This window comes from Diabrotica virgifera, chromosome 1, assembly GCF_917563875.1.
Source record: "Diabrotica virgifera virgifera chromosome 1, PGI_DIABVI_V3a".
Classification (NCBI taxonomy): Eukaryota; Metazoa; Arthropoda; class Insecta; order Coleoptera; family Chrysomelidae; genus Diabrotica; species Diabrotica virgifera.
In genome coordinates this window covers 3581976-3716131 of record NC_065443.1, presented here as the reverse complement: position 1 = coordinate 3716131, position 134156 = coordinate 3581976, and the positions used below count along the sequence as shown (strand labels likewise).

The following is a 134156-nucleotide window of genomic DNA, read 5'->3' as shown; positions in this document are numbered from 1 at the left end:
ACATTGGCTGGTTATTACTTTACCTTGGTTAGGTGTATTAAAAATATTTTTATTCTTCTTTATGTGCCTTGTCCGTTGTGGACGTTGGCTATCATCATGGCAATTTTAATTTCATTTGAGGCGTTTCTGAATAACTCGATCGATTTTTGTCCAAATCATTGGCGTAAGTTTTTAAGTCATGAGTGTCTTTTCTTCCGGGTCCGCGTTTGCTCTCTATTTTACCTTGCGTTATCAGTTGAAGTATACGATATTTATCATGCCTCATGATATGACCGAAATATTTAAGATTTCGTTTCTTAATTGTAAAAGAGATTTCTTTTTGTTTTCCCATTCGACGCAATACCTGTACGTTGGTGTGGGTCGCCCAGGATATTTTGAGGATACGTGGGTCCACCCACATCTCGAATGCCTCTAGCTTTTTCATTAATGTTTTCAATATTGTCCAGGCCTCTGCGCCATATAGCAAGACCGGAAATAATAACATTTTAGCAGCCGCATTTTTAGTGGGAGAGATATTATGTCGCAGTGGGTGAAAATATTTCTCACGCATGTTGTTAAATGTTGTTATGTCTTTTCAACTCTAGATTTTATTTCGGTTGGTATTTCGAGTTTACAACTGTTCCAAGGTAAAAAATATTTTTGAACTTGGGTATTATACATTTTCATTTCAACCAATCTTTTCACTAAATTATTAATGATTTTAATATAATATAAAGTCATACCTACATCCACATGTAGTTATTTCAAGGTTTACTTTTACTGTATGTATTATTAGAATCCCGTTTTAGGAATATCCCAGTTTAAGGAATACAAATTTGAGGTCCCGAAACTTTTTCATTTACTCTTTGAGGGGGTAGGTGCAAAATCTTGGTCCAATGCTATTTAAATTCATTCATTTTTTTCGAATCCTGAGAAAACTAATAAGTATTTTTGAAAAATGTAAATGCAGAAAGAACAATTACATTATTACCAAGGGCCGAAAGTCTCTGGAAAACTTCTATAATGTTTATTTTATTAAGTTAGTTCTTTAAGTTAGTTATATTAAGTTCTAGCTGCAACAAACCATTTCTTTTTCTGTTTTAAATTGGCTGGAACGGTAATAAAAATCTTGTCAGAACTGTTTTTTGATGTATTTACACACCCAGGAACAAAACACCACTGATTTGGCTTTATTTTTAATAATTAAATACGTAAAAAACTGCGCACATTCAAATACACTGAGTAAATAAGTATACAAAACTAGTCGTCGATCAAAGACGTTACGACTGCTGACGTCACAGACCGTAGTCTCGCTGCAGGGTACCGTTTTTCTAGCCTCCAAGAAAATCAACATTATGAACTCATTTATCTTAAAAAATATACATTTTTAAACAGTTTTATGATTGTTACGTTTTTATATACCTTGTAATCTATTGAATTTGACTATATTTAAAAATTAGTGAACATCCCTATTTTAATATTACCTCTTCATGGAACATATGTAGTTTAATGCCATTACAAGCTTATTTGTGAATCACTGAGTGATGTCGGGTACCTACTGCTATTTTTGTGTAAACTCAGAATTCCAGACTTACTCATTAAAACTGTGTGTGGCAATTCCTAATGCTCTTTGTATACCACATATTAAGATCCTGAGTTTCCTGAGGGATATAATCTGGAGAAATAAATATATGAGCACTGAAAGCAAAGTCCTCATTTATAACACATGCGTTAGACCCGTACTGACATACGCAGCTGAGACAAGGGCCGAGACAACAAAGACCAAAAAAATAATGAGAACAACAGAGATGAAAACTCTAAGATCCATACGAGGTATCACACTCAGAGATAATATACGAAACTAAGACACATTGAGAGAGCTAGGCGTTCAAAGCGTAGTGAGATAGATAAGAGCTCGACCATGAAGGTATGGCGAAATGGGTGAAACTGCCGAAGCCGAACACAAAGCGACCAATAGGAAGACCCAACAAACGATGGTACGAGAGCTGTAGCTCCTGAACGCAGCAGAGATTGTAACAGAAGAAACAGGACATAGTCCTACTAAAAGAAGAAGAAGAAGAAGATATTAAAATCTATTCCAGTAACTGTTGTTGCACTTCCATACTTCTGTAAAAACATGCCTGCTAGCCAACGTGATCCTGTTTCCTCTTTCGCTATCTATACTTCTCCAGATCTAGAAGGCCCATGGCTTTGTTTACTATTCTTTTCCATTCTTGCCTGTTTGCTGCTTTATTTTTTCAATTGGAGATTTTAAGATGTCTTTTTCAACATCATTCTTCTGCCTGATTTTCGGCCTCCCTTTCTTCTTCTTTTCTCCTATTCCTCCCCTTTGGGATTAATTCTTTTGGTACTCTGGTGTTAAGCGTCCTTTGGATATGTCCCAACTATCTCAGTCTTTGTCATTTTATGATCCCTACTATATTCGGTTCTCCATATGTCTTCTTTAGTTCGATATTTGGTCTTTTTATCCACATTCCATACAAATACTAGCGTATGTAGATGACATGTCGAAACACATTTATAGCCAGAGACCGGATGGAATGACGAGACGAATAAGGCCCAGAGCACGATTTAAAGAGCGAAATTGGAAAACCAAGGCGAACGATGGGAAGGAATGGAAGCTGATTCTGGAGCAGGCCAAGATACACTATGAGCTGTAGAGTCAATAATGACGATGATCCACATTCCATTCCATAGCTTTTCTCCAAATATTTTACTGATGACCTTTCTTTCCCACAGTTGTAACACAACTAGTTCGGATTTGCTCATCGTCCATATTTCACTGACATATTATAATGCTATAGGTCTTATCAATGTTTTATATATTCTTATCTTAGCCCATCTGCGTATCTTTTCACTATTTTTATTTACTCTGATTGTGAGTACGAAGGGAACCATTATCGTTGGAACTTTACCGCGCTGAGCAGATGGGACGTGAATTGTAAATTGTAGAATTCCCTCATCTTCCTTAGTCTCAGCATCCGTATAGCTTGCATATTGTAGAAGCCTCGGAGGTGTAACCAGAGAAGGTTCACATTGTTTTCATTCTGGTGGGGTGTGGAATAGCATTATGTTGTTTTATATGCCATTAGAGTGAAAACTTAGTCTTACTTATATTAGTCTTTTTCACTTTTTGTTTAGAGCAAACATACAACGATTACCAGCCATAATCCTTACTTGGATTTCTTCCTTTATACAGGGTGTTTGGTAAAGAATGGGCCATAGCTTAACCCTTAGATTCATGAGCTTAAAATAGGTCTATTTAAGCTAACTTACCTTCGTACAAAAGTTGATAAAACCGAAATACAGGGTGTCAAAGTTAAACTTTTATTTTATTTATTTTTGAATATTTCCTGACAGGCACGGGACAACAACACGAAATTTGGTAAGTGGTGCCGGTACTGTACACCCTACTAAACTATGTTAAACAAACGTTTCTGGCTACTACCAGAGGCGTACGACGGGGGAACGTGAACGGTTGACCCTTCCATTATTCTACATCACTGGCGAAATTTCTATTTTAGTGCAATTTTTTTATTCTCCAATGCTTTCTATGTAAAAAACATACTCTTCATTCGTAACGATAAAGCCATTAGCTTTCGAGATATTTGAAGCTAACAACGAAGGAGCATAATACATTAATCAAAATAAGTGTGCCTTTTCATTTTTAACTTCAAATATCTCGAAAACCAATGCCTCTGGTAGTAGCCTCTGGTAGTAGACAGAAACGATTATTTAACATAATTTAGCAGAATGTACAGTGCCTAACACTTTCTGCCAAGTATCACACGGATATGTCAAATTATTTTAAAGTATTCTTTTTTTTTTAAATAATTTATTCTTTATTTAAAACTTTAAGAACTATGTGTGCCCAGTACTATAAAACTATTTGACATATGAAGAGTATGTTTTTTACATATAAAGTATTGGAGTATAAAAAAAAGAAATATTCTTTCAAACGTTACATCAAGAGATATCGAAAATTGGTGACACTAGAGAAATAATTATATTAGGAGACATCAATAGTCGAACGGAAAAAATGGAAAACAACAGCATAATAGGACCTTTTGGTGAAGAAATAGTCAACGACAATGGCGAAAGACTTATAGACTTATGCGACCAACTTCAGTTAAGAATTAACAACGGCTATTTTAACCACAAAAAGGTACTTAACCTTCCGTTACTCGCACACGGTGTGGGAGACCGGGCCTGTAAATAAATTCCTGTAACTCTGCTTGTAGTGGGGATTTTGAATGGCTACTTCGTATACTTCTTCAGTGGTCAATCAACTGTGGGTAAAGTCAGTTCGCAGTGTAAAAAATAGTACTGTCCTTTTGTTATTACGCAACACGGTCCCGTACACCGTGTGCGAGTATTTGTGCACCAATTTTTGTGTTTGGATCACACATCGATATTTTTAATTAGTAAGGTAATTTAAGATCTTTTCCTTATTTTCAATGTTTATAGATTAGTTTATTTATATTTATATATATAAATATAAATATATAACTTACCCAGAACCATCAGAATGAGGTTTAGGGAGATATGTGGTTTACCAACAGAACAAGTACCAGTCGTAACACCAGGAACTTCAGATCGCTGTGCTGTTTGTGATTGGAAGAAAAATAGAAAAACAAAGTTTTACTGCCAAATATGCTCAAAATATCTGTGTTTGGAACACCATTGTTCCAATGAATGTGACACCATTGTGTATTTCATGTTTTAAAAACCTTAATTAATTTTTATAACTTTTTTTGTTACTACAATTACTCTTTATTTTTAATTTTTTTGTGTATTGAATTAAGATCTAAAGTTCTTAGTAAACAAATTTAACCATATTCAATTTTTTTTCACTTCCAAAGTTTTTGTATATACATATAAATGGACAACAATGAAAATTATTAAATTTTTGATTAAAGTAATATAATGTGAACACAAACGCATATCTACAAAATTATATGATCATATATTCATTAAATAATTTAATCGTACACAATTTTGCAAAAAAAATAATTTTAAAACACTGCTGACCCATATTTTTGGACCCGGTCTCCTGCACCGTGCGCGAGTATCCGATCACAAAAAGTTGGCGCGAGTAACGAAAGGATAAGTATACATCCCTAATAACACAAAACATTCCATGAATGTTCCTAGAATGTACACACAGGACATTGAAAACATTCCTGGAATGTCCCCAAATGCACACGAATGTCCCTGGAAAGTACCAGGAAAGTGCTGTGTCAGCATTTTAAATATTCTTAGAATGTTCTGTTGGAACATTCCATGAATGTCTACGAATGTTCTTTGGACATTCACAGTCTATTTTTTAGACTGAATGTCTTGTTGGAACATTCCATGAATGTTCTTTGGACATTCACAGTATATTTTTAGACTGAATGTCTTGTTAGAACATTCCATGAATGTCTACGAACGTTCTTTGAACATTCACAGTATATTTTTTAGACATTCACTGAAATATATCATCAGTAATGTGACAATACCTCCTATATGTTTTTTCATGAGGTTTGCAGGAGACGAAAAACATTTTTTAAGGTCACTTTCTGGTTTCGTACGTATTCTGACTTTTTTTGTAGTAAATAGATAGTTGAATTTACTGCAAAACAAGTCAAAAAATATATGAAAACAGGAGGTGGCCGAAACAAGTTTTTAGTCTATCTTACAAATCTCTTGAAAAAAACAGATAGGAGGTACTGTCACATCACTGACGATATATGGCCATACCAAATAATACATCCTTGATAAATATAAACATTTTTATTGCAAAAAATCTTTACATACATTTTTTAATGTAATTTGCTGACATTCCTAAATATTATAAAAAAATGTGTCACATTTGCTTTGTAAACCTTTCTTTTGCTTTTCGTAGCCACATATTCCGTTTACTTTCTGGTTTTTTGTAGACCACTTCTCTCAGCTGATTCTAAAAGAAAATAAAATAAAAGGTAATTTTTCTATCCTTTACAATTAACAATCAGAAGAAATATTATTTACAGGTAATAATATGCATAAATAATAATAATAAAAAAATAAATATTAAATAATATTTAAATAAATAATAAATAATATTTAATAAATAAAATAATAATAATGAACATTTTGTATTTTGACAACGACATCCGATGTGGAAGTAGAAACCTTAATAAAATTATTTTTTCAAGTAAATTGTGGCTTATTTCCCCATTAGAATAATTAATTACAAAAAAGCCACAAAGAAATAGATTTTTCACAAACAAATAAGTATTTAGTATTCATTATATTTATTGTTTTTATTATTTACTTTAATGTCCTACTGGTACATTATTTGACAAATAATGACATTTCGAAGTCTGTTAAGTACGATATAACGCCCTTGGGCATTAAATTTAAATAACGACTTAGATACTGTCAAGTTGACAAATATCAACCTAAGTAAAACTATGGTTACCACAATTACGTTACTACTGTTACTGGTAAATGTACTTATTTAAAAACTAATCAATTCAAAATTCATTCAAATTTTTCGCATATAAAGAATAATTTAGTCGGGCATTAAACGTTGAAGGCACCACAGGTATTATAATAATAACGCTTTCGGTCAACGTATATCCCTATAATACCCTTGGTACCTTAATAACTGTAACATAAGATTATACCTTAATTCTTGTTTTCGATTTCTGATGTTTTTATTTATTTACATTGAATATTAATCTGTTTTGTTGTATAATCTACTTCGCAATAATTATGTGATATATTTGACTTAAAATGAATTCAAAAATTTTTTGTAGTTGGGCAACAATGTCAACTTGGATCTCCGATGTAGATAATGAATTACAACAGTATCTATATTGTACGGACTGTATTATTAATTAGGTTATGCATATACCTGTGTGACATAAGCTATTGGAACAGCACAGTCTCTCAAACGAACAGATGAAAGTGAAGTTCTGTCAATATCTTTTTCTAAAAAGTGTTTTGAACATACTCCTCTATTAACAAATCTGATCTATACTTCATGTCTTCTTCGCAGGATCTTCTGGAAAGCTAAAAATACAAAATATATGCATTACTAAGCATTATTAACAAATTTTAGTTTTAAATAAAAAATATGATTAATGAACTCACAAAATTATTATAAAACAGCTTAGAAATTGTTTATTAGTATAGTCGGTTCCCCAAACTCAGACACAACTGGCTAGTGATTTTAGTAGGTATTTTTTTTTTGTTTTTGGCCAATTTTGCCAAAATTACAGTAATTAGTACTGAGACTGAGTTTAGCAAATCGACTATAATATTCTGTGTATTCATTAGTTGGTACTGCATATTATAGTGTGTGGTCTACCATCCTATTTATAAACGCATACACTAGCAAAAACGCAAAAAGAATTATTTTAGTTTTACAAATCCTTTTGTTATTACCTATCTCTATTTACTATTTTAGTTAGGAATAAGCGAAGTTTGTGGCTTATTCACAATTATTATTAAAATAATAAATGGATATGACCAATTATTAACTTATAAAATAAAATAATAATTCTTCTGATTTATGCCTTTTATTCACTTTGTTATATCTACGTTACTTAACCCTTAAGTACTAACATCTTAAATCAATGGCGCAAACACTAACTAACCGCCTGACAGACGGGTTTCACATTTTACTGGTTATTTTTCTTTTGTTAAACATTATAATGCAAAAAAATATTTCGATGACTTACTGAAAGTATTACTTATCTAAAAAACACAGTAATTGATCTAGTTTTTCTGTATTTAGTAAAATACAAAACATTATAACAAGAATGGAAGGATTGTTTGTGTGACTTTATATTCCTGAAAAAAAGTTTGATAAAAATGAAACAAATTAAAGAATCTTGATAAAAATTTATAATCGAGTTAAACAAAGAGTAATAAACATGAAAATAAAAAAAATTTTAAAAAATATTAAAACAAAAAAAAACTGACATGCACTAAAATTTGTACAGTGTAGCAATGGTAGTCAGTGGCAACATTTTCATCACAAATTGATCCCACTTCGCTTACGTCGTCTTCTACCTCATCAAGTCATTTCAAAAGAGTTTCCTCATAGCCTTTATCCCCTTATATGAACTTTTTGATGAACTGGGGCACATTATGTTAAATGACGAACTGGGCACAAACACTAACACCCCGTCTATTAGACGGAAATCACACTTTGAGTCTAAATATCTTTCGAATAACAACCTGCAGCAAATTGCTGAATTCAATACTAGTAAATAACAACCCAACTTGAAAAGTCATAAACGGATGACCTTCAAATTTTTCTAGGAAGGGAAATATCCCACTTTCAACAAACGATGCCGTCTGAGAGACGGTGTGTTAGTACTTAAGGGTTAAAAGATTTTTTATGAATAGTATTATTAGGGTATTAATAGTATTAATTTATTTTCTGAAATACAGGGCATGCTTTCGTTTACATATTTGCATACTAACCTTTTAATAGGGCTTTTCATTCACAGTCATTTGTTTTGAGCTTCTGTCATAATTGAAACGTTATTCCTGCAGATTTTTTTATCTACATTTGTTTCTGCTACTCCAACTGCGTTAAAAACAGGACACCATTTTATGCACTATGTTAATAATACTATTAAAGCTATTATAAAAGTATCCGAATTAAAAAAATATTCTTAAAAAGCACAAATAATACAAACAACTAAAAACAATCCACGGCAAGCCAAGGTCGCCAAGATGAAGATGCCAAGATGGCCGAAGCGAGGTCGTTGGTTGGTCGTTTTTAGTCACGTGATGCCGTCTCAAGCGCCATGCACAAAAATATATGCACGGCGAATTTGAAAATGAACGCAAAAGAAATAAATATAAATGCCTCTCTTCGGTTTTGCATAAGTTATAAGTATTTTTTTTATTAACAAAATCGCATTCCAAATTGAATATTCGCGAACAATAATTTTTATTACATTTGTATGTTTATAATCTTGGGAAACTCTTTAAATTTGACATATTATTGCACTGTAGGCCTAAAATGTCACTTAGTTTGTCTGGTATGTTATAAGTAATGTTGTATCTCTTACACGTATGTATTATTTCGCAACTTAAAATATAGGAACATTGGTAGTATGTTCACAGAATGTCTTATGGTAACATTCCAGGAATAATTTAAACAGATGTTCACCGAATGTTCCCTAAATGTCCAGGACATTCAAATATTGATAGAACTTTGGTAGTACATTCCTGGAATGTTGTGTGTTGTTAGGGATGGACACAGCCGACAAGAAATTTAAGATCAATAATTGACTACGCAATACTAAAACAACAAACCTTATTGAAAGTTGAATATATACGAGTATGCAGAGGAATATGTAACATATCAGATCATCATTTCCTAAGAGCTAAAATATTCTTCCCGATAAGACACACAATAACGAAGACGAAAACAATCCAGGATGCAGACAAAAATACTTCAAATATAACAGACGAGAAATATAACTTAGAGAGCCTATTACATGAAAGTGTTAAATATCTCTATCAAACGAGACTCGACAATTACATAATAATCCGGAATAATCTAACGACAGAAGAGGTTTATAATAATATAGTATACAGCATAAAAGCAGCTGCAAAGGAAGCCCTTGGTATCAGAGAAATTAGAAAAAGTAACAAATACTGGTGGAATTCAGAGACAGAGAGACTAGTCAAGGAATAAAAGATACTATACCAAAAATGGCTTGACACAAAAAATGAAGAAGACTACAACAGATATAGAGAAAAGAAAAGAGAATCAAGACATAAAATCATTCAAAGTAAGAGAGAGACCTGGGATCGAAAGTGCCAAGACATCGAAGCAGGATTCTGAACAAGATTTCTGAACAAGATCAAGAATAACGAAACCCGCAACGACAAACTACAATTAATACCAACAGATAAATGGGTTCAACATTATAAGGACTTATTAACTGAACAAAGGCCCGAATACTCACAACCAACAGAGACGGAAATACAAATTGTAGGGGAAGAAATAAACATAAACAGTGTAGTAGTTAAAAATGCAATTAAACAACTAAAAAATGGAAGATCTCCTGGTCCAGGTGGAATCAATGCCGAACTACTGAAAAATGGAACTAAAAAACTTTTCGAATCTCTGTCATATGTATTTACAAAGTACATCAATGGCGAAAATGTACCCAGTGAGTGGAAAATAACATATATATCATCGATTCATAAAAAGGGCAATAAACTAAAATGTAGCAATTATCGCGGAATATCAGTAACAAATACAATAAGCAGAGTATATACAAAAATTTTAAGAGAACTGATTGAACAAGAATACTCAGGATACGAAGAAGAAGAACAATGCGGGTTTAGAGCTAAAAGGTCCTGTACGGATAATGTATTTTCGTTAAAACAAATCATCGAAAAAAAATTAGAACGGAATAGGCCAATACACCTAGTTTTTATAGATTTACAAAAAGCATATGACAATATACCGATACCGAAACTATGGGAAGTACTGCAAAACTCCAACATTAACTTTACTCTCATAAAAGCTGTCCAAAATTTATACAGAGACATGAAATCTGCAGTAAAATTAGGAAACAAAATAACAGATTTGTTTACAGTCAACAAAGGTATACGACAAGGATGTTGCATATCACCGAGTCTGTTTAAGATTTATATCGCCAAGGCCCTTGCAATATGGAAAAGAAAATGCAGTGGAATGGGCATCCAAATCGACGACAACACCTGCCTGTACACCCTTCAGTTTGCAGACGATCAGATAATATGTGCAAACGACAAAGAAGATTTGGAATATATGACTCGCAAATTGAAGGAAGAATACGAAAAATGGGGATTGCAGATGAATGTAGAAAAAACACAATATTTATGCCTAGGTGAGGATTCAACTGATATGATATTGGACAATAATCAGAAAATAACTAGCTGTGATAAATATAAGTATTTGGGCATTACTTTCAACAAGGAAGGTACTGACGATGCAGAAATTAAGAGCAGAGTAAATAAAGCGAGAACGATAATTAAATCATTGAACGGAGTTTTGTGGAGTACCGAGATAGGGAAACAAAGAAAAATGCGAATATACAACACCATGATTAAGAGCACATTGGTATACGGATCCGAAACATGGAGAATAAAGGAACACCTAAAACGAAAAATAGAAGCTACTGAGATGGGCGCCCTAAGAAGAGCCAGTAGAACATCGAGATTGGACCGGGTTAGAAATGAGGAAGTAAAGCGAAGAGTGAATTTACAGGAAACGGTTGTAGAATGCATTGAGAAGAAACAATTAACGTGGTACGGACATGTTCAGAGAATGGGGGAGGAAAGACTGCCAAAGAAAATTATGAAATGGATACCCACAGAAAACAGAAAAAGAGGAAGACCAAGAACGACATGGATACAAGGAGTAAGACGATCAATGAGTGTACGAGGATTAGAAGATGAAAACTGCAATGATAGAAGATATTGGCAACAAGGCATCGGACAACGTCGGAGGACGTTTTGAACCCGAATTTATATATATATATATATATATATATATATATATATATATATATATATATATATATATATATAAGTATTGGAGAATAAAAAAATTGCACTAAGATAGAAATTCCGCCAGTGGCGTAGAATTGGGAAGGGTCAACCAATCGCGTTTCCCCGTCCTACGCCTCTGGTAGTAGCCAGAAACGTTTGTTTAACATAATTTGGTAGGGTATACAGTACCAGCACCACTTACCAAATTTTGTGTTGTTGTGCCATTCCCGTCAGGAAATATTTAAAAATAAATAAAATAAAAATTTAACTTTGACACCCTGTATTTAGGTTATTATCAACTTTTGTACTAAGGTAAGTTAGAAAGCCTATAAGTATAAAAAGTAAGGTAAATAAATCATTTATAAAAAATAAATTTTATTGTAAACAAAAACATCTTCAATTGCTTATTACTATTTTAAACTACGAACAGAAAATTTTCTGGTATTTTCACTAACAGGTGATTTAGTACTAGTAGTACCTAAAGAACAGGTCGAAGAACTTCTACTATTATCGATCTCTAACATTTGCAAAATTTCTAGAGACTTTTCTATTGACTTCATGTCACGATTCAGCTTTAATAGAAGATCTTCTTCGTTTTCTTCTTCTTCGTTAACAACGATTACTTCTGGAATACTTTTGGTCTTGTTGCAAAATCTTAAAACAGATTTGGAATTTGGGATAGTTTTCATGGTGTTGAGGATGTTGTCTTCTACGTTGATCATCACGAAGACTGTTTTGTTAGAATTGAAGATTCGTAGGATATTGATGAGTGTCTGAAATTAGTCAAAATTATGTAAAAATTTAGGTTTCTACCTACCTATAAGTACAGGTTACTGTTTTTATGTATATAACTCACTAACCTTTGCTGCTGAATAATCTAGTCTAAGAAAATTTGAGCAATCCAAAACAATAGGTAAAGATGGGTATTCGTTTCTGTTCTTCTTTATACATTCAGCTAAATAATCAGCACCAGGGTAGTAAAGACCTAATTCAGGCTTTAAATAAAGATACTTCATTTGAGTTTCTATTATCTAAAAAAATATTACGAAGATACTTCAGTTATTAATCAATATCTGATTTTCTTCAAGATTTTCTAGGTATATTGACATCGTTTTTACCTCTTTGACGTCAGTATTTATCTTGGGTCTCGACCACATTTTAAGTAGAATCAATAAATTTAAAATGCTTCCTAAAACGAGAGCAGCTTCAACACCAAAGAAAGTGCCTATGATAAATGTTCCCACGGTCAGGAAAAGGTCTACCTCTAAAAAATATTTACATATAAATACATTTAAATATATTAACTAGATTTAAACACAAATACTATAATAATATAATCACCAACTGAAATTGTAATTTATTTTATAATTGCAATTATTGTATTTTGCCATCCCGCTAATCCGGAAACAGGAGTACCACATGGAACTGAGTTTCTAGTTGTAATCCTAGAGATTACAACTAGAAACTTTCAGACAGCACTAGACGCCCTAGAAAAATGGTCCTATACAATTGAAAATTGTAGTAAATCACAAGAAAACCAAGCAGTAATGTTTAAGAAGAGACACGGCGTACCAGTCGAACAACTAGAGATGTTCCACACTCCCGCATCGGATGGTCAAATGAAACAAAGTACCTCGAAGTTATCATGGACAAGGGACTCATGTTCACATCCCATATTACAAGAACAGTACATAATTTAAAATTGATACAAGCCTAATTAGGAGAAGAATCAAATTAGCATTCATAACAAATACAAGGCCCATCAACGGCATCATACTACCCATCCTGACATACGTATCTCTCGCATGGGAATAGATTTGAAAGACGAACAGAAAGAAGATCCAACAACGGAGCATTATGAGAAGCAGCAAACTTCATCAATACATAGCGGAAAGAATATTTTTCAGAAAAACCCAACAGATCAGAGTATTAGACCAGATGGACGACAAAGCAAGCAGAAAATTCGTCGGACTAATACACTGTTAGCACACGATATTTATATTTGATTGTTTCCTTCGTGAACTGTAGTTTTATAGGTCTGCTAATATTATGTTCGTGAAATAACATAAATTGATAAGATAGATAGATAAATGATGATCCTGTAAACACACAACTGATAAAAAAGAGGGTACTCACTGTTTTTGTTGTCTCCGAATCTGGGGCCCCAGTCACCTCTGCACTCTTCTATGCAGCAAATCAGCAATTTTGACAGTTTTTGTATCATGTCGATTATTGATTTATTCGAAATTTCTATTCACGGACGGTACGATGTATGTTCTTAGCCATTGTCGAATTTTCTGGTACTGTATTCTTACGCATGCGCAATAACGGTTCTTCTGTACCTTGCGTAAAAATTTCAGCTGTGTGTTTTTAAAATGCACCGTCCCAAATACATCCTGTGAGAGATCATACGGTATGATGCCTTTCACCGATGGAAACACAGGACCCAAACAGCAGAGTCTACTCAACCGAATGGGTCTGGTAGACTAATGGAAACTCGATGATCGGACACACAAAACAAATAGAGACGACAAGAGATAGAAGACAACTGGCCTAAAGCGCCTCACGCTGTCCTGGACTTCACGCGCAGAAGACGTCAAGTTGAAGTCTGTTTTTTCAAGACTCTAACGTGACAAACACACATGATTATGATAGTAACCCCTCATTATATAACAAATTATGCATAAATACAAAGATGAAAGGATAATGACAGAACACCAAGTAGAATGCTTAGCGGAACTATAGTGGGACGTCGGCCAGTAAGAAGACAAGAGAAAGGTGGATAGAAGAAGTTAGAACCGATGCTAACGAGATATTGAGGATGAACAACTGTAGGAGAGTAGCCAGGAACAGAGATACTTGGATATGGATGCTGAGGGAGGCCAGGACCCCACTAGCGCCATAGAAGAGAGAGAAAGAGAACCTCTCATAGTGCATCAGCGTGGTATGAGGGGATTATGAAGAAGTGCTTGGAGAGCATTGGGGCTCGGATGATTCGTTCTTGATCTACCTGGACCAACCCTCCTCACCTCAATGAATTTTATACCCATGCTAATGTTTATATGGATAAAATAGACTCATCTACTAATATACTTACTGTTACATTTCCATAAAATTGGGAGTATCTTATAGTCCAATAAAGAGCTAACTGCTGTGATTAGAACTGCAGCTAAAACGGCTTTTGGAATATAATAGAAGTAAGGAGCCATGAGACTAAGGGCAAAAACTATCACTGTCCCTAAAAAAGTAATCGTTTATATGTATAAAAATGTTTTTAAATTATATAAGTACATATTTACTTGAGTATAGTGATTTTCAGATCTAAAATCTAGCAGTACCTATTTTCGGTATTGGACGACTAGATCCGACATATCCTCTTCTTTTGGTGCTTATTCGTTTCGAATATTCGAGATCATTGTCATTATTTTATTAACTGATGCTTTAAATAGATTATAGTTGTTGTTGTGGAGAATGATTTCCTCAGGCTCTTTAACCATGATATTCTTCTTCTCCCAATTCTTTGCTTTCCGAATACTTTGCCTTGAAGGATTACCTTCAGTAATCTGTATTTAGTGCCGTTTCTCATTATGTGTCCGAGATATTCTAACTTTTTCCTTTTAATCGTATACATCATTTCTCTTTCTCTCCCATTCTTCGTAGTACGGTCTCGTTGGTTATCTCTGTCCGTCCATGATATTCTTAGGATTCTCCTATATAGCCACATCTCGAAGGCTTCAAGTTTTTTCTCCGTCGCTTCAGTGAGTGTCCAGGATTCAATTCCGTAGTATAATATTGAGAAGATATAACCTCTTAGGAGCCTTACTTTTATCTCTAGATTAAGTTGTGGCTTTTAAAAAGTTTGGCCATGTTGTTGAATGCACTCCGAGCCTTATAGAATCTAAATTTTAGTTCTTGTGAGTGATCCCATTGCTAGTTTACTATTGTCCAATATAGGTATACTGTTTTACTCGGTCCACTGGTGTATTTTTGATAAGCAGTTGGACATCTCTAATTTTATTTTTGCTGATGACCATAAATTTAGTTTTTGATATGTTTACTTGTAGTTCAAATCTTTCATTTACTTCATTGAGTTTGTTTATTAGTTGCTGTAAGCTGTTCCAACTGTCTACAAAAATAACAGTGTGGTCTGCATAGATCCGACATATACAGGGTGTCCCGGAAAATAGTGCGTTCCTTTAAGGTATGGAGAGAATACACAATTTGGAACAAAAAAGTCCTATACCATTTTTTTCTAAAGTTAACCGTTTCCAAAAAACAGTTAACATTGTTTTCCATATACCTGTATTTTAATGTTTGGAAATTTTAATAAACTGGCAACATCGTACGCACTACGGAATAATAACATAATAAGAACTCGTTTGTGATTGTGATTAACAGTATTTAAAATAATCCAACCTAATAGTAGGTAATACTTATGTATTTACTATTTGTTTACTAAAATTATTTTCTTTTGAAATGTATTGAAATACCTATTGCATAATTTTAAACGAATTACACATCTTTTAACATAAAAACACATCTTTTAACTGAACTAGTATTATGTATTTAGTAAGGTTTAAATGGGTTGAATGCTGAGTATTGCTGAGGGCTTTAACTGAATTACATAGTTTTAATAGTTTACAGTTGAACTTAAATACACCAGATAATGTCTCAGTAATTTGTTTACTTGTGAACTGAAATAACTAAGTTGTACTTACTTGAAAATAATTATTATACCGAATAGATGTTTCAAGTAACCTTTCACAAACACCATTCATAGGTAATAACATAATAGGTAATTATTCGAAAACATTTTCGGCATTGACACTAAACAGGATTCTTTAAAACTATCTGTTTACTATCTATCTTCTATCTATTTATTTACATGGGACTGTCTATGCTTAAATTTGCGTACCGCACATAGTTGTCAGATTTAAATTTGCCTACCAAAATACATTTTAATTTTTTGGTCAAACGGTTGCATTTAGAAAAAAATGTTATAAGAGTTTTTTGTTCTACATGGTGCCTACTACCTATACCTTTAAGGAACGCACTATTTTCCGGGACACCCTGTAGAACCAGATTTTATTTTAAATATTTATGTTAATATTTTTCATTTTCACTATACTTTAAAATATTTGTATTCCCTTATATTTCACAATCTAAGATTCATTTATCATCAGTTCCTGGCTACTCAATTCTAAGTTTGATCGCTTCGTTCTGCAGTTTCCTAATATACAGGGTGTCCAGAAACTCAACCGACAAACGAAGACAAAAGATTCCTCAGACAATTTTAAGATAATTTAACCCAATTCACCTAATCCGAAAATGCTTTCTAAGGGAGCTAGAGCTCTTTGAAGATGGCGTCATGTACTTAGTTTTTCTTAAATATCTCCAGAATTCTTCTATTTAGAAAAACAAACATTTGTATACGTATTTACTTTCCCGGTATAACTGTAATTTCTAGTACCGGTCATAGGCGTCCGTTTTGGGTAGGGCAACGAATATTTTATCGCATAACTTTTTTGCCTTTAACTTTTAAGCATTTTTGATACTGGATTATTAAATTGTGAGGTATTTTAGTACTAAAAGGTACTCTTTCATTAAGTCGGCAGGACACACCGTTTTCCAGAAAAATCGATTTGAAAGTTTTTGTTCTTGGAATTTGAAAAAAAAATTTTTTTTAAATTAAAAAAAAACTGTGTATTTTATCAACTTAAAGCAAGAGTAACTTTTAGTACTCGAATACCTTATAATTTAATAATCTAGTGTCAAAAATGCTTAAAAATTAAAGACAAAAAAGTTATGCTATAAAATAACTGTTGACCTACCCAAAACGGACGCCTATGACCGATACTGGAAATTTGCAATTAATGAAATCGATTCATCTCTGGAATATAAAGAAATGTACCAGGTTTCGTCTTTCTAAATAGCTTTTTTTTAAATTCAAGAAACGAAAAAATTTCAAATCGATTTTTCTAGAAAACGGTGTATCCTATCGACTTAAAGCAAGAGTACCTTTTAGTACTAGAATATGTCACAATTTAATAATTCAGAATCAAAAATGCTTAAAAATTAAAGACAAAAAAGTTAGGCAATAAAATAACCGTTGCCCTACCCAAAACGGACGCCTATGATCGGTACCAGAAATTCGCAATGGATGGAATAGAGTTATCTCTGGAAGATAAATATGCGCACCTATTTTTGTTTTTCTAAATAGAAGCGTTCTGGAGGTATTTAAGAAAAACTAATTACAAAACGCCATCTTCAAAGAGCTCTAGCTCCCTTAGGAAGCATTTTCGGACTAAGCGAATTGGGTTAAAATGTCTTAAAATTATATGAAGAATCCTCTTTCTTCGTTTGTCGGTAGAGTTTCTGGACACCCTGTATATTAACAATATATACAGGGTGTTTCATTAATAATTGTCCATATAGTAACTGGAGAAACCTTAGCCCAAAATACGAAGATTTAACCTAAAACACTTGAATATAATGTGGTTCCTTACTAAGTTACAGGGTGTTTTATCTAAAAATTTAAAAACTATTTTTGCTCAGCATTTTAAAATTATTCGACTTATCTTTCTCATACTTGGCAAAAAGTGCGACTGCTAGACACACTACTAAATTATGATAAACAAACGTTTCTAGCTACTACCAGAGGCGTACGACAGGGGATGGTGAATGATTGACCCTTCTCAAATTCTACGCCACTGGAGGAATTAGTATTTTAGTGCCATTTTTAGATTCTCCAATACTTTCTACGTACATAATACACTCTTCATTGGTAACGATAAAGTCATTAGTTTTCGAGATATTTGAAGTTAAATATGAAACGGCACAGTTATTTTGATTAATTTATGATACGATTCATATTGATTAAAATTAAAAATTATTTGTACCCAGTACTTTTAAACTATTTGGCGTATCCTTATCATACTTGGCAGAAAGTGTAGGTACTGTACACCCTACTGAATTAAGATAAATAAACGTTTCTAGCTACTACCAGAGGCGTACGACAGGGGATAGTGGCTGGTTGACCTTTCCCAAATTCTACGCCACTGACAAAATTGCTATTTTAGTGTAATTTTTTGATTTTGCAATACTTTTTATGTAAATGATATACTCTTCATTCGTAACGATAAACTGATTAATTTTCGAGATATTTGAAAATAAAAATGAAGCGACACAGTACATTAATCAAAATAACCGTGTCGTTTCATTTTTAACTTCAAAGATCTCGAAAACTAATGACTTTATCATTACCAATGAAGAGTATGTTATTTACGTAGAAAGTATTGGAGAATCTAAAAATGGCCCTAAAATACTAATTTCTTCAGTGGCGTAGAATTTGAGAAGGGTCAACCATCCACCATCCCCTGTCGTACGCCTCTGGTAATAGCCACAAACGTTTGTTTAACATAATTTAGTAGCTTGTATAGTACCTACACTTCCTGTCAAGTATGAAAAAGATAAGTCGAATAGTTTTAAAATGCTGTGCAAAAATAGTTTTTAAATTTTAAGATAAAACACCCTGTAACTCAGTAAGGAACAACATTTTATTTAAGTGTTTTAGGTTACATCTTCGTATTTTGTGCTAAGGTTTCTCCAGTTACTATATGGACAATTATTAATGAAACACCCTGTATACAACATACGCAAATTACCTGAATAAAGTCCTTGAAAAGGTGTTCGTACATCACTATGGCTTGCTACAGCAGACCTAGTGAAGGCACCAGTACTGGGCATAGCTCTAACAAAAGAACCAAGTATATTACATAAACCTAGGGCCATCATCTCCTGAGACGCATCTACCACTGTATTAATACCTACAAAAGAATATAAGACCTTTATTTGAAGTATAATATACATACTCGTAACTAAAGATAAAAAAAATTTTTGGCACTTGGAATTATTTTAGTGTTTTTTATTAATTCAGTTCAGTCTATTGGATCTGTTTTAACTTAAACATAACGTAGATCAGGATTTGTTTTAACATAAAAATTTGATCAGTTGTTGATCTCCATTCTTCCGCTACTTTTCCACCAATGTTATGTTTGATGGAAACGTAGAGGAAGATTGGAGAAGACGAACTAATGTAGAAGTGTACCAATTGTAAGCTAACCCTCCAATAAAAAAGTAGTGAAAAAACGTAAACTAGAATGGCTCCGACATCTAGAAAGAATTCAAGGTAATTAATAGACAAGTGAAGAATATTGGTTGAAGAGTATCTGGGCGCAAGAACGCCCAAGCTATCCTAGAAAGCGACTTACATACTATTAACACATATTTTAGAAAATGGGGCCTTCAGCCAAATCCCACAAAAACAGAAGTTACTGCCTTCTATCTAAATAACCGGGAAGTGAACTACAGACTAAACATAGAAAGCGAAGGGGTTACCCTAAAACATAAGCCAAATCCAAAATATCTCGGTGTAACACTGGATCGTACTCTAACTTTCAAGGAACACTTACATAAAACTGCAGCTAAAGTAAAAACTCGCAATAATTTCATTCACAAGCTTGCAAACACCTCTTGGGGAGCCAATGCAGACACAATCAGGACAAGCGCTGTTGCATTAGTCTATTCAACAGCCGAATATTGTGCTCGAGTCTGGCTAAACAGTCACCATACTAACTTCCTAGACACACAACTAAATCAGACAATGAGGTATATTACGGGGACCATAAAAAGCACACCAACTCAGTGGCTTCCAGTTCTAAGCAACATTGCACCAACCAAAACACGACGGTTAGCTGCCCTTAAATCACAATACCAGAAATGTCAAAAGAATCCCTCATTGCCAATAAATACCGACATAGATCAGTTAAACCAGGGCCAATTGCGGCTGAGATCTCGAAACCCGCCAACAAGAACAGCAAACAATTTCCAAACAATTTCACAATCGATGAGCATTGGATAAGCGAATGGAACGAAGAAGTGAACAATGCACACCTAATAGGAAATCCCACAGTCAAACTCAACGGTTTCTCTCTTCCGCGTCGAGAATGGTGTAATCTGAACCGAATCAGGGCAGGTCATGGAGTGTGCAATAAATCACTTAACCAATGGGGTATCGCAGACAGCCCGCTATGTGACAAATGCAATGCTGCTGAACAAACAGTCCACCACATTACACAAGAATGTCCAGCCACACAATTCGAAGGAAGCTTAATCGAAATTCACGAACTAACTCCTGAGGCAATGGAATGGCTCCACAGTAGCAATATCCGCCTTTAATGTTTTCATTTATATTCTTACAATCTATTGTATGTTTTAGCAATGTGTAAAGTTCATACGAATATATATATATACCTGGGCGCACAAAAAGAGAGGAAGGCCAAAAATAAATGGAGAGACCTAGTGATGGGAGATATCAAAGAGCTGAGAACTAGATATTGAAAGCTAACAGCTAAGAACAGAAAACGATGGAAATTATCCATCTAGCCATGGGTATAAAAAGCTTATACATACATACCTACCCCTTAAGATAAATCAAAATACATACTGTAAGCCTTTGCAATAGCTACATTAGCCAACACGGCCACAAATGGCACTACTGCAATTCCAGCACCCAAGTCTGCCAACATATCTGTATATCCAATCGTCTGATTGCCACTTTGAGCAGTCAATGAAGGAAACTTGACTTCTGGAATTCCCGTGGGAACCGTTCCAGTAATTTTAAAAGGAGGAACGCCACTTTGACTATAATACATTGACACTATGGTGGCCAGCGTTACTGTGATGGCATTCTTCGATATAGACATTAACCACAGAAATTTCTTCAATGTAGGGTTTTTTGGTTTGATTGCTGTGGTTATATACTGAAAAGATAATAATAACGGATATTTTAGGGCCAACATAAAGCTTCATTTGGCTTACCTTAAATATTAAAAGGAAAATAATGCAACTAAATCCCATTACAGTATCAGCCAGTTTAATTTGGTCAACTTTTTGAACGAATTCTTTAAGTATCTGTCGAACGTTATGGCTTTTTATATTTATTCCGAAGAGATTTTTCAACTGCGCTGTTATAATAATTATAGAAGTAGCAGATGTGAATCCAGAAGTCAGACATGGTGATATAAAGTCCACTACAAAACCTAAAAATTAAATTTTATATAAACCACCTTTTTGAAGCACGTTAAATTTTATTCTCGGTCTCCAGTTCCTGCCGCAAATCAATCACCTTTAATTCACATATTCTTAACGCCATTTTCACACAATTTATTTGAAAATACTCCACTTCTGACACCAATGTAGTGCTTTTAGCAGCCATTTAAATTTATTATTAATGAATATTGACACTTAGTTTATTTAGTTTATTATTTTAGTTTATTTAAATTTAGTTTATTAAATTTAGTTTATTTAAATTATTAACTTTACTATTTACACTAAAAAATATAATTTATATACATATATCTCCCGACCATATAAGCGCACACTGTTAGCATTAGAATGACCGTAAAATCTAAGCAATTCTATTTAAATGCACTCCGGCTCTGTGTCTCCCAATTCTTTAGACCTGGTCTGGAATAAATAGAATAAATAGAATTGCATACACTCAGATAAGGTGACGTCAAAACCAGGTTCGCATCTTTTCTCGAAACAGGTAAAATTTCTAAGCCATTTGAGGTGGCCAGAACCGGTAAGCAGCTGCTTCTTCCGGAGCTCTGGAAGGTTGGGGTCATTGACAGGTAGCTAATTTAACAATTATCGTGCTGAGAAATTTTAATTACCAGTCATGAAATTTTAATTACTTATATTTTGTTGTTCTGAAGCTATTTCCTTGTGGCATTTTTATAATCAACTATTTTTAATCGGAATAAGCCACAATTTTACCAAAAAAATGATTTTATTAACGTTTCGAAGCCCAAAACGGGTTTCGTTGTCAAAATACAAAATACTACTAAAATAAACAAAAATGTTGTTGCTAAGTAAAAAAATTCTTCTAATAATTTATTTAATCTGACTCATTTATATTGGCAATTCAGACGTATATTATACATTTTAAAGTAGAAGACTTTAAAATGATATCGCCAATAATTATGAGTTGCGTTCCTGGGACGACTTTACTAAAAGATAGTTCATTCGATTACATGAAATCAATCCCAACTCAAGAATATCCGTCACAAAAAAATCATAGCATGTGATCTGTCTTTAAAAAGACAACCAAATGCAACGATGACAGTAAAATTCTCGCGTTAGAGGTTCCATAGTAAATATTTTGATTAAATTCCATACTTATATTTTGATTCAGGTAAAGTAAAAACGAAGAGTAATTAAATGTTGATAAACTTTGTCCTACCTAAATTTAAAAGTCCCATGAACAGTTCCACACATCCAGCCAAAAATGTAAGTAAAACAACGTACTCTACCGGTTTCCCGATCGTATACGATACAGTTAACAAAGACATCAAACTTGTTGGTCCTATGGAAACCTGAAAGGGAAATAAACTTGAATGTATAGTCTGATTGATGATGAAGTTGTTTTTCCACAGATTGTGTTGTTTTCAGTATCTATTAAGCGCCAATTTTTTTTATTTTTGTGATTTATGTTCAGGCATGAGCATTATTACTTATAGGCCTGAATCCCGCGCACAAAAAAAAATTGATTGATAGCAAGCTGAAAATTTGTTAATAGCTTAACGGTGTCTAGTCGGACAAACTTTGATGTACGGGAACACTGGAACTGGGGAAGTTTTAATTGTGGAACAGATTAAAAATTTAAAACGTCAGACTACGAAAACGTCCCATGTATTTTGTCGGACAGAACTTCCGATTGATTTGCTACCCTTTCATTAAACTCTCATGCAAAAAAAGAGACTGCAATTTATCCCTGTCATAATTCCTGTCATTTGACATGTTCTACTTGTCAGACGTATTAAAATTCCCAGTTGGTGATAAATACCAATCTGATCTTTGCATGAGAGTTTAAAATGATACAGTAGCGATCAACAAGTAGCCAAAACGCGTTCCAAGATTGCGGCTGTAATTTTGAATATTTTTTCGAGATATTTGGCACACGTATTCGTAATATAATAAAGAATGGCGGTACAGAGCCCAATTTGAAAAATATATTAATATGTGGAAATTACTCGGTAATTAAATACAATATTAAAAAAACGAGCCTGTACCGCCATTAAGATGAACAAAAAAATACACTTTCTTCAAATAAACTTTTTAATCCGATGCCTAGATTTTGTGTCATTTTGGAACTACTAATGAAATAAAAAATTTTAGTAGTTCCAAAATGACACAAAATCTAGGCATCGGATAAAAAAGTTTATTTGAAGAAAGTGTATTTTTTTGTTCTTCTTAATGGCGGTACAGGCTCGTTTTTTTAATATTGTATTTAATTACAGAGTAATTTCCACATATTAATATATTTTTCAAATTGGGCTCTGTACCGCCATTCTTTATTATATTACGAATACGTGTGCCAAATACCGCGAAAAAATATTCAAAATTACAGCCATAATCTTGGAACGCGTTTTCGCTACCTGTTGATCGCTACTGTTTCCTCTTAATGAAAGGGTAACCAATCCATTGGAAGTTCTGTCCGACAAAATGCATGGAACGTTTTCGTAGTCTGACGTTCCAAATTTTTAACCTGTTCCACAATTAAAACATCCCCTGTTCCAGTGTTCCTATACATTAAAGTTTGTTCGACGAGACACCGTTAAGCTATTAACAAATTTTCAGCTTGCTATGAATCAACTTTTTTTTAATACGCGGGATCTAGGCCTATTTTCCTTCCGATTTTTTTTCAAACTACTGATTTCGTTAAATTTGAGTTGATATCCGAGAGTCTTTGGGTGTTCGAGTAGAATAAAAACAGATGAGAACAACGCAGAAGAGAGCAAAACATAATAGAAGGAAACATAAAATACGATAAAAGCAAAGAAACGAATAAATAATGTCAAATACATAAGTATAAGAATAAACCAGAAAAGAACAATATGAACGTAAATTACACAAAAAAGAAAACTTGAAATCAAAAATGAAGATCAAACCCATATTAGAAAACTAACACAAGCAGAGAGAATAGTACAAAAGGAAAATAAAAAAAGAATGTGTGTGTACTTTGTACGCACGTAAGAAGTTATACATACTTCTATTATATGATGTCAACGAAATAAATATACTTTCAACAGTTTATTTTTATTTTATTTAAATATTAAACTAATTTTATTGCTTACCACTTTCCAAAAATAAAAAAAGAATAGGAATGGCCCGGATATGAACCCAAGACCGCTCGATCTGTAGCTGAATGCTCTACCAATATCGTCACGACCTCTCTGTTTACATAGCTTCTCGGACATAATGACAATTCACGGTAACAAACAGACGAAGTGAAGTATAATAAATATAAAAATGTTTTAATAATACTTATCTTACTCCAGAGGAAGACAAATCCAAAGACACAAAAATTATAATAAATATATTTACTAAAAACACTAATATATTGTTTCCACACCTTTTTTGCTCTGATATATACATAACTTGAAAGATTTAGCAACTAACGCCATACTGTCTGTGTGCGCATGCGCGCAGAAGAATAGAAATTCACTCCCAATCGCGCCTAAAGAAGTATAACTTCAAAAAACGGGTCGAGGAAGAGAAAAAAGGAAGAAGTACAGACCGGATGAGAACAGTATAGAATAAAATAGGACAGAATAAATTAAGTGAAAATAAGATACCTTGGAATTACACAGCGACTGGACAAAGAAGTGGTAGATCAAGTACAAAAAGCAAATAGACTGACAGAATGCCTTAATAAAGCTATAAGTCAAGAATTTATAAAGCCAGTGTAAGACCAACAGTGACATATGTATCAAAAACAAAACCCAATACAGCCTCAACACAAAAACCACTGGAAACGGCAAAGATGAAAGCACTGATAAGAATTATAGGAAATACGCTGAGAAAAGGAAAGGGGAGTGAAAGCATTAGAAGAAAATATAACGTACAGTATATTAACAAATGGGCACTAGACAAAAAAAAGTGTGGGCAAAATAGAAAGCGATAAATCACTAATCCGTAGAAGAAGTATCGGACAAGATGGAGTGCGGAGAGCGCAAAAGATGTAGTAGCAACCTTTCATGGAGGTATAAATCGACCAATCACCAAACAGAATTGCTCATAAACAGAAAGAAGAAGAATAAAGTAGAGCGTCGTTGATTATGCGAAGAACACTCACTTCCTTAATAGTTCCAAAAATAATATACACATAGGATCCCACAAAGGCTGTATACAGTCCATATTCAGCTGGTTGTTCTGCCAGACCAGCATAAGCTATGGATTGAGGTATCATAGTCAAGCCAACCGTTAATCCGGCAATTAAATCTGCCAGAATATCATTCTTCGTGTAGTTGGGCAACCATCTGAAGATTGCCACTGATTTGAAAAGTTGAGCCTTGGATTTGGATATTACAGTCCGAAGTTTGGAATGCTTCTTCCTCTCTAAAAATAAATAAATTGTTTATGAACTATACAGCATAATTAACAATTATATTTAAATAATAACAATTTGCAACTAATTAATAAGTATGCGGCAAAATAAACAGTATAGTTAAGAGAAATAAGGAAAAAAGATATTCTGTTGGTGACACAACCCCCTTCAGGCCGAAATCAAATTTTTTGAGTAGTACATATGGACATCTATAATAATAGCCTATATTATGTTTCCTGTAGCCGATTTTGATGATATACATAGTTATAAACAAATGAAAATCAAAAAACGGTAAATTTTCGCTTTTTTCGTCTATTACCTCAAAGTTAAGCATTTTAAACAAATTTGAGAGTAAGAAACTTATAACTCGCATAAAAAACTTCAATATGGCGTTCGCTAAATACGTCTATCTTTATTGGTTGCTTAGAAAATTGCAAAATAAATCATAAATTTTTAGTTTTTGAAGTTATACTCCTTTAGGCGCGATTGAAAGTAAAAGTTCATAATTCTGCGCGCATGCGCACACAGACAGTATGGTATAAACGTTATACGGGATCTGATTGGGTGTTAAAATCATCTGTTAATAATTGTTCAATATGGACATTTTGGATAAACAAATTAATGTTGTGTATATTAGTTTTTATTGTTATGATGGCAGAGAAAAATGCAAGTTTATAATATTGTAGTGACTTTTTAAATAGTCTTTAAAAGCGACAGGTACGTAATAATTGTAAATGTTTCAGTATCCTAATAAAAAATTTCACAGGTAGGACCTACCTATTTGGAAAATTTAAAAAGAACCTACTAAAATAGTATCTATGTAATGCTTTGATTTACATAATTTAATTACCATCAAAATTTCTATCAATATTCACCTAATATATTGTTTTCTTACTCTATGTTGTGTTGTATTCTAATATTTCTTTCAATTCTAAATAATTTCAATTAAAAATCAAAATAATTTGGTTAAATTCAGAACCGTCAAAAGTTTAATCCGTTTAGTTAGTTGATCTTCGCACATGATGACACATGGTCTCCGTGGGTAAAAGTTTAAGGTGAATGAATTTCAATACTAACTGCGCTGATAAGCGGGTTCGAACCCCAATGGAAACTTTTATTTTTTTTATTTTTTTATACATTTTATGATTGTAAGTTTATTATATAATTTTTTTTTCAGAAAATACGTATTTAGTTAAAAATTTGTCCTACATTGTTCAGAAATCATTTGTGGCATTTTTCAATGTGTTTGTTTGTGTGTGTTTTATTCTTTTATTATTTTAATTTTTGGCACTGTTTTAATAAAAATTTTTGAGAAGTAGTAAGTATTAAAATTAGTTTAATATTTAAATAAAATATAATTTTATGATTGTAAGTTTATTATATAATTTTTTTTTCAGAAAATACGTATTTAGTTAAAATTTTTTCCTACATTGTTCAGAAATCATTTGTGGCATTTTTCAATGTGTTTGTTTGTGTGTGTTTTATTCTTTTATTATTTTAATTTTTGGCACTGTTTTAATAAAAATTTTTGAGAAGTAGTAAGTATTAAAATTAGTTTAATATTTAAATAAAATATAAATAAACTGTTTAAAGTATATTAATTTCGTTGAAATCATATAATAGAAGTATAACTTCTTACGTGCGTACAAAGTACACACACATTCTTTTTATAAATATTCATAACTTATGCAAAAATTAACTTAGAACCTTATTATTACACGGAATGCTGAGACTTCTGGTGCTTAAATCATACCGTAAATTTCAAAGCAATTGGTCAAACAGTTTAAAAGTTATTTAATTTGTTTATCCCAAATTAATTTTTTTTGCAACACTATAAGTCAGAAAATGATGAAGTTCCAGTAATACTTTGGATAGTTTATGAAAGAAGAAGATTTACACCATTAATTTAATTACAAAAAATAACAAAAAATAATTCTAAATATTGCAAAATTATTTTGCAAGAACATGTGAATTAAAAAAAGGGGGAGCTAACTTCGTCCCTAATTATCCTAGGACAATTGTTTTTCTTTCTAAATGCGTATAAAAATTTAGTCTGTCTAAATATGAAAAAATAATTTTTCTACGGGTAATGGTTAAACAGTTATTCTAATTGTTTATAAGTAAGCAAAAAATCTACGTTTTGCAAAATAATTTTACAGTTTAAAATTACTTCTTGTCATTTTTTTAATTAAGTTAATAGTATAAATGTTCTTCTTTCATAAACTGTCCAAAGTATTACTGTAACCTCATAATTTTTTGACTTATAGTGTTACAAAAAAAATGAATTTGGGATAAACAAATTAAATAACTTTTAAACTATTTGACCAATTTCTTTAAAATTTAAAATGTAATTTAAGCACAAGAAGTCTCAGCATTCCATGTATTAAAAAGGTTCTAACTTAATTTTTACATAAGTTATGAACATTTTATAAAATCTCAAAATTTATGACTTATTTTGCAATTTTCTAAGCAACAAATAAGGATAGACATATTCAGCGAACGCCATATTGAAGTATTTTTGTATGATTTATGAGTTTCTTATTTTCAAATTTGTTTAGAATGCTTCACTTTTTAGTAAGAGACGAAAAAAGCGAAAATTTGCCGTTTTTGATCTTCATTTTTGTTTATAACTATGTATATCATCAAAATTGTCTGCAGGAAACATATAGGATATTAATAAGATGTCCATACTACTCAAAAAATTTGGTTTCGGCCTGGAGGGGGATGTGTCACGAGAAAAATCTTATTTCTCTGGACTAGTACCGTTGATTGAAATATTGATATGGGGAGATATGGAGATATCTTCTCCAATACCTCAATCAACGCTAGTACTGAAATGCGTATGCAGCGTTGCCAGGCCCAAATAATTTATTTCCCCATATTGTGTTTTAAAAGTTGCCAGATTTTCAACAGAATTCCGCGGACTTATAAGGTTTGTTCCAATTCGATACAAAACCGCTTTTGAACCGTTACGCGCATGCGCAATAACGAAAATGTATGCACAGTTACACATTTCTCGTTACTGCGCAGACTCGTAACCGTTCAAGAACGGTTTTATTTAGGGAACCCCAGGGAATATCATTGTTCGCGGTAGTCACAATTCACCAAACTGTATTGAGTGTGGCCTATATGTGGAATCAGTGACCACGATCTTGTCGTTGTAAAACATTTAATATTCACGTAATTAGGAATGGACTTTCTAAAATAACTATTTTTTACTAAATTTAATAACATATTTTAGCCAGTTTGATTTCCCCAGATATTAGTCATTTTAAAAAAGTTTTTCCCCAGTCCCCAAAGTTTATCAATTTTCCCCAGTTATGGGGAAAATTCCCCAGACCTGGCATCCCTGTGCGTATGCCTCAAATTTGTATGTGTCATGCGCCGGAACGTACTGAGTGGTTTCCGAACGTCGTTATAACGTATGTAAGTGTCGTGGTAATGTTAGGCACTTCAGGATGGTTCTCAATTTTAACGTGGAGTGCTTTTTTCGGTCATACGAAAAAGGTCGCGAAAACCATCCAAGCTTACTTACTTACTTTCCGTGTCCGGAACACCAACAACTTTAAATTCTATACTTCCAATTGTTGGCCACATAGATGGCCCTGTCATTTCCTATAATTAAATCTTCTTCTGTGCAGGTCTCTCTCATCTCTGTGCATGATAGTAGATGCCGACTGGTCTGAACCGCGCCACAGCCGCAAGTATCGTCCTCCTGGTATCCCCATTTTTTCAGGTTACTAGCACAACGTGAAACGCCGGTTCTTAGTCTGTTTAGCGCTTTCCAAGTCGGATACGGTAAATTGTGTCCAGCAGCCATTTCCTCTGAGGGAGAAAAATGTGTTGCGGTAGTTGACGCTTGCCATAGGTGTATTCGGCGCGTCTCTGGCGCTTCGGGGATGGATCTTGATGTTTTCAGAAAGCTTTTCCGAGATCTTAATCTACTCGGCTGAGTTTGGTTGTCATATAAGGGGTGTCTTCGGTCCATCTCCTGCTTTTTTTGTTCTACCTCTGACGTGACTTTCCTCCTGATAGATGGTGGAGCGAATCCCAGCTATGGGGTATACCTCTTCGATACCGTTTCATTTAGAGCCACGTTAACGTTCTTTGCGTGAGCAGAGTTTGCCTATACTGGTGCTCCAAACTCCGCGACCGAAAAACATAATACTAAGGCAAAAGTGCGGAGAGTGTGTGGTTGTGCTTAATACCATCCAAGCTTAATCTCAACAATGGTTTCAGCAGGTCGAGGCAACCTGTCTCACGGCCAGGGAGTATCTTCGAATACTGCTTGATCATTTTGGGAGATCGCCACCTGATGCGTACATATGGGGAAAGCTGAAGGAGGCAGACGGATACACCGACATTCTGGAATGGCGGACTAAAATTAAAGATTATTTTTTTGTGCCAAAGGGCATCTTTAACATCTATTTTATCGGGAATGTCGTCGTGAATAATGTTTACAAGGCTACATCATGTATATTAACCTTTAACTACCCGCGCATCAAGTTATAACATAACTACACGCGTGGCGTACTTTGTACGCCACAAGAAAATACACTTAAAAACAGCGGATTTGTTTAATTTTTTTTTTGAAAAAATACACTTAGTTGTTTGTTATAAACCTTATTCGGCATCAGTGGATACTTGAAGTTCCTTTTCAGTAAGCCAATTGGAATTTATAACTGGAATCATGGAATAACTGGATTCCATGATAAATAAAATTACTAATAAAAAATTTTTTTGAATGTGATTTTTTACAGGAGAAAAAGTATTGTTTACAAAGAAAAATATATTTTTTGCCATAATAACTAAAAAACAATTAAAATATGTACTTATATTACGACTTATAGTAATATATTCCTGGGGTGTATTGTCCACCACCGGAAACAACTAATAATAAAATGTAAATTACGATCTTTCCAGAACGCCGATTATAACGAAACTAAAACCAAATTGTAAAGCACATTCCAGTGATAGGTTAGAGAGATAAACAAGGTCAAAAATTAAATTTTTAAATATATTTCCAGTAGAATTCTTATATTTGGCGTACAAAGTACGCCAGCGCGTGTAGTTAAAGGTTAAATATATAAATAATCAAAAATATTTCGATTTCCATTTCAGTATTGTTTATTTTGGCGCATACTGTATTTTTCATAAAATTAAAAAATTACGCAGTAATTTTCGATACAACGAAATTTAATCTTTCGTATCTTTGTAAAAACTATTTAGTATTCACATAAATATTTGAGGTCAAGTTTTTTACAATATACTTTTTTTTATTTTTGTTTTATTTTTACAATATAATGATTACCAAATGTGCAACGACACACTAGATAAAGAAATCATGTTATGGCCAGTGATAAGACTTTGAAGTGCATTCATTCATCAAATTAATCTCATAATAGGAATAATATTTATCTATGAGCCCTAACAACTAAATTTTCGGTCAAACGAAAACTTTTATCTTCACAACTTTGCTTAGGTATTGAATGAAAGAACGAGATCATCGTCATCAATGGTGCTACAGCCCTATGAAAGGGCCTCGACCTTCCCAAGTCTATTACGCCAGTCAGTTCTATCCATTGTCAACTGTTGCCAGTTTGCTGCGCCTATTTTTCTACCATCCTCATCTACACCATCGTTCCATCTGAGTTTTGGCCTACATATCTTGATCCCACATGTTGTAAGATAAGGATTATTCTAGAAGGGTTGTTCTGCTGCGATCTTGCTAGATGTCTAGCCCATATAGTGTTCCGTTTCCTGATAAAAACTCATTTTTCTCGATTGTGTATTTTGTCACTTGGCACGTTATATATCTCCACTCTTCATATATCTGTGGTATATCTCGTAGTTGTATCTCCTCCTCCAAACCCACAGATGTCACCGAATATTCTTCTTAGGATCCTTCGTTCAAATATAAGCAGAAAGTTTTCATCTGACTTGGAGATGGCCCATGGCTTCGATCTATATGTCAACACATGTATAAAGGTTTTGTATATTATGTTTATTTTTGTTGTTTGGCTTAAGTTTCTGCTTCTCACATGTCTACTCAGTCTTTTTTTTTGAAAAATGGCTTTGGCAGAGCCAATTAGCCAGACTTGTTTGTGATTGATTGCAGATTCATAGTCATAAATTTCTTATAAACATAAGTACATTTTACAATATTATTTTTATAGATACATTAGTACATTGTGTAGCTTTTTTTTATTTTGTTTTAACTATTTTACTGTTTTTTTAATATATATTTTAATTTGTGCGAAACACTTTTTTTTACTTCTTTTTTTTTATTCTTTTTTTATTTTTGTTTCTATTTTTTTTTCTTTTTTTTTATTTATTATTTTTTTGTTATTATTTTATTATGTGTTTTTTTTATATATTATTTTTTTAAATTTTTTCAAACCACATTAACAAATTATGCCTATTATATTACGTTTACAACTTGTATTTACATAATTTAACATGTTTATAAATGAGATGAAGAATTTCCATATCATTTGTAAATATTAAAGTATTAAGGTTTATTGGGAAAAAACATTTTAAATCTTTTAATTCCTTATAAAGGTCGTTTATGTTAGTTATGTTTGAATGACATTCTAATATGACATGTGTTAGATCTCCGATTTTGGTCTACTCAGTCAAAAATAGCATTTGTTTGCTAGGATTATCCTTCGCTTGATTTCTTCCGTCATGACATTCTCCTTGATGATCAGGGAGCCTAAGTTTGTGAATTTGTCCACCACTTCAAAAGTAGAGTTATCAACCGCGAATTGGTGACCGATGTTTCTGGCTCTATGATTGGGCGATGATGTCATCATCTCAGTTTTCTCTCATTTACTTGCAACCTCATATTTTTTGAGGCATTTGAGAAGATGGTATACATTTCTTCTAGTTTGCTTGTTGTGTGGACAACTAGGTCCACATCATCTGCATATGCCAAAATCTAGGATGGTTTATTAAAAATATTTTCTCTGTTGTCTATTCGTGTATCTCTGACCGCCTTTTCCAGAGCTATGTTAAAGAGGAGACACGCCAGCGCATTATTGTCGCAGCCCAACATGCGTTTCAAACGCCTGCGATTGTTCGCCCTGTATTTCGACTTTGCAAACTTTAGGCATTGTAGCCTTAACCAATCTTATCAGTTCATCGGGGATGTGGAATTCATCCATGGCTTCATTCAATTTATTTCTTAGGACACTATCATTGGCCGATTTAAAATCTACGAAAACATGGTATGTGTTGATATTGAATCCATTGGTTTTTCCAGTATTTGTCTTAGCACGACACTATGTACTTCTTCTTCTTCTTGATGTGCCTATCCGTGACGAATGTTGGCGATCATCATGGCAATCTTTACCTTATCCGCCGCAGCGCGGAACAGCTGTACAGATGTTGTGTTGAACCAAGTTCCGAGGTTCTTCAACCAGGATGTTCTTCTTCTTCCTGGACCCCGTTTTCCAAATATTTTTCCTTGCAAGATGGCTTGTAGAAGGACATATCTGGATTCATTTAGCATAATGTGTCCGAAGTACGAAAGCAATAAAGTTGGTCTAAAAATCAATAAAGCTAAGACAAAAATAATGGTGGTCGACAGATTCGACACAATTCAACTGACTAACATGTTACAATAATACCAGATAGTAAACACCTTTATCTATCTCGGGTCTAGTATAACTAACGATGGTAACTGTGAATCAGAAGTTCAGAGACGTATTGGTATGGCAAAAAATGCGATGAGTCGCCTAACTAAAGTTTGGAAAGACAGATCTATCTCTCAAAATATCAAGATGATACTGGTGAATGTCATTATATTCTCAATATTCCTATACGGAGCAGAGACTTAAACTCTTCGCGTATGCGAGCGCCAAAAAATTGATGCCTTTGAGATGTGGTGCTGGAGAAGAATGCTGCGCATACCTTGGACAGATCATAGGACAAACGTTTCCATTCTAAACCAACTTAAGATTAAAAAAAGGCTGTCCACAATATGTCTGCAACGAATACTGCAATTCTTCGGTTACGTGGTTCGCAGAATGTGACGATAGTTGGAGAGACTAATTGTTTCTGGAAACGTCCCGGGGAGAAGATCAAGAGGACGATCGCCAACTAGATGGTCCGACCAAATAAAGAATTCAGCTGGAAACTCATTCTGCGAAGCTGTTAGAGCAGCTGAAGAGACCAATGGAAAAACTTGTTAGGAATACTGAAAGAAATCACGATCCTCAGTAATGGGGAAACGACAAGAGAGAGAGAGAGTCCGAAGTACTGTCACTTTCGAGATTTGATGGTGGTCAGTACCTCTCAGTTCTTCTACATTCTTCTGAGGACCTCCTCATTTGTTACTCGGTCAGTCCACGGGGTTTAAAGTATTCTTCGACATAGCCAATTTCAAATGCTTCCAATTATCTGCACATATCTTCGTTCAAGGTCCACGATTCAACACCCTAAAAGCTATATACTTAGTCATTATGAATTATTGTATCTTTTAAACGCTATGTATCAAATGCTACAGTCGTTGTTTTTGTTAAAGGTTTTAGATCAACTATAATTTTTATATTATTTTTATATTACAATGCCAACACACACACAAATATATATTTTTTATAAGAATACAGAAAATCGCGCATTACAGGGTGTCCAGAAACTCTACCGACAAACGATGACAGGAGATTCTTCAGATAATTTTAAGACAATTTAACCCAATTCATTTGTCCGAAAATACTTCCTAAGGGAGCTAGAGCTCTTTGAAGATGGCGTCTTGTAATTAGTTTTTCTTAAATACCTCCAGAACGCTTCAATTTAGAAAAACGAAAATCGGCACGTATATTTATCTTCCAGAGGTAAATCGATTCCATCCATTGCCAATTTCTAGTACCGATCATAGACGTCCGTTTTGGTTAGGGCAACGGTTATTTTATCACATAACTTTTTTGTCTTTAACTTTTAAGCATTTTTGACACTGGTTTATTAAATTGTGAGGTATTCTAGTACTAGAAGGTACTCTTGATTTAAGTCGGTAGGACACACGGTTTTCTAGAAAAATCGATTTGAAAGTTTTTCGTTTTTTGAATTTGAATAAAAATTGAAAGTTTTTTCAAAAAAAAACGGTGTATTTTACCAACTTAAAGCGAGAGTAACTTTTAGTACTAGAATATGTCATAACTTAATAATCTAGAGTCAAAAATGCTTAAAAATTAAAGACAAAAATGTTATGCGATAAAATAGCCGTTGACCTACCCAGAACGGAAGCATATGACCCATACTAAAAATTCGCAATTAATGAAATTCATTTACCTCTGAAATATAAATAAACGAACCAGTTTTCGGATTTCTAAATACACACACCGGCAAAATTAGCCGAACACCTTAAAAATGGGACATGTTTGATGTCACGAATTTCCTAAACCAGTGGCCCGATTTGAGTGATTCTTTTAGTATGTTATAGCCTTATTATTTAAGAATATCGTTGTAATAATATTGTTGCTAGACAGCTAAATATCATTTTATACCGGGTATAACAATAATACTGTGTTTTTTTCTTAAAGTTTGGAACACCCTGTGGACTATTCTAGGATATATAAAATATTGAAATTAAAACTCAATTATAGCCTTAGGCTTTCTTAACATTTTCTTTTTTGATTAATTTGCTTATGTTGGAAAATAAAAAAGTTATGAGTTTTAACAACTAGCCATGTTTTTCATCGATAAATCCTCATAGTAGGGGAGGAAAGTATGCTAAATTTGCAGTTAGTCGAGCGTTATGGGGACCTATTGGATTGTGAATAGTATGTGCTAAAACCAGAAAAAGGCTAAGTTAAGTTTTCCATATATTGGGGGAATTTTCATTTTTTAATTTATTTTCCATTTGAAAAAACCGATTTTTCCGATTATAGCGCGATCCATCCATAATTCGAAAAAATGTGTCAAATAAAAGTTGCTTATTTTTACGTAAAGAATCCAAATCTGCAATAAAAATTGGCGGCTCCTATTTAAGATTTTAAATTAAATCCCCCCACCCCACCTCCGTGGGGGTGTTTGGTGCCATTCGATAGATTTTTCAACAATATTGAATACGTGTATTTTGAAGTTTTTTGATCTGATGTTCAGCTAGTTCTGCTGAAATCCACGGGAGGTCGTCATTGTGACATCGCATACATCGCTTATTAATTTATTTATTTAATACATCTATTGAATTACTTTAGGCTTGTTTATTAAACTAAGCAGATAATGATGGTAGGGGAGCCCAAGCGGGGATTTTTTCAGTTACTCGAGCGCGTCAGATTATCACATGGGGAGAAACCTTGTACCCTGTAAATGTACCTATACCATATATTGGTTCTTAACACCAGGGCATTCATTAAGGCGACTGAGAAAAAATCTATTCTTAGAAATCTAAAAAATCTATTCGCTTGGGGGGTAAATTAAAAATTTTAAATACGATATTTCGCGAAATGAACATCAGGTTGTAAAACTGCAAAATACACGTATTCAATATTTTTTAAAAATCTATCGAATGGCACCAAACACGTCCCCCCACGGAGGTGGGGTGGGAGGTTACTTTAAAATATTAAATAGGAGCCCCCAATTTTTATTGAAGATTTGGATTCTTGACGTAAAAATAAGCAATTTTTATTCGCAACATTATTTTAAATTATTATAATCGGAAAAAAACGATTGTTTCAAATGGAAAATAAATTAAAAAATGAAATGTCCCCCAATATATGGAAAACTTAACTTAACTTTTTTCTGGTTTTAGCACATACTATTCACAATCCAATAGGTCCCCATAACGCTCCAGTAACTGCAAATTTAGCATACTTTTCCTCCCCTACTATGAGGATTTATCGATGAAAAACATGGCTAGTGGTTAAAGCCCATAACTTTTTTATTTTCCAACATAAGCAAATGAATCAAAAAAGAGAATGTTAAGAAAGCCTAAGGCTATAATTGAGTTTTAATGTCAATATTTTATATATGCTATAATATTCCACAGGGTGTTCCAAACTTTAATAAAAAAACACAGTATTATTGTTACACCCGGTATAAAATGATATTTAGTTGTCTAGTAACAATATTATTATTACAACGATATTCTTAAATAATAAGGCTATAACATATTAAAAGAATCACTCAAATCGGACCACTGGTTTAGGAAATTCGTGACATCAAACATGTCCCATTTTTAAGGTGTTCGGCTAATTTTGCCGGTGTGTGTAGTTTATTGCTTTTGAAATTTTTTTTGGAAATTCAAATAAAGAAAAATTTTCAAATCGATTTTTCTAGAAAACGGTGGATCCTATCGACCTAAAACAAGAGTACCTTTCAGTTGTAGAATACCTCACAATTTAATAGTCCATAGTCAAAAAATGCTTAAAAATTAAACATAAAAAAGTTATGCGATAAAATAACTGTTGCCCTACCCAAAACGGACGCCTATGAGCGATACTAGAAATTCGCAATACATGGGGTCGATTTATCTCTAGAAGATAAATATGTATACCAATTTTCGTTTTTCTCTATAGAAGCGTTCTGGAGTTATTTAAGAAAAACTAATTACAAGACGCCATCTTCCAAGAGCTCTAGCTCCCTTAGGAAGTATTTTAGGACTAGGTGAATTGGGTTAAAATATCTTAAAATTCTCTAAGGAATCCCCTGTCTTCGTTTGTCGGTACAGTTTCTGGACACCCTTTATATAGGGAAAAAGAGATTTGTTCGATAATTTCGAATTTGCTTTACCTACTAATCTACTTATATTTACTTACCCTTTTCCTTTTCCGCCATTAAAAACACAATTTAGTACTATTCAAATAGACAGTAGTTGTTTGACACTATATCTACATCTGATCTACAAGTAACATAAAAAGTCTTGTTCGCAAACTAGACCATTTAAACAACACCATAAATATAAGTACTTTTTTATAGGTTCTTTTTCAATTTGAAGATTTGTTGTGACACAACATATCTCGGCGCTTATTTAATTTGCTAATTGCTAATAATTTCATTAATATGTAAATTATATGAATAAACTAAGAGAATTTTACATCTTTTGTTTATTTATTAACATAAACAAAATTAATTAAGCGATCTGGTCATACAAAAAAACAAACATTGATATCATCTGGTTTGGGGTTTGGCAATTATAGAATCAAAACAAGAAAATTCTTTGATTTTTGTTAAAGTAGATCATCGATTAAATAATACTCCTTAGGCCACACTTAAAAAAAATTTTTACCTCCATCATGAGTCTTTTTTCTTCAGTCATTCATGTCGAGGAGTTAGATAAGGATGCGTGTTGTCACCTCTCTTATTCAATATTTATGAGGAACATATGTCATGAGGATGACTTTAGAAGGATTGGCCGGTGGAATAACCGTAGGGGTAGGAAAATATCCAATTTGATTTGCTGATGACACTACACTTATAGCAGCAAATGAGCAAGAAATGTTTGATCTCCTGCGAAGAGTTGAGTACGAAAGCAATAAAGTTGGTCTGAAAATCAATAAAGCCAAGACAAAAATAATGTTGGTCGACAGATTCCATACCATTTAACTGACTAACATGTTACAGGAATACTTTGTCTATCTCGGGTACAGCTTTGTATATCTCGGGTCTAGTATAACTAACGATGGTAACTGTGAAGCAGAAGTTCGGAGACGTATTGGTATGGCAAAAAATGCGATGATTCGCTTAACTAAAGTTTGGAAAGACACATCTATCTCTCAAAATATCATGATGAGACTGGTGAATGCCCTTGTATTCTCAATATTTCTATACGGAGCCAGTGGCGGCTCGTACCACTTTATGAAGGTAGTGCCAGAATTCGGACAGCCGCCAAAATTTTTAGTGACTGACTCAGGATATTGCCAAAAAAGGTATATGTACCTACTTAAAACAAAAATTAAAAAATAGGCGCAGATACTTTTACCTCATGTATATTATGTACCTATCATCTGAGATGCCAAGAAATTGTCCATAATTTATCAAAACAGTTCCGTAAATTAATTAATAATAAAAAACCCTCAACATACCACCAGTACTTACTGCTGATAGTACTTGAAGTTTGTTATTATGATCTAGTCTCTATTTACAAAATTATGAAAATAATACTACTTCATTATTCACACACATGCACAAATTTGTGTAATAACACTTTTAAAGTTTACGATATATGAAACCCGATTACGATTCTTTTTTTTTTGTTGCAAAGTTTTCAATGGCTTTATTATTAAAATTATCAATACAATTTACAAAATGCTTTTATGCAGAGCATACCTAAAGCACTAAGTCGTTCTTCTTTCGTTGTATTTAATTCAAATTCAAAATATTTAAAAGTTTAATAGTTTCTTCAAATGTACTATTTAAACCTTCCTGGTTTAATAAAACCGATAGCAGAACAGCCCCAGAGGTAATACCTAATTCATCTCGCTAATACAGTACTTGTAATTGAGTTTTAAACCGAGTTTTGCTTAAAAATTCTGATGCTTATAAGCAGAAAACTTCTCCGACATAAATAAATTAGACGCAACTTAATGTCCGGAGAAGGTAGACCTTTGAAAGATCTGGAACTTTGAATATGAACCTGTAAGTCGTTGTCTAATTTGGCGCTAAAATTTACCAGCTTCTTATATATCTCTATTTTCTGAATTTTCTTTTTCGTCGTGACCTCTTAAAGCTAACTCGAAAGCTCCACAAAACCTTATAAAATTTGTAGTTTGTTTCTAACGAAAAACCACCAAAAAAGTTTTTAAGATGCTAATCTGATTCATTGTCAATTATTAATAAATTAAACCTAAGAAATAATCAAAATATTATTTATAATACACCCACGATCATGATGCACTAAAAGTTTAATTATAAATACAAAAACTTTTTAACAGAAAATAGACCTAATAAAAGTGACAAGCCAGCACGTAAAGAAACTCGAAATAAATAGATACCCTCGTGCCTGGCACACGGATTCTCATTTGAAGGTATACTAATAGTCCAATATAGCCCTTTCTCTGTCACTTAGGTAATACATACAGTTGAGTCCGCGAGTCTTTACCCGTGCGTCATCACTTAAAGCATACGAAATAAGTCGGAAATCTATTTCACGCAACAACAACTGACAGAAAGTGGCTACTGTTCCGATTACGGGTTTTATTATAAAATTTTACGTTATCAAATATACAGTTGAGTCCGCGAGTCTTTACCCGTGCGTCATCATTTAAAGCATACGAAATAAGTCGGAAATCTATTTCACGCAACGACAACTGACAGAAAGTGGCTACTGTTCCGATTACGGGTTTTATTATAAAATTTGACGATATAAAATATATAGAATGTCAAATGTAAGTTTTGCTTCAAAATGTTTGTGCAGAATTACAGCTACATTTGAAGTAGCTTAATAAATTATTTTATTATTTGTTATGAGATGTCGCTGTATCGCGTCCTAATGGGGAATTTGAATTATCTTTCAGATTCCCTTTAAATTGATGGTCCAGCTATTTTTCGATTCAGAGGAGTGCACGCTAACGAACGCTGCTGAGGACGCCTGAAATGGTAGAAACAGCCTGTCCAGCGGATGTGCAACCCTCTGAATCGAAAACAAGCAAAACCATCATTTATTATTTTTCTATCTTTACTCGGATTTGAGTACTGAAAGTTTCTCTTCTGTCCTTTTTTTCCTAGACGAATGAAAGCGGAATGTGATGGTTTCCTTTTCGTTTTCTATATTCGTCGTCTGCGGTCTTATTAATTGAAAAAGTCGCAGATTAAGGATGTACCAGAAAGAACTTTCAACACGAAAAGTCTCAGTTTTAAATTACTATTTACCATTTTAATTTTTATTAAATTGGTGGATTCTGCATCTGAGGCTCTTCAATTTGTTATGAGATGTCGCTGTATCGCGTCCTAATGGGGAATTTGAATTATCTTTCAGATTCCCTTTAAATTGGGTCCAGCTATTTTTCGATTCAGAGGAGTGCACGCTAACGAACGCTGCTGAGGACGCCTGAAATGGTGGAAACAGCCTGTCCAGCGGGTGTGCAACCCTCTGAATCGAAAACAAGCAAAACCATCATTTATTATCTTTTATTATTATTGATTAATAAATAAATAAACAATTTATAAAAAAAAATCAATAACATATTTTATTTTTGTTATTTTATTCACTTTGACGGAAATCTAAACACAATCATTTCTTTACTGTGTGAATGACGTTAGCTTTGTATATTTTAAATATTAATTGCCAAAATATAATTATTTACCTTAAGGTGATACAGTAGCGATCAACAGGTAGCCAAAACGCGTTCCAAGATTGCGGCTGTAATTTTGAATATTTTTTCGAGATATTTGGCACACGTATTCGTAATATAATAAAGAATGGCGGTACAGAGCCCAATTTGAAAAATATATTAATATGTGGAAATTACTCTGTAACTAAATACAATATTAAAAAAACGAGCCTGTACCTCTATCAAGAAGAACAAAAAAATACATTTTCTTCAAATAAACTTTTTTATCCGATGCCTGGATTTTGTGTCATTTTGGAACTACTAATGAAATAAAAAATTTTAGTAGTTCCAAAATGACACAATATCTAGGCATCGGATAAAAAGGTTTATTTGAAGAAAGTGTATTTTTTTGTTCTTCTTAATGGCGGTACAGGCTCGTTTTTTTAATATTGTATTTAATTACTGAGTAATTTCCACATATTAATATATTTTTCAAATTGGGCTCTGTACCGCCATTATTTATTATATTACGAATATGTGCGCCAAATATCTAGAAAAAATATTCAAAATTACAGCCGCAATCTTGGAACGCGTTTTCGCTACCTGTTGATCGCTACTGTTTCCTCTTAAAATTTCAAAGCCCAATATAAAATTAGTTGTGAAAACAACTGTTTGTGTAATATAAAGAAACTTCAAAACGCAAAAATTCGACAAAAACCGCAAAAAATTCAACTGACTGACAGCCACAAAATTAAACAAATCAGAAACGTCAAACAAATAGGGCTTTTCATTCACAGTCATTTGTTTCGAGCTCCTGTCATATGTCGTATAATCCGTGTATATTAATATTATACACAGATTATTCAACATATGACAGAAGCTCGAAACAAATGACAATCGATGAAAAGCCCTATTGTGCTTAAAATATGAAAACATACCGAATCGTCTTTTTTTGTACCTATCTCTTTTCAATGCACTGAGTCTAGATGGTTCATAAAAATAACATGTGTTGCTACTTAATAACAAACGGCAGCTGGTTTGTCATGAGTTTCATGCATGGAAGAGAATGATGCTAGATAAAAAGTATGTGTTTTATCTCGCCAGGTATTAATGACGCACGGGTAAAGACTCGCGGACTCAACTGTATAATGATCGTGAAATATTTCTCTTTTCAGACGTGCCAGTACTGACTTCGGCACAATATTCTCCTGTCGAATAATCTCCCCTGTAACTGGCAGGGATTGTATTACGCCCAAGGTTGCCAGATTTTATATAATTTATGAAGATAATAAGAAATACAAACAAAAAAATTAACAAGTATTAAAAGGTTTTGAAGATAGAAAATATGTTTCTGCATAGTTAGCAATGTAGTGCCATGACTGTATGGCACTACCTCACGGGCCGCCACTGTACGGAGCAGAGACTTGTACTCTTCGCTCTTACGCGCGCAAAAAAATTGATGCCTTTGAGATGTGGTGCTGGAGAAGAATGCTGCGGATGCGCATACCTTGGACAGCTCATAGGACAAACGTTTCCATTCTAAACCAACTCGAGATTAAAAAAGGCTGTCCACAATATGTCTGCAACGAATTCTGCAATTCTTCGGTCACGTGGTTCGCAGAGGTGACGATAGTTTGGAGAGGTTAATTGTTTCTGGAAATGTTTCGGGCAGAATATCAAGAGGACGATCACCAACTAGATGATCCGACCAAATTAAGAATTCAGCTGGAAACTCATTCTGCGAAGCTCTTTGAGCAACTGAAGGTAGATACCAATGGAAACAAATTGTTAGTAATATTGAAAGAAATCACGATCCTCTCAGTAAAGGGGAAACGACAAGAGAGACATTCAACTTTTCTATTTCGGAAAATTTTCGAGAGGGGGGCGTTTCGTATATACATATAGAGGTTTCTAAACTGTGGTGTTGTCCGATAACTCGAGTATCCTTAAAAATTTGTCGGACCATATTAGCAATAAATTTTAAGTATTTTTATCAAACAATCGTGCAAAAAAAATATCATTTACGACTACATAGTGCACCCCCTTCCCCATATGGGGGGCGCGCTTCATAAAGTCATTCAATTTATACCCACACACCTGATTTTTACATAAATATTTAATAAAAATATTTACAATTAACTGGTAATGTTGTCCGACAAATTTTTAAGGTTAGGTACTCCAGTTGTCGGGCGCACCAAAGTTTCTATATTTACGAAACGCCCCCCTCCCGAAAATTTTCGAAATAGAAAATTTGTCCCACCCGACATGAATAACTGATTAAATAAAGTCTCATGAGGCAAGTAATAATTTTTTTTAAGTGTAGGCTCAAGACCTATTTTTGAGGGACATGGGTGTTTTTAAAACCGGTATTTTCGGATAATCAAACTGTATTGATGGAACCAATATGCATATTTATATACAAAAAGTTAAACGTCATATTTACATACTTACGTATGAAATTATATCTTTAAGGGGGTTAGGCGCAAAATCTTGGTCCAATGCTATTTAAATGCTTTCATTTTTTCAAAGACCACATTATTACCGAGGGCTGAAAGTCCCTTAGAATAAATAAAAAGTTTCTTTTCAACTAAATATGTGAAATTAAAAATCACACTAAATTTTCTCTTTTATTTTTCACCACCGTAGCTTATTAAAATAAACATTATAGAAAACTATTAAGAGCATAGGCGCAAATATTTTACGGCTATCCTTACTTTTTCTTTCTTTACACGGCAAATTACGTGTAGTAAAATTCTCACTGATATGGAGATGTAAACATTGGTTGACAATGGCATTGTCATCATTAACTTAGAGATGTCTTTTGAATGTTCTTGGATAACCGTTATTTGTATAATCGCTTAAATTATTAATTCAGTTAATTAATATGATTATTTTTTCACTAACTATATATTCAGTGATTACAATAATTTATATAGGTACTATAAAATAAAAACTAATAATCACATAAAGTGAGTTTTTTAATAATATAATGTTACTATGGAACGCTTAGATACATTTTGAACATCTTTAACAACAAAATACTTCGATCACAGAATATATATCCTGGTGTATTCTATGCTTGGATCTTCCGTAAATAATAAACAATAAATAACTTTTTATTAATTTCACGTCTTAAATCAATTATTTATCAAATACACTATCAAGACTTATTATTTAATAAACAACTCAAAATATTCCTGAAACCGTGTCAAATTTCAAATATTTAGTCGCCTTGTTTGTCACTGTCTTGTCACCACATTCTGTTCGACTTAGTGCGTTATTGTATGTCAAAGATAGCGAATGTTCCATTTGGAAAATATCACCACGAACATGGTGTTTATTTTTTTCGAATCCTGAAAAAACTAATAACTATTTTTGAAAAATTTTAACGCAGAATGAAAGACTACATTATTACCGAGGGCCGAAAGTCCCTTAGAATAAATACAAAGTTTCTTTTAAATGAAACATTTGAAATTCAAAATCACACTAAATTTTCCCTGTTTTTCACCCCTGTAACTTATTAAAATAAACATTATAGAAGTTTTCAGGGACTTTCGGCCCTCGGCTATAACGTAACCTTTCATTCTGCGTTTAAATTTTTCAAAAATACATACAAATAAAATAGTTTTCTCAGAATTCGCAAAAAATGAATATATTTAAAAAGCATTGGAGCCGGAATTTTGCGCTCATCCCCTTAAACAGAAAGTGTATTATTTGCAACAAAGTTTATAGGGCTTTTCATTCACAGTCAGCTGTTTCGAGCTTCTGTCATATGTCGTATAATCCGTGTACATTAATATTATACACGGATCATACAATATATGACAGAAGCTCGAAACAAATGACAATCGATGAAAAGCCCTATTCTAGGTACTTACTTACTTAAAATATTGACGAACATTGATGATTTTTAATCCTTAATCATGAATGCTTATAAAAATACTCAATTTTTATCTGTCAAAGCAAGCCTACACGTGTAAATCCGCAATGAGATTATCTCATGAGATTTTTGTCTCCCGAAATAAAAAAAATCAACAAACATTTATTTTAATGGTGGAAATAAACCTGAGATACGTCGTGATATACTAGAGATAATTTCGTGAGAGAATGTGTCATGAGATTTTAATTTCGCGAATAAATCTCAACACTTAAACACGATAAGCACATTGCGAGTTTCGCATGAAATATTTATTTCACATGCGGCACGTGAGTCAATCTATTGTGCCGTGGGATAAATATTTAAAAAATGCATGAACCAAGTGACTATAGTGGTGTTAAAAGAAAATAGTGCAGTGTTAACTGGACAAGACCATGATACCGCAGTTAATACAGTTGTATGAATCCTATTCTAATTTGTGAGACTGCAAAATTGGAATAGAGAATTAAAATCATCATCATTGGCTCTACAACTCATGGTCTTGGCCTGTTCCAGAATCAGCTTCTATTCCCTCCTATCCTTCGCCTTGGTTTTCCAATTTCGCACTTCTAACATTCGCAAGTCATCTTCCACCTGGTCTTTGGACGAGGAAATTGGAATATTTTATTTTATTTAACAAATATTGAAAATCAGTGACGGACATTCGAAGAAAGATTTTATAACATTTCGGATCTTTTTCCAGTTCTTCCAATAATGTTTCCATTATACAGGGTGATCAACTTCTGTGACAAAGTCCAATATATCTGTTATTATACAATATATGAAAAAAAGTTGTTAATAAAAGTTATAGACACCTTTAATATACACATTTTAAAATTAGTGAGAAATATACAGGGTCCTCCATAACATGGTGCCAAACCAAAGTTATGTTTTTTTAAATGGAACACCCTGTATTTTATTCAAAATCTGGTTTCTCTACTTTTTTCTGATTCGAGAGATATAACACTTGTCTAAGGTTATACTGAGTGTTTCAAAGTTACGAGCACTTTTATTAAAAAATCATACTGATTTGATCGCCCTGTATGTTTCTAACAGTGTAATATAAACTTATTTTTTTTAATGCTTTTGACTGTCAATATTAAAGTAGTTTTGCATCAATGTACAATTTTTTCATAACTACACAAATTGTATACAGGGTAAGTCAAAATGTACATACAAGATTTTCTTCATAATTTTAAATGGAACACCCTGTATTTTATATTATTATCGAAAAGTTCTATCACTATACTTACATATCTTTTAAATATTCCCTATACCTAAAGTTATTAGTTTTCGAGATATTTTAGTTTTATTGTTGATAACAACATGTATTACTTAGGGCCGGTATTTCAATAGCTACTTAAGCTTTTGCTTAGCTAAGCCTGTGTCAAAAGTTAAGGAGAAGCTTAAGCCGAGTGCCGTATTTCCATCATTTCCTTAACTAAACTGATGCTCAACTGTAAAGTTAATTGGTTTGGTACCTCTGAATACGTCAAAATGCCAGAACTAACTGTTCTGAGGTAAAAACCACTACTGTTGACGTTTAATTTTATATTGTCATCTGTATCAATATCAATTACTTCACTTAATTTTGTGTACCTACATGGTACATGTGTTGTTAGTTTATTGTCTATATTTTCTCTGGTTATATTTTTATTGTTATTTTGCATAAGCAATAGATCCGTCTTTGTTTACTGAATATATTCCTTAAAATGTCAAATTATAATGTAAGTTTATTTTTGTAAAATAAGTATACCTACCAAGCATTGTAAAATAAATAATTTTCATGTGCCTACACCTTCCAAAAGTAGTAATAATTTTAATAATCGTTATTACGATTAATACATTAATAGATTATTATTTAATAATCTAATAATAACGATATTACTCAAAAGTTGGTTTTCAAAATAACTCTCTAGTTAATAATCTATAGAAATAACCTCAAAAAACAGAAAACAAATTTTAAGCAAAGGCTTAAACCAACTCCCGCGCGAGCTTAAAATTATTTGGTTTAAGCCTAGGCTTAAGCCTCAAATTGAAGTGGAAATACAGGCATCTAAGCTTAAGCAAAGGCTTAAAGTAAGCTTTGGCTTAAGTGAGGTTGGAAATACCGGCCCTTAGTTATTAATAACAATACTTTAATTTATTAAAAATACTAAATTAAATTAAAAAAATGTTCAACGTACTTCTTATGTTATAAAAGGTGTTCAAAATGACCTCCCATAACGTCTACACAAGCCTGTTTCAAAAGACATAATGATGTTTGTAAGCATTTGTTGTGTGACACTTTGAAAGGCGTTTTAAATCCTTATTTTCATATCGTCAATTATTGTCGGAGGTGTCCTATACACTACGTCTTTAATATAACCCCAAAAAAGAAGTCAACTTCGTTTAATTCTGGTGATCTGGATGGTCAGTGAACTGGCCCATCTCTTCCTATCCATCTTTCAGGAAATAGTTCATCGAGTTTACCGTTGACAAGTGCGTTGTGGTGAGCAGGGACTCCGTCGTGAAGGTACCACATATGTTGGCGCATGTTTAATGGTACATTTTCAAGTAAAATAGGTAAATGATTCACTAGAAAATTCACTCACCATTTACCGATTCATCAAAGAAAAAAGGACATATAACGTAATTGCCTCTGATTCCATCCCAAATATTTAAGGACCATCTCGTTTGACTATGTGTCTGAGCGCAGTACGGATTGGTTATGGAATAATAATGAAAATTGTGTCTGTTTACACTACCATTTTTGTGGAATGTTGCCTCGTCTCAAAAAAAAGAACAAACTCAAAAAAACCTCTCTGTATAACTATTTGTTGTTGTGACCATTGACAAAATTGTACTCTTCGTTCGAAATCATCCCCATCAAGTTCCTGATGTAATTGTATATGATATGGGTGCATGTTGTTTTTCTTGAATATGTTTTGGATATATCCATAACTTATATCTTGCTCTCTTGTAATATGTTGAATACTTGTATCAGGATTTTCTGTAACAGGCAGTAAAACATTTAATTCATTTTCATCCGTAATAATGATTTTTGTTTTTTTCATTTGCTTCATAAACAGAACCAGTACGATTAAACCTGTCTAATAAGTTGTCAAATGCTCTCTTATTTGGCTGTTGACGCTATGGACACCGTTCCTTATAAATTCTTGTGGCAACTAATGAGATTTTGAAACACTCTATTAAAATCCATATCATGTCTGTCATTTCTTCACGACTAAAATTCATTGTTAGGTAACAATTATAACAATATCGCAAACAATTGTAATCAATAACAAAAATAAAAACGTACAGATAATTAACATCTTACATCTGACAGTCCTTGTGCCAAATATTTCAAAGCCACCTTAAACAAGAACTTGCAGCAATTTATAGTTCCCATTTCTTCGCGGAAAATTAATATCATTTTGTTAGTAAATATAACATTGTCGTTATTGTATAGAATTTACCATAAAGTTGGAGAAAAAATTAAATGCAGTTTAATTTTAATTATCATTAACAAAATCATTGGAGGTTTCTAATATTAAGGGTAATTAATTTACTGTAATAAACGTATCTATGAGTGATCAACAATAAAACTAAAACATCTCGAAAACTAATAACTTTAGGTATAGGGAATATTTAAAAGATATGCAAGTATAATGAAAGAACTTTTCGATGGTAATATAAAATACAGGGTGTACCATTTAAAAATATGAAGAAAATCTTTTATTTGAATTTTGACTTACCCTGTATACAATTTGTGTAGTGATAAAAAAATTATACGTTGTTGCAAAACTACTTTAATATTGACAGTCAACAGCAGTAAAAAAATAAGTTTATATTATACTGTTAGAATCATACAGGGCGATCAAATCAGTATGATTTTTTGATAAAAGTGCTCATAACTTTGAAACACTCAGTATAACCCTAGACAAGTGTTATATCTTTTTAATCAGAGAAATGTAGAGAAACCAGATTTTAAATAAAATACAGGGTGTTCCATTTAAAAAAACATAACTTTGGTTTGGCACCGCGTTATGGAGGACCCTGTATATTTCTCACTAATTTTAAAATGTGTACATTAAAGGTGTCTATAACTTTTATTAACAACTTTTTTCATATATTTTATAACAACGGATATATTGGACTTTGTCACAGAAGTTGATCACCCTGTATTCTTATTTGATCTTCATTTAATCCAATCCCTCACCCAATGACCATGAGTCCTTCTATTTCTAGTGAGGGACTTAACGGTAAGGCAATAATTACAAGCGGCAGCTTTTCTTCTATCCTTTTTAGTTGTCATCTTGAAAATCACTCTTTAATTCACAATAATTTAACAATGAATAATGAAAGAACTGTTCCAATTGCGCAAATCAAAACTAGTTCGTGTTCTTCTTTTGGTGTCTATTCGTTTCGGATATTGGCGATAATTCTGGCTATAATTATATTATTAACTGATGTTTTAAATTGTAACGTTGTCGTTCTATTTGATGCTTCGGGTAACAAAATACATAAAGTCGAAGACAAAGATTCGCTTTTTAAGAGATTTTTATTTAGAAGCAAAACATACAAAAAAAAAGAATGTGTGTGTACTTTGTACGCACGTAAGAAGATATTCTTCTATTATAAATTTAATAGGTAATTTAAACGAAGTAAATATAATTAAAAGGTTATTTGTACTTATTTTATTTAAAAATCAAACTAACTTTCTTATCTACCACTTTCAAAAAAGAAGAATATCTTCAAAAATTATATAATAATATACTTACAATCATAAAATCTATAAAAAAAATAAAAAAATAATAACTTGCTTGGGGCTTGAAACCACTTCACGTCTACCGCGCCGTACGAAAGTTGACGCCATTTCAAACTGCACCACATTCGCGTATACGTCATGTGGGAATATACACAAACTAAACTTTTACACCATAAACTTATATGAATTTAATAAAATTATTAGTTTGATTTTTGCCGAAATAAAATACAACAAAATATAGAGTAAGAAAACGATATATGAGATGAAGATTTGTAGAAAGTTTGTTCGTAATCAGATTATGTAAATTAAAGCATTGCCTACTAATAGGTAACTACATTATTTTGTTTACATTTTCCAAATAGATAGGTATTGAAACTATTAGGTATTTCCAACTGAAACATTTAGAATTACGTACCTACGTCTTTTCAAAACTATTTAAAAAGTCACTATAATTATAAATTTAATTTTATTTCTGTCCACACATCAATAAAAACTAATATATACAAATAGTTGAAAGACTGATAAGTTTGTACACACTTGAATGAATAAGGGAAAATGAAAATGTAGTATGTCAAAGTGTGTAAATAATTTATTTCCTTAGCTGAGCGCTTTCGACATAAACGTCATCATCGGAGCTAATGGTCAAATACTAAAAAATTACCGCTACATAGAGGTGTAAACAAGTGCATCTTAGGAATGTAAATTTGATTTTTAAATTGTGAATGCTAACTTAGTCCTCCGTACAACAGCAAACAGCAAAAAAACAGAAAGAAACGGCCACATACACGTTGCACAAAAACATATAAACTTTTTTCATGGTACGGGTGTCGATATCACCCGTCCATCCTTGGCCTAGTAACAACAGCTGACTGACCTGTTGTTACTAGGCCAAGGATGGACGGGTGATATCGACACCCGTACCATGAAAAAAGTTTATATGTTTTTGTGCAACGTGTATGTGGCCGTTTCTTTCTGTTTTTTGCTGTTTGCTGTTGTACGGAGGACTAAGTTAGCATTCACAATTTAAAAATCAAATTTACATTCCTAAGATGCACTTGTTTACACCTCTATGTAGCGGTACTTTTTTAGTATTTGACCATTAGCTCCGATGATGACGTTTATGTCGAAAGCGCTCAGCTAAGGAAATAAATTATTTACACACTTTGACATACTACATTTTCATTTTCCCTTAATATATACAATATTTTGTTTACCGATACCTCCATATTGAACAATAATTATTGACAGATCATTTCAAAATTTCAACACCCAATCAGAGCCCGTTTAACGACTAATACCATACTGTCGGTGTGCGCATGCGCGCGGATCAATCAAATTTTACCCTCAATCGATTCGCCGCTAAAGAAGAATATCTTTAAAAAGATAATTAGCCTTAATTACCCGTCAATTTCGTTAATAAAATATATTTATAATCTACATATCGAACTTTCGGTTCGGGTCGATGTGACGATATTTTGTACATGAATGAATAATATTGACGATTGCGTGGATTAGGAATTACCTTTATTAATATGAAATGGGCGTATATGGAAAGGACATCTCGCTCAACTTGCCAGGGGGAAAGACATGCAAGGAATTGCGATCACCGCTCGCATAAGGATAAGTAAAAGTCGGATAAGTAAAAGTCGTAGGATAATTTGACGTCGGATTCGTTCAACGCACCAAAACGACGGGGGAAAATGGTCGGGATAACTCATCTCTGATACCTTGTTGTTTGTTTATTATTCTTCGATCAACGCTCCAAGAATAATCAACTAGGCTTTTATTTTCGTTCCGTCTTTTATATCGTCCGATACGATATAAAAACACGTTTTGCTTAAATCATTGGTGTACTCTAGACGATAAAATTATATTATCCTCACAAAATAGATAAGTTGTTGTGGGAGAACCATTTCCTCAGGCTCTTTAACCATATTCTTCTTCTCCCAATTTCTTGCTTTCCGAATACTTTGCCTTGAAGGATTACCTTCAGTAATCTGTATTTAATGCCGTTTCTCATGTGTCTGAGATAGTAACTTTCTCCTTTTAATCGTATACATTACCTCTCTTTCATTCCCCATTTTTCGTAGTACGGTCTCGTTGGTTATCTTGTCCGTCCATGATATCCTTAAGATTTGCCTGTATACCCACATCTCGAAGGCTTCAAGTTTTTTTCCATCGCTTTAGTGAGTGTCCAGAATTCAACTCCTTAGTATAATATTGAGGAGATATAACCTCGTAGGAGCCTTACTTTTATCTCCAGATTAAGGTTGTGGCTTTTAAAGATTTTGGCCATGTTGTTGAATGCACTCCTAGCCTTCTCTACTCTACATTTTACTTCTTGTGAGTGATCCCATTGTTCGTTTACTATTGTTCCAGGATATGTGTACTGTTTGACTCGATCCATTGGATTGGTGTGTTCCTGATAAGCATGTGAACGTCTCTAATTTTATTTTTGCTGATGACCATAAATTTAGTTTTTGATATGTTTACTTGTAGTCCAAATCTTACACTTGATTTTACTTTGTTTATTAGTTGCTGTAAGCTGCTCAAACTGTCTGCGCAAAAATAACTGTGTCGTCTGCATAGAGGATGTTGTTTAGGCGTTCTCTTAAAAAATAAAATAAAACCATATTTCTGTTCCTTATACAGGGTTGTTCATCTTATTCGCCTCGGTCTCTGTACAGAAAACCACTTGATATTTAAAAAAAATTTCTTCACAGAAATATACAGGGCCTTTAATACTACAACCTAAAAATAATGTGAATTATACAGGGTGTTCCAAAAAAGAGTGGTATATCAAAGTTATATTTTTTCTTATGGAATGCCCTATATCTGATGACATTATTGAATTGACCTTAAAAAATAAGCTATACTTTCATAAGGGTTCCCTATACCTAAATACAGGGTGTTTTGATTTATTTCGATTTTTATAAAAATGTAAGGTTTTAGAAAAAAATAAATATCTACGAATCTAAGAAGCAGTAACAAATTTTTTCTTGGATCTTAATAATAGACTATTTAGCATACTTAAACAGATGCTTATTGCAACAAAATTTCTTACAGGGTGGTCAAAATATGAGATTGTTCTATTAACAAATTCAAGCTGTAATAACTTACTTATTTTAAATGGAATACCCTGTATCTTAGTAGTCTATCGCGTAGAAAATTTACTTAGCTTTCAATTTGTACTAGGGTTTCCTATACCTATCTTTTTACAGGGTGGACAAAATATTAGATTGTTCTATTAACAAATTCAAGCTGTAATAACTTACTTATTTTAAATGGAACACCCTGTATCTTACTAGTCTATCGAGTAGAAAATTTACTTAGCTTTCAATTCTTACTAGGGTTTCCTATACCTATCTCCCTTCATTTTTTAAATATATAAAGATTTCCTAATTTGTAAGTTTTAAAAATTAGAATTAAGTACCTATGTCGTGGTTATGTACAACACATCACCAACACCGGCAATATACTTAAATATCTTAGTCAAGATAGTTTCATTAATAAAATTCACATTTTTATCATTTAATCACACAGAGTGTTCTTATTTTAAGTGACATACTCGATATTCTATTCTTTATAATGGAAGATATTTAAAATCTCTTCAATTCCATGTTAACATTCTCAATACACATGTTATTCTGTAGATATAAATTCCCATGTTATTCTGTAAATACCCATTTTTACATATTTTTGTACAATAGGCTCGTTTTCGTCAAAGTAGCCATTGCATTTAATTGTTTCTAATTGCGATTTAAAGATTCAAACAAAAAGTGGCGTTCTTAAATTTACTTAATAACCGTTGGGTTAAGATATGGAAAATACTTATACGGAATGAAATATAATTTAAATATCTTCCAGAATACGGCATCTAATATATAGGGTATGCAGTTTAAAATAAACGTATTATTCAATTTCACATGTAGGCCAAAATCAACTAAAATAATACAACACTCTGTGTGACTACATGATAACACTGAAAATTTCATTAATGAGAGTATCTTGTCTAAGTATATTGCCGGTGTTGGTGATGTGTTGTACATAAACACGACATAGGTACTTATGTAATTCTAATTTTTAAAGCTTACAAATTAGGAAACCTTTAAATATTTAAAAAATGAAGGGAGATAGGTATAGGAAACCCTAATAAGAATTGAAAGCTAAGTAAATTTTCTACTCGATAGACTAGTAAGATACAGGGTGTTCCATTTAAAATAAGTAAGTTATTACAGCTTGAATTTGTTAATAGAACAATCTAATATTTTGACCGCCCTGTAAAAAAATAGGTATAGGAAACCCTAGTACAAATTGAAAGCTAAGTAAATTTTCTACGCAATAGACTAGTAAGATACAGGGTGTTCCATTTAACATAAGTAAGTTATTACAGCTTGAATTTGTTAATAGAACAATCACATATTTTGACCACCCTGTAAGAAATTTTGTTGCAATAAGTATCTGTTTAAGTATGCTAAATAGTCTTTTATTAAGATCCAAGAAAGAATTTGTTACTGCTTCTTAGATTCGTAGATATTTATTTTTTTCTAAAACCTTACATTTTTATAAAAATCGAAATAAATCAAAACACCCTGTATTTAGGTATAGGGAACCCTTATGAAAGTATAGCTTATGTTTTAAGGTCAATTCAATAATGTCATCAGATATAAGGCATTCCATAAGAAAAAATATAACTTTGATATACCACTCTTTTTTGGAACACCCTGTATAATTCACATTATTTTTAGGTTGTAGTATTAAAGGCCCTGTATATTTCTGTGAAGAAATTTTTTTAAAATATCAAGTGGTTTTCCGTACAGAGACCGAGGCGAATAAGATAAACCACCCTAACTACATGGGACTTAATATTAAAACAAATACTTATTTTTAATTTTTATTTTAACATGAGATAAAATGGAAATAATATATATAAAACTAGCAATAAATTTGGGTTAAGAACACAAAATTCTATAACAAATTTCTGAAAAGAATTTAATATGTTTTACCTTCTGAAACTAAAATGTACGGTAAAATGGTACAAAACTTGCAAAAAAGACTTGTAAGGCAAAAATACCTGCACTATACTGACAAAACAGATGCCCAAGCAAATCAGTGAATGATGCATCATACTTATGTCCAAGATTACTAAAAATGGAAAAGAATTAATAAAAATCACAATTTTTTACCTTACAAACTGTTCTCTACAATTAATTCTCCTATAACAAAGAAATCCTAATATACTTAGGTTTGTTCTATTTACAAATACAGTTGCAAAAATATAACTCTCTGTATAAATTGTGGCATTATTGACAATAAGTCTACAAAATTGAGTGCGTTACACCTAAATGTACATAAAATCTATATAAATTTCAACCAACGCGTATCTTTGGTCTATACATACGTAAAATTGATGAATTATTGACGTGATAAAAAAATCAACAAAATATAATGAAAACTTTAAAATAATAGACGATTTTCGTTGATTTCTGTTAGTATAACTTTTATAATATACTATATTATAAACTGGTTTCAGATAAAAAAATCATGAAAAATAAAATATTGAAGAACATGAAAACAAAAATTACAGTTTATCCCAAATCCTTCTTTAAGTGCCGTCATAGTTTGTCGAATGCACTCTAACGCATTAAGCTCGAAGTGGCAGAAAAAACGTATATCCGTGATAACTATATATAGAACTTCTAAAATTATGTATTTGTTGAATTGTGTAATTGGTTAACAATTACAATACTCTAAATAGATAACCAATCCATACTTTCACAATTTTACCGGATAAAATGACAATTATTGTAATTCTAGGTTAGAAATTTGCGACAGTGCTTCGCGACATTCTTCAAATCTTATATGATGTCAAAATTAATGACTCTCTAAAAAAGGGTTTGAGATCAACTGTAACATATATTTCTGCAACAGACTAAATAATTTTTAATTACTGATCTTATTAAAAGTGTTTCTATAGTGAATAATGCTAAAATAATAGATATTTCTATAGAAATATCTCTTGCTTCTTCTCAAAAGAACTTCTCAAAACCGTTTTAGTCTGTCTCCTTTATAAGATGTTACAATCAAAAACAAAAATATCATAAACTAAAATTACAGTATCTACAATTTCATAGTACATAATATGATCTTCATTGTGTGTTTAAAAATTTAACTAATATATACCTACAGAGTGTTTTAGAAAATAAAGTAATGTCATGTGTCATATTATATAAAGTTAAAAACATTTTTTGTTATAGGGATTAAATAAATCATAAAATAAATCAAGATAGTTTAAAACAGAGAAAGTATGCATACACAGTTTTAATTCTAAACACCTATTTAAAACCGTGTATACGACCCGTAAAAACTACAGCCCGTATTGTGAACACCCTGTAGATTTTTTATTCGCGTTAACTGCTTCAAAAAAACTTTTCCCTTAACCCATGTCAATCGTTGCTCACTATTTATATCTAATGATTATGTACAACCAAAATTTAACAATATTCAGTCGTGATTTTGAATCGCTTAACTACATATATTTACTACATATATTCAAGAAAGTGAACCCATTCAACGTGGAGAGTGTTTTCTAAAACTAGATGATGTATCATAGACTACTTGTTGGATTTCAGTCAACCTACATAGAGAAGCTTAACCTTGTGTTCAAACTTATGTCTATTACTTTATTTTTACACCCCGTATATGAGGAAATCGTTGACATTTCTTAGAAAACATTGGTAGAGTCATAACTTACAAATAGACCTATAATGTGAAAAAAAATCGATATCGAATCAACGGTTCTGAAGAAAAATAGCTTAAACTGATGGTACATTTAAGTTAATACGTTAATTTTCCGGACTAACCTCTTTCTCAGAGGCATCTTTCAGGGCGTCACAGTTTTTCGATTTCTTTCTAACGTATTAAAAGTTGGAAGTGACGGAAAAAAAGGTACGTCCGTGATTACAGTCATTTTGTAACATTTATTCTAGTTGTTGAAAGATGGCGCTCTAATCGAGCAAAAAATGATTTACGAATTATATGTATATACGACTATAATCTGTTCAATTTATACGACTATACAAATCAAATAAAATACCATTTTATAAATGCAATAAACACAATTGTTTTGTTTTTATGCCAAATTGCAAATAAAAGGGTTAATACGTTTTTCATATTTTCTGACAACTGTCAGATTTAACTAAAATCTCATGTTAGATTAGAATAAATGTTATAAATGTGTATGTATCACGGACTTACCTTTTTTTCTGTCACTTGTGACGCACTGAAAAATGCCTCCGAGAAGGACCATAGTATATATTTCCCTAAATATTTCCAAGCGAAATGTCGTAGAATAAACTGTGTATAGCACCCATTATTATGTATATTCCTAACTTGTAGACATCCATAGTACCCCACTATGTTGACTTGAATATATTGCTTATTATTTGTAAAATTCTCGAAAATCTAAAGGTTGAGCATTTAGTATGACAGATTACATCTACTCTCAAGCTGCCAAAAATTTAATGATCTTTCCTAATGCAAAATTTTGAATATCTAATGACGTAAATTCCAACAGTCTATTAATACTACTTCCTCCACGTTGAACCGTCACCGTTTATACCGTTATAATTAAAAAGAACGGGAACAACTGTAATAATATGCCTTCAGCAGATCGATAGCAGAGAACAGCACGCGTCCCAATACCTGCGCAACCCGATACCCCACTCATTTCCACTTCTACTTCGAGGCATCCGAGGTAGGACAGCCGAGAGCGTATTTAAGGAGACAAATGAAGGAGGATAATCAGTCTTGCCAGGGTTACCAGACCTAGGGAATTTTCCCTAAACCTAGGGAATTTTGAGCCAGCTTAGGGAAAAAGGGAATTTTATTCAATTCTATGAAAAATCTAGGGAATTCTTAATATTTGTAAGACGATTTTAAAAAATCTGTTTGATTTTATAACCTTTATAAAATTGCACATATTATTATCTACATGAAAATCGTTTTATTCGCGAATTCGGGGAATCCCAGCGATGCCTCAAAGTTTAGAAGTGAAGAGAATATGACAGATATCGATTTTTACGATTATCGATTATTCCCAATTTGTTATCAAGGGCAAACAAACATCAATAAGGTTATGTTATAAATCTATAATTAATCAGGGTTTCTGATTTCTGGGTTGTAGGATTAAATTATTATCCATAATATATAAAATCCATGAAGAGATTTCTCTGGGATTGAGTTCTACCATTAACCATAAAAATATTACTAGATTATTAGATAACCATAAATGTTCGTTTTTTGATTTGTGTGTCGCTTGTCAACAATAATCGATTCGAATCGATCAGTGTTTATATCATTTTTAATTTTGACCATTTCGGACATTTTACAGATTGGGAGTACAATGCTAGAACTAGAAGTGTACAATATTTTCCGTACAATGCTAGGATTGTCCAATTTCGGGCTTTGCTCGTAACATATACAAAAAAATACTGGGTCTACTCGCGGAGGATATCCTGAAATTACCCAGAGGCAGTACGCCTGCGCATTAGCTGTTCAGATGGAAAAAGTCGACCTTATCCAATGCCTAGTTTTGTAATGCGCATGCGTATATTGAAAATATATAGGGAATTCTAGGGTAAAAATGGTTTTCAAGTTGTTAGGGAAATCTAGGGAAATTTTGACAAAAATTCTAGGGAATTAAAAAAAAATCATCTGGCAACCCTGAGTCTTGCGGCGATCAAGCTCTAGACTTCCATCCAGTGTAGTGAACAAGTGAACAGGTAGGCCAATCTGAATGGTGGAACTCTGTAGTGAGGAGATCCGATCGGAGTTGTATGGGTGTCCGTATAATTATTAATATTTTTATTGTGGGAATGTTTGTGGCTTACACTGGAGTGAAGTGTAAGGAGGTACGACTCTGAGCGTAATTGCTTCTTATATTCCATTAATTATATTTTCTTTTGATAGTAATAAATAAAATTTTTATTTTTCTTTTACAGACATCCATCAAGGGAGCTTTCTCCGTAACGGAGGAAGACAGAATTGAAGACCTTGGGACCAGAAGGGGGCATGCCACCAAACAATATTTTGGAGAAAACATCATTTTAAACTTATTTTCAAATCCTGAAATCCAATTTTTAAAATTTTCTTGGTAGTAAGGCCCATAATCAATTGGAAATATGATATTAAATACACAATAAAAGTAACACAAATGTTTATTTAACGGTTTTTGAGTTTTTGAACATTTTTTGAAAAAATATGAGGCTTATCCCCTTTTGTATAAAAAATTATATTCTAAAATATGAACATAAAATGCAACAATAAAATAATTCAGTTGTCAAAATTTTCAATATCTGAAAAGTAGTCCAAATGTTCAATGTCTTCCAGTGGTTCATTATTCTCAATATCTGGTAGAATCTGTTGGCAAGCACCAATTTCTGCCTACACTGTTTTTTGCAACCGCAAGGTGCACCTAATTTTTTTGGTTCTATTTTCTTCCCTTTTGTATTTATATACATATTCGTAAACTAGATTTTTTTTAGTCTTGCGCTTAATTTTTTTTGTCGTTGGGTATCCTTGTGCCCCCATCTAGAAGGCGCTTTCTTTTCTGGCGTTGGCAAGACAACTCGAGAAGTCTGTGGGGTATAAACCTATTCATTTTCCTACAATAAAGTTGGTATTTTACTAAAAAGGGATAAGCCACGAAAAACCTTTAGAACAATCCTAATATTTTTAGGTTCGAAAAATATAACATAAGGGGACAAGCCACACATTTAATAAACTTACTGTTCCTGAGTTTATATTTTCCCAATCGCTGCTACTTCCGGATACTGTATAGTCTTTGTCATCTTAGGTTTTATTTAAAAACGGATCTAGGTCACTGTGTTCAGAATCAAACTCAGAAAAGTCTATTTTCCGTTTACATGCACGGGAATGTTCCGCCACCATGTTGATTACTACTGTGGCTTGTCTCCTTCTGTTGCAATATAAAGTAATGGTGACACAACGGGACTTAACTACAGCGGCGCCATCTATGAGAAAACTGCTGAAATTTTCTGTTTGGGACATTAATATGATCTTAAAGTGTGCGATTTCTACTTTAACTCATTTTTGACGAAATTGTGGCTTGTCCCAAGGTCTTCAATTATATTTTATTTTGTTGTTTTTAATTTTAATCTATATAAATATCCAAATTGCCAGGGACAATCAAACTACCGAATTACAAAGAAGGATCACCTTAGAATTGGCCGCATATGGAGCTCTTTCAAACATCTTCAAGAGCAACATGCCAAATTATTTGAAAAAGAAGACATTTCAACCAATGTGTGCTTCCAGTCATGACTTACTGCGTCGAAACATTATCGTTAACCCAGGCCACAGCAACCAAACTTAGAGTGGCCCAAAGAAGAATGGAACGGTCACTACTTGGACTGACTCTTAGACACAGGATCAGAAACGAAGAAATCAGAAGAAGGACAGGGGTCACAGATGTCATAGAGTAAGTAGACCTATGTAGTCAGAATGAAGGACGAGAGGTGGACCCAAAAAATTACAGTGTGTAGACCAAGAGCAGACAGAAGAGGTAGAGGTAGATCACCTACACGATGGACAGACGACGTCAAAAGGATTGCTGGGAATTGGTTGCAGGAAGCCCAAGATCGACAAAACTGGAAGAAATTAGGGGAGGCCTATGTTCAACTTTGGATGCAGAAGGCTGAATGATGATATAAACCTGTGTTTTACTGAATCTATTATTCTGAAAGACGTACCCGTCACACAACATGCAAACCGTCAGGAAAGTCATAAACTATTTAAAAAAAGTTAAATATTTGGCCCGCCATTTAACCCTCAACTTCAAGCCATTCAAGACCATAATGGAGAAGTAAAAACTGACATAGCATTGCAGAGACCTGGACAAATTACTGCCCAGAATTATACAAAGACACTTCAAAAGATGCATCAGTGTCAAAACACAAGAGACATGCAATTAGAGAGTCAAAAACATAAGTAGATGAGGCTCTCAACTAACTAAGAAACCAAAAATCCCCAGAGATCGATGGCATACCAGCGGAGATTTTAAAGCCATGGGTTAGATTGGCGTATAGTTTTTTAACGATAAGAATGAAATGATGTCATTCTAGTAACTTTAAATGTCCAACCATACAGCAAACTTCCTATGATAGGCTATTGATTATGTGCTATAGAAAGGAACTACAACGTTAACAGGGTTTTATTATTTCATATGGTCAATGAATCTCTATATATGAAAAAACCGCAGAGTGCTACCATTTAAAGGGGTGCGTTTTTGAGAAATGGGTGAATTAGTCCCTGGGCACAGGTTACATTAGGGTGAGTTCTATGCACTTTTGGTACAAACATATCTAGATAAAAATTGTTCCTGGTTAAATTTCCTATCTAAATATCACTTTTTAAAGTCAATAATACTTTTTTTTACAAAAATATATTTAAAAGAAAAAGCACAAAGAAACCCAAAAGAAAGAAATTTTGTTTTTTGTCCCATAACTCTTGTCCACGGGGATATAGGTATAGACATTGCTTCACAGAAAAAAAAACTTACACATTTTCTCTTTAAAATGTTGTTTGGTAGAGGTCATTAGGATTTACAGTTTTCGAAATATGATTTTTCAAAGTTCGCCACTCACAGCAATTTTGGGCAATTTTCCTTGTTATTTCGCAAATATTGTTCTGTAACTTTTTTCTACGTAACTTTAGGCATATGCAATGGTACATGTAAGAGGAATAGAAATCAATTACCTTTAAAATGTTCTACTGTATAATGTTGTATGACTTCTTTTAAAGAGGTTATCTTTTTCAAGATTTTATACTTTTAACGAGTTTTTATATTTTTTACGTTTTTTTTCCCATTATAACTTTTTTTTCTACATTTAGGTATATATTATATAATAAAAAAGAAAGCTTATTCTGTTTACTTTAAAATGGTGTATTATAAAAAATTCTAGGATTATTTTTGAATAAGGTATGCTTTTTCAAAATGTAATAAGTACTTGCAACGATTTTTGATTTTAGGATTATTTTTTAAATCTCTCATTATAACTTTTTTATGTGATTGTGTGTTATGATTGAATCTTATTTTTTATAGGCAATACTTTCGATCCACTTGACTCGGCCGGGCAAACTTCAAAATATGGATTAATTCCAATATTTACTTTGCTTGAAAAAATAGCATGTAAATGTACCAAAGGATGTACAAAAAACTGCGGTTGTAGGAAGATAGGAATTAGTTGTTCAATATTCTGCAAAGGGTGAATGTGAATGGGTACTAATTGTGGGAACTCCAAGATAACTGAGGTGTCAAAGGAAGATATTGAAGCTAATGCTAACGAAGAGATGTATTTCGATTTTAAAATTTTTTTACATGTCAACGTTTAAATAATTTTAACTAGAGTGATGTTTTCTAAGACTAATGTTTATGTAATTTTTGTAAAAGAAATAATTTTAAATAATACAGGTAAAAAAATATCAAAGAATCACTCGGTTTCCATTTTTTAAATATATAGATGATACACCATTTTAAAGAACAGAAAGTAAGCCGTCTTTATTGAGCAATATATAGTATATTCATGTACAAGAAAAAAAAAGTTATAATGAGAAATTAAAAAAATAATCCTAAAATCAAAAATCGTTGCAAGTACTTATTACAATTTGAAAAATAATATTTATTTATTAAGCGCAACAGGCCTTGTAGGCCTAGGGCTAAAATGTTTACATTTCTGATTACATAAATAATATAGTAAATAACTTAATATATCTTACATAACTTATAAATTTTATTTAAATACACTTCAGTCTTTTTATACACTCCTTCACAACCTCTCTCCATCTCCTTCTGTCCAATGCTAGTTCTTTCCATCTCTCAATGTTACTTTTCTTCAAGTCTTCATATACACTGTCCTTCCATCTTTTCCTTGGCCTGCCTTTCCTCCTCATTTGTATTGGTCTTCGTGAAAGTACCATTTTTGGCATTCGTTTACTTCCCATTCTCTCTATGTGCCCCAAGTATCGTATTCTCTGTGCTTTGATCGTCGTCGTAATCGTTGGCTCTTGATATAGTTCTTCCAATTCTTTATTGGTTCTTCTTCTCCACTGACCTTCTATTTTCACACCTCCATATATTGCTCTTTGCATTTTTCTCTCCCATCTTTCTAACAGGTCTGTTTCTGACTTTTTGAGCACCCATGTTTCGCTTGCGTATGTTACTGTAGGTCTGATAACAGTCTTATAAATTCTTATTTTTGTTTTTCTTGATACGTATTTGGATTTCAATAATGTGCGTAATGCTCCATATTTTTTATTTCCTTTAGCTATTCTTGCCTTTATCTCCCCTTCTTCATGACCATTTTCATCTATTTTGGCTCCCAGGTAAATAATTTCTTTGGCTCTTTTAAACGAGTATGTTTTTTCTCCATCTATTTATACTATGATGTTATTCTCTTTTTCTTTTTGGATCTCTCCCATTATCATATACTTTGTCTTTTCTTCATTTATTTTAAGTCCGAATTTTTTGGCTTCTGTTATTATGTTTTTCATTAACTTTTGTATTTCTTTTTTGCTTGTTGCTAATAGCGTCAGATCATCTGCAAATGCTATGCATTGGTGGCCGTTTTTAAATATCGTTTCTTGCATGTTTATTCTGCTTTTCCTGATTATTCCTTCCAATGTTAGATTGAATGCCATTGTTGATAGTGGGTCTCCTTGTCGTAATCCTTCCTTGGTTTCAAACTTTTTGGATGTATACCCTTTCCAAGCTATTTCGTTTGTTGTGTTTTCCATCGTCATCTTTATCATCCTGACAATTTTACTTGGTCTCCCCAATTCTTTCATCAGTTCGTACATCTGCTGTCTATTTACTGTGTCGTAAGCCTGCTTAAAGTCTATGAACAAAGCATATAGTACTGTTTTATGTTCGTAACAGGTAGTCTGTATTTCTTTTAAGGCAAATATTTGGTCAGTCGTTGATCTGTTGTTTCTAAAACCTGCCTGGTATTCCCCCAGTATTTTTTCCGAATAATGACTTAGCCTTTTACTTATACTTTGTGCCAAGATTTTGTAAACTATTTCTAATAGTGCGATGCCTCTGTAGTTTTCGCATAGCATTCTATCACCTTTTTTATGTATAGGGCATATTCTTGCTATGGTCCACTCTTCTGGCATTTTTTCTACTTCCCATATTCTTTTTATCAGATCATATATCTCTTTCTGTAGTCTTTTCCCTCCTGATTTTATCATTTCGGCCGATATTTCTGTTATTCCTGGGCTTTTGTTATTTTTCAAGCTCTTTATTTCGTTCTTTATTTCTTGTTCTGTGGGTATTTCTATTGCTATCTGATCATCTTCAATTTCATGGTTTGTTTCCTTTTGTACTTCGCTCTTATTTAGCAGTTCTGTGAAATAGTTTTCCCAGTTTTCCATTATTTTTTCAGGCTCATTTAGCAACATCCCTTTATCATCTCTCATATATGGGTTGTTTTTTTGATATCCTCTTTCCATTTTTTTTGCTTCCTGGTAGAATGATCTTATTTCTTTTTTTTGAAATTTTTCTTCTATTTCTTTCAGTTTGTTCTCGTTGTATTTTCTCTTTTTGCTTCTACATTTTCTTTTCATGATTTTTCTCAATTCTCTGTATTCTTCTCTAGTGCTTTCTTCGTCATTTGTGAGATTTTTGAGTCTTACTTTTCTTATTGCTTCTGCTATTTCTTGACATTCTTCATCATACCAATCTTTTGTTTTGTGTTTTCTTTTGGTTTTCGCTAGGATTGCTTTACTTGTGTCCAAGATTGCTTCTTTGATATTTTGCCATTGTTTGTCTGGGCTTGACGTATCTTGTTCCCTGATTAGTCTGTTGGTTATTCCCTGTTCATACTTCTTCTGTGTGTTGTTATCTTTTAGTAGTCCTATGTTAAATTGTTTTCCAATTTTTTCTGTTGTTTTATTGTTTCGCTTTATGTTATGCTCGATTTTATATTCTGCTCTCACCAGGTAGTGGTCAGAGTTACAGTCCGCTCCTCTCATGCTCTTTACATTTATTACATTGTTTGCATGCTTCTTCTCTATTAAAATATGGTCTATCTGATTTACTGTCTTCTTATCAGGGGAAATCCACGTTCCTTTATATATATATCTTTTCGGCGTAATTGTGTGCTTCTTATCACCATTTGCCTTTCTGTTGCAAAGCCTATTATTCTTTGGCCATTATCGTTCGACACCTCATGCTTACTATATTTCCCTATTATGTGTTCGTATATATTCTCTCTTCCTACTTTGGCGTTGCAGTCTCCCATTATTATTTTGATGTCAAACCCTGGTAATTTATCATATTCTCTTTCCAATTGCTCGTAGAATTCATCTTTTTCTTCTTCGGTGGCATCTTCAATCGGTGCGTGTACATTTATTATACTTATGTTTCGTTTGTCCCCTTTTAATCTTATTGTGCATAGTCTATCTGATATTGGTTGGAATGCCATTACTCTTTCCTTCCATTTTCGCTGTATTATAAAACCTGTTCCTAACCTTCTGGTTTCTCCCCCGCTTTTAAAAAATACCACGTCTTCTATTTCTACTATTTCTATTTCCAATTGTTTTGTCTCTTGTAAAGCTATTATTTCTACATTATATCTTTTAATTTCTCTAATTAATTCTTTGAGTTTTCCTGTTTCGTATGTGCCTCTTACATTCCATGTACCCAAGTTGACTTTAGTTTTCTTTTTGTTATCTTTACTTATTGCCTTGTCCATTGCCTGCGTCGTTTCCTTCTTATTTATCCCTGTTGCAAACTGTATCTTGTCATTTTTCGGCTTTTCTTTTTTATTGCTGTCTTGATTTGTTCTATTTCCATAGTTCGTAATCCTATTCTTTGCATTTTTCGTCGTCATTTGTTTCCTTTCATTGCTATTGCTTAGTTTTTTGCTTTGGTCTCTACCACCAACGTTTGGTTCATTCCATCCCAGCGCCATATTTCATGATCGGCATATATTTTCTTATACCCTACTTTCACTTTTCTCCCTTCCTTTCTTAGTTCTTGCGCTTTTTGTCTGACATGTTTCTGTACAATTCTGTCGTTCTTTGATAGGTCATCGTTGATATAAACTAGACCTTCTTCTCGATTTCTCAATTTGGTTTTGTTTCGCATGATTTTTCTTTTATCTTCTTCCTTTTCAAGCTCAACCAGACAAACTTTTTCTCCTAACTTCAGAGCCTTCTCTATTTGTACATCTACTTTTAATTCTGTCTGCATAAAATTTTTCATTGCATGTTTTAGGATATCTGGCCCATTTGTATCTATGTTCAATCCCTGTATAATTATATTTTTCCGCCTTTTTTGATTTTCTAAACTTTCAAGCCGTTCTTCTATTTGATAAACTGCCTGTTTTAGTTTCGTGTTTTCTTCTCTTAATGTTACATTCTCCTGGCGTAGCTCTCTTATTTCATCTCTATATTCTTTCTGCTCTCTACGCATCTCGCTAAGTTCTCTTGATTGTTCCTCGATTTTTAGACTTACTCCTGCCATCATTTCCATAATTTTTTGTATATTCTCCTCCATTTTCTCCTTTCTGTAGGAGGGAGATCTGCTTATTTTTCGACTTTTGTTAAAAGCCCGTTCCAATTCTTCCTCTTTTCTCTTCTTGTCGTTTTCGTCTGTCGTGGTACCGTCACTTTCTGTTCGAAATAATAGCTCTTCGTATTTTTTATCTTCTCTGCTCATTACAACTGGTTCGTTTTACTGCGATAAAGGTCTCGTTCGGACTATCTCCGCGGAAACTGTTTTCTAAGACTAATGTTTATGTAATTTTTGTAAAAGAAATAATTTTAAATAATACAGGTAAAAAAATATCAAAGAATCACTCGGTTTCCATTATTTAAATATAGATGATACACCATTTTAAAGAACAGAAAGTAAGCCCTCTTTATTGAGCAATATATAGTATATTCATGCACAAGAAAAAAAAAGTTATAATGAGAAATTAAAAAAATAATCCTAAAATCAAAAATCGTTGCAAGTACTTATTACAATTTGAAAAATAATATCTTATTAAAAAATAATCCTAGAATTTTTTGTAATACACCATTTTAAAGTAAACAAAATAAGCTTTTTTTATTATATAATATAATATATACCTAAATCTAGAAGAAAAAAAGGTATAATGAGAAATTTCAAAAATAATTGTAAAAAATGTAAAAAATAATATTTTTTTTATATTAGGTATTATATAAAATATAATATATAATATAATATTATATTATATATACTATATATAATATAATATTATAATATAATATATGTATTATATAATAATATTATTTTATTTTTATATTAAATTATAAAAAATCGTTAAAAGTATAAAACCTTGAAAAACCATAATCTCTTTAAAAAAAATCGTACAACGTTATACAGTAGACCATTTTAAAGACAATTCATTTCTATTCCTATTGCATGTACCATTGCATATACCTAAAGTAACGTAGAAAAAAGTTACAGAACAATATTTGCAAAATAACAAGAAAAATTGCCCAAAATTGCTGTGAGTGCCGAAATTTGAAAAATCATATTTCGAAAACTATATATCCTAATTACCTCTACTAAACAACATTTTAAAGAAGAGATATGCAGGTTTTTTTTCTGTAAAGCAATGTCTATACCTATATCCTCGTGGACAAAAGTTACGGGACAAAAAACAAAATTCCTTTCTTTTGGGTATCTTTGTGCTTTTTCTTTTGAACATATTTTTGTAAAAAAAAAGTACCATTGACTTTAAAAAGTGATATTTAGATAGGAAATTTAACCAGGAACAATTTTTATGTAGATATGTTTGTACCAAAAGTGCATAGAACTCACCCTAATGTAACCTGTGCCCAGGGACTAATTCACCCATTTCTCAAAAACGCACCCCTTTAAATGGTAGCACTCCGCGGTTTTTTCATATATAGATGTCCATTGATCATATGAAATAATAAAACCCCGTTAACGTTGTAGTTCCTTTTAGCTATCTTATTTTGAATATAATCAATAGCCTATGAATAGATACTGATATAATTTAGTGACTTTTAGTGAATTATCAGTTAGCAAAATATTGCAGTATTGCCAGTGCATTTCTAGCGGCTTTTTGTTATTGTGTTCTACAGACTACTTCTTACGACTCCTTCTACCCTGCATTCTTGTATTATTAATTGCAACAAGTTATACCTCTCTTCCCTCATGACATGTTCCAGATATTGCAGTTTTCTAACTTTAATTGTATTTAAAATCCCTCTTTATTTTCCCATGCTTCTCAACACCTCTATATTCATGACTCTACCCAAATTATTCTTAATATCCTTCTGTAGGCCCATAATTCGACATCCATCTTTCCATCGACAAACATCTTTCTTTAATGTCCAAGCCTCCAACCCATAAAATAATGCGGACAACACGTAGCATTTGAGAAGGCTAGTATATGCATATTATCGTCAAGAAGGAGAAAGAAGACCGGGGGAAGACAATTATGTAGGACATGTTGATAAAAAGGATTATTATGACCCAAGATAGAAAACTGTGGATGAATGGAGCCGAACACTCATAGGAATAAAGACAAAGAGAATCCTATTTGACTACATCATTGATCTTACTCAATGAACCTAATAATAATCACTAGTTCTTGTTCTTTTTTCTTAGAACAGTATACCTGAATGTGTGATATCTCTCATTTAACCTAAACTCTCACTACTACCAACTCTCTGCACCCATAAGCTTCACTACTTCTTCGTACGTCAGCCAAAATGTCAACGACCATGGAGCCATACGCATCCATATGGGAAGGAAACCTTTGTAGAGAGCACCTGCTCCCTCTTGGTTGATGGTTTTTCGTAGACAATCTATGGAGGAAGAGTAGAGGATACCCCTGGAAAGAGAAAAATATTTCATAACTTTGAAAATCGGTGTAAATATGTATAAACTTGTACTCTGGGCTAATTAGCAAAATACAAGGAAAAGTTATTTACCAGCAATTTTATTGCTGGAATCGAATCTTATTATTGTATGTATTAATAATATAGGTATGCAAAGTCCGCAGATAGTGTGCTACTTTTTTTATAAACAAAATGGCGCCCGAAAATCGTGTTTTTTTCAATTTTTGCTCTATAAGTTCAAAGATTTTAACTTTACACCAAAAACGCTCAAATAAAAATTCACCGCAATTAAATTCTGCATAGAGACATGTTTTTCCCGATTCACTTCGACGAAAACTTTCCCCGGAAAAGCGGGTTTTTCCAACAAAATCTTTAATTTTCAACTAAAATTTTAGATAAGTAATTGTTAATCAATAATTAAATAACTTGGTAATGTAAAAGCTTTTTTCGTATAGGTTATAATTCCAGAAGCCGATGAAAATTGAATGGACAGTTTAGCAACAATTGAATTGTTAATTAAAAATTTACGGTTGCTATAATAACGACAATAATTATGATGTATAAGAATAACTATGATTTTTTCATAAAAAGACATTATACCTATCTAATGCACTTTACATAATTGAAATTGGACTATTTAAGCGGCCTCAGGAATATTTTAAAATTATAAACAATTTTTAGGCTTATAAACAAATAGAATATCTCGGGAAATATTAAACTAAATTAAATTGTGAAAACGGTGTTCAAAAAACAGCAGCAGGACACTTCTTCTAAAAGAAAAAACGTTTAATTACGACGAGTGGTTCCTGAGATACAACCTGTGAAAGTTGACCGGAATTTACGGCAAAGATATAAACAATAGGATCATAATTTTTAAACCAAAACCTTGTTATTTTTGTCCTCTTTCTCCACACCAATTTTCGTATCTTTAGAATACTCATAACATATATTATTATAATAAAAACTATCGATAATACGTGTGAAAATTTCCAAAAATAGCAAAATTCCTACTAAAATAGGCAACTAAAACTAAAATATGAATGCAAATAGTTGCAAACTAGCAACTAAAAGAGGCAGAAAATATGAATATTAAAGTTAATTATATTTGGGTACCATCTCATACTGGAATCGAAGGTAACGAGGTTGTAGACAAAATAGCAAAGAATGCACCTAATAACCCAAACGCAGAAGATAACATGAAAACCCTACACACCGATCTGAAAGCATATTTCAAAGAAAATACTTTTAAAATATGGCAGGATACATGGAGGGACTCCCCAACCAAGTTGTACGAAGTTGACATTAACCACAATCAAATTCCACAATTCAAAAACAGAAGAGAACAAGTAATCTTCACTCGTCTCCGGATTGGCCATACTCGATTAACCCATGACTACATACTCCAACGTGCCGATCAACCTGTGTGCGATTTGTGTAAAAGTGTCCTTACCGTAAAACATTGTTTATTGCAGTGTCCGAAGTATAAAACGCAACGAAAAAAGTACAACATACCACCAACATTAAATAGTGCACTCGGAAAAGACAGTGATACAAAAAGCATCTTCACATTCCTCAAAGACTGAAACCTTTTACCAAGAATATAGTATTTTACTTTACTTTGTATAGATTTAGGGCTTTTTATAATTTCCTATTGTTATGCTTAAAATCTATTTTTAATTTATAATTTTGTAACACAATCCATACACGCTAATAACCCTGCGTGGTTGATGCGTAATGTAAGGAAAAAAAATATACTAAGAGGCAAAAATGTTTTAAAAAAACTGTGTTTAACTAATGGCACCGCAATAATAGTTTAATTGGAACGTACACAAACATTTGGGGGGTTTAAAGGAACGAAACCCCCATACAACTTTTATGTAAACATATTAAAAAAGAAGCCGCATCTCGATAAAAACTGATTTATCGAAAAAAGAATAAGAGGCAAAAAATTTTTAAAAATATTGTGTCTAACTATTGGTACCACAATAATAATTTAATTGGAACGTACACAAAATTTTGGGAGGGGTTTAAGGTTAAAAGAACAAAACCCCCATAAAATTTTTATGGGGTGCACAAATTTCACTATAATTTTTTGTTAAGATGTTCCTGCCATAAGAATGCCAGACGTCTATTTTCAATAAAAAATCTCTAATAGTTTTCGATATATTGAAAAAAATCGATTTTCATTTTGTAATTTCAAAGGGCTGTAACTTTTTTTATGATCACATTTGTACTAAGGTAAGTTAGGTTCAATCGAACTATTTTTGACCCTAGAATGTGTGTTATAATTATGACCAATCTTTTCGAGACACCCTGTATAATGCAGTTTTTTTAACACTATTATAGGCTGCTTTGAAGTCGACGAAGAGATGGTGGGTATCTATGTTATATTCTAGTGACTTTTCTAGAATCTGCCAGTGCTTGAATTTGATGTACAGTTGACTTAATAAAAAACCATGAAGCAGTAAAAACTTTGATACCCACGAGATGGTACACCTTTTCTATTCTGCAAGATATTCCAGTTAAAAAATAGCGCTCAATAACTTGTCAATTTTTAAGTTTCCTGGGATGTAGGGAATTAAGAAGGCGCCTTCATTTTGGCAAAGTTTGAATTGATTCATTAATTCTTCAATAACGATTAACCTTTTTTGATCACTAGTATAACTGTTACAGCCTTCAACTTACCGTCCTCTATCGTCCAAGGGTTGGTTCATCACTCTAGTTTTAATGACATCCGCAGGAGTGCCCATGGATGCTGCAACGAATCCTGCGCAGCTACTGGACAAAATATGCAAGACATAATCATCGGGAAGGCCAGTTTGCTTCATTATTTGTCTTTTGGCTATGTCGTAAGTAGTCAAATCACCTAAATTTACTAAAGCTGCTCTTTGTACGTTTGGAACAGACCCTACAGAGGAAAAACAGGTAAATACGTGCATAAAATGAAATAAAGTCATAACTGATAGAAACTACAATAATGTATCTTACATTTGGCAAAAGACAACAAATATTCAAGAATTAACATAAGAAGACAATTAACAAATGGCAATAAAGAAATAACGAAATTAAAGGATAGAGATGTAAATAGCATCACCAACAGAGATGAATTATTAAGAGTAGTAGAAGACTTCTATACAGAACTATACAACAGCCAATAAAACTATGATGAGCCACTAAAAGATTCAGGAAAAAGATTAGTCAACCAAGGATGGGAATTGATGCCTGATATATCAACAGACGAAATCAGGAACGCATTGAGAAAAATGAAAAGAAATAAAGCTCCGGGAGAAGACAATATCGTTATAGAAGCCGTAAAGATTGGAGGAGACAGACTTTTAAATAATATAAGGAACTGTTCAAACATAAACTGTTCAACCATAACTGTTCAACCAAACATAACTGTTCAACCATAAAAGAAACTGTTCAACTTATGTCTGCACCAAAGTGAAACACCTACAAGATGCACTTACCATCTTATTACATAAAAAGGACGATCCAACAGACCTCGAATTACCGGCCCATAAGCCTATTAGACCACCTCTACAAGTTATTCACAAGAATAATAGCAAATAGACTAGAAACAAAATTAGATTTTTACCAACCTAGAGAACAGGCAGGTTTAGGAAAAACTTTGGCATTAACGACCACCTACACTGCATAAAAGGAATTATAGAAAAATCTATCGACTACAACCGACCATTGGTCCTGGATTTCGTAGGCTCTCGCAAAGCATTTGATACGATACAAATTAACAGCATAATGAAAGCCTCGGAGGAAAGTCTTATAGATTATCGGTACTCCAAACTGATAGCAAACATATACAATAATGCAACCATGACCGTCCGACTACACAAAGGTACCAAATCTATAAAAATCAAAAGAGGAATTAGACAGGGAGACACGTTATCTCCCAAACTCTTTACGGCAGTACTTGAACATGATTTTAAACAATTGGAGTGGGACGGAAAAGGAATAAATGTCGACGGCGAAAGGCTCTCCCACCTAAGATTCGCAGATGACATAGTTCTTATTACAGACAACTTAAAAGGGGTTAGAACTATGCTTACTTAGTTAGATGCCGCCTGTAAAAAATTTGGTTTAAACATAAATTTTTGAAAGACACAATACATGACAAACCTGGTACCACGCGAAAATCCAAAAGTCGACGTCAACGAAATAGCATTGATCCATAAATATATTTAGAGCATGAAATCCAAATGGCCAGGGACAATCAAACTGACGAATTACAAAGGAGGGTCACCTTAGCATGGGCCGCATATGGAGCTCTATCAGACATCTTCAAGAGCAACTTGCCAAATTATTTGAAAAGGAAGACGTTCAACCAATGTGTGCTACCAGTCATGACTTACGGCGCCGAAACATTATCGTTAACTCAGGCCACAGCAACCAAACTTAGAGTGGCCCAAAGAAGAATGGAACGGTCACTACTTGGGCTGACTCTCAGAGACATGGTCAGAAATAAAGAAATCAGAAGAAGAACAGGCGTCAAAGATGTCATAGAGCGAGTAGCATGGCTGAAGTGGAATTGGGCGGGCCATTTAGCCAGAATGAAGGACGGGAGGTGGGCCCAAAAAAATACAGTGTGGAGACCAAGAGCAGACAAAAGGATTGCTAAGAATTGGTTGTAGGAAGCTTAAGATCGACAAAACTGGAAGACATTAGGGGAGGCCTATGTCAACTTTGGATGCAGAAGGATAGATGATGAACATAATTATCTAACAATAAAACACTGAAAACTGTTTTTTAATACTTAGTCAAATTAGGTCTTTCCACCACCAGAGAAAAAACCCAGTACCTTCAGCTCGATTCCATATACAGGTAAGACATCAACTAAAATAGCCAAACACATAAAAAAGAAAGAAATTACACCAGCCTTCAGGAAAAACAACAACTTAAGCAAATATATTAAGAACAACAAAAGCCAAAAGAAAAAAGCGCTTACACGGTGGTTTATACAGGGTGTTTCATTGGGAAACGGAAATACTTAAATGGTGAATAGAGGTCCCCGAGGACGTTCTAGGTATACTAAATTTTTTGCCCTATCGACTTTTATATCCGAGTTACAAGGTGTTTTATCCATTTGGCTAATTTCTTTCCTAAGCCATAACTTTAGAACCACCCTGTATATTTTTTTAATATTTGACCGACATACTAATCACAAGAAAAATCCAGGTCCGGATTAACAAAAAATTATAAAGTAATTGTGACCTTAAAACAACACCCTGTATATTGAAATTTTTAAAATCTGTTTGCATATTTAAAAAGAGCACAAAAAACTAAGTCTAATAGTTCGCTACGATTTTTCGGCCAGACAATTTTTTGTCTTTAATTTTGAAATTAAATATATTTAAATTTTTAAGAACTCTCAAATTAATAGGCAGGTTTTTAAAGCACTTTTAATAATAAATTATTAAAGTTAATGAATAAATACTAATTTTAAAAATAATCAGTTATTATTTACTGCGTTAGAAGGACTCACTTACTAATCACAAGAAAAATCCAGTTTCGTATTAACAACAAAATAAAAAGTAATTGTGACCTTGAAAAAACACCCTGTATATTGAAATTTTTAAAATACGTTTGCACACCTGAAGAGAGCACGAAAAACTAAGTCCCGCTTAATTTTTTTGTGCAGACAATTTAATGACATTACTTTTGAAATTATATCGAAATTTTTATTATGAGTTCCCAGAGTTCTTAAAAATTTCGACATAATTTCAAAATTAATTTCATTAAATTTGTCTCGCCAAAAAATTGAAGAGAACGATTTAACTTAGTTGTTTGTGCTCTTTTCATACCTATGTGCACACGGATTTTGAAAATTTCAATATACAGTGTGTTGTTTCAAGGTTACAATTACTTTATATTGTTTTGTTAATCCGGACCTGGATTTTTGTTGTGATTTGTAAGTGGATCGTTCGAATGTCGTAGATAAGTATTGATTATTTTTAAAATGGGTATTTATTTAATAACTTTAATAATTTATTGTTAAAAGTGCTTTAAAAATCTGCTTTTTAATTTCAGTGTTCTTAAAAGTATCAATATATTTAATTTCAAAATTAAAGTCATTAAATTTCCTTCACAAAAAATTAACGCAAACCAGTAAACTCAGATTGTTGTGGTCTTTTCAAATGTGCAAACAAATTTTGAAAATTTCAATATACAAGGTGTTGTTTCAAGATCACAATTACTTTATATTTTTTTGTTAATCCGGACCTGGATTTTTCTTGTGATTAATAATTGGGTCGTTCCAATGTGGTAAATAAGTATTGATTAATTTTAAAATGAGTATTTATTCAATACCTTTAATAATTTATAATTAAAAGTTAATAATACCTGCTTTTTAATGTCAGAGTTTTAAAAAAATTCAATATAATTTCAAAATTAAAGTCATAAAATTGTCTGGCCGAAAAATTCAAGCAAACGATTAGACTTAGTTTTTTGTGCTCTTTTCAAATATGCAAACAGATTTTCAGAATTTCAATATACAGGGTGTTGTTTTAAGGTCACAATTACTTTATAATTTTTTGTTAATCCGGACCTGGATTTTTCTTGTGATTAGTATGTCGGTCGGTCGTTTGGGTTTTGGATGAGACACATGTGTACCAAATATCAAAAAAATATACAGGGTGGTTCTAAAGTTATGACTTAGGAAAAAAATTGGCAAAATCTATAAAACACCCTGTAACTCGATTATAAAAGTAGGTAGGGTAAAAAATGTAGTATACCTAGAACCGCCTCGGTGACCTCTATTCACAATTAAAGTATTTCCGTTTCCCAATGACACACCCTGTATAAACTTAAATGTGTTGATTTCCCAAAAACTTACATAGCTCAAACTGGTAGACCTTTAAAAAATGTGTAACAGAACACATAAGAGCTTTCAATAATAAAAAAATAGATTCTACGTACGCAGTACGCACGACACCTTCGAGATCTTAATCATTCTGTTGATGACCAATTTCAAATTCTCCTTATTCGAAATAAAGGCCTTAAATTATCCTTAGAATCTATGGAAATTAATAAATTAAAAAATACAGATATAATTCTGAATAAATAATTTGAGACAAACAGCTCTCCCTCCTCAACTTATTCAGTTAAAGACTATAAAATGTAGACCCATAGTAAAAATTCATCACTTGGGAAAGGCACTCTGCCGAAACAGCTGTAGTGACATTAATTTACAATAAACTTTGTGGAAGTATTGACAACAAAAGTCTTCCGTGTTTTATTGTTAGATAAAATGAATTTTCATTAAATAACGATGGAATCCATCAAATAACATAATTCTCTTACCTTTCCACAATCCTCTGATTCCACCGTTCGTCCAAACCTTCTTAAAAGCATCCCACAGACCGTTAACTCTAGGCGGCAATCCTAGTAATCTCCTCTTGCCTTCCATCTGGATCTGTACTTTTAAGAGGTCTGTGGGGCTGGCGAGGTACTGGGCTAACGCTCCTGCTGAGACCCCACCTTCAAAACATATCGTCGATTTGGTTCGAAATTTCGTTTAAATGTATTTTCTACGGGTTTGAGCAGAAGGGGTCTCGAGGACCGCTTTCCGCCAAACTCTAATTAATATCGTGAAATGCTGGAAGATAATTCCCACATGTTAGTATGGACACTTTTGTGTTGTCGAAAGTGAAAAGAAATCTAAGAATGAGAAGGTTAAAAATTTAATAGAAGTAGAATTTGTTAGCAAATAAATCTTTTGCTATTACGATATTATGTATGAAGACGACTTGTCAGTTATTGTTTTTAATTTGGTAAACACCAGCATAATATTGCGATTTCAAGTTGTTTCCTCTCATCAGGTATGCATAGATATACAGGGTGTCCCAGACTAATTTATTTTATTTATTTATTTATTTACTGAAATATACATCCACCAGGTATAAACCCATGAAGGTGTACATAAGAAAACTACATTGACTGAACACTTGATGACAAAATATAAAATAAAATAAAGAATAACCAAAAATGTTTCTGTTGTTAATACACATACACAATAATCTTCTTCTTCTTTAAGTACCGTGCCCAAATTATTAGGCGTGGGTAGCTTCCGTAACAATTTGCCGATATCGTTCTCGATCTTGTGCGGCATGTAACAATTGATCTGCTGATAAGCCAGTCCATTGACGAAGGTTTCGGAGCCATGAATATTTCTTTCGACCAATTCCTCTTTTTCCGTCGATCTTTCCATTGAGTATTAACTGCAGCATCCTGTATCTGCTACCTCTCATTATATGCCCCAGATATTCAAGTTTTCTCTTTTTTATCATCTTCATTAAGTCACCTTCGCCTTGACCTACTCTGTTTAAGACTTCTCTGTTTGAAATGCGTTGAACCCAAGATATTCTGAGCATTCTACGATACGACCACATCTCAAAGGCTTCTAATTTGTTCATCATGTTAACCTTCATGATCCAGGTTTCACATCCATATAGTAATACAGGATACACATAACATTTTAGGAACTTGATTCTTAGTTGTAAGTTCAGCTGAGAGTTGGTCAGAATAGATCTAAGTTTCATAAATGCTCATCTTGCATTTTCTTTACACAATAATAAAAAAACAAAATCCTTAATAAAGAAAAATAACATGACATCAATTCGATAAGCTATTGCGTATTTCGCGTTTAAAGATGTTAAAACTAAGAAAAAAAAAATGTCCACAGATTTTAAGTTATTTACACTTCTGCACATACTTTTTATCGGACAATAGAAATTATGTTGCGAATTAGGCACCGAAATATGAAAAGTTACACCTGAACGTGACACAGCTCGTGGTACATTAAAGTCTATAAGACTAAGCAAAACATCGCTAGTAATTAGGCACTTGACAATTTTGAAGATGAATATTAGGTCGTTTATTTCACGCTGCTTACGCAGTGAATGGAATCCAAACTCAGGGAGTAAATTATAGCTGTAGCCTCTAACCGGATATCTGTTATATTTTTTGAGCTATATCTCTTAAACGAATAGTTATTTTCGAATAGGACAAAACTGGTCTATTCCATTTGTAATACACTTTAATATGGCGTAGAAAAAAATCATCCCTTAAATATTCATCCCTTAGTTAGAACCCCTAACTTTAATTTTTTTAATAGCACCCTGTATATTTTTTATAGTTTTTAATATGATCTTCTATCGTCTATTCAACAGATTTTTCAAAAATAAAATCGGTTTCTAAATAATCAAGAAAATATCAGTTTATTTTTTATTTTTGTTATAATGTCCCAGACTAATTTATCCAGGCTATATATCTCTTAAACTAATAGAGATTTTCGAATGGGACAAAAACTGATATATTTCATTTGAAATACACTTTAATATGGCGTAGCAAAAATCATCCCTTAGTTACAACCCCTAACTTTAATTTTTAATAACTATGTATACCATAATTAACAAAAATAAAAAATAAACTGATATTTTCTTGATTATTTACAAACCGATTTTATTATTAAAAAAATATGTTGAACAGACGATAGAAAACCACATCCAAAACTATAAAAAATATACAGGGTGCTATTAAAAAAAAATAAAGTTAGGGGTTGTAACTAAGGGATGAATATTTAGGGGATGATTTTTTCTACGCCATATTAAAGTGTATTACAAATGGAATATATCAGTTTTTGTCCCATTCGAAAATCTCTATTCGTTTAAGAGATATAGCCTGGATATATTAGTCTGGGACACCCTGTACACGAACACAAATCTAAAGACTAACAAGACTTATCTACATATTTTCCTACTTAAGCAGCAGCCTACAAAGCTTAAGTACATCTAAATATACAAAGCTTTTCAATCTTTCAGAAACTAGTATGTTATTTTTATTTGATATTAATAAAAAACTATATATCGTCCGCTACTGCCAAAATAAGATAACTCCACTGTTTGTCGATTTTAAGTTAAGTACTCGTGTTATTATCTTTCCTATACTGTTGTACGGAGTTGAGTCGTGGAGTCTCACAGACGACACCTGAAAGAAAACTGAGACTTTCGAAATGTGGCTTTATCGTCGAATCCTGAAGATACTTTATACCGACCACGTTACTAATCACGGCGTTTTGTTGAGAATGCAAAAAAGAACAAGAGATGTTAACCACAATAAAAGAACGAAAATCGAATAACTCGGTCACATTATGAGAAACAGCGAAAGATATGGACTACTGCAACTGATCTTGCAGTAGACCAGGGTCTTCTTCTTCTTGTGCCACTCCTATCGGAGATTGGAAATCATCAAGGCTACCCTGACTTTGTTTACAGCTGACCTAAAAAGTTCATTAGTGGTGCAACCAAACCACTCTCTCAAATTCCGCATCCACGACATTCTTCTACGGCCTGGATTCCGTTTTCCTTCTATTTTTCCTTGCATTATATTTTGAAGTAATGCGTATTTATGACCTCTCATCAGGTGACCCAAATACTCGAGTTTTCTTCGTTTTATCGTTAATAACATTTCTGGGTCTCTTCCTATCCTTCGTATTACTTCAAGATTTGTGATTCTTTCAACCCAACTTATCTTCAGCATTCGACGGTAGCACCACATCTCGAAACTTTCAATATTTTTTATGTTGTTCTGTTTGAGAGTCCAGGCCTCTACACCGTATAATAGCGTGTTAAATACGTAGCCACTTAGCATTCTTAATCGTAGAGGGATGCTTATATCTCTGTTGCAGAAGAATTTTCTCATCTTTATGAAGGTGGCCCTGGCAATTTCGATACGTCTTTTTATTTCATTGATTTGGTCTCCAGTTTCGTTTATTAAAGTTCCCAAGCATTTGTATCTTGATACTTTTTTAATTTGAATGCTGTTTATACTAATATGTGCTGGTTGTGTCATGATTTTACTGAAGATCATATACTGGGTTTTTTTGATATTAATGTTTATGCCATAATTGTTGCAAGCAATATTTATGTTTGTAAGTAATCGATGGAATTCTTCTACTGTTCTTGCAACTAGTACAGTGTCGTCTGCGTATCGAATATTATTTACAACCTCTCCATTGATTACGATTCCTTCATTTGCTTGCAAAAGGGCTTCCTGACAGATGCTTTCACTATATACATTAAATAGCAGTGGTGACAAAATGCATCCCTGTCTTACTCCTCTACGTATTTTTATTGCTTTTGATATCTCGTTTTCTATTTTGATGTTAGCTTTCTGATTCCAATATAAGTTGAGAATTATTCGCAGATCTTTATTATCTATGTCTTTTCTTTCAAGAATGTCTCTTAGCCTATCGTGGCGTACTCTGTCAAACGCTTTTTCAAAATCGATAAAACATGCATGTACTTCTTGTACTAGGGTTACTAAGACCAGGGTAATAAGCTAGAAATAGACCATGTTCGGGACACTCAAAGATCCAGGTAGCTGACTACTTTTTTAGTTTTTGTATACCTATAGGATGAAAACCTACCTGTTTCCTGCCTAGAGTTCGTGTCCGTTTTTTAATTATTAACAATTTAGTGCAAAAATCGCGATTTTTTCGATTTTTTGCACCCCTTTCAAATGCTAAATAAAACATAAAATTACAAAATTTAATTTTTTAGAACATTAAAAAACCTTCAAAATGCCGATTTTTGAAAGTTAAAAAGTTAATTTGTTGCTACGCAAACTGCAAAATAAGTGAAAATTGTTATTTGTTAATAACTTTTACTAAAACTACCTTAGAACTTTAGTGTTTCACCCAAAATTGGGTATTGGGGTACTTAACAAACCCTCAAAATTTGAGACCGATCCATTAACTAGTTTAAGAGTTATTCTAGTGATGTAAAAAAACGTGTTTTTTTTTAATTCTAAAAAAAACGGAAAAAAAAACAATAAAAAACGTGTTTTTTTTGTTTTTAATTGTTTTTTATTAGTTTCTCAACGTAATATTAACAATATCAATATTAGGAGTTGTTTGTAAGCCTAAAAATCACCCAATATTTCAATATTATATCCAAAACATCTAGAAACTCAGTGTTTGACGTTCCTTTTTAAAAAATATTGAAACATTAAACCCTTACTGCCTTTATCTATTATTTTTTTACGTCGTTGCTTTTGGGGAATCACCGAAATTTAGCAGGACGCTCGTATTCGTTGGCGCTGAGAAAACCGGGGAATTACCGATTAGCTTTTGCAGGTGTTCTGTTGTTATTTTGTGATTTACTTGCCTTGTGCCGGAAATATTTGTGTTTAGTGCTTATTTAAGTGTGTTTAAATAAATTAATTATTGTTAATTATATTTTCTGTGTTTTATGATAATAAATTATTTGTTACCTACTGTAGTGACATTAGTGACAAAAACTGAATGTTTATAATGTCTTCGAATTCGAGTTCTTGTTCTTCGCGGGAATCACGGGGAAGGAAAAGTTGCAAAGTAAGTTCCCTGTTTAAAATGCTAAAAACACAGAAAAAAAACTCCTCAAGTAGAGTGTACTTTTTGTACACTTCAACTATCAAAAAATGGGACACGTTTGTTGGAACATATTAAAAAATGCCTAAAATGTCCAGAGGAAGTTAATATAAAGTATGGAGTGACGGAGAGAAAACAACGAAACATTGGACTATTACAAACAATACATGAAAAAAGGGAGGAAAAAGTTAAAGGTATGTACCAAAGCTCTAAAAATATTTCCAAATTTCCCTCTTCTTTATTTAGTAGAAATTCCTAAAGATAACCTTACTTTACAGACTTATTTTTAAATTTAATAAATTTGGGAATTTTATTTACAGAAAAACCGAAATCACAATCTAAAGAGGTGTCCGCATTCATGGATAAAATGACACCTGAACAAAAAGTAAAAGCCGATGAACTGCTTAGCCTTACTATCTATTCAAGTCAAGCACCACTGGCTTTAGTAGAAAATATACAGTGGCAGAAGTTGTTTAAATTTCTCAGACCTGCTTATCAGATACCAACCCGACACCTTGTATCAGGCCCACTATTAGACAGTGAGCACCTACGTGTAAAGGCTATGGTTTCGGAAAACATTGGTAAGATTTAAGTTTTACCATATTTATTAAAATTTATTGTTTCTGCCCTTACTCTGTGAAATTCTGCGTAATAACAATAAATTAAATATTTTTTAGAAAATCCACAAATTACATTAGTTTTAATAATAATCTAATACGGTTCCAACCGGTTTCGATGCCATTGCATCATTACCAAGGAGTGTTGTACAAAATGATGTAATTTGGCATCGACTCCGGTTGGAACCGTATTAGTTCATTAAAACTAATGTAATTTGGGGAATTTTGGAATTTTTAAAAAAATATTTAATTTACTGTTATTATATTTATTAAAACATTGACAATATATAGGCGAGCCGCTGTAAAATTACCACTGAACAACGTACTACGGACGAAGTTTAACAGGAAAGACCTTGAACAGCAACCAGATGCGGTACAGTGTTGTACCACACCGTCCGTCGTATATATTTCAGTAATTTTAGAACGGCCCGACTTTAATATAAGTAAACCTACATTATGCTAGTAGGTTAAAAATAATTATCTCTTTACTTTAAGCTGGAGCACATTCTGTTGGACTAATGGTGGATGGATGGTCCAATATTAGGAACGAGGCTGTCCTAAACTTTGTTGTAACAACTCCAAAGCCACTCCTTTTTAAAATTATGCCCACAGGCACTGCACCTCATACTGCAGAATATATGGCAAAAACCCTTGGTGCAGTAATACGTGAAATCGGTCCCCGAAAGGTATTTGGTATAGTCACAGACAATGCAGCAAACATGAAAGCTGCTTGGGCCTTGATTGAAAATGATTTTGATAATAACATTTTTACCTATGGATGCTTTGCTCATTCTCTTAATTTAATATTTACCGATCTCAAAAATTTAACAAGTCTGAAAACGTTTACTGCCGAGGCTGTTGCCCTTACAAAGGCCATCCGACAAAGCCACATATTATCTGCGTGGGTAAAGGAAAAACAAAACGAATTAAAAATAAGTTGCAGTCTTAAACTCCCAGTGCCTACCAGATGGGGATCATTAGTTCTTTGTCTACAATCATTGCTTGCTAACAAACAAATAATAAAAAGGATGGCTATCAATGAAGAAGTTGAAAAGGCAGTAAGCAAACACCCATCTTAAAAAAAATGCTCTAAGCGATATATTTTGGGACCGGGTACAAGGATACATTATGCTTCTGGAACCAATTGCTAACACAATTACCTCTGTAGAAGGTGACACACCAACGATTTCAAAATGTCTGCATTTATTTAAAAAAATGGTTAACACCTCATTAGAAAATGTCACTAAAAGTCCATTGTTATCCAAAGAGGAAGCAGATACAAGGGCAATTTTTGAAAATCGGAAGAAGTTTGCTATTTATAGTGTTCATTTTGTAGCTAACCTTTTGGATCCAAAATATCGTGGCTGCGAACTTAGCTCAGATGAGATGGTAAATTTTTTTAGGTTATAGTGGGTTTTATTTATATTTATATTAATTTTTTTATTTAATGTAGACTGATGCGACAGAAGTCATATACAAGGTAGCACAGAAGATGCCAGATGTCGATGAAGCAGCCGTCTTAGCTGACGTTGTCAATTTTATTGCAAAAGAAGGACTATTCAAAAAGGCTTTTCTATGGAATGAGGACACAATTGCAGCTATCAGCCCTATTGCCTGGTGGAGTGGTCTTTGCTCAAATACCGCACTCTCCAAGTTGGCGATTCGTTTTCTAGAGTTGCCAGCGACATCAGCAGCATGTGAAAGATCCTTTTCTTCATATTCGGGAATTCACACCAACAAGAGAAACAGGCTGACCAATACTCGAGCGTCAAAAATCGTGTATGTGGCTCATAATTTAAAATTAATGGCTGAACTACAGCCAAGTGAATCATCCAGTTCAGAATCAATTGCTGGCCCTAGCTTCACAGTAAATCCTGCATTAGAATCTGAACCGGAACCAATGATAATATCCAATTCAGATCAGTCCGAGTCTGTCTTTGAAAGTGATGAAGAGGAAGCTTCAGAGTCTGAAGAAAATGCAGATAGCGACGGGACGGATCAGTGTTCATTTAAGGGATTCGGTTAATTAATTGAACCTTTTCAATCATTAAGACGTTGTTTTTTTTTATTTGATAAATTTTTATTACTTATTTTTGCTTTGATTTTGCAAGTTACCGAATAAACTCTTCTTATTTTGTTTATACCCATGGTCTTTTTATTTAAAGGATTTATACGAAATTAATTATGAAACGAAATAATACTTATTTTGTTATAAAATTATACAGAATATTATATTTATTATATGTTTTTGTCATTAAATAAACTGTACCCACTTAAAAAATCAAAATAAAAAAAAACGAAAAAAAAAACAAAAAAAATAAAAAACGGTTTTTTTTTTAAAAAAACAGTACCGTTTTTTATTGGTTACATCACTAAGTTATTCTAATTGTTTATCCCAGAGACCTTTATTGTGCAATAACATAAGACAGAAAATAATGAAGATAGGGCAATTCTGAGTATGCCAAATGATAGTAGAAAACTGATACTTTAAAAATGTACTAAAAAACGATAAAAAGAGTATCTAGTATAGTCAAAAATCCTAATGCCAAATATGTGAAATTTTGTAGTTTAAAAACATTTAGAATAACTTTCAAAATATTGTCAGTAGAAAAAGTCATTTTAAATATTAGAAAAGCTGGTATTTTACACGAATTTTAAAAAATGTAGTTTAACTAGTAGTGACTAGTCGTGGTAAGTGAAGGGGGAGCTGGGAGCCGACAAATGCACGAGTTCAAAAACTAAAAAAAGCAATTTAAAACTACTATAATTTTCTATATCTCGGGATCTACTGAATATATTTTGATCGTTCTTTGTTTAATTTGTATGTAATTTTTCTGTACATTACAAATATGTAATTTGTCTAGACATTTATTAATTAATAAACAGTCTAATTTGTTTAAATAACTTTTGAAAAAATAATTTTTTCCCAAAAATCCATGGTTTTAATCATACTATCACTATTAATCATAGAAAAAGTTAAGGTATATTTTAATAAATAAATTATCTTCAATAAATAATTATCTAATAAAAATCATTTATTTATTAAAGTGTACTTTAACTTTTTCTGTGATCATTAATGATACTATAATTAAAAAAATAGATTTTTGTAAAAAAAATATTTTTTCAAGAATTGTTTAAACAAATTAGACTGTTTATTAATTAATAAATTTATAAACAAATTGCATATTTGTAATGTACGTAAAAATTACATATCAATAAAAAAAGAAAGATCAAAATCCATTGAGTTGATCCGGAGATACAGTAAATTATATTCGTTTGAAATTGCTTTTTCGGTATTTTAACTCGCTGGATTTGTAGCTTCCCCCTAGTAATCGTTTGCACTATATTTTTGAAAAATCGTAGAGGGTGCTGTGAAGGTATAATGTTTGTGCAAATTATTTCCGAAAAAATACAAATCCCCTTCTTTAAAATGGCATTAATGAGATTCCTTAATTATTATAAACAAATTAGCTGTGAATTAAAAAAAACATATGGCTAACTTTGTCCCAAATGAGCCCAGGCTAAAATTTTTTTATTTGAAAATTCGTGTTAAAATATTATCTTTTCAAATATATAAAAAGATTGTTTTTACGGATATCATTTTTAAAGTTATTCTAAATGTTTATAAACTACAAAATTTTAAAAATTTGCCATTAGGATTTTTGACTATGTTAATCATTTTTTATTTTTTTTTCAATAAATTTTGATACTATCACTCTTCTACTTTCATTTCGCATACTCAGAATTGATCTATCTTCATTATTTTCTGTCTTATCTTATTGCAAAATAAAGGTCTCTGGGATAAACAAATAGAATAACTCTTAAACTAATTAATGGATCAATCTCAAATTTTGAGGGTTTGTTAAGTACCCTAATATCCAACTTTGAGTGAAACACTAAAGTTCTAAGGTAGTTTTAGTAAAAGTTATTAACAAATAATGATTTTCACTTATTTTGCATTTTGCGTAGCAACAAATTAACTTTCAAAAATCGGCATTTTGAAGGTTTCTCAATGTTCTTAAAAACTGAATTTCGTAATTTTATGTCAACTATTTAGTTTTTGAATGGAATGCAAAAAATCTGTGTCCCGAGAAAATCCTTATTATCCTGGACTACAGGGAAAAGTGGAAGGAAAACGAGAACCAGGAAGGCGAAGGATTTCCTGGCTAAAAAAATCTTCGTACGTGGTTCAACAGAACAACCACAAATCTTTTCAGAGCAGCAGTGTGCAAAGTACAGATTGCCATGACGATCGCCAACATCCGAAACGGATAGGCACTACAAGCAGAAGAAGAAGACTTGATTTACTTGAAAATTGTCAAAGAATGTACTGACAAAACCAGACAAGTTCCAACAATTTTTAAATGTGGGACGCTTAAAACAAACTAACTCCAATGATGACACTTCTATTCAGCCAAAAGCAGATATGTGCAGTTGTTTATTAAAATAATATAACATTTTATCATTTAAAATCTTAGTTCGCCAAAACAAGACAAGTGCCAGTTAGGTTACTTTCAGACAATTTTTCTTTTTAAAATAAAGTTTAAAACGTAATTTCTCAAAAGTTTAAAAAGTGGAGTCAGATTGTTTTGGCAGTAAGCCGACGATCATACCAAATGTAAGTCTCTTTTTAATACATTTGTCGACTATCACTATCGTTTATGTTTTAATGCGTCTACCAACTGCCAATAACAGTTCACCCATTCACGAACACAGCTGCATATGCAGACACTTACAAAGGGAAATTACTGTCTGCATATGCAGTCGTGTACACGAATGGGTTAACTTTCAATAGTTAAATTCTCACAACGTAATTTAAAATGATCTGTACTTACATATAGCGGATTGCCAGATGGGAAAATACTTTTGGTCTGGGTGCTTTTTAATAAAATTATCCTTCAATTGTTTGTAAGTAATAATCCTCGTTCCTGAATATATCACATGCCTGACACAGGCTGCGTGGACACCTTGCCATAACTTTCTGAGACCCTCTTCTCTGCTGATCCCTATTGCCGTCCTTATCATTCCTCTGTGCGGTGCCTTAAAAACGAAATGATAAGAATACAAAACTACTTAGGCCATTAAAATGTTACATTTTTTAGGCCGTACCTTGCATTTCTTAGAGGAGTCAATTTTATTTCTTTAATGTGTAGGGGGATCAGTAGAAGCTTAAGTTCAAGTTTTTGGGGTCGCCATCCTTGTCCCCCGATCGCCATCTTGGAAATGGGGTGCAAAGGGGTTTCGCGCTATTCTCGTAAACTACCAACCCTACGGAAAATCTAATTAAACATAAAATGTAGCAAATTAAATTTTCCACAATTTTGTTTCTATTACTTTTTATGGTCAAGTGACCAACAAAAAAGATATAACCAAAAATATGTAAATTTTTTTTAACAAGTTTCCTTTTGGATGTTATAACTTTTTTTCAGTTCATTTTAAAATAAAATAACATTATAGCAATTTTGTAGAGGGTTTTTCAGCGAACAATTTCCACTATAAAGTTGTTTGATTCTATTTATTTATATAGGTTTTACAGCGCTCCAAACTTGACCAGATTCTCGAATGCTCATAGGGATATAATAAAAACTAGAGTTAGGCTTACTTTTCTATCAATATATATTTTTTATTCATACAATTTATTATGATTTTAACATTCCTATGCTATTATTAATCTGTTTTTGACCTTTCTTCCCTCAATAAAACTTATAACTCTAAGCATATATAGAAAAGGCCCAAGAAGTTGTTTGAGGACAAATTCGCCGCTTCAGAAGAAGAATGACGCAACCGCAAAATTCTTAAGCAGAGCAAAAAAACGATTTTTGATATCAAAATCATTAAGTATGATAAAAATTAGCCATTCATCACACCGTGGTCAGGATCTCGAGATATAAGCGTTTTTTGGGGTGTGCCGCTTGTATATTAAGTAACATAACTTTTTTCCTATGTATTGTATTTTGTATTGGTTACTTGTATTTTGACTTTTTGTGTTGGTTAAAATTATAAACTAAAAAGTTTGTCACTCAACTTTTTTAAGTAAACATGAAACTAACGAAATATGATGACAAAATGTTAATAAATTAACAACTCCTTTTTTAATGTGTTTAAACATTTTGGACAAATTTCATTGTTATCTACATACTTCAAAGATGACACAGTAAAATTTTTAAAAGGAAATATTTACAGCGACCAAAGATACAGCGAGGTAAATTTGAAAAATCATCAAAATTGATTTTTGGCATTTTTGTATAAAATTTATTTTTTTAACATGTTCCACCAACTCTAGATAAAAATAAACTTCATGTTCGGATTCAGCGACCTCGAAAACATAAAAATAGACCAAAATTGATCATTCACCTTAAATTTGATTTTCGTGGTTGGCATAACGGTTAATGCCGCTCATCTAATACAGTGAGCACGTAAAGGTTGGAATAAATTCATTTTCTTGAGAACGGACGATTTTGGAAAAAATCCCGAAATAGATCAATTTTTATTTTTAAATTACGACTTTTTGGCATTTATGTCATACTAGTGACGTCACCCATCTCGGCGTGATGACGTCATCGATGATTTTTTTAAATGAAAATAGGGATCGTGTGATAGCTCATTTGAAAGGTAATTTAATTCTCTATTCAGTGATATAAACAGTTACATAATTATTTATACAGGGTGTCCAAAAAAAATTAAATTTATTGACGTAAAAAGAAGAATGCATGTAATTTATTTAGTCCAAAATACATTTTACTGCTCTCAGAAAACAGAAAAAAATGTTTACTTGAAAAATAATCATTGCTTTTCGCTTAAATTAAATGTTCAAACTGTCAAGAGAAAGTTGGGTGGCAGCTTTAATATTGAATTTAAGCAAAAAACAATATTTATTTGTCAAATAAACATTATTTCCTGTTTTCTGATAGCAGTAAAATGTGTTTTGAGTTAAATAAATTACACACATTCTTCTTTTTATGTCAATAAATTTAATTAAGAAAAATTTTTTTTGGACGCCCTGTATAAATAATAATGTTAATGTTTATATTACTGAATAGAGAATTGAATTACCTTTCAAATGAGCTGTCACAAGACCCCTATTCTCATTTAATAAAATTATAGATGTCATAACGTTTAGATGGGTGACGTCAATAGTATGATACATATGCCAAAAAGTCGCAATTTAAAATTAAAAATTGACCTGTTTCGGGATTTTTTTCCAAAATGGTCCATTCACGAGAAAATGAATTTATTCCAACCTTTACGTGCGTGCTCACTGTATATAGATAGAAAAGCATTATTTTTCTACGAGAATTCGAGAATCTGGTCAAGTTTGGAGCGCTGTAAAACCTAGATAATAAATAAAATTAAACAACTTTATAGTGAAAATTGTTTATTGAAAAATCCTCTACAAAATCGCTATGATGTTATTTTATTGTGAAATGAACGTAAAAAAAGTTATAACCTCCAAAAGGAAATTTCTTACAAAATTTTCTCTTATTTTTGTTTATAACTTTTTTGTTGGTCACTTTACGATAAAAATCCATATAAAATTGTAGAAAATTTAATTTGCTTCATTTTATGTAAAATTAAATTTTCTGTAGGGTAGCTAGTTTACGAGATACAGCGCGAAAGCCCTTTGCACCTCTTTTTCCAAGATGGCGGCCGGGGGACAAGGGCCTCAACCCCAAAAACTTGAACCTAAGCTTCTACTGAACCACCCTACACCTTAAAAAAATAAAATTGACTCCTTTAAGAAATGCACAATAAATGTAACATTTCAATGGACTAACTATCTTTCGTGATTATTTATAATCAGTGACATTAAAAGTGTTACACTCAGAAGGAATAATTTATTGAACTTCTGCTTGTGGCACCTTGTTCCAAGCAACTTGAACTTCATGGATTAACTGTGCCAGATTCTGTGGAGGATGGTGCAAAGTGGACAGTCTTCTTCCCATCATATCCCACACATGTTCGATAGGATTTAAATCCAGTGAACTGAGTGGCCACGGCAAAAGCTTTTTCCAACTTCTTGGACTTCTTGGGAACCATATTTGAATGTAAACATCTGTATGGAGGGAAAGCAAAGTGATGTTGATATTAGGATGATAATTACATACCTGGCCGAGTTTCCCATTTTTAGACTGTTCTCCTTGGATCTGAAGCCTCGTCTTGATTAAATCCAAAGGATATGTAACTGAAACAAAAAGTCAAATAGTCAAAGTATATAAGTCTGGAGAAAAGAATGGCTAAAGAAGTTACGGCTTACCAAATTCTGCATTGAAGGCAGCTAAAACTGAAACGGTGTAGACACACCATAAGGAATCAACAAATTTAGGAAGCTCGACCTTTTGAGGCGGCACAGACGGCATTTTCACTGAATCTCCTACAAATAAAAAATTTTCGTTAAGGGGGGGATGGCTTGAAAGTTTCCAATATTTTTATTATTTTAAATGAAAGTGAATAACTTCAAGAATACTCTCTGAAAATTTCAGATTGATAGGAGTAAAATTACCAGAGATACATCATGTTGAATATTTCTACCTTCGACTCGCTTTGTCGCTGTTTCACTCCAGCACGCTTGAGCGTAATGAGAAACGTTCAACAACTATTCCCCTTCTCTTTTGTAGATTACTCCGCGATTCAAAAATATATTCCGATGTGCACTACTTTACGTTTTGACTAGCAAACATTAAGACAAAGACGAAGTTGTCAAAACTTTAAATGCGTTTTTCTCAAAACTGCTTTTTCAAAGGCAGTGGACATTGTAGCACAAAAACTACTTGACCAATCCACGTGAAATTTTCCATTGATTTTCTTTGGACATTTCTTGAGGTAATTATGTCGAGATATATTTGTTTTTATGCTTATTTTTTGTTTAACAATAATAAATATGTTGATTTTTCGCCCCTTTGTTAAAAAAAAATTGTTTTTTGGACTTCCGAGTGATACCAAGAACTCAAAAATCATTAAAAATAAAAAAAAACTCGAAAGCGTTACTTCGAGAAACTCATAAGTTAATAAAATCTTTTTAAATTTTTTGTTTCACATAATCCTGTGACGAGTTCTGGTGTCCACCGCAAAATCCAATTTTTTTTTGGAGGCGTCTGTAAAAATTTGTAATTTTTTGATAATACCACGTTTTTATTATTTATACGACACAATATATGTCTTTTATAGAATCGTAAACTATGCATTTGATCATATTATGATTGACCTTAATAAGCAAATTTGTTGTACATGAACCCCTGAAGGTTCCTAAGTTGGTACGACCAATCTAAGTGAAAAGGGGAGTGCCCCCGCGACATTATTTTTTATTTTTTTGGACAAACTGTTTTTTCTTAATTTTTTATATGTTGTAGAACCGAAAGATACAACCCTAAATTTTCACTTTTCTATCACCAACCCCCATTTTTTAATAGCAACCTAATTATTTCCCTATTCTCTATAATATACAAAAATTAATGTTTGTCTGTATGTCCCTTATAGAATCGAAAACTATGCATTTGGTAGAAAAAAGTATACGCAATATTTTTGAGTATTTTTTGGTTTTCTGGTAATTTTAGGTATTTAACTTCTAAACGTTATTTAGTTCTAAGGCGGTACGAAGTTTGCCGGGTCAGCTAGTTAATAATAAAAAAATATTCTTGGACTAGTGTGGCAAAGATTAAAAAGTATAAATCAATAGTTTATGAATTTTGGATTGTAATAAAAACTTTGCTTGAGGTCATCATATGATTAAATGCTTAGTTTACGATTCTATAAAAGACATAGAGACTTCTTATATTGTGTCGTATAATAAAAACGTGGTACTATCAAAAAACAATTTTTTTCAAAATAAAATGTCAATTTTAAAAACAAAACAAAAATTCAAAGGCAGGAATTGAACCCGGGTCGCCTGAGTGAAAGCTATGAGCTAAGTATTCTAGGCCATTAATAAATGTAAGTCACGGAGATAAATATTTGACATATAAGTTGTAGCGTTTTTCCATCAAGTTTCACATTTTACCTTTTCTTGGCTAAAATCCCCGGTTTTGGGCCAGCTGACACATCATTTGTTAATAAGCTTTGGAACACCTAACTAAATAAAAAGAAAACAGCCATGCTAAAATGCTCCGGTCAAATTTGACACTACCTCCCTGGCGTCTATAAATACGTTTTCAGTGTTATTGTTGAGATATACCTACGGGAGATTTGGATCCCTTGTGAAACAATATGATCAGATATTTTTGACTGGCTACAAGCCTGTATATTATAGGTTTATAGCCTAATAAAATAAAAAAAAAGTCAAAATGTAAATTCGTACAGGTTAAAATAAATTTTATATCAAAGTTTAGGTGGGTACAAAAGATATTTTCAAGAAAGTATCCAAATCATACAAGGGGATCATTGTTTAAATAATTAAAAGGGGGTCATTTTTGCAAAAAAAATACTTTTTTAACTGCTGAGGTAATTCACTTATCAATGAAGGTTTATGGGATTTTTTCTACAAAGCTGAAGGGTAAATCTTTCATATAAGACTTACTAAATTAAATTTGACCCCCTATTTATTTAAATAATTGTATATAAATCTTAAAAAACAAATTCGCAAATAATTATTTTTAGCGTTTTAAATAAGACTAAGTTGCGCTATGTTACCAGTATTAAGCAAAAAAAAATTGGTCAAAAAATATTTAACATTTTTTGAGATATTGAAGTTGTTTATTAAATGTTACTATATTTTCAATTGCAAAAACGCGGTTGTTGCCAAAGAAATATTCACCTGCTTAAGATCTCACTATTTTTATTTTTATGTATATTGTCGATAATTGTATGTATACATTCAAATTTCAATTAAACTCCCCCCTAAAATGGCATTTGAAAATCATACAAATTTGTTTATAATTTGTTTTTTTTAATAACGTCGCGGGGATTAAGTATTTTAAAATGCCGTTTCGATAATTGGGTTCCTGGGAATTTTTTACTAATTAACACAATTTTTTTGTCGTTTTTTCTTCTTCTTTTTTTCCTTGGAGTTATATTACGACGGGCCCTTTTAGGGTTAAATTTTATTAAGAATGTCGAGTCTATGAGATCTAGATTGTAGACCTAAAAATATTAAGATTTAACTAAAATCTCTTAAATAAAATGTGGCTACTTACTGAGTTACGGGGTGTTTTATTTAAAAATTTAAAAATTATTGTTACCAAGTACTTTAAAACTATTTAACGTATCCTTATCATACTTGGCAGAAAGTGTGGCTATTATACACCCTACTAAATTGTGATTAATAAACGTTTCTAGCTAGTGCCAGAGGCGTACGACAGGGGATAGTGAATGATTGACCCTTCCCAAATTCTACGCCACTGAGTGAATTACTATTTTAACGAAATTTTTCGATTCACCAATACTTTGTATGTAAATAACTTTATTGGTATCGATAAAGTCATCAGTTTGAGAGATATTGGAAGTTTAAAATGAATGAATGAATGAATCAAAATAACTATGCCGTTTCATTTTTAACGTCCAATATCTCGAAAACTAATGACTTAATCGTTACCAGTAAAGAGTATATTATTTACATATAAAGTATTGGAGAATCGAAAAATTTCGCTAAAATAGTAATTCCCTCAGTGGCGTAGAATTTGGAAACGGTCAACCATTAACTATCCCCTGTCGTACGCCTCTGGTAGTAGCTAGAAACTTTTATTTGTCACAATTTAGTAGACTGTATAGTACCCACACTTTCTGACAAGTATGATAAGGATGCGTCAAATAGTTTGAAAGTACTTGGTAAAAATAATTTTTAATTTTTAAATTAAACACCCTGTAACTCAGTAACCAGCCACATTTTATTTAAGTGATTTTAGACCAATCTTAATATTTTTAGGTCTAGAATCTATAACTTAAAAATTCGAGATTCTTAATGAAACTTAACCCTAAAAGGGCCCGTAGTAATATAACTCCAAGAAAAAAAAAGAAGAGGAAAAAAAGACAAAAAAATTTGTTAATTAGTGAAAAATTCCCAGAAACCCAATTATCGAAACGGCATTTTAAAATATTTAATCCCCGCGACGTTATTAAAAAAACAAATTATAAACAAATTTGAATAATTTTCAAATGTCATTTTAGGGGGAAGTTTAATTGAAATTTGAATTTATCAATACATTTATCGAAAATATACATAAAAATAAAACTAATAAGATTTAATACAGGTGAATATTTCTTTGGCAACAACCGCGTTTTTGCAATTGAAAATAGAGTAACATTTAATAAACAAATTCAATATCTCAAAAAATATTAAATATTTTTGGACTAATTTTTTTTTATTAATACTGATAACATAGTACAACTTCTCCTGTAAAATAAGATATTTTATAGTGCTTATTTAAAACGCTAAAAATAATTTTTTGCAAATTTGTTTTTAAAGATCCATGTATAATTATTTAAATAAATAGGGGGTCAAATTTAATTTAGTAAGTTATATGTGAAAGATTTACCCTTCAACTTTGCAGAATATAATCCTATAGACCTTCATTAGTAATTGAATGACCTCAGCAGTTAAAAAAGTTATTTTTTTGCAAAAATGACCCCTTTTTAATTATTTAAAGAATGATCTCTTTGTGTGATTTGGATACTTTCTTGAAAATATCTTTTGTACCCACCTAAACTTTGATATAAAATTTGTTTCAACCTGTACGAATTTACATTTTGTTTTACATGTAGTGAAATTTTATTTTACTAGACTATTAATATAGTGCAATAAATAGACCAATAAATAAATAAATAAATAAACATAGATAATATTAAGTTGTTCACTTTGTCTTTATGGCAATTGAAAATAACTTAAGACATACCCTCGATTTCAGACATGGTTTTTCGTAATCACAAAACTGTATGAAGAGAAACAGAGTTAGCACTACACTTCATTTAAATTATAGTAATTACAACATTTATGTATGTAATTATAAATGAGTTTTTTGTGGCTCGCTTAAATGGTTTAAGCAATATATTTTTTATTATTATATGACGCATTACTCTACTAAATTAACCGCAAGGTGAGGGTAATATTGTGTGAAAAATTGATATTAAAAGAACTTGTAGTACGTTCGCTAATGGTAAAATATTGAAAAACCTCTAAATTTTGAAGAACCGCTTGGACATAAAAGGATCCCGCAGAAACCTTATGGGAAATGAATCTCTGTCAAATATGCTCTGAAACATTGGGTTGTGGTAGTCCTTGATGTGTAGAAAAAAAGACGCAATGGGCGCATAGCTCCAAAAATCATTGTTTTAAGATATAAGCCTCTGAAGTTATAGGTACAGTGAGGACGTTTGAGTTGGAATAAATTCATTTTCTCGAGAATATGCGACTCTGGAGATAAATTACGAACCAAGTCGATTTTTATTTTTAAATTATAATTTTTTGGCATATACAGTATGTCCCTGTAAGTTGTATCCATATGGAAAACTTTTTTATTATTAACTTTACGAAAAAAAAGTTATTCTTTATAAAAAGCTCTGCATGGTCCAAAACCTAAGATTTAACCATCAAATATCAATTTTTTTGAATATTATACGAGGTATGTCAAAAAGTTTGAATTTCACTCAAGAGTAAAGTAGCTTTATTTTTCGTAATATTGAAAATTGCTATTATGAAAAGTTGTTTGGAATTAAAAACTGTATTCTAATATGCAATTACATCCTTCTAATTGAATTTTTTTTATTATTATGGATAACTATCTTTTTACAGTTATTTCAATTCTGGTAACTCTTTTATTATTAATTTTACGAAAAAAAGTGATTCCTAATAAAAAGTTCTGGATGGTCTAAAACTTAAAATACAACCATATTATATCAAATTTTATCAATTTTATACGAGGTATGTCAAAAAAGATAAATTTAGATCAAAAGTAAAGTACCTTTATAGTTCAGAATATTTCAATTAGAAGGATGTAATTACATACTGAAACATAGTTTTTAATTCTAAATAACTTTTCATAATAACAATTTTCGATATTGTGAAAAATAAACGTATTTTACTCTTGAGCAAAATTCATATTTTTTGACATACCTCGTATAAAATTGATAAAATTTGACATAAGATGGTTGTATTTTAGATTTTAGACCATGCAGAACTTTTTATTAAGAATCACTTTTTTTCGTAAAATTAATAATAAAAGAGTTATCTGAATTAAAATAACTTAAAATAATGTTACTTATCCATAATTTTTCAAAAAAAATGTTTTTCAATTAGAAGGATGTAATTGCATACTATAATACAGTTTTTAATTCCAAACAACTTTTCATAACAGCAATTTTCAATATTGTGAAAAATAAAGCTACTTTACTCTTGAGTGAAATTCAAACTTTTTGACATACCTCGTATAATATTAAAGAAATTTGATATTTGATGGTTAAATCTTAGGTTTTGGACCAAACAGAGCTTTTTATAAAGAATAACTTTTTTTCGTAAAATTAATAATAAAAAAGTTTTGCATATGGATACAACTAACAGGGACATACTGTATATCATACTAGTGACGTCATACATCTGGGCGTGATGGCGCAATCGATGATTTTTTTAAATAAGAATAGGGGTCGTGCGATAGCTCATTTGAAAGGTTATTAAATTCTCTATTCAATAATATAAACATTAACAATATTATTTATACAGGGTGCCCAAAAAAAATTTTTAATGTTGTTCTGAAGCTATTTTCTTGTGGCATTTTTACAATTTTAACTATTTAGAATGGGAAATAAGCCACAATATTATTAAAAAATGATTTTTATTAACGTTTCGACGCCCAAATCGGGTGCCGTTGTCAAAATACATAGTACTCAAAATACTATGTATTTTGACAACGGCACCCGATTTGGGCGTCGAAACGTTAATAAAAATCATTTTTTAATAATATTGTGGCTTATTTCCCATTCTAAATAGTTAAAATTAAAAAAATTTTTGAATTAAATTAATTGAGACAAAAAGAAGAATGTATATAATTTATTTAATTCGAAATACATACATTTTACTGTTGTCCGAAACCAGGAAAAAATGTTTATTTGATAAATAAATATTGTTTTTCGCTTAAATTCAATATTAAAGCTGCCACCCACCTGCCTCTTAGCAGTCTGAACATTAATTTTAAGCGAAAGGGGTCGTGTGATAGCTTATTTGAAAGGATATTTAATTCTCTATTCACTAATATTGTAGTCCTTTATTTGAATTTCTCGCCACTGACAGCCTGATTGTCACTTGTCACTCAAATTAGAAGTGTGAAAAAGAAGAGGAGTATAACCTCACTTGAATGACTTTATGTTTTGCTTACGATTATGGCGGTTTGAAGTTTTACGTTTAAGATTCATTTTTTTATAATAATAATAATAATAATAATGGAGTTTATTCGTAGTAAATAAATTATACAATAATAAACTCAGTTCCTCAATGAAGTTGTACGTACCTACAACTTGTGCGTGAGGGTTCAATTTTGATTGTCTTAAACAACATTAATAATTAACATTGTCTTAATTATTGTTTATGTGTAAGAAACGTTTATGTTCAATAAATACAGTTACGAAGATGAAGCCCATATTATTTCATTAAGGGAGACTACAATATAAACATTAACATAATTATTTATACAGGGTGCCCAAATTTTTTTTAATTAAATTAATTGAGACAAAAAGAAGAATGTATATAATTTATAATTTATTTAATTCGAAATACACTTTACTGCTGTCAGAAAACAGAAAAATGTTAATTTAAAGAATAAACATTGCTTTTCGCTTAAATTAAATGTTCAAACTGCTAAGAGGCAAGTGGTTGGCAGCTTTAATAATGAATTTAAGCGAAAAACAATATTTATTTATCAAATAAATATTTTTTCCTAGTTTCGGAAAACAGTAAAATGTATTTAGAATTAAATAAATTATATACATTCTTCTTTTTGTCTCAATTAATTTAATTCAAAAAATTTTTTTGAGCACCCTGTATAAATAATTATGTTAATGTTGATATTATTGAATATATAATTGAATAACCTTTCAAATGAGCTATCACACGACCCCTATTCTTATTTAAAAAAAATCATCGATTGCGCCATCACGTCCAGATGGATGACGTCACTAGTATGATATATGCCAAAAAATTGTAATTTAAAAATAAAAATCGACTTGATTTGTAATTTATCTCCATAGTCGCCCATTCTCCAGAAAATGAATTTATTCCAACTCAAACGTCCTCACTGTACCTATAACTTCAGAGGCTTATATCTTAAAACCATGATTTTTTGGAGCTATTTTGAGTCTTTTGTTCTACACATCAAGGATTACCAGAAGCCAAAATTTCAGAGCATTTGACAGAGAGCCATTTCCCATAAGGTTTCTGCGGGGTCCTTTGGCATACACATAGCTAACAAGTAAAAGAAAAAAAGTAATATTGTGCTGATGTGTGCTTTTGCCCTGGAGGTGAAATTCACCCCTTCTCTGGGGTGAAAAAATATACGTCCTAAATAAGTCCGGAAAAAGATAAACTGGCTAATTTTAAGCAACTTTTCTTCTATAGAGGGTTTTTAACAAAATCAATATTTTTTAGGTTATTTGCGAGTGTTTTTTGAGTGTATTAAGTAACGTTTTTGTATATAAGTAAAAGCAAAATATAGCTCACCTGGTACAATAGATACAGACATTATTAGCAGATTTAACACTTTTTATTATAAATATGTTACGTTTGTAATGTTATTATGTATTTATTATAATATGTTATGTAATGTTTGTTACGTTGATTTTGAGAAGGCTTTTGACAAAGTAAGACATGAAAAATTAGTCCAAATTCTAAAGACAAAAAACATAGACAAAAGGGACTTACGAATAATAACAAACCATTACTGGAATCAAAGAGCACAAATTGTAATAGATAACGAACCCAGTCCAGAAATTGAAATCAGGAGAGGAGTTCGGCAGGGATGTATTATGTCTCCATTACTCTTTAATGCATATAGTGAAGCCATTTTTGAAGAAGCATTGCTATCTCAAAGTGAAGGAATAATAATTAACGGAAGATCTATTAACAACATAAGATATGCAGATGACACCGTGATTATAGCAAGCTCTGCTGAACAACTCCAACTACTACTGAACAAAACAAACAATTTCTGTAAAGAATATGGACTAAAAATGAATATAAAAAAGACCAAATACATGATAATAACTAAGAAAACAAACATACAAACAAGCATACATTTGGGAAATGTACCGATAGAAAGGGTTGATAAATACAAATACCTAGGAACCTGGATTTCAGAGAAAAATGATCAAACAACAGAAATAAGGACCAGGATAGAAATAGCAAGAAATGCGTTTGTAAAAATGAAAACAGTTCTCTGCAACAAAGACCTTAGCTTAGAACTGAGAGCAAGAGCTTTGAGATGCTACGTGTTCTCGATACTACAATATGGACTTGAAAGCTGGACATTAAAGCAAGAACACATAAATAAGCTACAGTCATTTCAAATGTGGTGTTACAGAAGAATGCTTAGAATAGCATGGACACAGAGGAAAACGAACACGGAAGTACTGCGAGAAATGGGTAAAGAATGCGAAATAATAAACACAATAAAAATAAGAAAGTTACAATATCTGGGACACGTAATGAGGGGACCGCGATATGAAATGCTAAGACTGATAATACAGAGAAAGATAAGAGGAGGAAGGAGTATAGGAAGAAGGAGAGTGTCATGGTTAAAGAATTTAAGGGACTGGTTTAGATGCAGTTCTATAGAACTCTTTAGAGCAGCGGTGGATAGAGTAAAGATAGTGATGATGATATCCAACCTCCGATTAGGAGACGGCACTTGAAGAAGAAGAAGCGAGTGTTTTTTGAGTGTATTAAGTAACCTTATTGTATATAAGTAAAAGCAAAATATAGCTCACCTGGTACAATAGATACAGACATTATTAGCAGATTTAACACTTTTTATTATAAATATCATACAACCACATTGTTCAGAAGCAAAATAATGAACCCACCGAACACAATCAAAAGTTAAAAGTCATTGTCATTACCTACTAGATTTTCGTTGTTTCCTCTTATCTGTTCCTAACCAAACAAAGAGCAAAGATCCTCTTTAGTAAACAATGAATACCTTAGTTAATACTTCTAAACAAAAGCTACTCCATATAGTGTTGTGTTTTTTATCGCGTTTCGTACATATGTACTAATCAGTACTTAAATACATAATAAGTACCGCCTAATTTGAATACAACTGACTGCTAGAATTTCGACCTACTTTAAATATTCAATTCGAAATTTGTCTTTAGTATGAGGCATTAGTATGGCATTAGTACGAGTAAATTCAATTTTGTCGTAAGGAATACAAAAAAAATTGTTAAGGTAAATAAACAGAGGTCATAAACAGTCAAAACATATTACAAAAAAAATGAATGTGTGTGTACTTTGTACGCACGTAAGAAGTTATACTTCTATATCCCTTTCAGCACGTAGCCACACGATTGTGTGGGTTTGTTTTGAAACGATATAAAACTGCTTAATCGTAAAATCTAGCGTTCATTACGAACGACGATGGTCGTGTAGGTTCAGTATTGTGCTTTGCGCTACCCGACGCGATTGTTACGTTTATTTTGTTTTGACAGTCACAGCTTGTCTTGCAAAAATGGCGGGTCGTCATTTCCGTAAGAAATGTAAGTAGGTTTTTGTTATTAAAAAATGTCAATAATAAAATGTAAATGCATGTATACTACTAACACATGTCTGTAGAAAACACCTACACATACATATTTAAAAAAATGAATATTAATAACCTTAGAATATCCAATTACATTACTACTAACACGATTGTGTGGGTTGGGTGATCGTTATTGAATTTCTCTTTTTTTGCAGATTTTGAATTTAACAAACCAGAAGATGTCGAGGCGTTAATGAACATTATAAATGATGATTCAGAACTAGAAGGCTTTAGTGATGACTCAGATTCTGATCTGACGTGGTGTAAGGAGCTAAATAGCCTTCCCAAAAGCATCGGAGACAGTAATTCCTCGGATTCTGACCAAGAAGAAGATACTCGTGAGAATTCCCTAATTCAAAACAAAAACCCGCCTTTTCAAAATGACACTGAGGTTCCTGGTCCTTCCGGTATAAGTGCAGCTCCCGTGTTAGATCAACCACAAACAACTGAAGACCTTAGTCAGCCTTAACTAGAGCCAGATTTTGCAGAAGATCGGGTTGTAAAAGCAGAACCCGTGTTCGATGTCTTAAGTGCAATGTTTATCTATGTCTCACCAAAGACCAGAACTGTTTTTTGAAATTCCATACAAAATAATAATGTGTTGTAATGTATTAGATTTTTATACCATTTGCTTAAAATAAAACCCAGCCTACACAATTGTGTGGGTATGTTATTTCTAGACACCCTGTATAAAGAATTATTTTATTATTTTTCCTGTATTACTTTACACATAAGAACATAGAGTACAAAGTTTCGAAATATTTGTTGAACATTTTTTGTTGCCGTGCTGAAAGGGATATGATTTCTTAAAAATAAATATACTTTAAACAGTTTGTTTAATTTTTTTTTAACACCAAACTAATTTTGTGCTTACCGCTTTCAAAAAAAAAATAAAAAAAGTATAGGATTGCACTGGATTCGAACTCACAACCTCTCGATCTCTGGCCGAATTAGTCGAGGCATTGAAGCACAAAAAAGGCCTTACTGTCGATTTTTGGCGCAGTAAGACGGATTTTAATGCAGTTTGGTGCGTTGGATTCGTGAGAATGTCAGGAAATTTTGTGAACTATTGTAATGAATATGAAATCTGAAATTGCATTTGTGCACAAGAAAAATTTATTTCAAAAGTGCATTTTGAAATAGGCAATTATTATAAATTTGCAAATCGGTAAATAATTGGGCAACATCCCGATTAAATATTTTAATTATTTTTAATCATTTTTAAGTCCATATAATAATAGTCTAAAAGATGTCAATAACCATTAATAATAAACAAAAAAATTTTCCTTATATAGGAACCGAACCAAGTACTAACAGGTCCGTAAGTAGATACACATACCGCTAGGCTACGCAGACACTTACTAGACAAGGTAGATATTGCAAGATATTAGGTATAAACAAAAACAAATAGGTAAGTAAAAATTGTAAAGAAAATTACTACATACTTAAATGTATTATAAAATTAATATATTCCTAAATTTTAGAAGAAACATTCGTAAATAGGTATTATTAATATCTATTAATGTTAATAAATGAAATATAAATATTTTGACATTTCACAATTTGACAATTCACTTTTGAGTGCAGTGCCTTAAAAATTTTAAAGCACTAATGCTTTAAAGCAGCATTTTTACCGCTCCTATGGAGTGCTATAAATTGTGCATTTTTAACACGTTTGTAGAAAAATATATTTAAAAATACTAATATATTCTTTCCACACCTTTTCTGGATTGATAAATACATAAATTAAAACATTTAGTAACGAACTCCATACTGCCTGTGTGCGCATGCGCGCAGATTAATAAAATTTCACCCTCAATGAAATCGCGCCTAAAGAAGTATAACTTAAAAAATTCGAATATGCAGTACCACCCACATTGACCGGGTGGAACAAATTTTGTTTATGGAACACCCTGTATTTTTTACATTTTTGAACTCTTCTCGATGTTCCCGTTTTTTTTTAATATAATGTTCTGCAATGTTATAAGAGGCAGTTTAAAATATAATTACGTTTTTTTCATTAATTTCGTAGCAGTACTAACACCCTGTAGACTTGTAGAGATTTGACGTCAAAAAATCTATTCGTATTCAAACGATTTTTAATATAGCCTACTATTATCCAAAATTATTAACATATCGAAATATTTCATTTTGGTTTACAGGGTTGATCGAAACTTGGAATGAGTATTTTCTGAGTTTTCCTAAATGGAACACCCTGTATTTTAGTATTGTAATGAAATGCTTCATTACATGCTTAAAGACATTGTAACGTTCCTGTTTTCTTTGAGAAAAATTTCTCACTTGTGTTCAAAATTTTTCTGATGGGTGAAAGGAGTGTGTAACGTTACAAACGTCACATGTTTGCTGTTATATTTTTAAATAATTATTTTACTTTATTTTCTTTAATATTTCATTAATAATTATCTTCTGTATTTGTTTTACCTGTTTTCTTCGTTAAAAACTCGTTGGCGCCCTCTTTTATTATCCTCTATTCCCTATCTCTCTTTTCATCTAAAATCTAAATCATCATACGGAACGTACTTCATATAATATATTCTTACTCTCTAGATATCTGTCTTTTAATACGGAACATGCCTACCTTTCTACAGTTCATGCTGTCATTTCAATTCTCAAAATGGTGGTGGTAAACTCATAAAAGCGAAGGAAGCTTCAAAAATTGCTATTTATTTCCAGACTTCATTACACGCGAGTGTAATGAAGTCGAAATTCATTACACGCGAGTTCTCGAAGATCCCTGTGACGGCTCGCGTGTAATGAATGTCACAACGCTTCAATATTCTGTGATGTGCGAGCAGTTCTGACACTGCCACCTCTTTTTTGTGACGTTGAACCACTACTTTCAAAATTCCTAACCCAAGTTTTAATTAATAGCCATGTTAGACGGAAATGCAGCGCGGTGAAGAAAATGGTAGTGTAAACAAAACGCTCATTGTACACGCACAAAACTTTCACCATTTTTGTAATAAGCTTTCACAGCAAATGCGCGTTGTTTACCCGACCACGTCTATATGATAACTAAATTTTCCACTCTCTAGATTCACAGCGTTTACGCAGTAAGCCTGCATCTCCTCTATTTTATTGTCAGCGGCGTTGCCAAATCGTACCGTTTCATTGAATCACCTTGTGCATATATAACAAACATTTTGTTACTATATCATGCCGGATATCACACATATCTTTGTTTCCATACTTTACGAGCGCACTGTATATTTCCTTTTCGTTTTTCCTTCCTGAAACCTTCACAAAACTTACCCATTCAGCTTTCGTTGGCAGACAATCTCAGCAGGCGACCTATTTGCGACAATCCAAGTACTCATACCAATTTCACAGGTCACTTGACACAGTTGAGTTCAGTTCGATTTGATTATTCGATCGAGAGATGATTTAATCTTCTCTAATAATAGAAGCCATTACGAAATCAATTTAACATTGATAATAAAAATTACTTGGAGATTTTAAAAGTCTATTTGTACAACCACTTTTTATCTGGCAGATTTCTTTTAAGGTTATCGGCGAATATAGCACAACAAATTGTTCAAATTTATGTAATTACATATACTTATACTGATGGCCAAAAAATGCAACACTTTGAATACTGTTATTTATTTGGATCAAAAGTATTTCTTTATAAGTCTTACCTAAAAATATACTCAGTGACATTAGAAGTGTTACACCTAGAAGGAATCATTTCTTGAACTTAATTTTTTGGCAGCACAATGATTATATAATTTAAAGCATGCTATGATAACAATATCAATATTTTATCTTTTATAGTTTATGTAAAAATAAAGTTTCATCTTTATATTTTTTTGTGAAAAGACAAACTTATGAAGACCGGTTGGTACAGAAATTTTTAGTTATTATTCCTCAGTCTAATTGTATTCAGTGCAAGAATATGCCTTGATTTCGAAGACACCAAAATTCCCACCATCTTAGCGATTTTAACAGGGGTAGAATTATTGTATATAGAGATATGGGTTTGTCGTATCGCGAAATTGGCCGTCGTGTTAATTTTACGGAAATGACAGTATAAATAACTCAAAAACTGTAAGTTTTTACAAAAAAGTTTTTATCACTAAAATTGAAGCTAATAAAAAATATAATAAATTGCTTAATTGAAAAACCCTTTAATGTTAATTTAAAGTAAGTTATTGGTAATTAAATGTATATTTTTTCCGCGACTGTTCAAATCTAAGGATTCAAGCTTAAATAACGGGAAAGAGATGCATTTTATAACACTTAGGTACTAAATACTTGTCAACGTACTTAGAAATTCCTATCAAAAATGAGCTCCAAAAAAAGTTGATAGCATCAAAATCCGCTCACCAATTTTCGTGAAAATGGAGATTTACCGAAATTGAAGGTCATAGTTGATTTTTACCTTCAGTGACTGCACTATAGAAAGAAACTGGCAATTCAATAATTGAGATGCGTATATTTTGCGAGCTCATAAATTATTAAACGATATCTAGTCGCCAAATAATTAATTTAAATTATTTTAAGTACAACTCTCTCTTAAGCCGGGAATACGGGATGGTTTTCTTGCGAAGGGGTTGTAGCTCAATAATCGAAAGGCGCGTGATTTAAGAGTTTATTCTTAGAATATAAGCTATACGAATTAAACTACTATTAACTTTTTTGTAAAAACTTACAGTTTTTCAGTGATTTACGAAAAACCGCTTCAAAACATGCATTTTTTTCACGAATAATTAAAATTTTTGATCTTTAATAACCTAAAAAGTATTGACTTATTTTAATAACTTTATATAATAAATTTTGCTTATAATTTGTTCTTTTATAGATTTGTGCAGTTATTTTTTATAAAATAATTTTCACCCCCGAGAAGGGGCGGTATCCACCCTCAGGGTAAAGGCGCAAGGTGGTACCATGTCACCTTTGTTTCTTGAGGTATCCTCTAACCACTGACCAATTTTCGTGAAAATTGATGAAGGTTCACCGAAATTGAAGGTAATCGTTGATTTTTACCTTCAGTGACTGCACTATACAAAATAAATTGCAATTTACTGATCTAAATGCGCGTAATTTGGGAGCTTATAAATTATTAAATGATATGTAGTCGCCAAATAATTAATTTAATGCATTTAAGTACAACTTTCTCTTAAGCCGGGAAGATAGGGTGGTTTTCTTGCGAAGGGGTTGTTGCTCAATAATCGAAATGCACGTGATTTAATAGTTTATTCTTAAAGTATATAAGCTATAGGAATTATATCCGCAATACGATATATTTTAAGTTTTCTCAGCATTTTTCTCTTAAGTTAAATCAATTAAAGGGATTATGACAGCCCTGGCATTAAGGCTATCTTCTCCCGGTGAGGGTGGTTATCCCTTATCCGAGCGGTGGAATAATTGATACGCTTTTACTTGTTGAGTTGTTTTATTTACACTCGCATGAGCATAAGCTGGTAGCACCGCACCCAAAGAACGTCTCGTGAAGAAAGAGACACTATCTTTAATGTGGAAATATTACGTCTGATCACAAAATAGAATGACGAATGTCTAATATAATAATAAGAATTCCCTTGTTATAGTTTTGCTGTTTATATATTTAGAAATGCCTATTCAGCATCGACCATGAAAAGTGTTTATAATTGACTCTGCAATTATTAGTGAATCGTGATCTAGGATAACAATATTTATATAATCGAATGAAGGTTGTAATATTGTTATGATGACATAAATAACTGAAAGTAATTATCGTAGATAATTACAGGGTGTTTTTAAGATATACCCCCCCCCCCCCACTAAAGTATTAAATTCCTGCTCAGTGGAACGAGCTCAAAATTTTTAGTTTGCGGAATATGAAAGCTCATAAATCAGGGCTATTTGTTTTTTAATTTTTGCAAGTGGGGGGGGGGGCAGCTCAACACGGGTTGGCTGTTGAACGTCATACAACCAAAAGACAACCAAACTGTTAGTGCCAAAACCGGACCTGTTTTAAACTCGTGGCTGCGGAACGGGGGAATGCTACTGAATCGAATCTCGCCCCGCTCCGAACATCGAACAGCAACAACACAGTACACAGTCCACAACAAGCCTTCGAAGAAGACATTTCACTTCTTTACTTTACATATTGTATCACTGCTCTTTAATATAATAATGGACGAAATAATAGAAGCAGTACGTAAAGGTCGTGGTTACAGAATGGGGAACAAAGAAATCCAAATATTATGTTATGCAGACGACGCCGCATTAATCGCCGAGACAGAAGACGATCTCCAAAGATTAACACATCTTCAATACAACAGCCAAGAAATACAATATAATAATATCAGCAGAAAACACCAAATGTATGACAACATCTAAATATTACCCACCCCACTACGATGTAAAATCGAAATTGATGGGAAAGTAATAAAGCAGGAAGCAAGGTTTAGATATCTGGGAATAGATATAACCAGTTACGGAGATGTTAAAAAGGAAGTACGACAAAGCTTAAAAGCAAGTAAAGCGGCGGGATCTCTTAATGACACAATCTGGAAGAACAAACACCTAACAGAAGACATAAAAGCAAGAATCTATAAAGCTGCAATTAGACCTATATTGACATACACGGCGGAGACAAGACCTGACACATCTAAAACGAGACGACTACTAGAAATAACAGAGATGAAAATACTCCGACGAATATCAGGGAAAAGTCTGTTGGATAGGGAGAGAAACGAAAACATAAGAAGATCATGCAATGTAGAAGACATAAATGGATGGGTGACAAAACGGAAACAGGAGTGGAATGAACACATTAGCAGAATGGCAGATGATAGGATAGTAGGAATAGCACGAGATAAGTCACCAATTGGACGAAGAACTATTGGCAGACCAATAAAAAGATGGTGCGATAACTTAAACAATTTAGGAGGCTAATATTGAAGAAGAAACAGGCTTTAAAGCCTACATACAAGAAGGAAGAAGAAGAAGAAGAAGAAAACATATTGTATCACATATATTTAAGTTTATTACAATAAAACGTGAAATTCTTAAAGTTTGTACTAATTTATTAACACAAGCATTCCAAATGCGATCTTTCAACTAGATAACGCAAGACCTCATATTAACCGTGAAACTAGTGATGTTAGGAGAGAATATTCTCGGCCAGAAAATTCACTCTAGAATATTCTCGGCAAAAATTTTCTATATTTTCAAAAACCGAAACAAAAATAAAAACTAGATACGGGTCAAATTATTATAATTTAAAAAATATGTCTATGTCAAATCACTCAGGAAAAAAATTTTGGATCTCCGATTTGTCTGAAAATTGGTATAACGCTTCTGCGGGACGTAAAAATAAGATATTTAAGGCCAAAAAATCTTCTTCTTTTCTCAAAATGTGATTTTATGCGATTTTACAGTAATTTGGTGTTTATTTAAACAAATTTGCATTTTCTGTCGTAAAGTATCAATGAAAAACATAATATTTTAATAGAAAAGACTCAAAAATGTCATTATATGGCATTATAACAAGTTATTTTGAATCAAAACAAGTTTTTGATCAAATTTTATAGTGTAAAAAACGTTAAAATACCGTTTTTTACATTTTCCTCCATTCCCAAAATACATCATCATCGATTTGGCTTAAAATTCGCCCACAGATAGCCAAAAGATAGGACTTTAAGTGGTTACAAGGATTTGAATTATATTACAATACCAAAAAAATTACATGCAGTAATATCAGACTCAAAAGTATATATTAGTTCAATCGGGATAGCATTTGACCTTGAATGCCGAGCTGCCCAAAATTTTATTTTTCTGATCTTTAGGGGAGTCAATAGTAGCCTAAATTTAAAATCACGAATGAATTCCTCCGTTACGTTAGCCGACATCTTGATTTTAAAGGAGAACCTGTTTTGCTCAATATCTCCGCCATTTTTAACTTTTCGACAAAAATGGTAGGAACTGAAATTGTTCCAAATAAATCTTATTTACAATTATTACAATTTCTTTTTAACAATTTTTGTCGTGAGGTCGATATTTTCGAGTTAATTGTACTTACAGTAGACGCCTATATTTTTGACTATAATATTGCATGTAAATTTTTTGGTATTGTAATATAATTCAAATCCTTCTCACCACTTAAAGTCCTATGTTTTGTCTATCTGTGGGCAAATTTTCAGCCAAATCGATTATGATGTATTTTGGGAATGGAGAAAAATGTAAAAACGGTATTTTAACGTTATCTATACTATAAAATTTGATTAAAAGCTTGTTTTGAACCAAAGTAACTTGTTATAATACCATATAATGACATTTTTGAGTCCCTTCTATTAAAATATTATGTTTTCCATTGATACTTTACAATATAAAATGCAAATTTGTATAAATGAACACCAAATCACTGTAAAATCGCATAAAATAACATTTTGAGAAAAAAAGAAGAAGATTTTTTGACCTTAAATATCTTATTTTTACGTCCCGCAGAAGCTATATACCAATTTTCAGACAAATCGGAGGTCGAAAATTTTTTTTGCTCCAAAATTGAGTGATTTGAAATGGAATGACCCGTAGATATATTGTTTTTGCCAATCCCATGAACCACTAGCAAGGGTGTTTACAGTGTCAATATTTATTGTTTTGGTGCAATATTAACGTGCACATATTTAGAATGGTGTTCATTTAAGCACAGAAGAACAAGTTGAGGAAACTGAGTTTGTAGATAATTTAGCAACTTTAAAATATGGTGATGAGTCGGCTGAAATAATGGCAGATTTGGCACTTTATCGGTCTAAGGAGGGATTTTTTGGAAAACCATACGTTGGTACATGTTTCGGAACAAAATTAACTAAAATAGTAGTTGATGTATTAAGCATGCCTTTATCCAGTGCAGCGACTGAAGGAAGTTTCAGTACTTATGGTTTTTTTATCCAATCCTCTAAAAGAAACCGGCTCACTGCTGAACGGGCTCGTAAGGTAACTTTTATTGCTCACAATTTAAAATTGTTACGACGTAGATCAATCCATGACTGAGCTGGCCACTCGTGAAAAACAAAATCCCACAACTCATCAGTCCATTGAAATGCAGATTGTAGATGACTAGGATGAGCTAATGATAGAAATAGATTCTGAATCTGAGGTCTCATCTTTTATCATACCACATCGATTATTTGCTGTTAAGAAGAAAATGTCATGTTTTTATCAAAAAAATTTTGTGTTTTCTGTTGTTTTTGTATTTTTTTATATACAAAGAACACTGTTGTTTCGTCTCATAAATTTTGTATATAAGATCATGATTTTTAAACCCATCTTTTTTATCTTCAACACTATTCTTAAGTGCGTCATGGGGTTCATTCTCAAAAAATTCTCCATATCGAGAATATTCTCGGGAATATTCTCGAGAATATTCTCCGATTTTTCATTCTCGAGAATTTTCCAATGGTACGTGAAACTATGGAGTTCATACAAGAATCTAGTATAGAGACTTTGGAGTGGCCGTCAAGATCAGTTAATTTGTCACCCATCGAAAATGTGTGGGATATGGTAGGTGGAAAACTAAATCGATTGCCACGTCCTCCAGCAAACTTAAAGGGGTATACACACGCGAATAAGTACGCGACCTTATGACTCGACGACCTTTTTCGCGCGTGTGTCACCGCAAGTACTCCTACTTTAAGTCCGCCGAGTAAGTACGTCGTCGATCCAACAGGTTTGAAATCTCACTCGTAGCCTGTATATGTATCACTGCGTCGAGCCAAGAGCAGCGAGCCGTTATTTTATTGCGTTTAAGTTTTATGGGTCATTCCACGATATACTCTTGGATTATCGCGACAACGAATATTTTAGTGTACAACATATGAAGTACAAAAGTAAATGGCTCTAATAACTATTCCAATGAACAGAAATGTAATTTTCAATTTACTTTCGTTCTTCTTATTTTACAAAGCAAAATATTCGTTGTCGAGATAATCCAAGAGGGTCGTATATTCGTGGAATACGGTATACACCTATATTTTCTCTAATTTTTTAGAAAAGTTTTTAGAAAACCGTAAAAAACTATTTTAAGCTATTATACTAAATTATTTTAGATTATTTGTTTTTGAGTAAACCTACTTATTTATAGGCCTACCTTATATTAAATTATAATAGATCAAGAACAAGTGATATATTTCACATCATAGTTTTGACAGCTTACCACACTTACAAAAAATCAAATTATTCTTCTATTTAACATTATTCAGCTTATCGAATATGAGAAAGTAATTCTGAGGATGCAGGATACAGTTAATTTGCAAATAACTTTTTACTAGGTCTATTCCTAATTTTTTAATAAATTGTCTTCGTTGTTTAGTATATTCCCTATTAGGGTTATTATCAATGTTTGGTAAGCGTTTATTTATACTGGCGATATTATTTAGGACCCCATAAAAAATTACAAGTGGCAAGTGGCCAATTACAATTGATGAAACCACTAATACATTTCTATTTTTTTTGGTACATGTGATGTTACCTTCATAATATGTGCTCCAAGACTAAAAATAAAGGATCCTACAGGGCGGCCTTTAAACGCGGAATGGGACGTTTCGATGCCGCCGGTTCATCGCCGGCCGTTTCGATGCCGCCGGTTCATCGCCAGTCCATTTAATCGCCGTCATATCTCGCATTTCCTAGAATTCCTAATTAATACTAAAAATAACTAATAATTGTAACTGTCGAAAATTCGGAAATATATCAGATAGCGATTAATTGACTGGCGATGAATCGGCCGGCATCGGCATCGAACTGGCGGCATCGAAACGGCGGCGATGAAACGTCCTAGACCCCTTTAAACGATATTTTTTGTAAAATATAATGTAAAATGTAAGTGTTCATTTTTATGAAACGAAGGTACTGAAAATACCGACAATATACCTAAGTCTTCCGTGTGTCACCGACGGCGAGCCGAGTAAGTCCGCGATCTTTAAACCGCGTACTTAAAGTTTGCGTGTGTGTCACCCCTTTTAGAAGACTAATCACATGTCATAAGAAGAAAGATGAGTTACATTTTGTAATGAATTCATAAACCGTAAATATACGTGTTATCTCTAAAATAAATTATCATTCAGTCGAATCCGTGAACAAACTGTTTACCGTACTTATATACATAACATCATATCCGTTAATTAATTACTATAATTGGGACAGACAACACGTTATTAAAATATCTGTATTTGGCATTAGATTGGACCATGAAATTTCAAAAAGTGTGCCAATATGTATGAACATTTTATATGAATGTATGTACTGTTGTAGAATTGTTTTTTTTTAATTAAAAAAAAATATAGCTCATCATTTAAAAAGAAAATTAAATTTATATCGAAGACCATTAGATCATAGATTCTCATCCCAATCTAATTTAGCTATTAGACAGTGTTTCGGGAAAGAGAAAACGATTAGTGATAATGATTCGACGAAATGAATTGGTACACTACAACAACAATGTTTTTAAAATGTTTCCGGGAAGATTTAATGATGGTAAACATATTGTTTTAGTTTTTAAAAGTAAAAGTAGTAGGAAAAAAATGTGTAGGAAAAATCTAAATGATATTTCTTAAAATTTGACAAATTGGAAATGTGGTATGAAAGGTTTTGAGAGAGGCTTGTTTTTGATTGGGTGGAAAAGATCGGTAGAAGGGATAAGCGGGTTGCAGTCTGAATTTGCGAGAGAAGAGAGGGTCACTGTATATAATTGATATCTGATGAGAGCAGTCCAATTTTCAAAAGTGAGAAATCAGTGTATAGTGTTGTGATCGGCCTTTGCGAGCAGAATCAAGTTGAAACCAAATCGTCGACCGGTTGAAAAGTTAATATTCCTGGTCCGAGGGAGATTCCTTTGTTTTGTCTAGAACGAGTAGCTGATTGATATCTATTTGCACAAGATATCGAGCAAGGAGAAAATTGAGTGAGAGAATTCGAGCAAGTCCTGTGTTTTGTTGTGGAAGCAGTTTGGACGAGAGAGACCTTTTCGCAACATCCAGAGAGTACGTTAGGAGCATCGAGGACCACGCAATCTGGAAAAAGAGGAAGTGAAGAAGCAAAAAGGTTAGTCAAATCATTTGTCAGAAGGGAGAGAATTTGTTTATATCAGAACCATATTTGCTTATTTGTTTATTGAACATTACTATAACGCAGTTAGTCATTTCAAATTTAAGAATTCAATTCAAATAAATAAAAGTAAAATTTATTAAATTTAATATGAGAAAATAAAAAATTTATTTAAATATTTTTTTTGGTAAAACAAAGAGATATCAGAATTAAAGTTTGATTTATTAAATAAGAAATTGTTGCAACAAAGTTAAATTTAGTATTTTTAAAATCATATGTACACGGCTTATTTGGTAAATGAATAATATATTACATTTATATGATATTGAATGTTTTTAATTTCCCTGTTCCATCCTGGAAGAAGTAAGCAACTAGAAATACTAGAAGCCACAAACCATAGGTACTGTATCAAATACAGAATTAGCCCCGAGAATAAAATTTATTGGAATATTTAATTTGAATTTAGTTTTTGTTTTACATAGGCAGTGATTAAAGTAATTAAATAATTAATTGAATTAAGAATTTGCCAATCAATCTAAATAAAGTAGAGCATAACAGTACAGTCAAATGAAATTATTAAAATCATTCTTGTACTGTAAGCGAAAGGCCACACGGGCGATTTTTTACGGCGCCGTAAGAGCAGTAAACCTGACGAGGCATTGGTTGACTAACCAATTGTAGATGAACTAATGAATTAGGAGTTAGTCAACCAATGCCTGGTCAGGTTTACTGCTCTTACAGCGTCGTAAAAAATCGCCCGTGTGGCCTTTCGCTAAAGGCTAAGATGAAAAATTGTTAGCATAAGACATTTTTTTGAAAAAGATGGATTATCCCCTTAACTGATGAGCACATATCTGACAATAATTACACAAGAACAAATTCTTCTTCGTCTAAGGATTCACGTCCACATCTGAACATAAGCTTCTTCAAGTCTTTCTTTCCATTGTTTTTATTGTACGCTACTTGTAGCCAATTTTTCCCGGCAGTCCGTTTCAGATAATCTGTCCATCTCATAGGAGGTCTGCCTCTGATATGCCTAGCATTGCTCTTTCCATCGCGTATTGAGTGACTCTGAGTATATATACTCAGAAGGACAAATATATAAACTCAAAGAAGTATAATGATTCCAATGCCTAGGGCAACATTAATGTGGAGACCAAATTATGAAGGAAAAATTTTCAGCGAGGAAATTATTCTTCAATATTCGTATTTTTGCATAATTTGTTACAAAGGCTTCTTAGTAATACTGATACAACTCGTGGTTAAACCTTACTCTCCAAAATACCATTACATGGTATCTGATAAAAATATATTATGACAGTGATAACACCTATAGCATTATTGTTTATTATTATATGCCAGTGAAACAAAACAATGGAAAACTATGGAATGGAATATGGATAAAAAGAAGAAATATAGAACCAGAGAAGATGTATGAAGAACCAAAAAAGGTAGGGATCATAAAATCACAAAGACTGAGGTGGTTGGGACATACCATATACCATATACCCAAAGGATGTCCGACACGAGACTTAATAATACTAACGGGGGGAATAGGAGGAGAGAAGAAAAAGGTAGGCCAGATAGAAAAAAAACAAATGGTAGAAGGATGTTAAAAAGGATATAGAGAAATTTAAAAATCTCCAATTGGAAAAATACAGCAGCAAACAGAAATGAATGAAAATGATTTACTTCTTATTTATTATATTATTGGACATAGGTATCTCCCCAAAATTCCGACTCATATTTATCTCAGTTCAAAGATTGCGGTATTATATCAATTGTTCATAAATGTTGATTTATTGTTAAAAAAAACTTAAATGTACATAAATAGATAGCTGCTAATCAGTAGTCATAAATGTAACACTGTTATCAGCTGATAATTTTCACTGAAATCGAGTATGAAGCGGTTTAGAAACATCGGTATACACGGTGTTTGCATATTTACATAACTACAGGCGATTACAAAATTAAAAGGTGATAAAAAAATATATTAAATGCAAATCTGTGTTAAATGGCAACACGGCATAAAGAACATGTTGATTTAAATAAAGAATGTTAAGCCACTAAATTCAGATTTTTTTTTGCGTCGATTGATGTTTTATAATTATAATTTTATCTATTGTTTTCACCCATTTTGAAAACGGCGTTATCGAAATGCCTCCCACTTTTTCAGGTAAATATTTTCATACATGAAATGCCTCCCAGGTACAATCGAAATGCCTCCGTTACGTTAAATCATTTAGGCTGATATTTTGTCTATTTAATCTCTGTATAATGACAGAATGTTGCCAAATCATAATTTAAATAGGTAGTATCTATTTATTTTGATTTTTCTAATTCTTATTGCAGTGTACCTACATAAAATTTGTTTCACATAAATATTTCACAGTACGACATACACATTTCTTTTTAGAAAAGAAAGTTGTTACCCGACAATCTAATATCCAGCTTTTCTGGGTAATTCCAATTCCGATTCTAATCTCTTTTATATTTATAATTCCATTTTATAATTCCATAAATAGGTACTTTTACCTTAATCTTTTTGTTTGTTTATATTCTCCGGGTATTTTCTGGGTAATTCCAATTGCGATTCTAATCTCTTCTTAACGATTCCTTGAATATGTACTTTTACCTTAATATTTTTAAATGTTGGCCAAAGATACAGTAAAACGGTGGACATATACTAAAAAAACCTGCAAAGCATTTTTGTGAAAACACAGGGATGTGAAAATACGATAATTGAATCAATATTAGATCATAACCACGAGAAGTTGTCTGCCGAAGTTTACAATAGAAAAGCCGTAAGCAATTCAATAAAAAGAGCAGCCGTGAAAGATCTCAGCGAAAAACCAATGAAGCTCATCTGTAAAGAACTTAAGAAGACAAATATAGAGACATTTACTATCAATGACATCAACAGGGTGAGATAAAAATTTATATTATGCTAGAACCACAAATTCTTTAATTAAACTTCCCAAAAATATATCTGAATTTCATAAAGCTCTCGATTCATCTTCTATTATTACAAATAGAAATGAAAATTTTATAATTAAAAATGACAAAGATAATCATATTGTTATATTAACATGTTTTTCAAATCTTCGTTTTCTTTCGACTGTTTCCAATTGATATGTTGACGGAACTTTTGAATACTGTCCTCGTTTTTTCACTCAGTTGTTTAGTATACATGGCTTGAAAAATGGACATTATATTCCTCTTTTCTTTTGTTTACTTCAAGATAAATATATCATAGAAGAATGTTTTAAAATTAATTGTCCTGTATACCCTAAAGTAATAACTTCAGACTTTGAAATTTCCATTCATAATGGTATTCGTATGGGATTTCCTGAAGCAGATCTTCATGGATGTCGTTTTCATTTGGGTCAGGCATGGTATAGAAAGGTTCAAGCACTGGGATTAGCTCCAGAATACCGGGAAAAGGTGTTAACTCAACCGAAATTACGCATTTTCTTATTTATATTTTTGGTCTTTCATTCTTACATCCTAAAGATGGTAGCGATTTTTTTTATATAGATTTGGCAGAAATGAAACCAGTCGATGAAAGAGTCATCCAGCTTTGTGATTATCTTGTTGATAATTACATATCTGAAAATTCGACATTTTCTCCACATCTTCGGCTGAGCACTCTTCATGCTTTCAAAGAATCACAAACCCATGCGAAAGTTTTCATTCCAATTATAATACTTCTTTCTACTGCCCTCATCCTAACATTAATCATTTATTGATGTAATTTTACAATTTCAAATAAATACCTACATTAAAATGAATTCTGTTTCGACACCAAAAAAAAATTGTTGCGGAAAGTACAGCAAAAATACATTTTCTAAATGAAAAAATTTTAGAATTAAGAGAATGTAAAATATATAGATTACAATTTGTCAAAGTAGTATCAGTAGTAATTGCACAAGAGCTCTAAAATTATTGAATTTTTCCCGAGTGACACTTTGACAGTTTTAATTTCACGAGCCGAAGGCGAGTGATTATGTCAAAATGTCACGAAGGCAAAAATTCTATATTAATTTTAGAGATCGAGTGCAATTTGTTGCGATTATTTCATGAATAAAACTGTTCAAAACCAACATTTTATTTTAATTTATTTATGTAAGTACAAATTAGGACAATTAAACAAACAGAATTAATTTTACGGTTGAAAGTCATCACTTTTATAATTTTTAAAACATTAATTGTCATTAATGTCATTGGATGTATTTTTTTCGTAGCAACGAAGGGCATCTGACGTAATATACTTGACGACGGGAAATTATCAAAAATTATCGATTTAATTTAGATTTCTGTAGCTTTCTATTGGTCAGAATCTCCTATGAATGAAATAATCATATAAATTTAGGAAAAATATTTTGTAATTTTATATTTCCATACACATTTTTTTATTATTTTCCAAATAAGTTTTTTTGTTATGTTATTTTTAATAAATCTATAAAATACTTAATATGTTTTAGTATTTTTTGTTAAATTATTAATTATAAAAAATAATGGTTATAATAAAATATATATTATAATGGTTATAAAACTAGTTATATATGTATAAGTTAGTTAAAGTTTATAAATACCGCCTAGTTTCCATACTGTTTAATACATAAAGGTTAAAAATAAAATAAACTAAATAACAAAATACCAATTTTGCCAAAAATTTACAAAGGGACGAAGATGCGGCAACGTCTCACCTTCACATAAAGATTAGAACCATGTAATTTATTTAAACCTTGGGAGGCAATTCGTATGTGACCATTTTAGCGACAGGTAAGAAATCCTATTTCGGGAGGCATTTCATATGCGGCCTTTGAAAAAATGTGAAAACCGTGACTTATCCCTCTCCGTCTGTCCCAGGCACATTTGTAAACACCTTTGTCCTCCCCATTAGACCAGATAGAATGACAAATAGATAGATAGATAGATATTTATTTATTTATCATAATAGATAATACACAGAACAAAAACATTGCACTCCACACCTGTACTAATTACATAAGAATTGTCAAGGCAAGGAGCGCTGTATAATTATCATAAAGTATTACAAAAATTAAAAACATGAGACTAAACAAACAAAGAAATAAGCACTGTCAAATTAAATTAATCAGAAACATTCAATATATAAACCAAAAAAAAAAAGAAAAAATAAAAGAAAAATAAAAACACTGGAAGTACAACGAACATTGCCAATTGGTTTCTAGGTCTTAGTTTTAATATAACGGATTAATAATCTCTTAAAGATAGTTGCATTATGGCTATTTTTAATGTGATAAGGTATATTATTGAACTGTACAATTCCTTTATGAAACAAGCTTTTCATTGAACTGGACTTGTTGGTTGTTCTAACATAAAAATTTATTGAATTTGCAGCTCTAGTGCTATGCTCATGAACATTTGCTATCGGGACCAACTGACTGTTCAAATACTCAGGCAATAAATGGTTTACCATCTTAAATAAGAATGTCATAGATTGGACATACATAAAATGTTCAACTTTTAACCAATTTAAAGTTTTCAGCATATCTTGAATTCGAGTATATCGATTGCATCTCAATATTACTCGCATAGCCTTATTTTGGAGAATTTGAAGCCTGTCATAATTAGAACATCCTGTATAAATCAATGAACAACAATATAAAAAGTGAGGTAATATTAACGAATTATAAATTGTTAATTTAGTTTGAAATGTCAAAAATGGTGATACTCTTCGAAAAAAACCTATTTTTGAAGTTATACTTCTTTAGCCGCGATTGGGAGTGAATTTTTTATTATTCTGCGCGCATGCGCACACAGACAGTATGATATTAATTGCTAAATCTTTCAAGTTATGTATAAATATATCAGTGCAAAAAAAGGTGCGAAAAGAATATATTAGTGTTTTTAGTAAATATATTTATTATAATTTTTTGGTGTCTTTGGATTTGTCTTCTTCGGAAGTAAGAGAAGTGTTATTAAAACATTTATATTTATTATACTTCACTTCGTCTGTTTGTTATCGGGAATCGTCATTATGTTCGAGACTATATTATACACACAGAGCTCGTAGCGTTATTGGTATAGCATTCGGCTAGAGATCGAGAGGTCTTGGGTTCAAATCCGGATCATTTCTATTCTTTTTATTTTATTTTTGGAAAGTGGTAAGCATTAAAATCAGTTTAATATTTAAATAAAATAAAAATAAACTGTTTAAAGAATATTTATTTCGTTGAAATTAGATAATAGAAGTATGTATAACTTCTTACGTGCGTACAAAGTACACACACACATTTTTTCCCTATCTTTCTGCAAATGTAATCAACATGTTTACTAAAAGTTAGTTCCCTATCCAATATGAATCCCAAATACTTTATTTCCTGAACCATTTCAATTTTTTCATTATTTAATTTAATGTGAACATCCAAACTTAAGAATTTCCCGAAGAGTATTATTACCAATAAACATGTATTTGGATTTTAACTCATCGACTTTCAATTTGTTTAACTTAAATCTTTCAGTTAATAAATGCAATTCACGATTCATCGTGTCCACTACATCAACAAAATCTTCCCCATAAAAATATATTAATGTGTCATCAGCAAAAAGATGAATTTTAGATTTGCTTAATACGTTTCCCAAATCATTAATGTATAATATGAAAAGTAGAGGTCCAAGTACACTGCCTTGCGGCACACCAATATCATTTAACTATGGATTTGACATTTCACTATTCAATTTAGTCCTTTGGTACCTATTTGACAGATAATTTTCCAGCCAATTAAAAACTGTCCCGTTAAAACCATATTTCTTTAATTTCAAAAGAAGTATAATATGACGATCTATTGTTTCAAATGCTCTTTTGAGATCTATAAAAACTGCGCATATACCGACCCCTGTCGTATCTAAAATACTTTTCATATCTGAGACAACTAACTGTAATGCGGTCTCACATGAATGAGAATTTCTAAATCCAGACTGGTAATTATACAGGATATTATTTGAAGTAATAAATTTAGTCAGCTGATTGTACACCACAATTTCTAAAACTTTTTCACAAAATGGGAGCATATTTATTGGTCGTAATTGATCAAGTTTATTAGTATTAGGAACTTTTGGAACAGGAACTATAGTTGATATTTTAAATTGCTTGGGCACCAGGCCCTTCTCTAAACTCATATTAATTAAATTTAATAAAGGATAACCTAACACATGAAATAGATTTTTGATAATATCAAGACCTACTTCATCCGTACTATTTTTTTTTATATTGTACTTTGATTATATCATATAGTTGGTTTAGTGATATGCTCTCAAAAGTTTCAAAATTTACATCAGATGAAACAACTGTATTTTGGTCAAAACTTACAATAATATCTTTAATACTATCAACATAATATTGATTTAATATGTTTGCCAAATTTACACTATATGTTACACCTTCATGTTCAAGACTTTGAAATTGTGATGTAGTTTTATTAGTTCCTACTAACTGTTTGAGATGTTTCCACATTTGTTTAGAATTACCCCTATTCCTATCAATATTTGACTCATAAAATCTAATTTTAACTTGTTTTAAAATTCCAACACAGTTATTTCTTTCAATTTTATAGTTATTCCAATCTACGCAATCGTTTGTAAACAAAAATCTTTTATAAGCAAGATTTTTATTCTTAACTGCCAATTTACAAGTGTTGTCAAACCATTTATTACCAAAGTTCTTAACTTCCACAGTTTTAACCGGTGACACTCTATTCAAAACATCTACGATATTATTGACGAAAGTATCAGTAACTTCATCGATGTTTACCGAAGAATATGCCCAATCTTTTTCAATCAACATGTTTACCATATTATCATATATTATTTTAGAACGAATTTGTTTTGTTTCAATGACTTCACTTTTAGTTACTTTATTATTGAGCACATATACAATACAGTGATCAGATATTATGTAATTTTTTTCTACATGAGCAGTTAACGTATAGTCATTACTTATGACAAGATCAATCATAGATTTTGAATCTTTAAAAATTCTTGTATATTCATTTACAAGTTGCTGCATTCCATTATTTTCTATATATTCTTTCAATTTACTTGTACCCTGACAATTTTTATCATAATGTATGTTGAAATCTCCAGCAATTACTATACTACAACTACTATGTGATTCATAATAATCATCCATCCACTTGAAAAATACATCAATGAATTCACTTATACTACCACTTGGCGATCTATAAATACCCACTATTCCATAATATGATCCATTAATTACAATATCCAAAGACAAAACCCACAAACTCTTGTCAATAATAAATGTTTTGATATTATTGACTTTTATGTATTCTTTCGTATAAATTAGAACTCCTCCTGTATGACGACTACGATCTGTACGATCTAGTGATACAAGTTTCCGTTAAACATAAAATGTGTGGGTCATATACCTGAACATAAAGTTTGATTTCATCGCAATGTTTATAGTAACTTTCAGCATTAATACAAGAAAGAAGAAGATTATCTGTACACTTTTTATTTGTGCGTGTAATATTTGAAGGCGTCTTTGATGGCTAGATATTATACCCTATTCTTTCTTTGGCTTTTAATAACTGTCTTTGATAACTACTACAATTTCTATCAAATACATTATGGTTATAATTAACATGTTTAAGTTTAAGAATTTCATTTGCATATTTACAGTTAACACAAGTAAAATTATCGCCACAAATGAAGTGGCGAATGAAAGCTTATAAGCCAAGGATAATATTAAAGGTGAGAAATTTGACCTAGGACTTCCGGTTTTAGAGTTGCAACCGGAAGTACTGTTTTAAAGTCGCCGAAATAGTACAAGCAATATATTACTCGACGCGCCTTAGCACGACGAGAACAAATACATAATTCCGGTTTCATGGTTGTCTGTCTGCCCATCTGTGGCAGATAACTCCTCCGTTATTAAAACAGAATTACAAATGAGGTGTCGAATGAGAGCTTTTAACCCAAAGATGCTATTAGAGGTAAGAAATTTGACATCGGACTTCCGATTGTAGAGTTGCATAAAATTATAGTCGTGTATAAAATTTTTTAACAAATTACCTGTTAGAATTAAATTGCAACAGAATTTTAATATATTTAGAACTGAAATAAAAAGAATTTTATTGGATTTAGGACCATATTCTGTGTATGAGTTTTTAAATCACACATTTTAACTTTTAACTTATTAGTAGTTGTAATTGTAATTTTGTATGTATATTAGACACTTATTATTCAATTGTGGCAATTTGCTATAAGTGTGTTGTTTACAATTTTTTTAATAAAAGATATTTTGAATTTGAATTTGCAACCGGAAGTCCTCTTTTAAAGTAGCCGAAATAGTTTTCCCAAGTTTTTTTATGTATTTTTACCCGTAGAACACGAATTTTTTGGGTAACAGTCGATCCGGATGTCGATAAGATTGTTATAAACAAAGAACTTGAGGAATCACATAACAGCGATTTTTCGCGAAACAAAATATCGTTTTGTACTTTTTGGGTCATTTTAAGCAAAAAATATTTTTACAAGTTTTTTCGTAGGATGCATAGTTTTCGACATAAACGCGGTTGAACTTTCAAAAAAATCGAAAAATTGCAATTTTTCAACCCGAATAACTTTTGATTGAAAAATAAAATAGCAATTCTGCTTACCGCATTTGAAAGTTAAAGTCAAATTCTATCGGTTTTGACTACTTTCATTGCTAAAAATTATGTTTTTATTGTTAAACAAAGCTATAAACACATAGTGATTGAATGATGTTTTCAATGCATTTCCCATTTGAAATCGAACGAGTAGGCGCGCATACATACAATTTCTACGTAGATTACGTACATTAAGAAGCATGCATTGGGCACGGGAAACACTATGTGTTTATGGCTTTGTTTAACAAATAAAAACTTAATTTTTAGCAATGCAAATAATCAAAACCGATAGAATTTGACTTGAATTTTCAAATGCAGTAAGCAGAATTGCTATTTTATTTTTTAATCAAAAGTTATTCGGGTTCAAAAATTGCACTTTTTCGATTTTTTGAAAGTTCAACCGCGTTTATCTCTAAAACTATGCATCCTACGAAAAAACTTGTAAGACCATGTATTGCTGAGAATCACCCAAAAAATACAAAAAAATGTTTTGTTTTGCGAAAAATCGCTGTTATGGAATTCCTCAAGTTCTTTGTTTATAACCAACTTATCGACATTCGGATCAACTGTTACCCAAAAAATTCGTGTTCTACGGGTCAAAATACATAAAAAAAAACTTGGGTAAGTCCATCTGAATTAAGGAGGCCGTTGTACCCCCCCCCCCCCCCTGGCGACAGGACTAATATGTATACTTTCGGTTTCATGCCTGTCTGTCTGCGAATATTACTTTTACGTTATTAGAACTGACAATTTAGGCGTCAAGTGAGAGCTTATATAGTCCATTCTTTCACGGTTTTTGCTCTAAATTTTAAAGAACCGCTTGGATTGACATGAAATTTGGCATACGTATAGCTTACATGTCAAAGAAAAAAAGTGATATTGTGCCGATGTGTGCTTTTGCCCTGGGGGTGACTTTAACCCCCTGTTCGGGGTAAAAATATATGTCCAAAATAAGTCCGGAAATGGGTAAACTGACTAATTTTAAGTAACTTTTGTTCTATAGAACTTTTCCGCCAAGTCAACACTTTTCGAGTTATTTGCGAGTGAATATGTTCATTTTTCAACAAAATAACCACATTTTAGACGGTTTTTCGCAAATAACTCAAAAAATAAGTATTTTGTCAAAAAAAACATTCTTAGCAAAAATATAGCCTATAAGAAAGTAAAAATAATGGTGTACGCGTTAGGTCTCTGAATCTCGTAGAACCAGAGTTATAGCCAATGAAAAATAGATTCATATTCACCAAATTTCAAATAGAACATTTCGACGTGAAATATCCAAAAAATTAAGCACTTTTGGGGAAAACCTATTATAACTTTTTTAAAGTGTTTAAAAAAAGCTTTATTTCTGTTTTTACAAACAGTTTCTAGCATTAAATTTAAGCAAGTTACGCTCAAAATAAAGTTGGTCCCTTTTGTTTTTGCAAAAAAAAATCGGGAAGACCACCCCCTAATTAGCAACTTAAATGAAATTAATCGTTATTGCTCCACAAATTATTTTACTTATGTTGTGTTTATATGGTCTGTAAGTTTCATCGATTCAAAGTGCTTATTTTTGAAAAAATTTGGTTTTAAATTAAAATTTTTAAAAATTAAAATTTTGAAAAATATGCTTTTTTTCAAAATAACTTAAAAATTGTTAGAGATACCAAAAATCTCGAAAAACAAAAAAAGTCAGATTTGCTTTTCTGAATATCATGTATTTTTTTGTTTTTCTGTTAGACAAAAATTTATTAAGATTTGGTGTTTCTAAATTTGCGTACATTCGTGATCAGTGACTCGTTCAACCCCTTTTAACTACAGCCCTTTCAATAATAAGAACTTTGAACCGATGAAACTTACGGATCATATAAACAATATATACACGAGTCAAGAAACTTGTGAAGTCGTAACGATTAAGTTCATTTAAGATACTAATTAGGGGGTGATTTTCTCGATTTTTTTACCAAAACCAAAAGGGACTAACTTTATTTTGAGCGTAACTTGTTTAATTTTGATGCTAGAATTTTTTTTTATAAAACAAAAATGAAGCTTTTTTAAAACACTTTAAATAATATGTAATGAGTTTTCCCCGAAATGTGCTTCATTTTTGGTTATTTCACGTTAAAGTATTCCATTTGGAATTTGACGAATATGAACCTATTTTTCATTAGCTATAACTCTGCTTCTACTAGGTGTAGAGACGTGATATATACACCATTTTTTTAAATTTTCTACAGGCTATATTTTTGCTAAGAATGTTTTTTCGACAAAATACTTACTATTTGAGTTATTTGCGAAAAACCGTCTAAAAGCGTGGTTATTTTCTTGAAAAAAATGAACATATTCACTGCCAAATAACTCGAAAAGTATTGACTTAGTGAAAAAACTTTATAAAACAAAAGTTACTTAAAATTAGCCAATTTATCCATTTCCTGACTTTCTTTGGACGAATATTTTTTCATCCCCAAGAAGGGGTGAAAACCACCCCCAGGGCAAAAGCACATATCGGCACAATATCACTTTTTTTCTTTAACTTGTTAGCTATGTGTATGCCAAATTTCATGTCAATCCAAGAGGTTCTTTAAAATTTAGAGGTTTTGCAATATTTTACCGTTAAAAAACGGACTAATAGCTTATATATCAAGAATGGTATTACATATTACATATAAATATGACAAAATTAAACTCTTCCGGTTCCAGAGTTGCAACTGGAAGTAGATACTGTTTTAAAGTCGCCGAAATAGTACAAGCGATATATTACTTGACACGCCTTAACAAGACAAGAATAAAAATATATACTTCCGATTTTATATCACTTCCGGTTAAAAAGGTGGAATCGGAAGTGCCACATTATAGTAGCAGAAATAGTACCGGGTGTCCCAATAAGAATGGCGCTCGGCCATATCTCAGGAACCGTTTATAGTACAGCTTTGAGAAAAAAATATTTATAATAAAAGTTGCCTCGAGAAAAGCCTGGAAATTATTTTCATAATTGTAGGTCCACCGCTAGAGGGCGTAATTGAATATCAAAAATTAAAAAATCGAAATTTTACAAAATTTGCCTAATAAAAGGGCACTGGAAATCCGATTATCGTATTCTTCATAAAATTATGCGTATACTTTATTGCACAAGTTTAAGTCTACCTGTGCAAATAAGAGGTGGGGGTGAGTGGGAACCTTGTTATGAAAAAATCGCTGTAAGTCCGGTTGTCCTTAATCGATTTTTGAAAACTTGGTCTTGTTGAAAACAGCTCTTTTTCGTCAATGTAACAGTTATAATTTGGAAACAGCCTATTACGTAATATGCCGGCTAGGAGGCGCTATTTATTTTCTTTTTAGTAATCTAGTTTTCTTTGGAAAATATTAAATACAAGTATGTATTTCTTTTTCCTGTATTACAAAATTAGACCAAATTAGCAACAGAATACCGAAAACCGCATGTCGATACCTTTTTTCTATCTCGAGATATCTTAAGAAACGTGTAAATTTTAAACATAACTGTTGCTGTCATATAAGTGGAAATATATTTATAGAAGCACGTAGTGTGCTATGGAAGAAAACAAAGGAACATTGTCCAGATGTCACCGTATGTGATGAATCAAAACAACAATAAGACAAATATCACTATAAAATATAACAAAAAAAGAGTGTGTGTACTTTGTACGCGAGTAAGAAGTTATACTTCTATTATTATGATTTTAACGAAATAAATATATTTTAAACAGTTTAATTTTATTTTTATTTAAATATTACACTAATTTTAATACTTAAAATAATACCAAAAAAATAGCGTTAATATGTAAATTTTTATGAATTGTTGCCTCCGCGCATTTGCTTTTCTCTCGATGAATCGTAGAAAATGTAAAAAACGTCAGATTTTCTACAAAAATTTTTAATTTTTATTTCATTATATTTTAATATCAATTATCCTATTCCCAACTAAGATAAATACATAACTGTTATTGTCACCGGTAAACTAAGTTAAGGAAGTCAAAGTGGAAACAAGTAGTGTGTGAAAAAAATAGAACTATTAGAAGTATTAACTTCAAAAAGTCATCATGTGTCAAATTATATGTCAAATCAGTAAAACATAAAAATTTGTTCATTGATGGTTTGTTGCGGTTTGTTTCTATTAAATTTTATATAAAATTTATACAGAGTGAAATTCAAGATGATTCTTACATACTAAGAAGCATTTGACATGATAGCCACATTCTTTGAATGCATTAGAAATGCAGCTGTTGTAGCTAGAATATATGCAATGAAATATCCCCAAAGACGTCACCCCAGTAGTAGAGTTTTTCATATTTTGTTTTGATTTATTATATACGGTGACATCTGGAAAATGTTTCTTTGTTTTTTTCCATAGCACACTACTTGCTTCTATATATTTCCACTATAAATTTACACTGTTCTCGAGAGATATCTCGAGATAGAAAAAAGGTATAGACATGCGGTTTTCGGTATTTTGTTGCTAATTTGGTCTAATTTTGTAATATAGGAAAAAAAATACATACTTGTATTTAATATTTTCCAAAGAAAACTAGATTTCTAAAAAGAAAATAAATAGCGCCTCCTAGCTGGCATATTACGTAATAGGCTGTTTCCAAATTATAACTATTGCATTGACGAAAAAGAGCTGTTTTCAACAAGACCAAGTTTTCAAAAATCGATTAAGCAGAACCGGACTTACAGCGATTTTTTCATAACAAGGTTTCCACTCACCCCCACCTCTTATTTGCACAGGTAGACTTAAACTTGTGAAATAAAATATACGCAGATTTTTATGAAGAATACGATAATCGGATTTCCAGTGCCCTTTCATTAGGCAAATTTTGTAAAATTTCGATTTTTTAATTTTTGATATTCAATTACGCCCTCTAGCGGTGGACTTACAATTATGAAAATAATTTCCAGGCTTTTCTCGAGGCAACTTTTGTTATAAAAATTTTTTTCCCAAAGCTGTACTATAAACGGTTCCTGAGATATGGTCGAGCGCCATTCTTATTGGGACACCCGGTACATGTGATATATCCATCATCGCGTATTAAAAAGTCAAGCTCGAATATTTAGTTCAGGTTTTGATGTCATTTCCAGATAAAAAGTTATGACCGGATGTTTGACAAAAATGACTCAAAATTAGTCGACGCAAAATTACATGAAGGGTTCAAATATCGACTTCCAGTTCTACTTCCGGCGTTGGGTGAAAACCTAGGACTCACGAAGTCCAATTGCCTGTTATAACCGTCTTTATAGGATTAGAAAAAAATTAATATATTATGTAAACAGCATTAATCCAAAATTTTACGCCTACGGTCTGAGGGGGATAGGTGCAAAATTTTGGCTCCAATGCTTTTTAAATGTATTCATTTTTTCGAATCCTGAGAAAACTAATAAGTATCTACTTTTGAAAAATTTAAACGCAGAATGAAAGATTACGTTATTACTGAGGGTCGAAAGTCCTTGAAAACTTCTATAATGTTTATTTTAATAAGTTACAGTTACAGGGGTGAAAAAAATTGAAAATTTAGTGTGATTTTCAATTTCAAATATTTCATTCTAACGAAACTTTTTGTTTATTCTAAGGGACTGTCGGTCCTCGGTAATAATGTAATCTTTCATTCTGGGTTTAAATTTTTCAAAAATACTTATTACTTTTCTCAGCATTCGAAAAAAAATGAATGCATTTAAATATCATTGGACCAAGATTGTGCGCCTACCCCCTTAATTAAACAGAGTTTTTTTAAACGAGCGTCTTTCAAAGTTCTGTAAGTGTACAAATTTTGAAATTAATATGAAGTGTAAAACTTGCGAAATTATTTTACATATTTATTTATAAGCCAAAAAATTGTTAATAACTTTAAAAAATTCCCTAGGCTCACACAAATAAATCTAAAATCAAATGGGTATATCAATGAGTTAGAGAGTGTGATTCGCCAGTTCATAAATCTTTCTGCAGGTATTAAGGTCATAAGGCAGAAGCTAATTCTTATCTTATAGATACTAAAGTAGGTATAATTTGGTCAGTTGTACTAAAGTATATACCTAGTTCCTCTAATTGACGTAGCTCATGCTGGGTTAAGCTGTTTTCAATAGCCACTAGACTGATAGAATTTATGAATACGACAGTTTTATGGACTTCAAAAATGTGATTTCCATAAACTTTAATTACATTTTACTTACGCTGTTATTAATCAAAATTCAGAGTTGGCGCAATAATATGAAATGATTATAATTTAGAGACTAATCTATTCATGTAAGTAAATTTTATGTCATTTAAGTATTATATTTTCCATATAAGATGTGTGCGGTGTCCTTTACAATTTTTTTGCCGATCCTGGATTGCTAATTTATTTATGCAAAAACTAGTAAACCGTGCCTAATAAAATTTAGCACATGTTTCAGTCATATTATAAAGCTTTTCTAGGCGGAATATTAAGGCTGTAAGTCACGTTTAAGGGGGTCGAAAAAATTAAAAGGAAATACTCCATTTTTGCACTTTTTTCGTTTATTATTCGTATTTTTTAAATAATACATATTAAATGTTCAATTTCTAGCTACTCAATTATTATGAAAAAGTGAAAAACGAACCTTTTATATTCTATGTTTTTTTAGAGGCAATATCTCTTGAGTGTAGGTGAAAATACGGGGCCCAAAAAGCAAAAAATTTTCGCTTTTTCCAAATTTTGTTAACCTTTAACTACCCGCGCATCAAGTTATAACATAACTACACACGTGGCGTACTTTATATGCCACAAGAAAATACACTTAAAAACAGCAGATTTGTTTTTTTTTTTTTGAAAAAATACACTTAGTTGTTTGTTATAAACCTTATTCGGCATCAGTGAATATTTGGAGTTCCTTCTCAGTAAGTCAATTGGGATTTATAACTGGAATCATGGAATAAATGGATTCCATGATAAATAAAATTACTAATAAAATTTTTTTTGAAATGTGATTTTTTCAGGGTTGCAAAAAAACATGTTTTTTTAATTTTAAACAAAACAAACGTTTTTTTTTGTTTTAAACCTGTTTTTTTTTGTTTTTAAATTGCATGTTTTAAACAAATAAAACTTGTTTAAAACACATGTTTTTTGTTTTAAACGTTTTTTTTTTTGCTTTAAAAATGTTTTTGTTTTTAAATTTTATATTTTAAACAAATAAAACTTAGAAGAAAACATTGTTTAAATCATATTTTCCTAAACATAATATTAATTGAAAGTGTTTGATCTATTATTATTATTCTACTAAATAATAGATAAGAAAACCAATTGCAAAATTAGGAGCTATTGCCTGGGCAGACTATTTACTATTTATAAATCCGCATTACAAGTTGGCTATTGCAATAACGTCTATTGTCAGTTATTTTGTGCTGTTTCTGGTGGTGCTTAGTGTTTTTTTTAAACATGCAAATGATTTGGTGACCCCAGCTCATTTTTTGGCAAATTTGCTTGATCATCGCTTTATTGAAAATAAACTTATCATCCATCCATTATAAATTATCATCCAGAAGCATTTTAGATTATTATTATTACCAGGCAAAGTGTGTACCCTTTACTCCATATGTTTTCTAAACACCTATATTGAGAATGTAAAACCATTGGCATGGTGGCGTTCTAAGAAAAATATAAATAGGTATACTACAGCATTGAAACTTGCTCAACAGCTTCACACAGCTGTTGCATCGTCAGCCAACATAGAAGACTCTTCTGATCATAAGGTTTACCATTCCAAACTACGTAATCGGCTAGGCAATGTCAAAGCTGCTAAGTTGGTTTCAATTTTTAAAGAGCTTAATTCCATCAGTGATGACGTGACTGATTTAAATTACAAGATTACTATGAGTCTGAAACAGTTTTGAGAAATTGATTAACTCTTCTTTGCAAAATATTTTCAGTTTTCCATTTTTTTTTTTTTGTGTTCAGATTATTAATAAATAAATAATATATATGTTAAAAAGTTTATATAATGTATTTGAGAATTTTTTTGATGTTATATTAGTAAAGAAAATTTAAAAAAAGCAATTGTTTAATTTAAGTGTTTTAAACAAAAACTGTTTTAAACATAAGCAAACGTTTAAAACACGTTTAAAACAGTTGATTAAAACAAAATGTTTAAAACAAAACAACCCTGGATTTTTTGTAGGAGAAAAAGTATTGTTTATAAAGAAAAATATATTTTGTGCCATAATGACTAAAAAACGATTGAAATATGTACTTATATTACGACTTATATTAATATAATCGTGACGTATATTGTCCACCACCGGAAACAACAAATAATAAACTGTAAATTACGATCTTCTCAGAACGCCGATTATAACGAAACTAAAACCAAATTGCAAAGCACATTCCAGATAGGTTAGAGAGATAAACAGGGTCAAAAATTAATTTTTTAAATATATTTGCAGTAGAATTCTTATATCTGGCGTACAAAATAGGCCAGCACGTGTAGTTAAAGGTTAAATAAAAAATAAAGCACAAGGTTTGCGACTGGCGCATATCGTGAGTATCTTGAAGTGATTCCAACAAAAAAAAATAGACTCTAGACCAGGGGTGGGCAAAAGCCGGCCCGCAGGCCAGATCTGGCCCTTTTTCTTACTTTATCTGGCCCATTGAGAAATCCTGCAAGCAATTTTTTTAAGAGCTTAGGCGCAATGTTTTTTAAATGCATTCATATTTTTCAATTCCTGAGAAAACTGATAAGTATTTTTTTAAATTTTAAACGCAGAATGAAATATTATATTATTACTGAGTGCCGAAAGTCCCTGAAAACTTCTATAATGTTTATCACAGAGGTGAAAAAGAAAGAGAACTTACGTTATCATTTCTTAGTATATTCCCTTTCTCCTTGCTGTCTTTCTCCTTTTAATGATGGTCAAAAGTTTTCTGTTCTTTTCCATTCTGTGCAACACCATTTCGTTTGTAATATGATCGGTCCATAGTATTTTCATGATTCCCCTAAAAAGCAACATCTCAAAATCTTGCAGCTTTTTCATTAAGTCAGCATTAACAATCCAGTAATGAAGAATAGAGTGGACATAACATTTTTATTATTATCCCTGTTATTTATAGCGTTCTCCGCCTTCCGGTTGCCAGTTTCCAGCTTCGTCCATCAGTGCATTCGGCAGGGTGAATGTTCCTTTCTGACATTGCCTTCTGAATACAGCCTAGCCAGGATTGTTTTGGCGTTCCTTTCTTCTTTCTTTTCCTTGGCGTCCATTTTAAAATTTGTTTTGGCAGCCTGTGGTCGTCCATTGTCGTACATGACCATACCAGATCAGTTGCTTTCTTTGAATTTCGCCTATGATGGTTGACTTGACATAACATTTTACCATCCGATATCAGATTTGCAAATTGAATCTTTGGTTACTCAAAAATTTCCTCTTCTTCAAAAAGGCTGCTCTTGATTACTCTATTCTTGATCGAATTTCTGAAGTTCATTTTTTATCTGGATCCTTGTTATGGCTTAATATAATGGACCATAATAATTAAAAATTTCGTAATTTTTCTGGGAACAAATTGTTTGCATGTACACACCAGAAAGACAATTTTTTATTATTAACAGTCGAATGTCTTTATAGTATTTTTGACAAAAAAATTGCTTGGGCAGAGAAAAACCTCCACCAAAAATATTAGCGTACATACTGGGTATAGTCCTCCGGCCCGGGAGACATTTTGAAAATTTCATTTTGGCCCATGCTTAAAAGTATTTGCCCACCCCTGCTCTAGACTATGGAAATTCTGCATTTCAAAAAAGATCTCGCCTGGACTAAAAGTGAAAATAACATTCTGCAGATTATAAAAGCTCTAACATGTACATAATTTGGATAATAATAATAGCCTACTTCCCACCACGTATAGACTTCAAATCTAGGTGAAATGTACTACATTCTTAAGTAAAAAAAAACTCAAATTACGTAACTATAAGAAAAAGTAAAAGTAACTTTCACTCGCTTTTTAAAACAACTTGTTCAAAAGCTGCCTTTATGAAATTTCATTTAGAAAAACAAAACAGATTTCTACCAAATAATTTTACTGAAAAAAATTGAAGGTGACAACAATATTTTTAAAATACATAACCTGAAAAAATTCCTAATGTCAAGCGGCTAAAATCATATGTTTATGAAATGAAAACAGATGAAACAGATAATTAAAATATAATTAATTCACTCACCATTTACACCAGAGGAAAAAATAATTTGAATGACCTATCTCCAATAAACACACATAACATCTCTGTGGACTTCGACCATTTTATTCTTCTGTGTTCTTCTGTTATGAATATGAATAGTTGAATGAAGGTTGAATGTGAATGTTGAATGCGCCTATGTTCATTGGTATTAGTTCACGGATTTATTGAAAATTGGACTTCAGAAAAAATATTCATCTCGGATTCACCTCGGACAGTTTACCCGAACACAGTTTATTGGCTTGTCTGTGAACAGTAGAATTGAGTACTTCAATAATTGAGGGGTATAGAATCAAAACTCGCTTTTAAACAAACAAACTCTTTAGGAGAACGCAAGTTTTGAAACAATTCCCTGTTTTGGAGATGGAATTGTACAACTTTTGTTTTTTGCCGATTTTAATGGAATAAGATTGATATAGTGGTACAACAGATCTTATCGGTTCCAATGACGGTAATGTCTTGGAAGATCGTGCCTAAAATCGGTAATTTTCTCAACCTACAGGTTTTTGAAGTTATACTTCTTTAGGCGCGATCGAGAGTAAAATTTCATAATTCTGCGCGCATGCGCACAGTATGGCGTTTAGTTGCTAAAAACTTTCTAGTTATGTATAAATATATCAGTGCAAGAAAAGGTGTGAAAAGAATATATTAGTGTTTTTAGTAAATACATTTATTGAAGTTATACTTCTTTACCGGCGATAGAGGGTGAATTTTTATATGTTAAAACCTATCAGCCCGGTGCATGCGCATTATAAATTTGTTCTGATTGGATGTTCAAATGACATGTCAAAAATTATCCGATATGGCAGCTGTAGGAGAGCTGTGGTTTGGAGGTAAAGGTAAAGGTAAACAAATGTATAATATATTAGTTTTATTGTTGTGAGGACAGAAACACAAAAGTTTATAATATTGTAGTGACTTTTAAATAGTTTTTAAAAGCAACAGGTACGTAATAATTGTTAATGTATCATGTGTATAAACCTACCTATTTGATCTGCCAAAATACATAGTATGTAATACTTTTATTTATATAATTTGATTACCATCAAAATTTCTATCAATATTCACCTAATATATTGTTTTCTTACTCTATGTTTTGTTGCATTTTTTCAATTCTAAATCATTTCAATTCAAAATTAAAATAATTTGATCAATTTTCAAAATATCAAAATATCACAAGTTTAATCCGTTTAGTTAGTCGATCTTCGTAAATAATGACACATAGTGTCCGTGGCTAAGCGTTGAAGGCGAATGAATTCCAATACCAACCGCGCTTATCAGCGCTGGTTCGAGTCCCAATAGAAACTTTCTTTTTTGTTTTTTTTAATACATTTTATGATTGTAAGTATATTTATTATACAGGGTGTCCCGAAAAGATTGGTCATAAATTATACCGCACATTCTGGGGTCAAAAATTATTCGATTGAACCTAACTTACCTTAGTACAAATGGGCTCATAAAAAAAGTTACAGCCCTTTGAAGTTACAAAATGAAAATCGATTTTTTTCAATATATGGAAAACTATTAGAGATTTTATATTGAAAATGGACATGGGGCATTATTATGGCATGAACATCTAAAAACAAAATTATAGTGAAATTTGTCCACCCCATAAAAATTTTATGGGGGTTTTGTTCCCTTAAGCCCCCCCAAACTTTTGTGTACGTTCCAATTAATTCATTATTGTGGTACCATTAGTTAAACACAACGTTTTTAAAACTTTTTTCTCT

General features: G+C 32.1%; 5 protein-coding genes and 1 long non-coding RNA gene across 12 annotated transcripts; 3 read left to right on the top strand and 3 right to left on the bottom strand.

The window, feature by feature from the left end:
• Positions 1-5760: 5760 nt before the first annotated feature.
• LOC126886878 (uncharacterized) lies at positions 5761-8762 on the bottom strand. Its single transcript, XR_007698806.1, has 3 exons — positions 8464-8762; positions 6884-7041; positions 5761-5941 (listed from the first exon to the last, which is right to left on the bottom strand). It is a non-coding gene; the product is annotated as an uncharacterized LOC126886878 (long non-coding RNA).
• A 3134-nt stretch (positions 8763-11896) lies between these two features.
• Positions 11897-45190, bottom strand: LOC126886867 (sodium-independent sulfate anion transporter-like). 2 transcript variants are annotated; one of them, XM_050653990.1, is made up of 10 exons: positions 45088-45190; positions 25742-26004; positions 22847-22979; positions 21421-21641; positions 21047-21362; positions 19206-19367; positions 14639-14779; positions 12660-12805; positions 12402-12572; positions 11897-12314 (listed from the first exon to the last, which is right to left on the bottom strand). In XM_050653990.1, the coding sequence occupies exons 1-10, from the start codon at positions 45104-45106 to the stop codon at positions 11952-11954; spliced, it is 1935 nt and encodes a 644-aa protein (XP_050509947.1). In that variant the 5' UTR covers positions 45107-45190; the 3' UTR covers positions 11897-11951. The 2 variants fall into 2 exon arrangements, with proteins under 2 accessions (XP_050509947.1, XP_050509951.1); XM_050653994.1 differs by lacking the exon at positions 45088-45190 and adding an exon at positions 37753-37984.
• Positions 45191-65548: 20358 nt separating this feature from the next.
• On the bottom strand, positions 65549-132566 carry LOC126886843 (mitochondrial uncoupling protein 4). Of its 6 annotated transcripts, none has more exons than XM_050653951.1 (7): positions 132412-132566; positions 90091-90207; positions 89942-90018; positions 86672-86876; positions 76113-76289; positions 71481-71703; positions 65549-68788 (listed from the first exon to the last, which is right to left on the bottom strand). In XM_050653951.1, the coding sequence occupies exons 2-7, from the start codon at positions 90191-90193 to the stop codon at positions 68614-68616; spliced, it is 960 nt and encodes a 319-aa protein (XP_050509908.1). In that variant the 5' UTR covers positions 90194-90207; positions 132412-132566; the 3' UTR covers positions 65549-68613. The 6 variants fall into 6 exon arrangements, with proteins under 6 accessions (XP_050509908.1, XP_050509903.1, XP_050509909.1 ...); XM_050653946.1 differs by lacking the exon at positions 132412-132566 and adding an exon at positions 103817-103967; XM_050653952.1 differs by lacking the exon at positions 132412-132566 and adding an exon at positions 99864-99883.
• Positions 80605-82918, top strand: LOC126886859 (uncharacterized). Its single transcript, XM_050653964.1, has 3 exons — positions 80605-81413; positions 81540-81800; positions 82332-82918. The coding sequence occupies exons 2-3, from the start codon at positions 81578-81580 to the stop codon at positions 82913-82915; spliced, it is 807 nt and encodes a 268-aa protein (XP_050509921.1). The 5' UTR covers positions 80605-81413; positions 81540-81577; the 3' UTR covers positions 82916-82918.
• LOC126886855 (uncharacterized) lies at positions 82965-83899 on the top strand. The gene is made up of 2 exons (XM_050653958.1): positions 82965-83225; positions 83290-83899. The coding sequence occupies exons 1-2, from the start codon at positions 82965-82967 to the stop codon at positions 83860-83862; spliced, it is 834 nt and encodes a 277-aa protein (XP_050509915.1). The 3' UTR covers positions 83863-83899.
• On the top strand, positions 100311-101374 carry LOC126886862 (uncharacterized). Its single transcript, XM_050653979.1, has 2 exons — positions 100311-100499; positions 100699-101374. The coding sequence occupies exons 1-2, from the start codon at positions 100472-100474 to the stop codon at positions 101010-101012; spliced, it is 342 nt and encodes a 113-aa protein (XP_050509936.1). The 5' UTR covers positions 100311-100471; the 3' UTR covers positions 101013-101374.
• Positions 132567-134156: the final 1590 nt, after the last annotated feature.

Coding starts and splice junctions, on each gene's coding strand:
- LOC126886867 (XM_050653990.1), bottom strand. Junction 14,780..19,205: donor TTTTCAAGGACTTTATTCAG/GTAATTTGCGTA, acceptor TTACTTTTTTAG/GGACAGTGATAGTTTTTGCC. Junction 12,315..12,401: donor TAGATTATTCAGCAGCAAAG/GTTAGTGAGTTA, acceptor GACTAATTTCAG/ACACTCATCAATATCCTACG.
- LOC126886859 (XM_050653964.1), top strand. CDS start 81,578: ATGGATAAAATGACACCTGAACAAAAAGTAAAAGCCGATGAACTGCTT. Junction 81,801..82,331: donor TATGGTTTCGGAAAACATTG/GTAAGATTTAAG, acceptor CTTTACTTTAAG/CTGGAGCACATTCTGTTGGA.
- LOC126886855 (XM_050653958.1), top strand. CDS start 82,965: ATGCTTCTGGAACCAATTGCTAACACAATTACCTCTGTAGAAGGTGAC. Junction 83,226..83,289: donor AACTTAGCTCAGATGAGATG/GTAAATTTTTTT, acceptor TATTTAATGTAG/ACTGATGCGACAGAAGTCAT.
- LOC126886843 (XM_050653940.1), bottom strand. CDS start 99,753: ATGTCTGTATCTATTGTACCAG. Junction 76,290..86,671: donor CATCTGGCAATCCGCTATAT/GTAAGTACAGAT, acceptor TATGTTTTGAAG/GTGGGGTCTCAGCAGGAGCG. Junction 71,704..76,112: donor AATCAGAGGATTGTGGAAAG/GTAAGAGAATTA, acceptor TTTCCTCTGTAG/GGTCTGTTCCAAACGTACAA.
- LOC126886862 (XM_050653979.1), top strand. CDS start 100,472: ATGGCGGGTCGTCATTTCCGTAAGAAAT. Junction 100,500..100,698: donor TCGTCATTTCCGTAAGAAAT/GTAAGTAGGTTT, acceptor CTTTTTTTGCAG/ATTTTGAATTTAACAAACCA.